General features: G+C 44.5%; 2 protein-coding genes across 4 annotated transcripts; one reads left to right on the top strand and one right to left on the bottom strand.

Moving 5' to 3' along the window:
* Nucleotides 1-3,263: 3,263 nt before the first annotated feature.
* On the bottom strand, nt 3,264-81,353 carry LOC111543946 (GON-4-like protein). Its single transcript, XM_026457050.1, has 19 exons — nt 81,246-81,353; nt 77,729-78,259; nt 53,286-53,477; nt 48,622-48,812; nt 47,503-47,577; nt 46,977-47,027; nt 41,979-42,029; nt 41,573-41,668; nt 40,098-40,217; nt 39,338-39,508; nt 32,123-32,315; nt 27,339-27,440; nt 17,151-17,191; nt 15,597-15,700; nt 9,564-9,762; nt 8,637-8,723; nt 7,187-7,397; nt 5,251-5,395; nt 3,264-3,414 (listed from the first exon to the last, which is right to left on the bottom strand). Exons 2-17 carry the CDS (start codon nt 78,231-78,233, stop codon nt 7,200-7,202), a joined length of 2,376 nt encoding a protein of 791 aa, XP_026312835.1. The 5' UTR covers nt 78,234-78,259; nt 81,246-81,353; the 3' UTR covers nt 3,264-3,414; nt 5,251-5,395; nt 7,187-7,199.
* A 2,246-nt stretch (nt 81,354-83,599) lies between these two features.
* On the top strand, nt 83,600-106,453 carry SYT11 (synaptotagmin 11). Of its 3 annotated transcripts, none has more exons than XM_023213994.1 (4): nt 83,600-83,920; nt 92,326-93,152; nt 105,037-105,160; nt 105,712-106,453. In XM_023213994.1, the coding sequence occupies exons 1-4, from the start codon at nt 83,887-83,889 to the stop codon at nt 106,029-106,031; spliced, it is 1,305 nt and encodes a 434-aa protein (XP_023069762.1). In that variant the 5' UTR covers nt 83,600-83,886; the 3' UTR covers nt 106,032-106,453. The 3 variants fall into 3 exon arrangements, with proteins under 3 accessions (XP_023069762.1, XP_023069764.1, XP_023069763.1); XM_023213996.1 differs by having other exon boundaries at nt 105,037-105,157; nt 105,721-106,453; XM_023213995.1 differs by having other exon boundaries at nt 105,721-106,258.
* The last annotated feature ends 8,965 nt before the right edge of the window (nt 106,454-115,418 follow it).

The raw sequence follows: 115,418 nt of genomic DNA on the forward strand, positions 1-115,418 counted from the left end.
TTTTTTTTTTTTTGAGACGGAGTCTCACTCTGTCGCCCAGGCTGGAGTGCAGTGGCCCAATCTCAGCTCACTGCAAGCTCCGCCTCCTGGGTTTACGCCATTCTCCTGCCTCAGCCTCCCGAGTAACTGGGACTACAGGCACCCGCCACATTGCCTGGCTAGTTTTTTTGTATTTTTTTAGTAGAGACGGGGTTTCGCCGTGTTAGCCAGGATGGTCTCGATCTCCTGACCTCGTGATCCGCCCGTCTCAGCCTCCCAAAGTGCTGGGATTACAGGCTTGAGCCACCACACCTGGCCGAGAAAGTTCAATTTTAAGAGTAAATGAAAGCTGGGCATGGTGGCTCAGGCCTGTAATCCCAGCCCTTTAGAAGGCGGGCAGATTACCTAAGGTCAGGAGTTCAAGATCAGCCTGGCCAACATGGCAAAACCCCTATCCCTACAAAAATACAAAAATTAGCCAGGTGTGGTGGCACGCACCTGTAATCCCAGCTACTCAGGGGGCTGAGGCAAGAGAATCCCTTGAACCTGGGAGGTGGAGGTTGCAGTGAGCTGAGATCAGAGATCGTGCCACTGCACTCCAGCATGGGTGACAGAGTGAGACGCCGGCTAAAAAAAAAAAAAAAAAGAATAGGCCGGGCACGGTGGCTCATGCCTGTAATTCCAGCACTTTAGGAGGCTGAGGCATGAGGATCACGGGGTCAGGAGATCGAGACCATCCTGGCTAACACGGTGAAACCCCGTCTCTACTAAAAAATACAAAAAATTAGCCAGGCGTGGTGGTGGGCGCCTGTAGTCCCAGCTACTCGGGAGGCTGAGGCAGGAGAATGGTGTGAACCCAGGAGGCGGCGCTTGCAGTGAGCCGAGATCATGCCACTGCACTGCAACCTGGGGGACAGAGCGAGACTCCGTCTCAAAAAAAAAAAGAATAGGCCGGGTACAGTGGCTCACGCCTGTAATCCCAGCACTTTGGGAGGCCGAGGCGGGTGGATCACGAGGTCAGGAGATGGAGACCATCCTGGCTAATACGGTGAAACCCCATCTCTACTAAAAATACAAAAAAATTAGCTGGGCGCAGTGGCGGGCGCGTGTAGTCCCAGCTACTCAGGAGGCTGAGGCAGGAGAATGGCATAAACCCGGGAGGCGGAGCTTGCCGTGAGCTGAGATCCAGCCACTGCACTCCAGCCTGGGCGACAGAGCAAGACTCCGTCTCAAAAAAAAAAAAAAATTTAGGAAAAAAAATGCTACTAGAATGTGTTCCACTGAGGGAAGGAAGTAAAACAAAAACAAAGATGTAGAATTCAGGAAATAAGAAGATCCAACACAGTAAGAGGCAAAAATAATCCCCAGGATTAGAGTGAAGAGAAAGTCCAAGAAGACATCAGTGCAGCAAGCCCATAGGGCAACACGCTTAGAGTGGAACAGTGTCAGAGGGCTCAGGGAGCAATTCCTTCAAGATGAAAATGACGGAATATCTAGAAGGCCAGACACACTGAAAGGAGATTAAGAAAATTTAAGTAACCTTTACTGTTGATCTGGGAATAATTACATAATAAAATCAAGTCCAGCCCCATTCCCCTAAAAAAATGTGATTATTTACTCCAAGAGAAACAAAATGTTCAGCAGGAAAGGCAAGGTATTACAATAACAAAGCTCAGACGTGAAGAGCATTTATACAGTCCTTAAAATTTTACAGTGTAAACCCTGAATACAACCTAACCAAAATTGTGACATATTTACTAGTGAGGAGATTGGAGAGCAGAAAATGTGCATGCTTGTGGTGGGAGTAAGGAAGTGAGGAGACAGATAAATCCTCAACTTCCCTGGCTTATGGTTAATGGTTAATAAATAAGGCCTAAATCCAATATATCAGGAAGTAGCAATTAGAGGCTGAGACAGGAGAACTGCCTAAGGTGAAAAATTCTAGACTAGCCTGGGCAATATAGGGACATTCCATTTCTGGAAAAAAAAAAAAAAAAAAAACTTTTTTAATACACTAGCAAGGTAGCTCATGCATATAATCCCAGTTCCTTGGGAGGCTGAGGTGGGAGGAATGCTTGAGCCCAAGTGTTCGAAGTTACAGTGAGCTATGATACCACTGTACTCCAGCCTGGGTAGCAGAGTAAAAGCCTATCTCAAGAAAAAAACAAAAACAAAACAAAACAAAAGGCTGGGCATAGTGGCTCACGCCTGTAATCCCAACACTTTAGGAGGCCAAGTTGAGGCAGGCAGACTGACAGTTGTCAAAACTTCAAGACCAGTCTGGGCAACAAAGTGACACAGCATCTCTACACAAAATAAAATAATGAGCTAGGCTTGGTGGAACGTGCCTGTACTCCAGGCTACTTGGAAGGCTGAAGTGGAAGGATCACTCGAACCCAGGAGTTTTTGGCTACAGTGACCTATGACTGTGCTAATGGACTCCAGACACGATGACAGAGCAAGAAACTGTCTCTAAAAACACAACATAGGCCGGGCATGGTGGCTCACGCTTGTAATTCCAGCACTTTGGGAGGCCGAGGTGGGCTGATCACCTGAGGTCGGGAGTTCAAAACCAGCCTGACCCACACAGAGAAACCCCATCTCTACTAAAAATACAAAATTAGCTGGGCTTGGTGGCGCATGCCTATAATCCCAGCTACTTGGGAAGGCTGAGGCAGGAGAATCACTTGAACCTGGGAGGTGGAGGTTGCGGTGAGCCGAGATCATGCTGTTGCACTCCAGCCTGGGCAAGAAGAGCAAAAACTCCGTCTCAAAAAATAAAAATAAAATTAAATAAAAACACAACATAAATAAATATCTAAATAAAAAAGAAGAAATTGGGTGCAGTGGCTCACGCCTGTAATCCCAGCACTTTGGGAGGCCAAGGCGGGTGGATCACTTAAGGTCAGAGGTTTGAGACCAGCCTGGCCAACATGGTGAAACCTCGTTTCTACTAAAAATACAAAAATTAGCCAGGCATGGTGGTGCATGCCTGTAATCCAAGCTACTTGGGATGCTAAGGCAGGAGAGACACTGAGGCAGGAGAATCGCTTGAACCTGGGAGGTAAAGACTGCAGTGAGCCAAGATCACGCCACTGTACTCCAGCCTTAGTGACAGAGAAAGAGCCAAAAAAAAAAAAAAAAAAAAAAAAAAAAAGCATATAAGTGGAATACTGTCAGTGCTTTAGATAAAAGAAGTTTCCTCTTTTCTTTGAGAATAACAAGAGAAAAGAATGAGTACATATTGGTGAGGTGCCTGGATGGTGCATGCAGGAAACACTCACTTTAATGATGTTGTCAGGAGCTCTGTTCATGTTGAGGTTCTTGATTCTCACTGTCAGCTGGTGCGCAGTTTTGCAGGTTAGAAGGTACTTGCTGATTAGAGGATTAGGAAACTCAGTTCCTTCAAAATGCTTCAGTCCTAAAGCTAACAAACTGAGAAAGGAGCAATGACACTAAATCTCACTTCACAGTCCTTCCTTCTAAAGGGCCTCCCCAGACTAACACATTTTACAATCTACTCTTTCTTATTTTTTTCTTGAGACAAGGTCTCACGCTGTCACCCAGGCCAGAGTGCAGTGGCACAATTGCAGCCCACTGCAGCCTCTACTTCCTAGGCTGAAACGATCCTCTAGTCTCAGCCTCCCAAAGTGCTGGGATTACAGGCATGAGCCATGGTGTGTGACCCAATCTACCTTACCTTTTCATTTTTTTCAGACAGGGTCTTGCTCTGATGTCCAGGCTGGAGAGCAGTGGCATGATTACAGTGCACTGCAGCCTTGAATGCCTGGGTTCAATCGATTCTCGCACTTCAGCCTCCCGAGTATCTGTGACTATAGACGTTCACCACCATGCCTGGCTAATTTTTTTCTTCCGTTATTTGTAGAGACCAGTTCTCACTTTGTTGCCCTGGCTGATCTTAAACTCCTGGCCTCAACCAATCCTCCTGCCTCTCAAAGTGCTGGTATTACAGGTATGAGCCACCATGCCTGGCCAATCTACTTTTTCTAAATCTAATTATTGTACAAGTTGGTGACTACTCAACAGAAAATTTCAGATGCTTAGTGAGTACTGATTAAGCATTATGAATAAGAATAAGGCCAGGCACAATGGCTCACATCTGTAATCCCAGCACTTTGGGATGCCGAGGCAGGCAGATCACTTGAGGTCAGGAGTTCGAGACCAGCCTGGTCAACATGATGAAACCCCGTCTCTACTAAAAATACAAAAAATAGCCAGGTATAGTGGTGGGCACCTGTAATCCCAGCTACTTCGGCAGGAGAATTGCTTGAACCTAGAGGGCGAAGGTTGCAGTGAGCCGAGATCGCACCACTGCAGTCCAGCCTGGGTGACAAGAGTGAGACTCCATTTAAAAAAAATCAAATACTTCACAATTACGTGGGAACATAAGAAACTAGGCATAAATCATTAATAAACGTGAGATCATGATAAGCTGTATCATGATGAGCTGTATACTAACAACACAAAGGAACTTCAAAGAGAATACAAAGGAAGGAGAATGATTCTAATAAAACTAATACAAAATGAATAGGTACTCTGTCAGACAACTTAAACCGGCACCAATACTACCCTCTAACAACATAGATAATCGTGGTTGCATATATACATACGTGCTGATAACAGTGTGGCAATACACACAAAGAGCCATAAAAATGTTCATAATCTGGTGGGTGTGGTGGCTCACGCCTATAATCCCAGCACTTTGGGAGGCCAAGGTGGGAGGATGCTTTGAGTCCAGGAGATTGAAAGATGCCTGGATAACACAGAGAGACCCTCATCTGCACACACACAAAAATGAGCCATGTATAGTGGCACACGCCTGTGGTCCCAGCTGCTCCGCGGAGGCTGAGGTGCAAGGATCACTTGATCTCAGGAGTTCAAGGCTGCAGTGAGCTGTGATTGCCTGGGTGACAGAGTAAGATCCTGTCTCTACATAAATAAATAACATAAAATAAAATAAAAGTGAGCCTCCTGCCTTGGCCTTTCAAAGTGTTGGGACTACAGGTGGGAGAAACCATGACCAGTCTAAAATGCTTTAAAAATGTGTGTGACATTCCCCCAAAAAGCAGTTATTTGGCACTGCTAGAACAAGCATGTCCTAGAGGGCTCTGCTTATCTATACTGCTCTTCCTTTTGTCTTTTGTGTCCATGTTTTATTATACAAATCTTACTGCCCCTAAACTCCTCAAAGGCACTATGTCTTCTCCTTGGGATATTCTGCTGTTTTGATCCCCCAGAGTAAACACTTACTTGTCCTCAGCCTTGGTGAAGACGATCTTATCCTGGGGATTCTTTGCCTTCAGGGAACACACTGGAAGTAACTCTGGATACATGAAAACCTTGCTTGTGGCCAGGATCCAAGCCACTTGCTTTGGCAAACAGGGAAATTCATTGGCTATAAGAAAATAAATCTTAGATAAATCAGCTTCTAAGACAAAAGAGGGCTTCAAAAAGCCTGTGAATGCATTTTTGCATTTAGGTAGAGCTGTCTTTATCTAACTGGATTTCCCTCCCATCTGCCCACCACTCCCCAAAGAGTTTCCACAGTCTTTCTTAAGCTAACATTGTATCTAAAGGGAGTCCCATTCAATGGCAATAAAAGTTGACTCTTATTCTTTCTTACATGGAACACTTTATTCACTAAGTAAAACAAACACTTAAAAGGCACCTAGTAATAAAAGGTGCTGGCAATAGTGTATGCTCAAAAAAAATGTTTTACCTCCTTCCCCTCTTAAATCCTCAAAGGATAAGAGACCTTCAACAATGCTTTCTTTCTTCCAGAATAAGATTCCAACTTCTTTAATCTCCCTCACAAATCTGGTATTCCAAATTTTACTTTTATTTGATTCTTACATAACTTTCATTAAGTTCTCCCAGATTCCTTCTGAGGTTGGGAACAAAAGAACCACAAAAGGAATGAGACAATTCAGTCTCATTCATTTCTCTCTCCCTTTCAGCCTCTCACTTTCAGGAACCTCTGCAATTCTAAAGACAAAACTACTATATCCGTATTTCTCTTTCCATAAGTGTTATTTTTATATCCCCAGAAGAAAGCAACAGGTCAATAGATGTGTAAGATATTATTATAATTTGGTGTTAAATCAAGTTTTCATTACCATTTCATATCAGTTAATACAGCTATTAAAGTAGTTTGGGATCTGTGTCTACGATATAATACACTTAAATACAACTATATTCAACTTAATGATGAGACTCAGGGATTTAAAATACAATCCAAAGACAAACCCAAATCCAGAACAAACCACAACTAATTTGCTAAATGAGGAAACAAATCAGAAGCAAATATTTGGCTTAAGTATATAGCAAATATTTTCTCAAAAAATACTAAACCAACGCAAGGTAGAATCTAAACCTGCAAATTTCTTTACAATACTGAACACGGCAAATGTATAATCTCTAAGTTATGCGTAACTCCCAAGTCAACATTTCATTCAGAATGGAGATATCACTTACGCTGCAGTCAGTATGGTAAATAAAGTTAGTTGATTTTTTTTTTTTTGAGATGCAGTCTTGCTCTGTCGCCCAAGCTGGAGGGCAATGACGCGATCTCGACTCACTGCAACCTCTGCCTCCTGGGTTCAAGCAATTTTCCTGCCTCAGCCTTCTGAGGAGCTGGGACTACAGGCACATGCCCCCACGCCTGGCTAATTTTTGTATTTTTAGTAGAGAAGGGATTTCACTGTGTGAGCCAGGATGGTCTCAATCTCCTGACCCTGTGTTCCCCCTGACTCGGCCTCCCAAAGTACTAGGATTATAGGCGTGAGCCACAGCACCTGGCCTTAGTTGAAGACAGTAGAAAGCTAAACATGACCAAACTTAATGAAGACAGTAAAAAGCTAAACATGACCAAACTTTACCACCTGACTTTCATCTTTACCAGGCCCCAGTTTATCTTGATTTGACTCCTGATACTTACCCTTCATATTGCTGTAGTCAAATTCTTAGCACTGAGCTTCAGATCTCTACCTCCCATATTCCTATACTGTCCACTGCCTCCATGCCTTACCCAGGCCCAGAGATTATCATGTAATTCTAGAACTTGGATAATGAGTACGAAGGGAGGATAAAAGAGAGAAGGAAGAAATTACAAATGTCCTGTGTCCTCCATTCCTAGGCAAGTATCCTAGGAAGTTATCTATGGGATAAGATTCCCACCACCTCTCACCGCAAGTAAAAACTTAAAGCTGACACATCTGTCTCCTACCAGTCTTCTTGACAGTTTTATGAGGGCTGCAGTCAATGCTGACATGTGTGCTGAAGTCTTCAATAAGCTGCATAGCTCCCATCAAGTTACAGGGTTGGAACAGGGTCTGAAACTTGGGGTTGTACTGATGGTGAAGAGCGATGGAGCTTTGAGCAAAGGTTCCCAGCTCTTTCTGGGAAAACAGGACACAAGGAAGATCTAAGACAATTCCAGACAATTAATACCAGTAGCTTTTAGAATCTAAATGAGAAGCTGACCTTCCTACTACAGTATAAAAACAGGTAAAAATCATCATAAAGTCTTTCACAATAAACTACTCTGTTAAGATTACACCTGAGTTCCTAGATATTCAGGGATTGTATTCTTGGTTTACTTTTAGACTTAGTGAGAAACATTAAGGAATATACAGTCTAGTTCCCGAACTAGAATGAAGATTATGAAGAATGAGGATTCATTTTTTTTTTTTTTTTTTTTTTTTTTTTTTTTTTTTTTGAGATGGAGTCTCTCTCTGTTGCCCAGGCTGGAGTGTGGTGGTACGATCTTGACTCACTGAAGTCTCCACTTCCCAGGCTCAAGCGATTCTTCTGCATCTACCTCCCAAGTAGCTGGGATTAATTATAGGCGCCCTCCACCATGCCCAGCTATTTTTTGTATTTTAAGTAGAGACTGGATTTCACCATGTTGGTCAAGCTGTTCTCGAACTCCTGATCTCAAGCGATCCAGCCACTTCAGCCTACCAAGGTGCTGAGATTACAGGCATGAGTCACTGCACCCAGCCAAGAATTAGGACTATTACTTTTATTTTATTATTTATTTTGAGACCGGGTCTCACTCTGCCGCCCAGGTTGGAGTGCAGTGGCGTGATCTCAGCTCACTGCAACCCCTACCTCCCAGGCTCAAGCTATCCTTCCATCTCTGCCTCCCAAGTAGCTGAGACTACAGGTACGCACCACATCTGGCTAATTTTTGTATTTTGTAGAGACGGGCTTTCGGCATGTTGCCCCAGCTGGTCTCGAACTACTGGGGTCACACACTCTGCCTGCTTTGGCCTCTCAAAGTGCTGGGATTACAGGGATAGCCACCGTGCCCAGTCTCAACATCTGTAAAAGGAACAGTGGTACCAAAAAACCTAAGAAGTTAGGTTGGATCTAAAGATGAGGAGGATTCAAAAAAAATATCAGAAGGACAGGACAAAGAAAATTGAATACACTCCTTGTCCTTTCATGGAAATCAGTGGCTTATGTTCTCTCAGCAAACACAGGAAGCCTTAACAGAAAGTAGGCAAAGCAATCAAAAATACCCAAGAGAGAAGAATAAATATAGATTATGATCAGTGAATAACTGTGAGAAATAACCTGCCAAGCTAATTTCACACTCTAGTCTTTAGAGTTAGGGATATTTGGAAACTTACAAGAAATATCCTGGTGGTACTGGCCTCCGGACTGAGATTGGGGTTGCAGGTGGCAAGAAGGTGGATTTGGGTCAAGAGCTGAACGTGCTGGGGATGGAAAGAAAATAATGAAGTGACATGTTACCACATTGTCATTTCAGGAACCCAGAGAGATTTTTTTTTTTTTTCCCTTCTTGGAGACAGGATCTCTCTCTGTCATCCAGGCTGCTGTGCAGTGATGCAATCATGGCTCCACGCCCTCTCAACCTCCTGTGCTCAAGCAATCCTCCCACCTCAGCCTCCTGAGTAGCTGGGACCACAGGTGCATGGCACCATGCCTGGCTAATGTATTTTTATTTTTTGTAGAGACAGGGTCGCACTATGTTGCCCAGGTTGCTCTTGAACTCCCTGGCTCAAGCAATCCTCCCACTTCAGTCTCCCAAAGTGCTGGGTTTACAGGTGTGAGTCACCATAACCCAGCCCCCAGAGAGACAATAATCAAGATGTTTGCAACTTTATCACATATATTTTGCTTTCTGAAAGGAGTATGAGAACAACATAGAATCTTGGCATAAATCTCTCAGACACATTCCCTTGAACAAAATGACAGAACCAGAGGAAGCTTAATCTCAATTCAGAGGGACTGAGATTAGAAAAAGGGAAAAAAAAACCTACTTCTCACAGTGAAGGTTGTTACATTTCAGAACAGATTACTAAGGACTCTTTGAAATCTGTATTTCTGAATACCATTAGTGTCCCTGTATGCTCTCTTCCTTGAGCCATAGGGCATGAACATGATGACTTCTCGAGCTCCTAATGATGTGAAGATCCTATGGTTTTAGCAGGTGGTAAGGTAACTATCTCTGACTTTTACAAAGCTGTTAATTTCTGGCCTCAGAGTTAGGCCTTGGTATAATCCAATATTAACATGACCAAGAAAAGTCTTACCTGCTGCATCTGCTGCTGGAGTCTCTTCCTCTGTGCTGGGTCCAGAATCAGGGTCTGATGAACTTTCTCACTCTGGGGTTTAACCTTCTCTACTTCCTGCAGCTGTTTGGCTGAAGATTTCTTCATCTTCAGCTGTTCAAATAGCTCCTTCACTGTCCGATGTTGTTCATTTAGCAAGTTGGCCAGTGGTTCCTCAAACCTATTCCCAACAGGGAGATGACTGAATCTGAGTGTTTCCCTAGGTCCACAACACATCTAATTTGTTCCAATGATGAGCAAAGAGCCTGAACAATTTTCACTGCCTTCTAATCTGACAACTCACTTTAGTCAACAATCAAACTCTCAGCCTTATACAAATCTTTTCCCAAAGTAGTTAGCATGCATCAAATATGATGATTCTATATTACATTCCATCCCATTCCTCTACAATTCCTCTTCTAAATAATATACAAATAAAGAAAAAATCAAAATGCTAGGAACAGAGAAATATATGAGTAAGAAAGCAGCCAAGGAGCTGGTGGGAACTCATCATTCTCATTTCTTCTCTCATTTACTTGTTATTCCCATCCCAGGTTCAGCTTGTCCCATTTCCCTATCCACTCAAGCTGCACTGCCTTGCACCTTTTTTTCAAAATTTAATTTAATTTTTTTGTGTGTGTGTGACACAGTCTCGCTCTGTCACCCAGGCTGGAGTGCAGTGGCGCGATCTCAGCTCACTGCAACCTCTGCCTCCCGGGTTCAACTGATTCTCCTGCCTCACCCTCTCAAGTAGCTGGGACTATAGGCACGTGCCACCACGCCCAGCTAATTTTTTGTATTTTTAGTAGAGATGGGGTTTCACTGTGTTAGCCAGGACAGTCTCTATCTCCTGACCTCATGATCCACTCATCTCAGCTTCCCAAAGTGCTGGGATTACAGGCGTAAGCCACCACGGCTGGCCCTCAAAATTTTAAGTTTCGGAATACATGTGCAGGACATGCAGGTTTGTTACATAGGTAAACGTGTGCCTTGGTGTTTTGCTGCACCTATCAACCCAGCACCTTGGTATTAAGCCCAGCTGCATTAGCAGTTTATCCTGATCCTCTCCCTTCCCCCACTTCCCCAACAGGCCCCAGTGTGTGTTGTTCCCCACCCTGCGTCCATGTGTTCTCATTGTTCAGTTCCTACTTGTAAGTGAGAACATGCGGTATTGTTTTTCTGTTCTTATGTTAGTTTGCTGATGGCTTCACCTCCATCCATGTCCCTGAAAGGGACGTGATATCATACTTTTTTATGGCTGTATAGTATTCCATGGTGGAATACTATATTTTCTTATTTATCTATTGCTATAATATTGGGGATTCCTTAAAATATGAGAACCTGCTTGTTGTAGCTACATAAACAGATTTTTTTTTCTTTTGAGACGAAGTCTCGCTCGGATGCCAAGCTGGAGTATAGTGGCATGATCTCGGCTCACTGCAACCTCCACCTCCCTGGTTCAAGTGATTCTCCTGCCTCGGCCTTGTGCGTAGCTGGGACTATAGGCATGCACCACCACGCTCCAGCTAATTTTTGTATTTTCAGTAAAGACGGGGTTTCACCATGTTGGCCAGGATGGTCTCGATCTCTTGACCTCATGATCCACCTGCCTCGGCCTCCCAAAGTGGTGGGATTACAGGTGTGAGCCACCACGCCTGGCCAAAAGATCTTATCCTGACTGCGTAGGGTATCAGCACATGCTTAATTACTTAAGTATCTTATTCTCTTTTTACTTCAGAACTGACATGCTAGGTTTTTGAAAAAAGTCTCTCAGGAGGGTAGGGGTGGGAAGTTAGGGTTTGGAACCTTAGAAGAGGAATTTATTTGCTTATTTATTTATTTATTTTTTGAAATGGAGTCTTGCTCTGTTGCCCAGCCTGGAGTGCAGTGGCATGATCTCAGCTCACTGCAACCTCTGCCTCCCGGGTTCAAGTGATTCTCCTGCCTCAGCCTCCTGAGTAGCTGGGATTACAGGCATGCATCACCACGGCCAGCTAATCTTTGTATTTTTTGTAGAGACAAGGTTTCACCACGTTAGCCAGGCTAGTCTCGAACGACTGACCTCAAGTGATCCACCCACCTCGAACTCCCAAATTGCTGGGATTACAGGCGGGAGCCACTGCACTCAGCCAGGAAGAGGAATTTAAAGGGCTAAAAGAAAATACCTTCATGGAGAGCAGTAGGGTAATATTTGAACTAACCACTCAGTTCCGTTCACGTGAACTACCATTACTTATTTTAGTATATCCTTTTCCTGCTTCATGCTAGAAGATTTTTGACTTGTTTAAGAAAGCAAGGCTTGCCAGTCAGAATGACAATTATTAAAAGGTCAAGAAACAGTCGGGCGTGGTGGCTCACGCCTGTAATCCCAGCAATTTGGGAGGCCAAGGCAGGTGGATCACTTGAGATCAGTGGTTCAAGACTAGCCTGGCTAACATGGTGAAACCCTGTCTCTACGAAAAAATACAAAAATTAGCCGGCTGTGGTGATGCGTGCCTATAATCCCAGCCACTCGCGAGGCTGAGGCAGGAGAATCACTTGAACCCAGGAGGCAAAGGTTGCAGTGAGCCGAGATCGCGCCACTGCACTTCAGCCTGGGCAACAGAGCACGACTCGGTTCCAAAAAAATAAAATAAAATTAAATAAATAAATAAACAAATAAATTCCTCTTCTAAGGTTCCTAACTCTAACTTCCCACCCCCCTACCCTCCTGAGAGACTGTTTCCAGGGCTGAAGCAAAAATGGAAAAATCCAGCATGACAGTTCTGAAATAAAAGGAGAATAAGATACTTAAATGATTAAGCACGTGCTGATACCCTATGCAATCAGGATAAGACCTGTTGATGTAGCTACAACAAGCAGGTTATCATATTTCAAGTAATCTCCAATATTACAGCAATAGATAAATAAGTGTTTTCAATAGTTAATTTTAAAAAGTTATCATTTATCTATTGGGGATAAAAATTATGCTTTTATAGTATTTACTGTGGGTTTGGGCAGTGCAGGGTAAAAACCTAAAGCCTGTGGGACTGTCTTATACAATCTTCTGAGAACTGAAAACCTGATCACCTGCACTACTACCACTAAAGGAACAGAAGCCCAGAAGCATAAAAAAGTAGGTAATAGAAACACAGCCTGCACGTAGTTGTATTTATTATTATTATTATTAATTTTTTTTTTTTTTTTTTGAGATGGAGTTTCGTTCCTGTTGCCTAGGCTGGAGTGCAAGGGAGCGGTCTTGCCTCACTGCAACCCCTGCCTCCCAGGTTCAAGCGATTCTCCTGCCTCGGCCTCCCAAGTAGCAGGGATTACAGGCACCTGCCAACACATCTGACTAATTTTTTTTGCATTTTTAGTAGAGACAGGGTTTTGCCATGTTGGCCAGGCTGGTCTCAAACTCCTGACCTCAGGTGATATGCCCACTTCGACATCCCAAAGTGCTGGGATTACAGGCGCGAGCCACTGCGCCTGACCTATAATTATTATTACTGTTTTTTTTTTTCCTTTCTTTCTTTTTTGAGACGGAGTCTCTTTCTGTCTCCCAGGACGGAGTGCAGTGGCGTGATGTTGGCTCATTGCAAATTCTGCCTCCTGGGTTCAAGCGATTCTCCTGCCTCAGCCTCCTGAGTAGCTGAGATTACAGGAGTGCACTACCATGCCAGACTAATTTTTATATTTTTAGTAGAGACGGGGTTTCACCATGTTGGTCAGGCTGGTCTCAAACTCCTGACCTCGTGATCTGACCGCCCTGGCCTCCCAAAGTGCTGGAATTACTGGTGTGAGCCACCACATCCAGCCTATTATTATTTTTTGAGAGGCAGTTTCACTCTGTCGCCCAGGCTGGAGTGCAGTGGCACAATCTTGGCTCAGTGCAACCTCCGCCTCCCAGGTTCAAGCATTTCTCCTGCCTCAGCCTCCCAAGTAGCTGGGATTACAGGCACGTACAGCCACCACACCCAGCTAATTTTTGTATTTTTAGTAGAGATGGGGTTTTACCATGTTGACCAGGCTGGTCTGGAACTTCTGACCTCAGGTGATTTGCCCACCTCAGCCTCCCAAAGTGCTGGGATTACAGGTGTGAGTCACCACACATGGCCTTGCACTTGGTTTTAATAAATATTACTTGGATAACTGATAAGGGAGGCACAGATAACTCACTTTCCCAGGGTTTTTGTTTTGTTCTTTTTCTCCTCTCTCTTCTTTATTGTGTTTTAAGATGTTTTTACTATCTATGGACTTACAGAATCCAGGATGCTTTATTGAGTCAAAGAATATAACAGGTTTGCATTTGCAACCGAAAGAAAAGCAGCAACTGCCCAAGTACAGTCATGTGCCACATAATGTTTCAGTCAGCAATGAACCACATATTCAGAGGTAGCTCCATAAGATTATTGTATCTTTTCTATGTTTACATACATACGTATTTACCACTGTGTTACAACTGCCTACAGTATTCAGCAGAATAACATGCTATACAGGTTTGTGGCCTGGGAGCAATATGTTATACCGTATAGCCTAGGTATGCTGTAGGCTAAACCATCAAGGTTTATCCAAGTGCTTTCTACATTTACACAATGATGAAATCGTTTAATGATAACATTTCACAGAATGTATCACCATGAGATGATATATGACTATTCTACCGAATACCAGAAGGTAACTGAATTCTAACAGGAGTTTTAAATTATTTCTACACTTTACAAATTTTATTTATTTTTTTGAGACAGAGTCTCTCTCTGACACGCAGACTGTCATCTCGGCTCACTGCAACCTCCGCTTTCTGGGTTCAAGCGATTCTCCTGCCTCAGCCTCCCGAGTAGCTGGGATTACAGACACCCGCCACCATGCCTGACTAATTTTTGTATTTTTAGTAGAGATGTGGTTTCACCATGTTAGCCAGACTGGTCTCGACTCCTGACCTGAGGTGATCCCCCCGCCTCAGCCTCCCAAAGTGCTGGGATTACAGGCGTGAGCCACTGCGCCCGGCCTATACTTCCCAAATTTTAAGAAGTTACAAAGAGTTGATCAACAGAACCAAAACATGTTTATAGATCAAATCCCATTATATGTTCCCATGATGAATGGTTCCATTCATAGCAGAATGGAATTTTGTTCTATGAGCTGTAACTTAAAATAATGGGTCAAATACTGACTTAGCAATCTTGAGGTTTTTGATGTAGTTGTATTGTTATATTTGTTGTAATGGAGAATTACTGGTATTTCTAGTTTTTAGACATTGGTTGGCATATCTTATCTTTTTTCACTAAACTGGAAAATCCCTAAAGGTCTAGCTTTCAGATAGATCCCAAGCTTTCTACTTGGGTAGTAATGCTGTTAGGACACATGACTAATTAAGAGGGTCTATTCTCTTTGCTTAGTTCCACTTACGGCACAAAACGCATCCTGATCTCTAGCCATCCATCTAATGACTATATGCTGCTACTCGCAATGGATAACAATAGAATAAAGTGCAGATGCAAATCCACCAGAAAATGAGGAAAAAATTAAAGCCTGTACTTTCTGGATGCTGTAACTCAAGTGCCAACTTCAGGCAAAAAGGTCAGCACATACGTTTCAGACTCCTTACTGCAGGTGCTTCAGGGTTTGCTCCACTAATGCTTAGGTGCCTAACAAAGTTTCAGTCACATTTAGCAGATATTAATGGCACATAAAAAGAACGAAAGGGACAGACTCGATATTATAATATCGGGTAGTTTGTGTGTCTGGCCACATAAATTCCTACATACCTCTCCAGCACCACTCACCTGGAGAAGTGGATATGGATGCCAGCTACTGTTTTTTCTCCCTTCCCAAACAGATACAGCTTGGCCTACAGCTGCACTGCCCCATACCAAGGAGACTTCACTTGACACCTAACTCCTGACAGGACTCTGCATCCTTACCTCAGTAACAAGCTGATTGGGGATGAAAAATTGTTAACTGCAACTTCTGAAAACCTTTTCAGAAATAAACTATTCCTCTATTCCAAATCTCAAGATCTTTCAACTAGCCTACCGTAGAGCTTGAGGAGTGTTAAAGTTAGGTCGAGGCTCAGCCACACGCTCCTCCTCTTCTGGGCCGTCATCTTCCATGTTGGAAAATCCCATCTCATCTTGGAACTGTGGGCAAAGGGAAGGGAGGGTTTTCCTGGGGAATGGGTCTCAAATGTTGCTCCAGTATTGGGAAGGAAGAGTAAAAACTACAGATTACAAGACTTTTTTTTTGAGACGGAGTCTTGCTCTGTCGCCCAGGTTGGAGTGCAGTGGCCGGATCTCGGCTCACTGCAAGCTCTGCCTCCCGGGTTTACGCCATTCTCCCGCCTCAGCCTCCCGAGTAGCTGGGACTACAGGCGCCCACCACCTCGCCTGGCTAGTTTTTTGTATTTTTTAGTAGAGACGGGGTTTCACCGTGTTCGCCAGGATGGTCTCGATCTCCTGACCTCGTGATCCGCCCGTCTCGGCCTCCCAGAGTGCTGAGATTACAGGCTTGAGCCACCGCGCCCGGCCAGATTACAAGACTTTAATAACGCTGGCACCTAGAAAGAGCCAATGTCAGAAACTTCTCACTTCAGGACTCCCACAAACCCACACTTAGGATGCCTATTATGCCAAGAAAGAAGTCGTTCAACCAGTCAGCTCGTAACAGTAAGGACAGAGCATGGATAACTCAAAATTATCAATCTCTCTCTTTTTTTTTTTTTTTTGAGACAGAGTCTTGCAGTCTTGCTCTATCGCCCAGGCTGGAGTGCAGTGGCACCATCTGGTGCCCGCCACCATGCCTAATTTTTGTATTTTTAGTAGAGACAAGGCTTCATCATGTTGGCCAGGCTGGTCTCAAACTCCTGACCTCAGATGATCCACCCGCTGTGGCCTCCCAAAGTGCTGGGATTATAGGCATGAGCCACCACACCCAGCCTCAAAATGATCAATCTCTTAAAGAGAAATACCTTTTGAGACAAATTTATGAAAAAGGTAATTATTTGTGCACAAAGTAGTTTAAAACTAGTTGACAATCTTTAAGGATATACCAAATGACAGTAGGGGAAGTCATCAAAAATTTTCCAGGGGCCAGGCATGCTGGCTCATACCTATAATTCCAGCACTTTGGGAGGCCCAAGGCAGGAAAATTGCTTGAGCCCAGAAGTTCCATAACAGCCTGGGCAATGTGGTAAGACCCTGTCTCTACAAATAAAATAATTAGCTGGGTGTGTTGGTATGTCCCAGCTACTCAGGAGGCTTAGACAGAGGACTGCTTAAGCCTAGAAGGTCAAGGCTGCTGTGAGCCGTAATTTCACCACTGCACTTTAGCTTCAGTGACGGAGTGAAATCCCCCTCAAAAAAACAAGAAGTTTCAAGGAAAATGTTAATAAGAACAACATACATGTATATAATCAAGAGTCTAGCAGTTAGAAAAATTTCCTTGTCATTATGTTCTTTCCCAGGTAGACTAAAAGTAGAATTGGTTCAGTCAGACCCCTATCCTAGAAGGAGCATCACAGAGACCAAATGACACATCTTGCTGGAGAACTGACTTACAATCCCATGTTCTCACTTGAGGATCATTACTCACAGTTTCAAACAGCTCTTCCATCAGCTCATTTACTTCCTTTTCTGCAAGAAAGCCAAACAGTATGTTGTTGGTATAAATTAGATTTTACAATAAGGAGGAATTCCATGAAGACAATGCATAATGTTTTCAACAAGGAATGACAAATTCTTCATATCTATCCTTTTTTTTGAGATGGGTCTCGCTATGTCACTCAGGCTGGAGCTCAGTGTCGCGATCTCGGCTCACTGCAACCTCCGCATCCCCTCCCTGGTCCAATCGATCCTCCCACCTCAGCTCCCCAAGTAGCTGGGACCACAGACGCATGCCGCCACACCCGGCTAATTTTTGTATATTTTGTAGAGATAAAGTTTCGCCAGGCTGGTCTCAAACTCCTGAGCTCAAGCGATCAGCCCAACTCAGCCTCCCAAAATGGCGGGATTACAGGTGTGAGCCACCATGACTGGCTATCCTTCCTTCATTTATTCAAAAACATTTATCGAGGCCAGGTGCGGTGGCTCATGCCTGTAATCCCACCACTTTGGGAGGCTCTCTACTAAAAATACAAAAAATTAGCCGGCCATGGTGGTGGGTGCCTGTAGTCCCAGCTACTTGGGAGGCTGAGGCAGGAGAATGGCTTGAACCCAGGAGGCGGAGCTTGCAGTGAGCCGAGATTGCACCACTGCACTCCAGCTTGGGTGATAGAGCAAGACCCTGTCTAAAAAAAAAAAAACAAAAACAACAACAACAAAAAACATTTATTGAGCACTATGCTTTTTAGATGCTTGGGATATATGACAGAATGAGAGAGAGAGACAGAGTTCTATTTGCATGAAGCTTAAATTCTGAAAGGAAGAAGACAGGAAAAAATGTGAGCTACACGATTTTATAATTAGATGGGCTATCCAAATCCACACAGTACTGAATGGAATCAAGAGATGAGTCTCCTAGCCTGGGTAAAATGTTGAAACCGTATCTCTACAAAAAAATTTAGCTGGGCTTGGTGGTGCACACCTGCAGTCCCAGCTACTCAAGAGGCTGAGGTGAGAGAATCTCGAGTCCAGGAGGCAGAGGCTGCAGTGTGCTGAGATCATGCCCCTGCATTCCAGCCTAGGCGACAGAGCAAGATACTGTCTAAAAAAAAAGAGACAGAGAGAAAGACAAGTTTCCAACAGGGTATTATAGGACGCTGTCTTTGGATCTGAACTATTCAAGAACTCCATCAGTGACTTAAAAGACCCAGAGAACATACTTAACAAATCTGTAGATGATGTAAAGCTGAAAGGGACTGCCAATCCAACTGATAGAAAATTCAAAATTATATTTTCTCAAATCAACTGGATGGAACATATAGGGATAAATTTAAAGTTCTATGTTTAAGAATTTTTTTTTTTTTTTAAATAGAGACAGCATCTTGCTATGTTGCCCAGGCTGGTCTCAAACTCCTTAGTTCCAGTGATCCTCCCACCTTGGCCTCCCTAAGTGTTGGGATTACAGGTGTGAGCCATGGTGCCCAGTCCTACAGTTAAGAGTTTTAAAGATCAGTTTATTAACTACATGAAAAGGTGACGTGGCTTAAAAATAATGTGAAAAAGACCTGAAAGTTTTGGTTGGTACAAGAATCTGAGGTAAAAAAAAAAAAGTTTTGGTTGACATCAAGTTCAGTAAGACACAGCTGCTCCAAAACAGAGCTCATAACCAACAAGGCAAACGTATCACTGAACTAGAGCAGAGTCTAACACTATATCTGCAAGACTGTGAACAATTTTATAAAGGCCTTTCTTAGGACATTAAAAAAATTAAGATCCAGGCCAGGGGTGGTGGCTCACGCCTCTAATTCCAGCACTTTAGGAGGCCGAGGCAGGCAGATCACCTGAGGTTAGGAGTTCGATACCAGTCTGACCAACATGGTGAAACCCCGTCTCTACTATAAATACAACAATTAGCCAGGCGTGGTGGCACACACCTGGAATCCCAGCTACTCGGGAGGCTGAGGCAGGAGACTCACGTGAACCCAGGAGGTGGAGGTTGCACTGAGCCAATAAACAAACACCAATGCACTCCAGCCTGGACAACAGGGCGAGACTCCATCTCATAAATAAATAAATAAATAAATAAATAAATAAATAAATAAATAAATAAGTCGGGCATGGTTGCACATTCCTGTAATCCCAGCTACTCGGGAGGCTGAGGCACAAGAATCGCTTAAACCCAGGAGGCAGAGGCTACGCTGACTGTTTATCATACCACTGCACTCCAGCTTGGGAGACAGAGTGAGACTCTGTCTCAAACACGAAAACAAAAACAAAAACAAAAACAAAATCAATTAAGTAATTTAATTTAAAAAAAAGTTTTTTTTTTTTTGAGACTGAGTCTCACTCTGTTGCCCAGGCTGGAGTGCAGTGGCGCGATCTCAGCTCACTGCAACCTCCACCTTTGGGCTTCAAGCAATTCTCATTCACGACGCCTGGATAATTTTTTGTAGTTTTAGTAGCGACAGTGTTTCACCATGTTGCCCAGGCTGGTCTTGAACTCCTGACCTCAAGTGATCCGCCTGGCTCAGTGTCCCAAAGTGCTGGGATTACAGGCCTGCGCCACCATGCCCAGCCAACAAAAAAAATTAAAATCCAAATGTTGCTGAGGATGTAGAGCAAATGGAACTCTAATGAGAACGTAAAATGGAAAGCCACTTTGGAAGATGGTTTGGCAATTTCTCATAAAACTAAACATACCTATCCCGTGATCCAGTGATTTATCTCCTATGTAGCTGACCCAAGAGAAATGAAATATGCCTTTTCTAATTCATAAATGGGGACAAATGAGAGAGAGAAATGAAGCATTTCCACAAAGACTTGCACAAAATAGTTCAGAGCAGCTTTATTCATCATTACCCAAAATTAAAAACAGCCCAGGTGATCAACACAAAAATAGATAATCTGCAGTATATTTACACAATGAAATTATAGTCAACAATAAAAGGGAACGAACTAATGACACATGCAACAGAAATGAATCTCAAAAATATTATGCTGAGTGAAAGAAGCCATACACACAAAGCACATCCTATATGATTCCATTTATGTGAGGTTCTAAAACTGGCAAATTAACCTGTGATTAAGAAAAAAAATCAAAACAGTGGTTGCCTCTGAGGGGATGGTGTAGGGATTGACTTGGAAGGGGCATGAAACTTTCTGGGGTGAGGATTCCATATCCTGATAGGGATTTGGGTCACACAGGTACACACATGTCAAAATTCATTAAATGGTATACTTAAGATGTGTGTGATACACTGTGTGTAAAATCACCTATAAAAAGAAATCATAGGCCGGGCGCGGTGGCTCAAGCCTGTAATCCCAGCACTTGGGGAGGCCGAGACGGGCGGATCACGAGGTCAGGAGATCGAGACCATCCTGGCTAACACGGTGAAACCCCGTCTCTATTAAAAATACAAAAAAAAAAAAAAAAAACTAGCCGGGCGAGGTGGCGGCGCCTGTAGTCCCAGCTACCCGGGAGGCTGAGGCAGGAGAATGGCGTGAACCCGGGAGGCGGAGCTTGCAGTGAGCTGAGATCCGGCCACAGCACTCCAGCCTGGGTGACAGAGCGAGACTCCGTCTCAAAAAAAAAAAAAGAAATCATAAACAAATATCGAGCTCTAGTTCATTATATGCATGCTGAAGTGGTTAAAAGTGAAGTATAGGCTCATGCCTGTAATCCCAGCACTTTGGGAGGCAGAGGTGGGCGGATCACGAGGTTAGGAGTTCGAGACCAGCCTGGCCAAGATGGTGAAACCCCGTCTCTACTAAAAATACAAAAATTAGACAGACATGGTGGTGTGTGCCTGTAATCCCAGCTACTCTGGAGGCTGAGGCAGGAGAATTTCTTGAACCCGGGAGATCGCACCACTGCACTCCAGAGTGAGACTCTGTCTCCAAAAAAAAAAAAAAAAAAGACATAGTCAGGTGCCACTGTGCCATTGTGCATGCTTGTAATCTCACCTGGTCAGGAGGTTGAGCTGGGAGGATCACTTGACTGCAAGAGTTCAAGACCAACCCATGCAACATAGACCTCGTGTGAATTAAAAAAAAAAAAAAACCATCCTGGCTAACACGGTGAAACCCCGTCTCTACTAAAAAATACAAAAAACTAGCTGGGCGAGGTGGCGGGCGCCTGTAGTCCCAGCTACTGGGGAGGCTGAGGCAGGAGAATGGCGTAAACCCGGGAGGCGGAGCTTGCAGTGAGCTGAGATCCGGCCACTGCACTCCAGCGCGGGCGACAGAGCGAGACTCCGTCTCAAAAAAAAAAAAAAACAAAAGTGAAGTATAATTTACTCTGAAATGCATTTGAAAACTAAGATGCATCCACAGACGGACAGGGGATGGACAGCTGCATGATAAGGCACATAAAGTCATCCATCAGTATATGTGGAGATTGGTTCCAGGAGCCCATGGATACCACAATCTGAGGATACTCAAGTCCCTTTTAGAAAAATGGTGTAGTATTTGCACATAATCTACACACATCCTCCTGTATACCTTATCTCTAGATTACTTATCACCTAATACAATGTAAATGCTATGTAAATAGTTGTTATACCCTACTATTTTTTACTTATTTATTTGAGACAAGCTCTCACTCTGTCACCCAGGCTGGAGTGCAGTGGCAGTGGTATAATCACAGCTCACTGCAACCTTGAACTTGTGGGCTCAAGGGATCCTCCTGACTGTCTCCTAAGTAGCTGGGACTACAAGCACACACCACTGCACCCAGATAATTTTTAAACTTTTTGTAGAGATGGGGTCTCAGTATGTTGCCCGGGCTGATCTCAAACTCCTGTGCTCAAGCGATCCTCCTGCCTCAGCCTCCCAAAGTGCTGGGATTACAGATGTTAGCCACTATGACTAGCCAGTATTATTTTCTGCTGTTGCATTTTTTTTTTTTTTTTTTCAGAATATTTTGAAGGTTGGTTGAATCTGTAGATGCGAAACCTGCACATATGAAAGGCCCACAGTTTATATCAAACCTATCGAAAATTTGGCCAGGCATGGTGGCTCACGCCTGTAATCCCAGCACTTTGGGAGGCCGAGGGGGGTGGATCATGAGGTCAGGAGATGGAGACCATCCTGGCCAACATGCTGAAACCCCATCTCCACTAAAAATACAAAAATTAGCTGGGCGTGGTGGCGCATGACTGTAATCCCAGCTACTCGGGAGGCTGAGGCAGGAGATTCGCTTGAACCAGGGAGTCGGAGGTTGCAGTGAGCCAAGATGGCTCAGCCACAGCACTCCAGCCTGGAGACAGAGCGAGACTCCATCTCAAAAAAAAGAAAAAAACTATAGAAAGTAGGAGGTGAGGATGGGCATGGTGGCTCACGCCCATAATCCCAGCACTTTTGGAGGCCGAGGCAGGCAGATCACCTGAGGTCAGGAGTTCGAGACAAGCCTGGCCAACCAACACGGTGAAACTCCTTCTCTACTAAAAACACAAAAATTAGCCGGGCATGGTGGCAGGGGCTTGTAATCCCAGCTACTCAGGAGGCTGGGGCAGGAGAACCACTTGAACCTGGGAGGTAGAGGTTGCAGTGAGCCGAGATCACACCATTGCACTCTAGCCTGGGGAACAAGGGTGAGACTTTGTCTCAAAAAAAAAAAAAAGTAGGTGGTGAGAACATGAATGTTAGCTGTATAATTTTCAACTTCTCTCTATATATATTTTTAAATTTCATAATAAGACGTAACAGGGGAAAAGTTTAAAGAAAATAAATGCTAGAATCCAGAGAAGAGTAACGTGTGGTAAGAGGTTTGGACACTAAGGCTTTGGAGAAGAAGAAATCTCGCAGAAGAAACTTGAAACTTTCCTATGTTTTGCATAGTGAAAAAAAAAAAACTTAAGAAACGTCTTTTAATATGGTACAGTTGGGGATAAATGGCTTTTTTTTTTAACAGCAAAAGACAAATAGGAGGCCGGGCGCAGTGGCTCATGACTGTAATCCCAGAACTTTGGGAAGCCAAGGCAGGTGGATCACCCAAGGTCAGGAGTTCAAGACCAGCCTGGCCAACCTGGTGAAACCCCCATCTCTACTAAAAATACAAAAATTAGCTGGGCGTGGTGGCGGGTGCCTATAATCCCAGCTACTTGGGAGGCTGAGGCAGGAGAAACACTTGAACCCAGGAGTCGGAGTTTGCAGTGAGCTGAGATCACACCACTGCACTCCAGCCTGGGCGACAACAGCAAAACTCCATCTCAAAAGAAAATAAAAAAATACAAGACAAATGGGAGGAATATAAGAGGATTGATCTTCTTGCTTTGCATTCAAATTTGGGTTCAATAAGGAAAGTATCTGAATTTGCATTCAGATTTGGGTTCAATAAGAAAAGTATTAATTGAGGAGGTATTCAAGTTTACAATACACTATCTGCAGAATTGTTGAGCTCCCTGTCACTGAAAGTATACAAACAGAGACTAAAAAGTCCACCTCAGAGGAAGTGTAAACAAATTCTCAAGTGGGCGGAAAACATGTGACCACATGGAGCTTTTCAAACTCTGTGATTTTATGCTTTTTAATTTTTTAATTTTAGTTATCCATATAAGGATAAGTCCTTTTAAAGGGATTACAATCAAATATGACAATGAGACACAAGAGGACAAGAGGCAGGAAAAAAAATTAAAAATTCTACTCCAGCTTTCACTATCATCACAGAACTGTATGACTAGAAAGACTGCCCTTCATTTACCCATCTCTATTTGATTGGCAAATATTGCCACCAGCTTTACAGCAGTAAACAACACAAAGCTCTTGAGAAGCTCACAGTCTAGGGGAGAAGACAGATACTAAATAAGCAATTATGACATATATATAAAAGGACAAAAAAAGGATATAAAAGTATATAAAAGGACAGTATATAAAAGGACAAAAAGAGTGGTACAGGAATGCAAAGCAAGATCAATCCTAATGAAGGAGGATCTCCCTGAGAAATTATATGTAAACTGAAGAAAGTAACAATCAAAACGGGAAGGCAAATACATTCCAGAATGATAGCTGAACTTAAGATCTGCTTTTACAGCCGGGCGCGGTGTCTGAAGCCTATAATTCCAGCACTTTGAGAGGCCAAGGAGGGCAGATCATGAGGTCAGGAGATCGAGACCATCCTGGCTAACACGGTGAAACCCCATCTCTACTAAAAATACAAAAATTGGCCGGGCAAGGCGGCAGGTGCCTGTAGTCCCAGCTACTCAGGAGGCTGAGGCAGGAGAATGGCGTGAACCCGGAAGGCAGCGCTTGCAGTGAGCCAAGATCATGCCACTGCACTCCAGACTGGGAGAGAGAGCGAGACTCTGTCTCAAATAAATAAGTAAATAAATAATAAATAAATAAAAATGTCTGCTTTTGTGCTTTAAGCAGATGTTTCTTTACTTGAATATGACACTGTTGACCATTCTGTCCTTCTTGAAAGACTTTTTTTTTTTTTTTTTTTTTGAGACTGAGTCTCGCTCTGTTGCCCAAGCTGGAGTGCAGTGGCCGGATCTCAGCTCACTGCAAGCTCCGCCTCCCGGGTTTACGCCATTCTCCTGCCTCAGCCTCCCGAGTAGCTGGGACTACAGGCGCCCACCACCTCGCCCGGCTAGTTTTTTGTATTTTTTTTAGTAGAGACGGGGTTTCACTGTGTTAGCCAGGATGGTCTCGATCTCCTGACCTCATGATCCACCCGTCTCGGCCTCCCAAAGTGCTGGGATTATAGGCTTGAGCCACCACGCCCAGCCAGAAAGACTCTTTTTTTTGAAATAGGTCTTGCTCTGACCCAGGTTGGAGTACAGTGTCATGATCTCTGCTCACTACAGTCTCCACCTCCTGGGTTCAAGTGATCCTCCCACCTCAGCTTCCCAAGTAGCTGGGACTACAGGCGTGCACCACCACAACTGACTAATTTTTATTTTATTTTTTAAATTTTTTTATAGAGACAATGTCTCACTATCTTACCCAGGCTAGTCTTGAACTCCTGGACTCATGTGATCCTTCTGCCTTGGCCTCCCAAGTGCTGGGATTATAGACACGAGCCACTGTGCCCTAGCCAAAAGACTCTTCCTTTGGTTTCTACAACACTAGATTTTCTAGGTTATTCTTGTACTTTCCTAGATTCTCCTTTCAGTTTTCTCAAAGTCTAAATCCTCAAACCTTTTCATTCTATATTTTCTCTAATTCTTGGTGCTTTCCTTTCAATGCTTCCACTATCCTTGTCATAATATATCAAAATAAATGAAAGATCTTCACAAAGGAAATGGTATTCTAATCTTAAAATCAAGGTGAAAGGCACAATAAAGCAATAAAATAAAATGTAAGTTCTAAAGGATTGTATTTACATATAATTCTCTTTACACAAAGAACTGCATTAATTAGGTATATCTTAGATGTTTATAAAGCTCTCTGCCTCCTAGTCTTTTGCTATTAAAAAAAAGCAATTTATCCCCAACTGTACCATATTAAAAGATATTTCTTAAGTTTTTTTTTTTTTTCCTATGCAAAACATACGAAAGTTTCAAGTTTCTATAAAGCTCTCTGCTTTATAAACATCCAAGACAGACGTTAATCTGGTCAAGAGCCAGCAACTTACCTTCTCCATGTCATGTATATTATTCCAGCACAGGATCATGCACACATGCAACAAAAATCAATGGCGTATGAAATATATTTTCTATTTTTCTTTCTCCCCATAGGTAGAATTTCTTCAGGATGAAATATATGTTTTCTATGCTTGACACACTAGCCAATTACATAATTTTTTTTTTGAGTCAGGGTCTCCCTCTGCCACCAAGGCTGGAGTGCAGTGGCACCATCATAGTTTGCTGAATCCTTGACCTCCTGGGCTGAAGCAATCCTCCTGCCTCAGCCTCCTGAGTAGCTGGGACTACAGGTATGTGCCAATACATTTGGCTAACTTCTTAAATTTTTAATAGAGACAAAGTTTCTCTATGTTGCCTATGCCGGTCTCAAACTCCTGAGCTCAAGCAATCTTCCTGCCCCAGCCCCCCAAAGTGCTAGGATTACAGGTGTAAGCTACCACGCCTAGCTCAATAATATAATTTTTTATACAAATAATTCAAGCCAAGTTATCATAACTGTTTTCCATACCTCCAGTCTTGTTCACTTTACCTAACAAATAAATACATGAAACTGGTATTAAATCAAAGTGATCGTTCTAAAATCCGAATCAGTTCCTACTGATTTACTGCTTAAAGCTCGTTTTTGTTTTTTTTTTTTTTTCAGGCGGAGACTTGCTCTGTCATCCAGGCTGGAGTGCACTGGCATGATCTCGGCTCATTGCAAACTCTCTGGCCTGGATTCAAGCAACTTTTCAGCCTCAGCCTCCCGAGTATCTGGAATTACAGGCACCTACTATCATGCCTGGCTAATTCTTGTATTTTTAGTAGAGACAGGGTTTCGCCATGTTGGCCAGGCTGGTCTGGAACTCCTGACCTCAGGTGATCCGCCTGCCTCCACCTCCCAAAGTGGTGGGATTACAGGCGTGAGACACTATGCCCGCCCTTAAACTTCATTTTGAGAGCTTAATGATCCTCCATGATGTAAACACTACCTAATTTTATCTACCACTTCTCTATCTTTTCACTCATATACCACCACCAAAGTACTTACTATTTTCCAAACACACTTTTTTGATGTTTTACAATTCTGTGGTTTGCAGATGCTCTTCTATTTGCAATATTCCTCTCTGTCCGTATTCACCAAATTTCTATTCCTTCTTCAAAACTAAGATAAAAAACCATTTCATTCTGCAAATTCTTTCCTAAGTTCTCCTATCCTAGTCCATATCACACACTAGGAGATGACACCCTCTTTTAGATCATTATACCTTATGTAAAACCTGTTACAGCATTTATCACTTTGTATTGTAACTTTTTCTGTTTCTATCACCCTACTAGGCTGAACTCCTAAAGCACAGATGCCATGTCTTATTCATCTTGCACAATCCCTGCCAAATAGTAAGGACTCAATACATGACTGTGGGATATACGAATGAACAACTGATGAGCTTTCTGAATAGATACCTAAATTGAAGAATCAGATCAATAAATGGGTAAAGGAAACTTAGATGTCTTAACATGGATAAGCTGCAAACTTCACCCCTAAAAATCTACAAAGTAAACAAAGGCAGCTGCAAAGCAATCAAGAGCAGGACTTATAATAAACACAGACTCACTGGTGATTCTCACTGCCCGGTCAGTCCGGAAATCCTCTGTGTCTGGTTCATCAAGGTCTTCCAGGAAATTATATTCTGGATCATCATCATCATCTGCTTCATCTAGAGAAAAAAGTGTTTCAGATGCTTATTCCCAACTTTGTTCTCAAACTTCTAAGAATCTGTTCCAATAAAGCACATTTCTTCTTTTTTTTCTTTTTTTGAGACAGAGTCTCACTCTGTCGCCCAGGCTGGAGTGCAGCTCACTGCAACCTCCCCCTCTCAGGCGCAAGTGATCCTCCCACCTCAGCCTCCTGAGTAGCTGGGACCACAGGCAAATGCCACCACGCCCAGCTAATTTTGTGTAGTATATTCCACGAAAATAATACTTTCTGTAAAAGCTACTTGTACAATGAAGCTGACAGTGAAAAAAGGAATGGCCCAAATTCCCAACAATTAGAGAATGACTATATAATTATAATTTCTTAGTATAAAATAGTACAGGTTGAGCATTCCAAATCCAAAACTCCAAAATCTGAAACTTTGTGTGTGCAAACATGACTCTCAAGGGAAATAGCCACTGGAGCATTTCAGATTTCAAATGTTCTTTTTCCTTTTTTTTGAGACAGGGTCACACTCCGTCACCCAGGCCGGCGTGCAGTGGCATGATCATGGCTCACTGCAGCCTTGACTGCCCAGGCTCAGGCGATTGTCACACCTCAGCCTCCCAAGTAGCTGGGATTACAGGCACATACCACCATGCCCAACTAATTTTTGTTATTTTCAGTAGACACAGGATTTTGCTATGTTGCCCAGGCTGTTTTTGAACTCCTGCATTCAAGCGATCTGAATGCCTCGGCCTCCCAAAATGCTGAGATTACAGCATGAGCCACTGTACCCCGCCCAGATTTCAAATTTTCAAATTTGGTATGCTTATCTGTTAAGTATAATAATACATATATTCTAATATCTGAAAAAATCTGAAAGCCAAAACATTTCTGGTCCTGAGCATTTTGGATGATGGTGATACTCAACATGTATATATATAAAATGTGAATATGTAACCATTCTATAAATGTTCAATACATGTATGACAAAAGTACAATACATATATAATAATCATAAGCATGAAAAATTATATCCTAAGAATAACTAAAAATACACAAAAATAATAAACATTTGTTAGAATAATAGAAATATCAGTGTTTTTCTCCCTTTTAATAGTCTTTTTTCTTTTCTTTTTTTTTTTTTTTTGACACGGAGTCTCGCTCTGTCACCCAGACTGGAGTGCAGTGGCACGATCTCGGCTCGCTGCAAACTCTGCCTCCCAGGTTCGAGCAATTCTCCTGCCTCAGCCTACCAAGTAGCTGGGACTACAGACGTCCGCCACCATGCCCATGTGAAGAAAGAAAAAAAAAAAGTAGAAATGAGGTCTCACTGTGTTTCCCAGGCTGGTCTCGACCTCCTGGCCTCAAGCAATCCTCGTACCTTGGCTTCCCGTAGTACTGGGATTACAGGCATGAGCCACCACGACTGGACTATCTTTTCTAAATGTTTGAGAAAAGTTCTAAATTTAAATTTAGAACTAAAATTTAATTATTCTTATCCCCACATTAATGTGGAAAACTAAAAAGTAACTACACACTGAAACTCTCACAGATGCATATCAAACTATTATCAGTGGTCCCTCTGGGAAATGAAACTTGAACCTTGGTGTCAAACGCCTTGGAAAGGACTGGTAGGAAAATGAAGTGTCAATAAATAAACTCTAAGAGACACATAAACCCCAAAAAAATCATATTAAAAATTTCACGTATGTAGATACATACATTTTTCTTGGGGGGAAGGCTTCAATTGTTTTATTTTTGTAATATTTGATTTCTTTATACCAAGCATATTATTCTTACAGTTTTAACAGTGAAAAAAGAGAAAACTCTGGAAAGAATATATCCTACAGAACCCAGCATATAGAGTATATCACGTCACTTCTACTCAGACGCCTCCTCTCCTCCCTGTCACTGTTTTCAAAAATCTTTCCAAGGTCCATTCCAATTACCAGCTCTTTCATGTTTAGGATGATCTCTGATCATCCTAAACAAAAGTTACCTTGTCCTCTTCTAAAACCTTAAAACAGCATTTACGCCACTTTGATGGTGTATCTGAGTTTATTCAACAGCTTCATTCATTTACAATGTATTGACTGAGTGCAGTGGCTCACTCCTGTAATCTCAGCACTTTGGGAGGCAGAGGTAGGAGGATCGCTTGAGCGCAGGAGTTTGAGATCAGCCTGGACAACATGGCAAAAACCCAACTCCACAAAAAATACAAAAATTGGCCGGGCGTGATGGCACAAGCCTGTATTCCCAGCTATTCAGGAAGCTGAGGTGAGAGAATTGCTTGCGCCGAGGAGGTCAAGGCTGCAGTGAGCTGAGATCTCACCACTGCACACCAGCCTGTGTGACAGAGTGAGACCCAGTCTCACACACACACACACACATACAAACAAATACAATGTATTGTGAACCTAACAATGGGCCAGGCACCCTGTCATTCATACAGCTTTTATTCCATGACCAAATGATTATGCTCCTTTATCCCTCTAGAGTCTAGCACAATGCCTTGTATAAAGAAAGTACGCAAACATTTGCCAAATGATAGACAATGTAATGATTAATAGTATCATAAGGTACATTCAAAGACTTGTTATCTCCTTTCATTGACTTATCCTGACTTACTCCTAGCATTACCTACACAACCATTTACTCAGTCTATTTCTTTTTTTTTTTTTTTTTTTGAGATGGAGTCTCACTCTGTTGCTAGGCTGGAGTGTGGTAGTGTTATCTCAGCTCACTTCAACCTCCGCCTACCAGGTTCAAGTGATGCTCCTGCCTCAGCCTCCTGAGTAGCCGGGACTACAGGCATGCGCCACCACACCCAGCTAATTTTTGTATTTTTAGTAGAGACGGGGTTTCACCATGTTGGCCAGGATGGTCTCAATCTCTTGACCTTGTGATCCGCTCACCTTGGCCTCCCAAAGTGCTGGGATTATAGGCGTGAGCCACCACACCTGGCCTACTTAGTCTGTTTCCATCCAAACTTTTACCTGATCACTACTGCTTCCCCATTTCTGATAATACCATTACTTCTTTAGGGTTACCACATATTTCAACCACACTGTTCTATGAGGTGCTATCAATCACCAGACTCCATGCTGAATAGTCTCCCTATTAATCCCATGCAACACCAAGAGACTGGGCATGAGATCAAACCAAGCCGATCTGACTTGTTCCCCTGGATTTTATAAGTGAAGCTTGTAGGGGAGAGTCCTGAAGTGTAGACAAAGCAAAAAGTAATCATGGAGTGCTTATGAACAGAGTTCTAACCTTGTAGAAAAATAAATGTGAGAAGGGAGCTGAGTGACAAAAGGAAGTAAAATAGAGAGGAAAGGGGGATCCTAACAGTGCCTCAGTTCCACTGCTGATTTACTACACTTCCAAAGTCTGGTTTCATTTCACCCCAGCAAGATAGAGTTAGGATTCTTTCACTTCATCATGCAGACCCTTAACTAACACGATGTTCTTTTGGTAAATCATTGAACCCTAATGAAATCATACATAAAATTTTGAACAGGCCAGGCACAGTGGCTCATGCCTGTAATCCTAGCTCTTTGGGAGGCCGAGGTGGGAGGATCTCTTGAGGCAAGAGTTTAAGACCAGCGTGAGCAACATTTCTCTACAGAAATTTTTTTTTTTTTTTTTTTGAGACGCAGTCTTGCTCGTCACCCTGGATGGAGTGCAGTGGCCGGATCTCAGCTCACTGCAAGCTCCACCTTCTGGGTTCACACCATTCTCCTGCCTCAACCTCCAGAGTAGCTGGGACTATAGTCGTCCGCCACCACGCCCGGCTAATTTTTTTGTATTTTTAGTAGAGACGGGGTTTCACCATGTTAGCCAGGATGGTCTTGATCTCCTGACCTCGTGATCTGCCCACCTCGGCCTCCCAAAGTGCTGGGATTACAGGCGTGAGCCAACGTGCCCGGCCCAGAAATTTTTTAAAAAATTAGCCAGGCGAGGTGCTGCATGCCTGTAATCTCAGCTACTTGGGAGGCTGAGACCTGAGGAGGATCTCTTGAGCCCAGGAGTTTAAGGCTACAGTGAGCTATGGTCACACTACTGTGATCCACCCTGGGCAACACCCTGTTTTGGGACGGTGTCTCAAAAACAAAAGACAACAACAAAACTATGTGTGCATGTATGTTTCAAGGGATTCAAATCGCAGCATTCAACAATCTTAGGATTCAAAAGATTCCTTACCCAGAAAAAAAAAAGAAAGAAAGAAATGTTAACAACTGGCCCAGGCATGGTGGCTCATGCCTATAATTCTGGCATTCAGGAGGCCAAGGTAGGAGGATTGCTTGAGGTCAGGAGTTTGGGAACAGCCTGGGCAACATAGTGAGACCTCGTTTCTACAAAAAAAAAAAAATTAGTCAGGCACAGTGGCATGTGCCTGTAGTCCCAGCTACTCAGTGGGATAAAGCAGAGGATTGCTTGAGCCCAGGAGGTCAAGGCTGCAATGAACCGTGACTGCAACATTGCACTCAGCCTGGGTGACAGAGTGAGACCCTATCTCATGAAAAAAAAAAAGAAAGAAAAAGAAAAATTAACTACTGATTTAAGATAAATTATCAGTTAAATATAAATTAAATCAATTAACCCAAACCATTCCATTCTATACCCTTCCAAATAATAAAAATTTTACAACCGATAATGGCCACTATATATAATAAATCACAAACCAAAACTTACCTTCATTCCCCACATCATCATTCATAAGTCCCCCTAGCCACATCTTCCAGTCCTCATCATCTGCTGTATTGGGGTCATACATATCTGGAGTGATGTCTGGAGCTTGGAGCTCTGCCTCTAGTTGGCCCAGGGGAACATCTTTCAGGGGCATCTTAGAACGCGTTCGAAATGCAATGAGACTGTCATCCATGGGCTGGACAACGGAGAAAGAAAAACAAGTCACTGAGTGAGTGATGTTTCCAAACCTCATCATTACTCCTTTTCTTCTCATCTTAGCTTAAGTAACAGGATCTTTCCTCTAAACAATTTGGATTTATTATTGCTTGAGAAACTTTAAGAAACACGACATAAAAAAGAAATAAAATAAAATAAATGACATCAGTTTGAAACCAACATTTTATGAAAATTTGTAACAGCTTTATTGAGATATAATTCACATACCATAAATTTCACCCTTTTAAAGTGTATAATTGAATGGATTTTCATATATTCACAGAGTTATACAACCATCACCCTTATCTAATTTCAGAACATTTCATTACCCCCAAAAGAAACCCCATCCATTAGTAATCACTTCCCTTTCCCCCTCCTCCCAGCCCCGGTAAGCATTAATCTATTTTCTGTCTCTATGGATTTGTTTATGCTGGACGTTTCACTTAGATGGAATCATACAATGTGTGGCCTGTCTCTGGCCGCTTTCAGTTAGCATAATGCATTCAAATCCCACCCTGTTGTAGTATCTATCAATACTGTTTTTTTTTTGAGACGGAGTCTTGCTTTGTTGCCCGGGCTGGAATGTAATGGTGTCATCTTGGCTCACTGCAACCTCTGCCTCTTGGGTTCAAGCGATTCTCCTGCCTCAGCCTCCCAAGTAGTTGGGATTACAGGCGCTGGCCACCACATCCAACTAATTTTTGTATTTTTAGTAGAGATGGGGTGTCACCATGTTGAGCAAGCTGGTCTCGAACTCCTGACCTCAGGTGATCTGCCCGCCTCAGCCTCCCAAAGTGTTCGGATTACAGTTGTGAGCCACCATGCCTGGCGTTTTTTGTTTTGTTTTTTTCTTAAGAGATAGGGTCTCGATCTGTTATCCAAGCCAGAGCACTGGCACAATCAGAGCTGACTGCAGCTTCGAACTCCTGGGCTCAAGCAATTCTCCTGCTTCAGTCTCCCAAGTAGCTGGGACTACAGGCATGCACCACCATGCTCAGCTAATTTTTTTTTTTTTTTTAGATGGAGTCGTGCTCTGTCGCCCCTTCTGGAGTACAGTGGTACGATCTCGGATCACTGCAACCTCCATCTCCCAGGTTCGGGCGATTCTCCTGCCTTAGCCTCCCAAATAGCTGGGACTACAGGCATGTGCCACCACACTTGGCTAATTTTTGTATTTTTAGTAGAAATGGGGTTTCACCATGTTGGCCAGGCTTGTCTTGAACTCCTGGCTCCAGGTGATCTACCTGCTCAGCCTCCCAAATGTTGGGATTATAGGTGTGAGCCACTGGATCCATGTTCAGCTAATTTTTTTCATTTTTTGTACAGATGGGGGAGAAAGTGAGAGACCTCCATCTTTGTACTTTTTCAAGACTGTTTTGTCTATTTTGGGCCTGTGCAATTCCACATGAATTTTAGGATTAGGTTGTTAATTTCTACAAAATCATAGCTGGGATTTGGATAGGGACTGCATTGAATCTGTAGATCAATTTGGGAAACTCCCCCTAGACCACACTGCATCAACCTCCTAATGGGTTTCTGTTTACCCTCTTGCCTTACTCTAGTCCATTTCCCACACATTAACCAAAAGGAATTTTTAACATTAATCCGAAAATATCACAAAAATCTTTCCTAATTTTTTTTTTATGGAGTCTCACTCTTTCCTAGGCTGGAGTACAGTGGCGTGATCTCAGCTCACTGCAACCTTCACTTGCCAGGTTCAAGCAATTCTCCTGCCTCAGCCTCCTAAGTAACTGGGATTACAGGTGTGTGCCACCACACCCGGTAATTTTTTTGTATTTTTTGTTAGAGACGGGGTTTACCATGTTGCCAGGCTGGTCTCGAACTCCTGACCTCAGGTGATCCACCCGCCTCGGCCTCCCAAAGTGCTGGGATTAGAAGCATGAGCCACCACAGTGGGCATCTATTCTAATGTTTAAAATACAATCTACACTCCTAATCATGGTTTCCTAAGACCTTCATGATCTAGCTCTTGCCTTGCTCTCTCACCTCATTTCTACCTCTCTTTTTCACAATCCCACCCTTCATGTAGTTTCTGTTCCTTAACCATGCCAAGGTTGTCTCTATCTTAGCGACTTAGAATGTGCTGTTTCTTCCATATGGAGCACTTTTCCTCCCGAGATCTTTTACTTGCCTGGCTTCCTCCATTCGGATCTCAGCTTAAATGCTATCTCCTCAAAGAGGCCTTTTTGTTTTGTTTTGTTTTGTTTTTTGACAGTCTTGCTCTGTCGCCCAGGCTAGAGTGCCATAGCGTGATCACAGCTCACTACAGCCTCGACCTCCTAGGCTCAGCATCCCAAGTAGCTGAGGCTAAAGGTGCGTGCCGGTATGCCCAGCCAAGTTTTATACTTTTTGTAGGGACAAGGTCTCACTGTCTTGACTTCCTGGGTTCATGAGATCCGCTCTCGTTGGCCTACTAAAGTGTTGGGATTACGGACATGAGCCACCAAACCCGAACCTGTTTTTTTTATTTTTTTAAAGTAAGTTCTCATACTATTGCCCATGCTGGAGTATAGGGGTGCAGTCATGGTTCACTGTAGTCTCAAACTCCCAGGCTTAATCAATCCTCCCGCCTCAGCCACCAAGCAGCTAAGAATACAGGCATGCACCACCACACCTAGAAACTTTTTCTGAATTTTTGGAGAGTCAGAGTCTCACTATATGGCCCAGCCTGGTCTCAAACTCCTAGCTTCAAGCAATCTTGTAGCCTAGGCCTCCCAAAGTGAAGGAATTACAGCCAAGGAGGTCTTTTTTGATCAGCTTATCTAAAGTTCTCTGATAGGAAGTTTCATATTTCCTCATTTTAATTTAGTTCATAGCACTTAACCACTATCCGAATTTACTTGTTTATATGTTTATAGTCTATCTCTCCTCAATAGACTGTAAGTTCCGTGACGAACAACTTTTTCTGTCTTCTACACTGTTGTTTCTCAACTTCAACCATTCAGTATGTGTTTGCTAAATAAATGGTTAGATAAAAAACTATTGCTGGCCGGGCACGGTGGCTCAAGCCTGTAATCCCAGCATTTTGGGAGGCCGAGACAGGCGGATCACGAGGTCAGGAGATCGAGACCATCCTGGCTAACACGGTGAAACCCCGTCTCTACTAAAAACTACAAAAAACTAGCCGGGCGAGGTGGCGGTGCCTGTAGTCCCAGCTACCCGGGAGGCTGAGGCAGGAGAATAGCGTGAACCCGGGAGGCGGAGCTTGCAGTGAGCTGAGATCCGGCCACAGCACTCCAGCCTGGGTGACAGAGCAAGACTCCGTCTCAAAAAAAAAAAAAAAAAAAACTAATTACTGCCCCTACTAGGATTTATTCACTCAAAAGCATGGTGATTAAATGACTTACTATTCCATTCAATATTCTATTTTTAATTATATACATTACATATATATATAACTATAAATATAAACATATATATTTGAAATGGAGTCTTGCTCTGTCACTCAGGCTGGAGTGCAGTAGTGCCATCTCAGCTCACTGCAACCTTCGCTTCCAGGGTTCAAGCAATTTTTGTGCCTCAGCCTCCCAAGTAGCTGGGATTACAGGTGCTTGCCACCACACCCAGCTAATATTTGTATTTGTGGAGACGGGGTTTCACCATGTTGACCAGGCTGGTCTCAAACTTCTGACCTCAGGTGATCTATCTGCCTCAGCCTCCCAAAGTGCTGGGATTACAGGTGTGAGCCACTGTGTCCAGCCTTAATTATATTTTTTAATTTTAGGATTTATTTTTAAATTATTATATTATACTTTAAAATTTTAGGACAGACATTTTTTCATTGACCTGCAAGAATGATAGGGGAAACTTGGAACATTAAAATTTACCGGCTAAGGCCGGGCACGGTGGCTCACGCCTGTAATCCCAGCACTTTGGGAGGTCGAGGCAGGTGGATCACAAGGTCAGGAGATTGAGACCATCCTGGCTAACACGGTGAAACACTGTCTCTACTAAAAAATACAAAAAATTAGCTGGGTGTGGTGGCAGGCGCCTGTAGTCCCAGCTACTTGAAAGGCTGAGGCAGGAAAATGGCGTGAACCCGGGAGGTGGAGCTTGCAGTGAGCTGAGATTGCACCGCTGCACTCTAGCCTGGGCAACAGAGCAAGACTCCATCTCAAAAAAAAAAAAGAAAGAATAATCAATGGATGCTAATATTAGTGTGAGAAAAATAATTTGATTAATTGGGCTGGGCACATCAGCTCACGTCTGTAATTCCAGCATTGTGGGAGGCTAAGGTAGGCAGATCATTTGAGGTCAGGAGTTTAAGACCAGCCTGGCCAATGTGGTGAAACCCCATCTCTACTAAAAATACAAAAAATTAGCTGGGTGTGGTGTTAGGCATCTGTAATCCCAGCTACTCGGGAGGCTGAGGCAGGAGAATCACTTGAACCTGGGAAGTGGAGGTTGCAGTGACCCAAGATGGCGCCACTGCACTCCAACCTGGGCAACAGAGCAAGACTATGTCTCAAAAAAAAAAAAGAAGGCCGGGCCCAGTGGCTCATGCATGTAATCTCAGCACTGTGGAAGGCCAAGGCAGGTGGATCACGAGGTCAGGAGATCGAGATCATCCTGGCTAACACAGTGAAATCCCATTTCTACTAAAAATACAAAAAATTAGCCAGGCGTGGTGGCATGCGCCTGTAATCCCAGCTACTCAGGGGGCTAACGCAGGAGAATCACTTGAACCCAGGAAGCAGAGGTGCAGTGAGCCAAGATCACACTACGGCACTCCAGCCTGGGCAAGACAGTGAGACTCCATCTAGGAAAAAAAAAGAAAAGAAAGAAAGGAATTCGGCTTTGAAGTATATCCCCATATGATATATACTAATTAAAAATAGAAAATAATAACTTTACAGTAGGAAAACCAAGCACGTACAACCTCAACCAAGTGATGAAAGTTAACATGACAGACATCATGTGCCTTCTGATATGATGCACTGAGAAATACACATCACTCTTCCAGTATTTGTAACAAAAGTGCAAAACCTGAATCTAATTAAGATGAAATATTAGAAAAATAAAAATTGAAGAACATTCTACAAAATAAGTGGTGTATACTCCTCAAAACTATCAGGGTTATAAAAGACAAAGACTGAGAAACTGTTCCAGATTAAAGGAGACTAAAGAACAAGACAATTAAATAGATATTTAATCCAGGGTTGAATGCTGAATAGAGAAAAAATTTATTTTCCTCCAACATAAAGGGCATTATTGAGACAATAGACAAAACCAGAATAGGCACTTTAATATATTATGTTATATTACTGTATCCTGATTGATTGATTGATTGATTTTGAGACAGAGTCTCTCTCCGTTGCCCAGGATGGAGTGCAGTGGTACAATCTCAGCTCACTGCAACCTCTGCCTCCCGAGTTCAAGCAATTCTCCTGCCTCAGCTTTCCGAGTAGCTGGGATTATAGGCATGCGCCAAGACACTTGGCAAATTTTTGTATTTTTAGTAGAGATAGGGTTTCACCATGTTGGCCAGGCTGGTCTTGAACTCCTGACCTCAAGTGTTTCACCCACTTTGGCCTCTCAAAGTGCTAGGATTACAGGCACGAGCCACTGCACACAGCCTATATCCTGATTTTGATTAACACACTATTATACCGTGTTAATACAAGAGAATAAACTAATTTTTAGATAATATACACAAAAAAGAGGCTGGGCACGGTGGCTCACGCCTGTAATCCCAGCACTTTGGGAGGCAGAGGCGGGCAGATCACGAGGTCAGGAGATCGAGACCATCCTGGCTAACACGGTGAAATCCCGTCTCTACTAAAAATACAAAAAATTAGCCGCGTGTGGTTGTGGGCGCCCGCCTGTGGTCCCAGCTACTCCGGAGGCTGAGTCAGGAGAATGGCATGAACCCGGGAGGCGGAGCTTGCAGTGAACCGAGATCGAGACTGCGCTCCAGCCTGGGCGACAGAGCAAGACTCCGTCTCAAAAAAAAAAGAAGAAAATATACACAAAAGCATGTAGAGAGGTAAAATGGCATCATGCCTGCACCACACTCTAAAATGATTCAGAAAACAGTATGTGTATACAGAAAGAAAGAGGAAGAGAACCATCAAGCAATTGTGGTAAAAGGTTAATTTGGGGGAATTTGGGTGAAGCTTTTTGCTGTGTTCTACATTTTAAAATGCTCTCTGCTACATAGTTCATTTCTTCCTTAGAAACTGCCATTCTGGCCAGGCGCGGTGGCTCAAGCCTGTAATCCCAGCACTTTGGGAGGCCGAGACGGGCAGATCACGAGGTCAGGAGATCAAGACCATCCTGGCTAACATGATGAAACCCCGTCTCTACTAAAAAATACAAAAAACTAGCCAGGCGAGGTAGCGGGCGCCTGTAGTCCCAGCTACTCGGGAGGCTGAGGCAGGAGAATGGTGTAAACCTGGGAGGCGGAGCTTGCAGTGAGCTGAGATCCGGCCACTGCACTCCAGCCCGGGTGACAGAGGAAGACTCCGGCTCAAAAAAAAAAAAAGAAAAAAAAAAAGAAACTGCCATTCTCAGTCAGGCACGATGGCTCACACCAGTAATCCCAGCACTTTGAGAGGAAGGTGGGAGGATCACTTGAGCCCAGGGGTTCGATACCAGCCTGGGCAAAAATATAGGGAGATCTCATCTCTACAAAAAACTAAAAAATTAGTCGGGTGTGGTGGCATATACTTGTCCCACCTACTCGGGAGGCTGAGGTGGGAAGATCACTTGAGTCTGGGAGGCGGAGGTTGCAGTGGGCCAAGATCACACCACTGCACTCAAGCCTGGGTGACAGGGTGATACCCTGTCTCAAAAAAAAAAAAAAAAACCCAAACTGCCATTGTCACTTAGCAAAAAATAGCACTAGCCAAATAGAAAGTATCAAAGACTAATTCTTACTTATATAAAGTTGTAGTTATCTTTTCCTCTCCCTTCCCAGCCTGAGCAACAACTAGATTACTCCATTTGACTTTCTCAGTGAAGTACAGTTTTAATATTTACCTGGAAAGAATCCATGCAGACTGGACTGGAAGCCAGCTCCTCATCTACTGCATGTAACTTCTCCATGAAAGTACTATCTCTGGTCTGTTTCGGCTTTGGAGGGGGCGGGGGCCCCATGGGCACTACCTCAGCACTGATGTGCCTGATGGCTGGTGTGGTGACTTTCTCAACCTGATTAAAAGAGGTGACTGCATCAAAAAAGGAAGGAGGGAAGAAAAGAAAGGAAGAAAAAAAAGGAAAGGAAAGGAAGGAAAGAAAGGAAAGAGAAGAGAAAGAAAGAAAGAAAGAGAAAGCAAGAAAAGGAAAAAAAAGAGAGGGAAAAAGAGGCAGACTTTCCATACACCATTGTCCTTTCTCTTCTCTAGTTAGAGGTACATAAAAACAAAGACTCCAAGTGTATTGATCTAATTAGTTTTCATCCTATTTCTAGAGAAGTCAACAGAATGCTACTTAGTTTACCAAAATTTGGGAAATTAATAACAATGGCTTTAGGACAACATTAGAAAGCACAGATATGAAAGAAGAGAAGGGTAGGAGAAAAGAAACTCCGCTAGTTGCACATTTTTGGCCCCTTAATGAGAAGTCAGAAAAGTTCTTTAGTTACCACTGAACTCTAGCCTTCTCTGAACTGTTTACTAACTTAACAAACTTTGAAAAACGGTGACAGCCCAGAATCACCATGGATAATCTACTTACACAGTTGAAAAATCTACTTACACAGTTATGTCTAACTTATCTCTTTTGTATGATGCTGATTTACCTCCGATAATATGCCACTCTCCTCATCTGTTTCAGTCATCTCAGAAGACTGCCTCAATCTGGATTTCTTTGCCCCACGTGGAGATGAAGCAGTGCTTTCAACATCACTTTCCAATAAGCTCTACAAAATAAATCCAGTTCACCTTAATATTTATGCCCCTACCTCATTCCACAAAGTCTGAAGTATCTCAAGAGAAGGAATCATAAAATATCAATCACTCAGCCTGGCCAACATGGTGAAAACCCGTCTCTATTAAAAATACAAAAATAAGCCGGGCGTGGTGGTGCGCACCTGTAATCCCAGCTACTTGGGAGGCTGAGGCAGGAGAATCACTTAAATCCAGAAGACGGAGGTTGCAGTGAGCCAAGATGCGCCACTGCACTCCAGCCTGGGTGGCAGAGCGAGACTCTGTCTCAAAAAAAAAAAAAAAAAAAAAAAATTCCATCACTCAACTAGTTATAGTAACAGAAAATAAAATTTAAATAGAAACTTAAAGGCCAGGTGCAGTGTCTTATGCCTGTCATCCCAGCACTTTGGAAGGTCGAGGCGGGTGGATCACTTGAGGTCAGAAGTTCAAGACCAGCCTGGCCAACATGGCAAAACCCTGTCTCTACTAAAAATAAAAAAATTAGCCAGGCATGGTAGCGCATGCCTGTAATCCCAGCTACTCAGGAGGCTGAGGCAGAAGAATCGCTTGAACCCGGGAGGTGGAGATGGCAGTGAGTCAACATCGCACACTGCACTCCATAGGCAACAGAGGAGATTAAAAAAAAAAAAAAAAAAATCCTAAAGATGGGGACAGGGATCAGATCACTATCCTAATCCGTATTACAAAGTGTAAGGCCTTGGTCTAAAATCCTTTCACAAAACAATTCAAAGAATACATTAAGAAACAAGTCAAAGGACATATTAACACAGCAATGAAAGTGAACAAAGAGAGCTAAAACCAGTAGTATAAATGAATCTCAAAAGCATAATGTTGAATTTTAAAAAGCTAGGAACAAAACATATAAACATGGGTGCATTTACATACAGTTCAAAACAGTAACAATTGAACTATAGTGTGTAGAGATACATATTGAGGTGATATAACTATAAAGAAAAGCAAAGAAATAATTACTAAAAGGCAGGGTGGTAGTTATTTTTAGGGGGAGGGAGGTGATTATGACTGGGGAGGGTATACGGGGGTGTCCTAGTAACGTTACAGTTCTTGACTTTGCTATGAGTTTCATGAGGATTTGCATTATAATAACTGAAGCTATACATTTTTATTCTATGCATGTTTCTATGCTATATTTCATAATACAATAGATTATAAAATTAAAGGAGAAATAAAAGGCAGAAAAACAGCTTAAAGCACAGAAATGAGCTGAAAAAATAACCATGTCTCAATCCTCTCTACAAGTGACGTTACTAAAGAAGCAAAGTATACCCTGCTTTATTAAGACAAACACTACCAACTAACACTCACTGACCTCTTCAGCAGTTTCATCTTCTTCTTCATCATCCGGTTGGTATTCTTCATCTGAGGAATCATCTTCTTCAAGATGGATATCCACAAACTGAGGAGGCTACATTAGTACAATTAGAAAGAAATGAACTAATGGGAAACACAAATCATATTTATTTGGAAAATAAGGGGAAGAAGCAGGGCAGGAAAAAAAAAATCCTAAGAGCATAATGTACAGCTAAAGCAAATAACACGAGGCAGAGGTTAAAGTGAATTCCATGAGATGCAAACCTAAGAGTAATAGAATGGAAAAAAACAAAGCTGGAATTAAAACAAAGATTGATCAAGAAAAGTTAAAGAGGAAGTACTTAAGTTTCAAAACCGATGAAGTCTTTCTGGAAAAGAATAACAATTATTTCTTCCAAGTTTACCTTAATTTCATTGGCCTTCTTAATTGGTGAAATATTCCATGTTGGAATTACCTACCAACAAAGAATATAAATAATTAAGTTATCTTAACTGAAATAATTGTTTTTCATGTTTACTTCCTCTGTACCATCACTAAGAGCCATATACTTAACAAGTACCTGCAGTGATCTAGAGGTGTTGATTATCCCTGAGGGTATACTCTCAATTATTTGTCAGAGTTAGAAAGAAAGAAACGAGGAAAGAATCTATTACAGTCATGAGCATTTCTGCCTTACACCTGGTAAGCCTCACTTCTTTCTATAAATAAAGAAAACAATGTCTACCTTGCTCATATCACAGCCGCAGTTCACATGGAACAACAGATGTGAAAACTATTTATAAACTATTAAACTACACAAACCTAAGATATTTTGGTTACAGTAGTCTTTTAACAGCAATATATTTTTGTAATCAGTTACATGAATCCACCGTAAGCACAACTCCAAAAGCCAGCCATGAAAAGCTTTTATGGACTATTCTGCCCATGGAGTAGACCTGCTCTGCCTATGGAGCTGCTTTAAAAAAAACAAAAAAACAAAAAAAAAAAACACATTTTTACTAGGGGATTTAGGGCAAAGTTTCAAGTTGTCCACACTTATTTTTCCAATAGGACATGAAAAAACAACACAAACATATAAAGCAAATATGGCAAAATATTACTCTTAGAATTTACATACATTGTAACAATCTTTCAACTTTTTGAATGTTTGAAAATTTTTATAAGACCTAGAGGGAAAGTTTTTCTTGTTTTTGTTTTTGTTTTGAGACAGGATCTTGCCCTGTTGCCCAGGCTAGAGCAGTAGCACTATCAGAGCTCACTGCAGCCTCAAATTCCTGAGCTCAAGTGATCCTCCTGCCTCAGCCTCCCGATTAGGACTACAGGCATGCCTCCTCACCAGACCTCGCTAATTTTTAAAATTTTTTATAGAGACAGAGTCTCATTAGATTTCCTAGGCTGGTCTCAAACTCCTGGGCTCAAACAATCCTCCCACCTCAGCCTCTCAAAGCACTGGGATTATAGGTGTGAGCCACCACACCTAGCCTAAAGAACTTTTTTAAAGTTCTTATATATTGCTGATAAAATGCCATTGAGGATGTATAATTTCTTGACCATTTAATTGTAACCCAACCAAAATCACCTTATGAACAAAAGCCAACTGGCCATTAGGTTCTGTCTCTAAAAGGAGTCTTAGCTTCTCAAATCAAATCAGCCGTGCTATGTTCTGACCATTTACCTAGTGCTGTGTAGATGGGACCAATATAGGGTAAAGGAAATGATGTGATTCAGGTCCATTTCCCTTTCCTACCTACCGCCAAATCCATTAGAAAGGCAAGCCAGCATTCAGAAGTGTGTTGGAGTCAGTCTAGTAAGAATTAAGAAGGCCAAGTATAGTGGCTCATGCCTGTAATCCCTGCATGTAGGGAGATCAAGACAGAAGGATCACTTGAGCCCAAGAGTTTGAGATCAGCCTGGGCAACAAAGCAAGACCCTATTTCTACAAAAAAAAGTTTCAAAAAAACCAATTAGCTGGGCATGGTGGCACATGCCTGTAGGTCCAGCTGTTTGTGAGGCTGAGGCAGGAGGATCCCTTGAGCACAGGAGTTCAAGGCAGCAGTGAGCTATGATTAGGTCACTGTACTCTAGCCTGAGCAACAGAGCAAGTCTCTAAAAAAAAAAAAGAAAGAAAGAATTAAGAAGCAAGAGACCTACATTTTAATACCCGCTCTCGGCCGGGCGTGGTGGCTCAAGCCTGTAATCCCAGCACTTTGGGAGGCCAAGACGGGTGGATCATGAGGTAAGGAGATCAAGACCAGCCTGGCTAACACGGTGAAAACCCGTCTCTACTAAAAAAATACAAAAACCTAGCCAGGCGAGGTGGTGGGCACCTGTAGTCCCAGCTACTCGGGAGGCTGAGGCAGGAGAATGTCATAAACCCGGGAGGCGGAGTTTGCAGTGAGCTGAGATCCGGCCACTGCACTCCAGCCTGGGTGACAGAGCGAGACTCCGTTATTAAAAAAAAAAAAAAAAAACCTCCTCTCCTACATAAACTACACAGTCTTGGATGGCCCAACTTCTCTACATCTATATTTATGGCCAATAAACACAATCCAGAGCCTAATTTGGATCTCCTTGGATTTTTTTCCACCAAATCAAATAATTAATGTTAATTATATTCTTTTTTTTTTTTTTTTCCTGTAAGACAGAGTCTTGCTCTATCACCCAGGCTGGAGTGCAGTGGTGTGATCTCCGCTCACTGCAACCTCTCCCTCCTGGGTTCAAGCGATCCTCTCGTCTCTGTAGCTGGGATTACAGGTGTCCACCACCACGCCCGGCTAATTGTTATATTTTTAGTAGAGACAGGGATTCACCATGTTGGCCAGGTTGGTCTCAAACTCCTGACCTCAGGTGACCCACCTGCCTCGGCCTCCCAAAGTACTGGAATTACAGGCATGAGCCACCACGCCCAGCCATGTTAATTATATTCTATATGTCAAGTAGACGTCATAGAACTTCCTCATTGATGGCTGCTTTCATCATAGCTACCACCTATTCATTTGTGATCACATCCTGGAGAAAGATGAAATTTCAATTTATGCAACAAGGGTTAGTCAACCAGACCAAAAAAAGGTCAATTTGACCTTAGGCTACATTAGGATAAATATATAATCTGGAACACTGTGGAGACAATCTAACTACGCTAGTCAAACCACATCTGGTTTAGTAGTCTTCTTTTGGCATACCTTTTTTTTTTTTTTTTTTTTGAGACGGAGTCTCGTTCTATCGCCCAGGCTGGAGTGCAGTGGCATGATCTCTGCTCACTGCAAGCTCTGCCTCCTGGGTTCACGCCATTCTCCTGCCTCAGCCTCCAGAGTAGCTGGGACTACAGGCGTCTGCCACCACGCCTGGCTAATTTTTTGTATTTTCAGTAGAGATGGGGTTTCACCGTGTTAGCCAAGATGGTCTCGATCTCCTGACCTCCTGATCCGCCCACCTCGGCCTCCCAAAGTGCTGGGATTACAGTCGTGAGCCACCGTGCCCAGCTCTTTTGGTGTACTTTTAAAAGGATATGGGATGGGCACGGTGGCTCATGCCTGTAATCCTAGCATGTTGGGAGGCCAAGGCGGGTGATCACATGGGCCAATTCAAAAGCAGCCTGGCCAACATGGTGAAACCCCACCTCTACTAAAAATACAAAAAATAGACGGGTGCGGTGATGCATGCCTATAATCCCAGGTACTGAGCAGGCTGAGGTATGAGAATCGCTTGAACCTGGGAGCCAGAGGTTGCAGTGAGCTGAGATTGCACCACTGCATTCCAGCCTGGGTGACAGAGTGAGACTCCATCTCAAAACAGAAAGGCCAGACACAGTGGCTCCGCCTGTAATCCCAGTACTTTGGGAGGCCGAGGCAGGCAGATCACTTGAGGTCAGGAGTTTGAAACCAGGCTGGCCAACATGGTGAAACCCCATCTCTACTAAAAATTAAAAAAAAAAAAAAAAAAAAAAAAAATAATTAGCCGGGCATGGTGGCATACACCTGTAATCCCAGCTACTCAGGAGGCTGAGGCAGAAGAATCACTTAAACTTGGGAGGCGGAGGTTGCAGTGAGCCAGAATCGTGCCACTGCACTCCAGCCTGGATGATGAAGCAAGACTCCATCTCAAAAAAAAAGTGGGGGGGACAAATTGGGGGATGTATAGCCAAGAAAATGTTATGAAACGACATACTAGTTTTTTTCAACTGTAGGAAAAGTCATGTGGAAGAATACACCAATTTCTTTTCTTGATTTTTTTTCTAGACAGGGTCTCATTATGTTGCCCAGGCTGCTCTTGAACTCCTGGCTTCAAGCGATCTTCCTACCTCCACCTACCAAAGTGCTGGGATAACAGGTATGAGCCACGACACCCAGCCTAGACTTGTTTCTTCTATCAGGCTCCAAGGAATAAAACCAGGACAGATAAAACCTATGATACGTATTTTCAGTCTGTAAGGCAAATCTTCCTTACTATCAGAAATATAATGAACTCCCTCATGACTATTAACTGTCTTGTAAGCACGAACTAGTCAAGTGCTTATTAAGAAGGATACAGCATAGCTCCAAGCACCAAAGAGCTTGCTGTACCAGAATACTTTAGATGTCTTCAAGTGGTTCTCATACTTTAGTATTCAAAAGAATTAACTGTTGTGTTTTGCCAATGCATATTCCAAGGCCCTGCCCATGGGTCCTGATTCTCTGGTCTGGGGTGGGCCCAAAAGTATGGGAATTATTTTGTTTGTTTTTGTTTTTGTTTTTTTGAGACAGTCTCACTCCATTGCCCAGGCTGTAATGCAGTGGTGTAATCTCCACTCATTGCAACCTCCGCCTCCCGGGTTCAAGTGATTCTTGTGCCTCAGCCTCCCAAGCAGCTGGGATTACAGGCGCACACCTCCACGCCCAGCTAATTTTTGTATTTTTAATAGAGACAGAGTTTCACTATGTTGGCCAGGCTGGTCTCGAACTCCTGACTTCAAGTGATTCACCGGCCTCCCAAAGTGCTGGGATTACAGGCATGAGCCACTACACCTGGCCAAAAGTATGCATTTTTAATAAGCATGCCTGAGGGATCCCACACCAAAGTGATTTTTATGGAACTGTCCCCTAGAACACACTATGAAAAATACTACACACTTTGCAACAGGTGTTGTAACATAAATAGAAAAACTGGTCTCACCCGTTGGTTTCAGCCATTCCAAATGGTTATCGTTCTAGCAATTCCAAAAAGCAATGCTTCATATCTACTAAAATAAACTATGATCATTACAGCTTATGATCATGTAGAAACAATTCTACTGTCTTTTACAAATATTTCTTTAAAGAGGAAAATTCAGACCACAATCTTTCCTATATTTTTCCATATGGGTGAATTAGATCCTATTTACCAAGCTAAAAACAACCAACAAACAAAAAAACAGAATGCTTACCACTCCTTTTTCCACTACTTCTTTCAGTTTAGAGCGTGTCATTTTAGGCTCCTAAGGAGAAAAAAGGAAATATTCAATAAAAATCACAGCTCAGTGAGGTGGCTCATGCTTGTAATCCTAGCATTTTAGGGGCAAGGTGGGAGGATGGCTTGAGGTCAGGAGTTTGAGACCAGCCTGGGCAACATAGTGAGACATCCCCTACAAAAAAAATTGTTTTAAATTAGCTGGGCATACTCGCATGCTCCTGTAGTCCTAGCTACTCAGGAGGCTGAACCAGGAGGATCTCTGAGTCCAGCTTAGGAGTTTGAGTCTAGCCTTAGTGACACAGCACGACCTTGTCTCTAAAAAAATAATAATAATAAAATAACAAATAAAATAAGTAAAAATTACCACGTAATTCTTGTGTTTTGGGATGCTAACTTTCACCCTAGCTGTCAAACTGTTTACAAACTCCTAAGTGACTTCCTACCCTTAGCCAGTTTACAGACAACTCTGTTCCAAGACATTAAAAGAGTCAACTACTCACAAACATTGGCATATCTTCTGTCTCACTGATGGCTGCTTTCATCATAGCTACCACGTGTTCATTTGTGATTACTTCCTGGAGAAAGATGAAATTACACTTTATGCAACAAGGGTTTGTCACCTAGACAATACTCTTCCCTCTATGTTAACTCTGTTAGACGTGTATACAGGACAAATGAGAACCATATACTCGAATAGCATCAGACTGGGATAAAGCAACGCAACTGAAAGCAAAGAAGGCAGAAGTAAGTTTTGGCCAGAACCACAGTTTCAAACAAGGTAGCAGCAAATGAACCAATCTCATTAGCTGCTACTAGGAACAGGAATGGCTCATGTAAAAAGAGATCCTGAGGTAAGTAACTATATGCTTAAGAGAAAGAGTAACAAAGAGCAAAAGCTCTGCAAATAGCTGTGTTGCTACATATCAAGAAAAGTATTTACATATGTACAAAGAGCAATAAACTATTAACCGGGCATCTTTTTAGACATATCAGCCCACAAAAGAGCAAACCCACTATGAACATAATCAACATTGAATCTGCTAAACAATACAGTAAATATGCAAATCAGTGGAAAACAGGAACAGTTTATCTTTCCAATTAAATTCTTCTTTAACATGTGTTCATATTTCAAACTTGTACGAGTACAAGGAGAAAGCTATCTTGAACATGTAAAAACGGGCCGGGCATGGTGGCTCAAGCCTGTAGTCCCAGCACTTTGGGAGGCCGAGATGGGCAGATCACGAGGTCAGGAGATGGAGCCCATCCTGGCTAACACGGTGAAACCCCGTCTCTACTAAAAAATACAAAAAACTAGCCGGGCGAGGTGGCGGACGCCTGTAGTCCCAGCTACTCGGGAGGCTGAGGCAGGAGAATGGCGTAAACCCGGGAGGCGGAGCTTGCAGTGAGCTGAGATCCGGCCACTGCACTCCAGCCTGGGCGACAGAGCCAGACTCCGTCTCAAAAAAAAAAAAAAATGTAAAAACGTAAAATGCTCTATCACAGGTAACCCATAAAATTGGTGATTAACATGCCAAGAGTCAAGAATTTGCTGAGTATTTTTATATGCTTTCCATGAAAAAGTTCCCTTCCATTAACATAGCTGCCCCAGTCTTACTCACATGAAGGATGTTTCGGACATTGACCGCTGTTAGATTGTGCTGCTTGGCACCATCCTCCAAGGTACGGTCAAGCATGTCGTCCAGTTTCAGGTCATATGCCAAGGTCCCTTCTTGACCCCTTCCATCTCGTTTCCTCTTGGTACCCTTTTTCTTTTTTCTCCTTTTCTCACTTCCTTCATTGTCTTGTTCTTCTGCAAATAAACCAAGAGCATCACCAGAATTCCAAAATAGCTGCTCCAGGAACTTAGCCCAGAAAGCTGACAGTAAAGTGGATAAATCTCAAAAGCATTATGCCAAGTGAAAGAAACCAGATGTAAAAGGACACATATTATATGACAGTATGCCCAGTATGGAACATTTGCACAGAAGATGCAAAACTATGGAAATAGAAAAGAAATCAGTGGTTGCCAATGTTTGAGAACAGGGGATAGCAAAGGGGAATTAGGCAACTTTTGGCGTGACAGAAATGTTCCATATTGGTTGTGGCAGCACTTAACACAACTGTATATATTTTTCTTTCTTTTGTTTTTTTGAGATGGAGTTTGCTCTTGTTGCCCAGGCTGGAGTGCAATGGTGCAATCTCAGCTCACCGCAACCTCTGCCTCCTGGGTTCAAGTGATTCTCCTGCCTCAGCCTCCTGAGTAGCTGGGATTACAGGCGTGTGTCACCACGCCCAGCTAATTTTGTATTTTTAGTAGAGACTCGATTTCTCCATGTTGCTCAGGCTGGTCTCGAACTCCCGACCTCAGGTGATCCACCCGGCTCAGCCTGCCAAAGTGCTGAGATTATAGGCATGAGCCACCACGCTTGGCCCCACTGTACATATTTTTCAAAACCCATCAGATACATTTTATTTTATACCTCAATACACCTAATGTAACTTATTACATTAACAAAATGAAAGAGGAAAAACACATGATCTTAACAGAGATAGGAAAAAGCATCTGATGAAATTCAATATATGAAAAAACTCAGAAAACTTAGGAAAAGAAAATTATTTCCTTAACCTAAAAAATATTTCTATGGAAAGCCTGTAACTATCCTCAATATAATGAAGGAATACTGAACATTTTCCTGTTTTGTTCAGAAATAAGACACAGATGTCAACTATCACTACTACTTATAACCTACATAGTAATGAAGGTCTAGAATATGCAATAAGAAAAATTACATGTTCATTTTAAAACCATTTGCCAAAGTGAGGCTGGATGCAGTGGCCCACTGCCTGTAATCCCAGCCCTTTGGGAACCCAAGGCAGGTAGATCACCTGAGGTCAGAAGTTCAAGACCAGCCTGGCCAACATGGTGAAACTGAAAATACAAAATTAGCCGGGTACGGTGCTGTGCCCCTATAATTCCAATTACTCAGGAGGCTAAGACAGGAGAATCACTTGAACCCGGGAGACGGAGGTTGCAGTGAGCCGAGATCACACCACTGCACTCAAGCCTAGGCAACTGAGCAAGATTCATACACACACACACACACACACACACACACACACCATTTGCTAAATCAAATAAAGAAGTCTTTAGTCATGTGTCTGTGTTATATTTCACAATAAAAAATTGAGTATTTCAAAAGAATTTTAAGGATGCCTAACCTTATGAGCTAGCATTTCCATCCAAAAAGAAGTACATATGTTCAGCAAAAAATGTATAGATTATTCACAGCAGCACCACTCAGAGTAGCCACAACTGAAAACTATCCAAATACTCATGAAGAATTGAATGGGGCCACGTGCAGTGGTTTGCACCTGTGATCCAGCACTTTGGGAGGCCAAGGTGGGCGGATCATTTGAGGTCAGGAGTTCAAGACCAGGGTGAAACCCTGCCTCTACTTAAAAAAAAAAAAAAAAAAAATTAGCTAGCCATGGTGGCACGTGCCTTTAGTCCCAGCTACTTGGGAAACTGAAGCAGGAGAATCACTTGAACCCAGGAGGGAGTGGTTGCAGTGAGCCAAGACTGCACCATTGCACTCCAGCCTGGGCGACGAGAGCAAAACTCCATATCAAAAAAAAAAAAAAAAAAGGGCAGGCACAGTGGCTCACGCCTGTAATCCCAGCACTTTGGGAGACTGAGGCAGGTGGATCATGAGGTCAGGACTTTGAGACCAGCCTGACTAACATGATGAAACCCCGTCTCTACTAAAAATACAAAAATTAGCAGGGGAGCGGTGGCACGCACCTGTAATCCCAGCTACGCAGGAGGCTGAGGCAGGAGAATCGCCTGAACTCAGAGGTTGCAGAGGTTGCAGTGAGCTGAGATCACGCCACTGCACTCCAGCCTGGGAGTAACAATGGGCACAAAGAAGCAAAAAGAAAAAACAAAACAAAGAGTTGAATGGATAAAGAAAACGTAAAGCAGACCAGGTGAGGAGGCTCATGCCTGTAATCCTACACTTTGAGAGATCAAGGAGGGACTGCTCGAGCCCAGAAATACAAAATCAGCCTGGGCAACATAGTGAAAACCGTCTCTAAAAAAATAATAATAATAAAATAAAAATGAAAAAGCCAGGCATTGTGGTGTGCACCTAGAGTCCCAGTTACTGGGGAGGCTGAAGTGAGAAGATCACTTGAACCTAGGAGTTCAAGGTTGCAGTGAGCTTTGATCATGGCACTGAACTTCCAGCCTGGGTGACAGAGCAGTACCTATCTCTTAAAAAAAATTAAAAATTAAAAAAAAGAAAATAAAAGATACATAAAATATTCAAACAACAGAATGATACACAGCAATAAAAATGAACAATCTACAAGTACATCCAAGAATATGGATGAATTTCATAAATATAAAACAATGTTGGCCGGGCACGGTGGCTCATGCCTGTAATCCCAGCACTTTGGGAGGCCGAGGCAGGTGGATCACGAGGTCAGGAGATCGAGACCATCTTGGCTAACACGGTGAAACCCTGTTTCTACTAAAAGATACAAAAAATTAGCCAGGCGAGGTGGCAGGGGCCTGCAGTCCCAGATACTTGGGAGGCTGAGGCAGGAGAATGGCGTGAACCCAGGAAGCGGAGCTTGCAATGAGCCAAGATTGTGCCACTGCACTCCAGCCTGGGCGGCAGAGCGAGACTCTGTCTCAACAACAAAAACAAAACAAAACAAAACAAAACAAAAAATATTGAGGCTGGGCACGGTGGCTCACACCTGTAATCCCAGCACATCGGGAGCCGAGGCTGGCAGATCACCTGAGCTCAGGAGTTCAAGACCAGCCTGGCCAACACAGTGAAACCCCATCTCTACTAAAAATAAAAAAATTAGCCCTGCATGGTGGCCGTGCCTGTAATCCCAGCTACCCAGGAGGCTGAGGCAGGAGAATCGCTGGAACCCGGGAGGTGGACACTGCAGTGAGCCAAGATAGCACTACTGCACTCCAGTCTGGGTGACAGAGCAAGACTCTGTCTCAAAAAAAAAAAAAAAAAACATTGAGAGAATAAACGCAGTCACAATGCCAGGCACGGTGGCTCACGCCTGTCATCCCAACACTTTGGGAGGCCGAGGCAAGAGGATCAATTGAGCACAGGAGTTGAGACAGTGGGGCTCCATCTCTACAAAAATAAAAATTTTTAATTAGCTGGCTGGGCCGGGTGCAGTGGCTCATGCCTGTAATCCCAGCACTTTGGAAAGCCAAGGCAGACAGATCACCTGAGGTCAGGAGTTCAAGACCAGCCTGGCCAACATGGTGAAACCCCACCTCTACAAAAAAAAACAAACATTAGCTGGGCATGATGGCAGGTGCCTGTAATCCCAGCTACTAGGGATGCTGAAGCAGGAGAATTGCTTGAACCCAGGAGGTGGAGGTTGCAGTGAGCTGAGATCAAGCCATTGCATTCCAACAGCCTGGGCAACAAAGCGAGATTCTGTCTCAAAAAAAAAGAAAAAAAATATTAGCTGCCTGTGACAGCACGCGCTTACAGTCCCAGCTACTCCGGGCTGAGACAAAAAGATCACTTTAACCCAGGAGGTCAAGGCCACAGTGAGCTGTGATGGCACCACTACACCCCAGTCTGAGTGACAGAGTGAGACCCTGTCTTCAAAAAAAAAAAAAAAAAAAAAAAACGGCAGTTATAAAATGTACACACGATTCCATTCAAATAAAAGACAAAAAGACAAAACAACTGGCTAGGCGCAATGGCTCACACCTGTAATCCCAGCACTTTGTGAAGCCAAGGTGGTTGGATCACCTGAAGTCAGGAGTTCGAGACCAGCCTGGCCAACATAGCAAAACCATGTCTCTACCAAAAACATAAAAATTAGCCGGGTGTGGTGGCAGGTGCCTGTAATCCCAGCTACTCTGGAGGCTGAGGCAGGAGAATCGTTTGAACCCAGGAGGCAACAGTTGCAGTGAGCTGAGATCATGCCCCTGTACTCCAGCCAAGAACGAAACTCCGTCTCAAAAGGAAAAAAAAAAAAAAAAATTGAACCAATATATGCTGCTAGGCATCAGGATAGTGGTTAACCTATGGGTAGAGAGTAATTGAAAGGGAAGACAAGATGGACTTCTGGGTACTGATAACATTCTGTATCTTGATCTGGGTCCTGCTTACAAGGGTGTATTAAATTGGTGAAAATATAGTGAATTCAGGATATCTTAGGATATGTGCAGTTTTCTACATATTATACTTCAATAAAGATGTTTCATTTAATTAAAAAGAAGAAAGCCTACCCATTGGAATGAAGAGTCCACCATCTTCTATCTCTTCCTCAGGTTGGTGAAACAGAGTCCTGAGTGGCTTTTCTTGAGGAGAGGCACAAACATCTGGCTGGGTTGATTTCCTGGGCTGGCTTACTGGTTTTGCAGATTGGCTGCCTGATGGCAGTGAAGGTATCTCCCCTTCAGAATGCATTTGAGGTTTCCCTGAAGAATCACAAATATTGCTCCACACTTTGACCATTCTGAATCATACTCTGTTGTAGAATTCAGCGTCTTATTATAGTCTTTCTAGGTAGACAACTTCATGAATTAAACATATACTATACAGGCATTTTCCTTTCTTAAATCAAAGCTCAGATCCAATTTATTCATCTGTAAAGTCAGGGAAATAAACTAGGTAATTGCTAAGGCCTTTTTGTTTCTAACATGCTTTCAGTTTTGCATTTTTTCCTACGAAAAATCAGACTCATAATTGTAGAGGAAATCCCTGATGACATTTTATATAGATGACCATTAAAACCACATTTCATCAGATATAATTATAAAATGCCCTGACTTTGTAAATCAATTTGACAGAGCAGAAGAGTAACTGTCACCATAAAATTGTAAATATATGCTTCTACAGTCCATTAGACAACTTTCTCACCTCAACACTTCATAAACACTCCCTTTGTCGGGGGAGTAGGTAAGGATAGCATTAAAAAGACAAAGAAAAAAGGGGTGATGGTGCATGCTTAGAGTCCTAGTTATTTGGGGAGCTGAGCTGGGAGGATGGCTTAAGGCCAGGATTTTGAGGTTACAGGGAGATATGACTGCACCACTGCACTCCAGACTGGGCAATGTAGCAAGACCCTGTTGTGCAAAAAAAAAAAAAAAAGCCAGGTGCTTATAGTCATTACATGGCTCATGACTATAATCCCAGCACTTTGGGAGGCCGAGGCAGGAGGATCACTTGAAGCCAGGAGTTTGAGACCAGTCTGAGCAACATATCGAGGCTTTGTCTCTACTAAAAATAAAAATTTTTAAAAATTAGGCTAGGCCAGGTGGCTCACACCTGTAATCCCATTACTTTGGGAAGCCAAGGCAGGAAGATTGCTTGGGCCAGGATTCAGGAGTTTGGGACCAGCCTGGGCAACTTAAGGAGACACCTTGTCTCTACAAAAGTGAGGGGCTCTACAATTAGCTGGGTGTGGTGATACACACCTGTGGTCCCAGCTACTTAGGAGGGTGTGGTGGGAGAATCACTTGGGCCCTGGAGTTCAAGGCTGCAGTGAGCTGTGATCATGCCATTGCACTCCAGCCTGGGTGTCAGACCAGCCTGGTGTCATACTGTCTCTCTCTCTCTCTCTCTCTCTCACACACACACACACACACACACACACACACGCAAAGAAATATTCATGTAGTATTAAAAGTAGGCTGGGCACAGTGGCTCACATCTGTAATCTCAGCACTTTGGGAGGCTGACGTAGGCAGATCACTTGAGGTCAGGAGTTGGAGACCAGCCTGGCCAACATGATGAAACCTTGGCTGTAAAAAAAAAACACAAAAATAAGCCAGGCATGGTGGCAGGCACCTGTAATCCCAGTTACTTGGGAGGCTAAGGCAGGAGAATCGCTTGAACCTGGGAGGCAGAGGTTGCAGTGAGCCAAGACAGGGCCGCTTCACTCCAGCCTGGGCAACAGAGCGAAACTCCTTCTCAAACAAAACAAACAAACAAAAAAAGAATGCTGGGCACAATGGCTCATGCCTGTAATCCCAGCACTTTGGGAGGCTGAGATGGGTGGATCACTTGAGGACAGAAGTTCGAGACCAGCTTGGCCAACATGGCAAAACCCCATCTCTACTAAAAATACAAAAAATTAGCTAGGCATGGTGGCGGGCACCTGTAATCCCAGCTACTTGGGAGGCTGAGGTAGGAGAACATGTTGAACCCAGGAGGTGGAGGTTGCAGTGTGCCGAGATTGAGCCATTAAACTCCAGCCTGGGTGACAGAGTGAGATTCTGTATCAAAAAAAAAAAAAAGTAAAAAGTAAACATCAGAAATCAGGCTATCAAGGAAATAGCTTGCATATATACAGAATATCCCTGGGCTATACACAAAAAAATTGTTTAAAAGTTACCTGGGAAGAGGACTTGGGGAGCAAGAGTACAGAGTAAAAGGACGCCTAAATTTTCACTGTGTACTTGTTCTATTTCCGAATTTTTTCCCTAGTTTGTGTACTACTTAGTTGAACATTTTCTTTCAAAACACACAGACAGTCTTTATACTTGGGTCTCACTTTGTCGCCTAGCCTGGAGTGCAGTGGCATTGTTATAGCTTACTTCCATCACACCATCCAGCTAAATCTTCCGTTTTAATGGTGTTTATTCTAATAGAATTTTACTTGTTCTTCTGAATTTGACTTACATACCCTAATTTCCACTTATGCTTCTTCTTTCTTTGCCTCCTAAAAGTGAGTAGTATGATTTTAGCTTATAATTAGTTGATCTGTACTGTTCTCAGCTAATTTTGATGTTATGATCGGCCAGCTGTGGTGGTTCACACCTGTAATCCCAGCACTTTGGGAGGCTAAGGTGAGCGAACTGCCTGAGCTCAGGAGTTTGAGACCATGCTGGGTAACATGGTGAAACCTCGTCTCTACTAAAATACAAAAAATTAGCCAGGTGTGGTGGCGGGTGCCTGTAATCCCAGCTATTCAGGAGGCACAAGAATCACCTGAACCCAGGAGGCAGAGGTTGCAGTGAGCTGAGGTCGCACCACTACATTCCAGCCTGGGCGACAGAGTGAGGCACTGTCTCCAAAAAATAAACAAATAAATATAAATTTAAAAATAATAATTTTGATGTTATCAACACAGAGTTCTTAGGTTGGCAGTAAATAAGTTACAGATATGCTCTGAATAAGGTTTTGCTTTCTCTATTTCTCTTACCCTGCTCAGCTTCTCTTTCTGAGGTCTTTTAGCATCCAGCATATCTATAAAGGAAGGTGGGGTCCTAAAGGGCTCAGGGAAGGGGAATTAAATTGAAAAGCATTGTGGAGTCAGAGAGAAAAAAAGGTTGTAGAAAAAAGGAACAGTTCCTCTATGTAGAGTATGAAAAATGATTTTGTGGTGCAGCTGATAATGTGTTTGCAGGGACAGTTTTTTTTTTTTTCTTTCTAGACAGAGTCTTGCTCTGTGGGTCAGGCTGAAGTACAGTGGCACGATCTTGGGTCACTGCAACCTCCACCTCCCAGGCTCAAGCAATTCTCCTGCCTCAGCCTCCCAAGTAGCTGGGATTACAGGCATATGTCACCACGCCTGGCTAATTTTTGTATTTTTAGTAGAGACAGGGTTTCACCATGTTAGCCAGGCTGGTCTCAAACTCCTGACCTCAAGTAATCCACCCCACTAGGCCTCCCAAAGTGCTGGGATTACAGGCATGAGGCAACGCACCCAGTCCTGCAGGGACAGTTTAAAAAGTAGTTCTAATTTTTTTTCTTTTTTTTTTTTTTTTTCTTGAGACAGAGTTCCACTCTTGTTGCCCAAGCTGGAGTGCAATGGCACGATCTTGGCTCACTGCAACCTCCGCCTCCCGGATTCAAGAGATTCTTCTGGCTCAGCCTCCTGAGTAGCTGGGATTACAGGGATGTACCACCACACCCAGCTAATTTTGTATTTTTAGTAGAGATGGGGTTTCTCTATGTTGGTCAGGCTGGTCTCGAACTCCTGACCTCAGGTGATCCGCCCACCTCCGCCTCCCAAAGTGCTGGGATTACAAGCACGAGCCACCGCGCTTCATCAAGTAGTTCCAATTCTTTGTTGTTGCTGAGACAGGGTCTTGCTCTGTCCCCTAGGCTGGAGTGCAGTTGTGTGATCTCAGCTCACTCCGGCCTCAACCTCCTGGGCTCAAGTGATCCTTCCGCCTCAGCCTCCCAAGTAGCTGAGACTACAGGTTCCTGCCACCATGCCCAGCTAATTTTATTTTATTTCATTTTTTTTTTTTTTTTAGAGATGGGGTCTCACTATGTTGCCACGTCTGGTATTATACTCCTGCCCTTAAGCAATCCTTCCACCTCAGCCTCCCAATGTACAGGGATAGGTGTGAGCCACCATGCCTTACCCCAAATATTTTTTAAGTAGTAAAAACGTCAGTAGAAGAGGCTCTGCCTACCAAAGTGAACCTCTGTGTTTTGAGGGGCAATACTTGCTTAGATTTTAAAGTTCTGGTATGCTTGTTTAAAAAGTCATTTGTGTGGGCATGGTGGCTCATGGCTGTAATCCCAGCACTTTGGGAGGTTGAGGTGCACAGGTCACTTGAGCTCAGGAGTTTGACACCAGCCTGGCTAATGTGGTGAAACACTGTCTTGACAAAAAATACAAAAATCAGCCAGGCATGGAAGTGCGCACCTGTAGTCCTGACTACTTGGGAGGCTGAGGTGGGAGAGTCACTTGAGCCTGGGAGGTCAAGGCAACAGTAAGCCGCGATCACATCACTGTACTCCAGCCTAGGTAACACCGCTGTACTCCAGCCTAGGTAACACAGTGGGACCCTGTCTAAAAAAAAAAGTCATTTGTGGCTTCATGCCTGTAATTCCAGCGTTTTGGGAGGCCAAGGCAGGAGGATTACTTGAAGTCAAGAGTTAGAGGTTGTAGTGCCATTATTGTACTACTGCACTCTAGCCTGGGCTACACAGTAAGACTCTGTCTCTCTAAAAATAAATAAATAAATAAATAAAAAGTCATTTCTAGCTAAGCCCAGTGGCTCACACCTGTAATCCCAGCACTTTAGGAGGCTGAGGCAGCAGGATCACTTAAGGCCAGGAATTCTAGGTTGCAGTGAATTATGAGACCTCACCTGTTAAACAAACAAACAAAAAACATTTCCATGCTGGGCAACTTATAGAGACCTTGTGTCTGCAAAAAGTCAAAAAAAAAAAAAAAAAAAAAAGCAGCAGCTGGGTGTGGTCATGCAGGTTTGCAGTCCCAGCTTTTTTAGCTGGATGGTGTGGCTCCTGCCTACAGTCCCAGTGACTTGGTAGGATCATTTCAGCCCAGGAGTTAGAAGCTGCAGTGAGCTATGATTGTACCACTGGACTATAGCCTGGATGACAGAGTGAGACTTCATCGCTTTAAAAAAAAAAAAAAAAAAAAATTTAAACACTAACACCTGCAGTCAAGAAACATGATTTAGGCTGGGCAATGCAAACCCAGAAGGCAGAGCTTGCAGTGAGCCGACATCGTGCCACTGCACTCCAGCCTGTAATCCCAACACTTTGGAAGGCCGAGGTGGGTGGATCACTTGAGATCAGGAGTTCAAGACGAGTCTGGCCAACATGGCAAAACCCTGTCTCTACTAAAAATACAAAAATTAGCCAGGTGCAGTGGCACGTGCCTGTAATCCCAGCTACTCGGGAGGCAGAGGCAAGAGAATCACCTGAGCTGAGGTGGTGACGGTTGCAGTGAGCTAAGATCATGCCACTACACTCCAACCTGGGCAACACAGTGAGACTCCTTCTCAAAAAAAAAAAAAGAAAGAAAAGAAAAGAAAAAAGAAACATGATTTAACAATGTATTGCCAGGCGCAGTGGCTCACACCATAATCCCAGCACTTTCAGAGGCCTAGGCAGGTGGATCACAAGGTCAGGAGTTCGAGACCAGCCCGACCAACATGGGGAAACCCCATCTCTACTGAAAATACAAAAATTAGCCAGGTGTGGTGGCAGGAGCCTGTAATCCCAGCTACTTGGGAGGCTGAGGCAGGAGAAACGCCTGAACCCAGGAAGCAGAGGTTGCAGTGAACCGAGATCACGCCACTGCACTCCAGCCTGGGTGACACAGCAAGACTCCGTCTCAAAAACAAACAAACAAACAAACAAACAACAACAAAAAAAGGTATCAATTGTAACAAAATATCAATACTTCAAAATAATCCAACTATCTTATCTATGCAGTATTTTCATTTTTTTCTATAGTGTATATGATGCTGCTGCTGCATTCATAATCACAAAACTAAAATGTTATTTAAAATAAAGTAAAACAACAAAAAGAACTTGTACTAAACAGCAGGGTTACAGGTGATTTTTATTTTCTCCTTTGAAGTTTTCAATATTTTCCAAAGTAGATATATATGAACTGTCAATCTTTCTTTCTTCCTCTCTGTTTTGTGTTACAAAAAAAAAAAAGTTACTTAAAGAAAAATTCTGGAGAGACTCTCACAGTGTACTTTTATTGCTATTACTTGTATATACAACTAATCAAAGTGCAAAGTAGTAGAATCAATTTTTAATTCTCCAGATTAATGAAGGGGAGTGATATCACAGATAATACTAAACAATAAATGTTTATCTAAATCTGGATATCTGTAAACTGATTTTAAATATCTCTTAATTACACTTATCAATAACTGAGTGACTATGAACCCATAGTTATTATCCATTCCTTCTCTAGCATTTTAATCTTATAATTTCTCCCAGTTCCTTCTGACAACTTATCTTGAAAAAATATTCAATAATCTTGCTGCCTTCTCTAGCTATTTATCATTGCCCATTCCTCCACCACAAAAAAAGGAATGAAGGCTGGGTACGGTGGCTCACGCCTGTAATCCCAACACTTTGGGAGGCTGAGGCGGGCAGATCACAAGGTCAGGAGATCAAGACCATCCTGGCTATGGGGAAACCCCATGTCTACTAAAAATACAAAAAATTAGCCGGGCATGGTGGTGGGCGCCTGTAGTCCCAGCTACTCGGGAGGCTGAGGCAGGAGAATGGCGTGAACCCGAGAGGCAGAGTTTGCAGTGAGCTGAAATCGCGCCACTGCACTCCAGCCTGGGCGACAGAGCGAGACTCCGTCTCAAAAAAAAAAAAAAAAAAGGGAAGAAAGTGGAGGGGAGGGGATGGTGGAGGAAGGGAGGGGATGGTGGAGGAAGGGAGGGGGGAGGGGAGGAAGGGAGGAAGAGAAGAAGGGAGGAGGGGAGGACAGGGATGGGGGAGAGGGATGAAAGAAATCTCTGGTGTGTCATTCCTCCTCCTTTTTCCTTTTTTTACAGACAAGGTCTTGCTCTGTCACCCAGGCTGGAGTGCAGTGATGCAATGAGAGCACACTGAAACCTTGAACTCCTGGGCTCAAACTGTCCCTGTTTCAACCTCCTGAGTAGCTGAGACTACAGGTATGCACCACCACACTTGGCTAATTTTTAAAAGTTTTCTGGGCCGGGGCAGTGGCTCACGCCTGTAATCCCAGCACTTTGGGAGGCCAAGGAGGGCAGATTACGAGGTCAGGAGATGGAGACCATCCTGGCTAACACGTTAAAACCCTTTCTCCACTAAAAATACAAAAAATTAGCCGGGTGTGGTGGCAGGCGCCTGTAGTCCCAGCTACTCGGGAGGCTGAGGCAGGAGAATCGCTTGAACCCGGGCGGCAGAGCTTGCAGTGAGCTGAGACTGCGCCACTGCACTCCAGCCTGGGCAACAGAGAAAGACTCCATCTCAAAAAGAAAAAAAAAAAAGTTTTCTATAGAGATGGAACCTAGATGTTGCCCAGGCTGTTCTTGAACTCCTGGCCACAAGATCCCCACATCTTGGCCTTCCAAAGTGTTGGGATTACAGGTGTGAGCCACTGTTCCTAGCCCCATTCCTCCCTCTTTAAATCCTTCATATAATGTCCTTTCCTCAACAAACTCCTGAATCTACTCTCCAAGATCATCAATCTTCAAATGTAACCTTTTTCTCAGGCATTATCCTTATCCCTCCTTTGCTACTAAATTTTAAAGTACCTTGTTCTTAAAGCACTCCTTCCTCTTTTCCCTTTTACTACTACTTCTCCAGTTGTTCCTTCTCTGTTATTTATCTTCTTCCTCAATGCAAGGTTTTCTTTAATCCACTGTTCTTCCCCCTCCATGTCTGTTTCCATGGAGAAGAACCATGACTAACACTGTGAACATTTCTAGTCCTTGCCTCTTACTAAATTTCAGTCTCAGATTTCTATTTTTGCTTGCTGGCCCTATTGTCACCTCACATTCCATTTGAGGTAGGAGATCGGGAGGACTTGTTTTCCAAGCACTGGTCAAAAGACCCCACTGAACAAAACAAGAGCTGATCAAAAAACTGGCCAAAACCAGCTAAAAGCAAGTTGGTGATGAAAGCCATCTCCTGTTGTCCTCCTTACATCTGCATGCTAAAAGAACCTCCCACCAGCACCATGACAGTTTACAAATGCCATGGCAACCCCCAGATGTTACCTTATATGGTTTAAAAGGGGAGGGACTCTCAGTTCCAGGAAGTCCTCACCCCTTTTCCAGAAAATCCAATAACAATCCGCCCCTTATTTAGCATATAATCAAAGTATAGCCATATATATATGGCTATATAGATCTCATGCCTTTGGGGGGGTCACTGTTGACCATCCCCAAATGCTCTGGGATTTTCGGTATTTGGTATGGGGACTCTCATGGGCTGATGCCTGGATACTCTGGGTATTTTGACATTTGGCACCGTTACATATTTTTTCCTTGTTGTCTTTGTATATATACAGCTAGCCAGCAATCCACAGGGCTGCTGCTGCTGCTGCTGCTACTTCTCTTTCTTATGGAGCAGCCATTTCCCTTCCTCTGTTTCTCTAATAAACTTACTTTCAATTCACTCTGTTGGCTCAGTCATGATTCCTTCCAGTGCAAAGCCAAGAACCCTCCTGGGCTGAGCCCCAATTTGGGGGTGACCTGCATCATTCTTTGGTGACTATGAAGGCACCAATAATAAGCCAAAGGGAACTGAGGGAGACCTTTAGCCAGACCCTAAATTAAAACTGATTGGGTTGAGCACTGTGGCTCACGCCTGTAATCCTAGCACTTTGGGAGGCCAAGACAGGTGTACTGCCTGAGCTCAGGAGTTCGATACCAGCCTGGGCAACACGGCAAAACCCTGGCTCTACTAAAAATACAAAAAATTAGCCAGCCATGGTGATGCATGCCTGTAATCCCAGGTACTTGGGAGGCTGAGGCACAAGAATTGCTTGAACCCAAAGACTGACTGGCACCATTTGGCCTCCACGAAAAGGTGAGTGTCCCCTTTGTTCCCCCTCAATGTGTGTTTTGTTTTTGGGGTTTTTTTTGAGATGACATCTTGCTCTGCCGCCCAGGGTGGAGTGCTATGGCACGATCTCAGTTCACTGCAACCTCTGCCTCCCGGGTTCAAGCGATTCTACTGCTTCAGCCTCCCGAGTAGCTGGGATGACAGGTGTCTGCCACCATGCCTGGCTAATTTCTGTATTTTTAGTAGACAAATTGGCCAGGTGGGTCTTGAACTCCTGACCTCGTGATCCACCCGCCTCAGCATCCCAAAGTGCTGGGATTACAGGCGCGAGCCACTACGCCTGGCCGATGTGGTGTTCTTTTTTTTTTTTTTTTTTTGAGATGGAGTCTTGTTCTGTCGCCCAGGCTGGAGTGCAGTGGGGCGATCTCCGCTCACTGCAAGCTCCACCTCCCGGGTTCACGCCATTCTCCTGCCTCAGCCTCTCAGGTAGCTGGGACTACAGGCGCCCGCCACCACGCCCAGCTAATTTTTTTGTATTTTTAGTAGAGTGTTAGCCAGGATGGTCTCAATCTGACCTTGTGATCCGCCTGCCTCGGCCTCCCAAAGAGCTGGGATTACAGGCGTGAGCCACCACGCCTGGCCAATGTGGTGTTAACTGATTTACTTTCTCTTTCACTCTCTTCTCTCTCCCTTTACCTTTTCAAATCAATCAGGAAATGCGAATGGTGTCTCTAGGTTGTTAGGCAGTTCGTTGTCCCCCATCATCTGGGTGCCCCAGACAGAAGCACACCTGGGCATCTAAGTCCTTTGTAACACTTCGTCACCTTCTCTCTTGGACCTTTCTCTTTAGCTTCTAATGACCTGTCATTTTACTTTTCTGCTCTTAGTGCCTAAATGCATGCTTATGTTTATCCTGTTGTCATGTTTGTAGTCTCTGTTTTGGCAACTTGGATAGTTGTTTCTATTCCATGTAAGGCAGGCTTTTGTTATTTTGAGAGGTATTCCTTTGTGCTGACTCTGGGATGTCAGAGTCACATTGTTCTGTGGCCCCATCTGTGTTAGGTCTCATGTCTTTGAGCCTCACTGTTGGCCACCCCCAGATGCTCCCAGGTTTTCAGCATCTGGTATGGGGACCCTCACTGGCCAATGTCTAGATACTCCAGGTTTTTCAGCATTTGGTGCCGTTTCATTTTTTTCCTTACTCTCTTCGTCACTGCACCCACTTCAGCAACTTCTTCTAGTCCCTCCTAAAATCATAAATTTTCTTTTCTGCAACAGGTCTCTTCCTGTCTGTTTTTCTTTCTGCTCAAAATGAGGGTCCCAAATGAGCTACCCTGTTCAAGCCCATTTTTTTGGAGGCCCTGACCCTCTGACCTGATGATGACTCCCTGCAATACAGAAAAGCAGCTGCCTGAACACTTTTTTTGGTGTCTCCACTGATGGGTGAGTTCTCCACTGTCTCAGGGACTCCAAGGACATCCCCTGAACAACAACTCCTCTCTTTCCCAATTCACATTTGCTGTTACAGGAGCCTGTTTTTCCTAGCTTCCTTTCCCTTTCCACCTCTTCTGTCTTCTTTTATTATACTTCTACTGGTCATGTCTCTCTAGGATTGTGGGTTAGAGTCCCACCCTGGGACAGTCCCAAGGTCTTGGGTCCAAGATCTCTGATCTTGAAGTTGTCATAGTAAGGTGCCCCTTCATCCGTCAATGAGTATTCTGGCTTGCTCTCTCTCTCTTTCTCTCTCCCCCACCAGAGAAACAAAGGGAAAGGTACCCTCATCCCCCACTCTGCTTCCTTTCCCTCTTTCTCTTTCCTGCCCTTTTTAACTCTGCTTCCTTTCCCTCTTTCTCTTTCCTGCCCTTTTTAATCATCTCCTCCTCCTCTGAAGCTGAAGGGGAAAAAAAGCATAAAAGAGGTTTTTAAAATAAAACTGTTATGAAAACTACCTTACCCAAATTCTAGTCTACAGTTTCCTTGGATTACCTATTAGAAAAAACAAAGTTTAGCCATGTGAACAGGTTTCAAAATTGTCAGAAATAATTTAAATCCAGCTATCTTTAATAAAGTCCAAATGCTTTTCACATGAGTCCTTTGGTAAATAAAACTTGTTTTCAAATTATTAATAAAGACTGGGTGCCGCCGCTCACACCTCCCAACATTTTGGGAGGCTAAGGTGGGAGGACTGCTCGAGCTCAGGAGTTCAGGACCAGCCTGGGCAACACAGTGAGACTCCATCTCTAAAAACAAAAAAGTTAGCCAGGTGTGGTGGCACACACCTATAGTCCCAGCTACTCAGGAGGTTGAGATGGGAAGATCACTTGACCCCAAGAGGTGGAAGCTGCAGTGAGCTGTGATCATGCCACTGGACTCCAGCCTGGGAAACAGAAACCCTGTCTCAAAAAATCAATTAATTAAATAATTGCCAGAAATAGAAATGTCTTCAAAATTGTATAAATAAGACTAATTCAAGATTGTTGGCTCAATGAAAATAGCCGAATGTTCTGAGTTACTGGCAAAATGCCCGTGTGTTTAAGATTCTTACTTAGGAGTTCACCTAATGTTCAGAATTTAAAAATGGTTAACCAGGAAATAACTTTGAATGACCAATTTTGTCTAATATAGTTCTAGCTAGGCACAGTGGCCCTCACCTGTAATCCCAGCACTTTGGGTGGCCAAGGCAAGTGGATCACTTGAGGTCAGCAGTTTGAGACCAGCCTGGCCAACATGGCAAAACCCCATCTCTACCAAAAATAGAAAAATTAGCCAGGCGTGGTGGTGCATGCATCCCAGCTACTTGGAAGGCTGAGGCCCAAGCTCTTGAATCCAGGAGGCGGAGGTTATAGTAAAGTAAGATTATGCCACTGCACTCCAACCTGGGTGACAGAGTGAGACTCTGTCTAAAAAAAAAAAAAAAAAAAAAAAATTATAAATAATAATAAATTAGGTAAATGTAATGAGATAAATGCTTGTAAGTGAACTTTTTTATAATTTAAAATCTTAAAATCATTTTGGATGCTTATTGGATGCGTGGGTCATTTCCAATTAAGAAAGGAATATGATATAGGGAAACATTTTATAATAAAATAAAAAATTTTAAAAACTGTGGAATGGTTCTCATCTATAAAATTCTAATATCTGATAGTTCAGGATTTCTTGCTTCCTAGGTTGATATAAAACTTACCAAAGAAGATGCGTTTTTATTGAGAAAAAGAATAATTGTGTCTAATTCAAAAGTTATCTAAAGGTTGGACTTGAAAAGGTAATTTACGAAACCAGGTAGAAAGGAACCAGTAAGTAGGGAAGAGATAGGTAAAGAAAGTTATGGACGTTCAGAGGTATTTTTGGTAAGGAAGGTTATAAAGAAAAGAGAGTAATTCTACATAAAAGAATCCTGCAAATCTCGGCAGGGAAAAAAAAGGATATTATATGGTAAATTATTGTTCTAGAGTAGTAGAATGACTAGTTATTTAAGAAAAATGTAGGCCGGATGCGGTGGCTCAAGCCTGTAATCCCAGCACTTTGGGAGGCCGAGACGGGCGGATCACAAGGTCAGGAGATCGAGACCATCCTGGCTAACATGGTGAAACCCTGTCTCCACTAAAATACAAAAAACTAGCCGGGCGAGGTGGTGGGCGCCTGTAGTCCCAGCTACTCGGGAGGCTGAGGCAGGAGAATGGCGTGAACCCGGGAGGCGGAGCTTGCAGTGAGCTGAGATCCGGCCACTGCACTCCAACCTGGGCGACAGAGCGAGACTCTGTCTCAAAAAAAAAAAAAGAAAAGAAAAGAAAAGAAAAATGTAGTATAGGACAGGCACAGTGGCTTATGCCTGTAATCCCAGAACTTTGGGAGACCAAGGTGGGTGGATCACTTGAGGTTAGGAGTTCGAGACCAGCCTGGCCAAGATGGTGAAACCTTGTCTCTACTAAAAATACAAAAATTAGCTGGGCATGGTGGCACATGCCTGTAATTCCAGCTAGTTTTGATGAGGCTAAGGCAGGAGAATTGCTTGAACCCGGGAGGCAGAGGTTGCAGTGAGCCAAGACTGCATCACTGCACTGGTGTGCAGAATGAGACTGGGCAACAGAATGAGACTCTGTCTCAAAAAAAAAAAAAAAGGGGGGGGGCCGGGTACGGTGGCTCACGCCTGTAATCCCAGAACCTTTGGAGGCCGAGGCGGGCGGATCACGAGGTCAGGAGATCGAGACCATCCTAACACGGTGAAACCCCGTCTCTACTAAAAAAAAAAAATTAGTCGGGCATGGTGGCAGGTACCTGTAGTCCCAGCTACTCAGGAGGCTGAGGCAGGAGAATGGCATGAACCCAGGAACCCAGGAGGCGGAGCTTGCAGTGAACGGAGATGGCGCCACTGCACTCCAGAAGCCTGGGCAACAGAGCAAAACTCCGTCTCAAAAAAAAAAAGAAAAGAAAAAAAAAGAAAGAAACTTGAAAAACTAATTCAGGCCATAACAAGAAACAAGGGGTTAGACAAGCCTCACTATACCTTCCCCTCTCCCCTCTGGAACTTAGGAGGCCAGGTTCAAAAGGCCTTCTAAGAATATGAAAATAAAGTATTGTTCTTTCCCACAAAGGAAAAGATTGCTCCATTTAACCAGGAAACTTAGTCCTATTAAAAACTTGGAAAGGGCCGGGCCGGTGGCTCATACCCGTAATCCTAGCACTCTGGGAGGCCGAAGTGGGCGGATCACGGGGTCAGGAGATTAAGACCATCCTGGCCAACAAGGTAAAACCCCATCTCTAGTAAAATACAAAAAAATTAGCTGGGCATAGTGGCACACGCCTGTAGTCCCAGCTACTTGGGAGGCTGAGGCAGGGGAATCGCTTGAACCCGGGAAGCAGAGGTTGCAGTGAGCCGAGATAGTGCCACTGCACCCCAGACTGGGCAACAGAGCAAGACTCCATCTCAAAAAAAAAAAAAAACTTGGAAAGAAGTATGCCTTGAAGATCAATTATAATATAATCAATATGGAAGGGCCCCCACTCCCCATTAGGTATTGTTAAGCACTCCCATTGCTGTTAAACTTCGGGGAATCACTAGCTAGGTACACCTGTCCTGGATTAAACAAACCTGTTTTTTGTGAATCCCTACAGGCACAAGACTAGGACACTATGACCTACACCTGCAAACCTCTGGAAGACTTAAAGTTGCCATTTCACAAGACAGATAAGTAGTAACCACCTCCTCCTGAGAAACATCTTACTTGTCCTTATTGAGTATAGGGACCACCCTAAAGCCCAGTGTGATACCCAGTTGTCCCTGTTCTTCTTGCTCCCTGCTTCTAATCAATCTAACTCACTGTGGAATGGGAACAAAACTCCATAGTAAACATTTCTAGAATTATAGCATTGGGAAATAGCATGCATGATTGCGGAATCTGTCATCAGCACCCTCAGGATAGACAGCATCACCTTCTGGCGCAACCTGCAAACCTCACAGCCATCTCCCCAAACCTCCTAATTGGCCATAGTGTTCCTCTGGTACCTAGGCTCCTACTTGTAAAATGGCTCTCTCCCACACTTAACAGATTCACCTGACTCCTCTCCAACCACCCTCCTACCCCTTACTATTACCTGGACCTAGGACGCTGGGTATCTACAGCTCCAGTGTACTAATGATACTATCTTTTGCACAAATTGTTGTGACAATGACACAGAGACAGAAATTCCCCATGATGCTTTGAACTAACCCTAGTGGCCAAATTCCCAAGGCCATGGGAGGGCAAATGGGATCCCACTGGTAAACAAGGAGACTATACATGGTGCCTCCTCCAGGACCAATACATGCAAGGGAGAAACGACTGCTTAATTTGGGAAGATGGAGGTACCACCCTCTGGTGGAAAATGAGGGCTATCCAATCACCCGCATTGGAACCTGGAAAAGGTATCTCTATAGACCCAGTTTGGCAATAAAAAAACGAACGGCATACCTTGCAAGGATTCAATTTGTGACCCATCTGGGTTCACCTTTAGGGGAAGAAATCCTACCCCACACTCACTTCCAACCCTGTAGGGAACCATTTATTCTTCTAGGAATAGCTTTCTATTTTGCTTATCAAAAACTTGAAACACCAGTGAATGTATTTTGGCCACCATTATCCCTTCAGGGGGTATCCATTCATAACCCCATAAAACCTAGAAAAACAAGAAGAGCCAATAGGATTAATTTTTACAGGAATTGGGACAGCAATAGGGGTGGTGGCCCCACGTGGGGGCTTTGCATACCAGAAGTCAACGCTAAGAAACATAACTCAGGCCCTAGAATCTCTGGCCACCAACACAAGTCAGACATTAAGAAAAATTCAGGAATCTCTGGACTCTCTGGCAAATGTAACCCTGATAACAGACTAGTCTTGGATTGTTTATTGACTGAAAAAGGTGGAGTCTGCACTGTTATCAATAAGACCCGCTGCACATATATTAACAACTCTGGACAGGTTGAGGTTAACACTCAAAAGTTCTAAGAGCAAGCCACCTGGTTACATATATATAACCAGGGAACTGACCCCAACTATATCTGGTTGACCATAAAAAGTACCTTCCTGGCCAGGCACAGTGGCTCACGCCTGCAATACCAGTACTGTGGGAGGCTAAAGTGGGAGGATGACTTGAGCTCAGGGGTCAAGACCAGCCCGGGCAACATAGTGAGACTGTCTCTACAAAAAAATTTAAAAATCAGCTGGGTGTTGCTGGCACACACCTGTGCTCCCAGCTACTCAGGAGGCTAAGGCAGGAGGATCACTCGAGCCTGGGAGGTTGAAGCTGCAGTGGGCCACGATCACACCACTGCACTCCAGCTTTAGTGACAGAGCGAGATCCTGTCTCAAAAAAACCCAAAAAATAACAACAAAGAAAACACCCTCCCAAGTCTCACCTGGTTTCTACTCTTTTTAGGACCTCTAGTGGCTATTCTATAACTACCAGTCTTTGGCCCTGCCTCCTACAGCCTCCTTGTAAAGTTTGTGTCTTCTAGATTGCAACAATTTCCATGTGAAGATGATGCTAGCACATGGCTTCCAACACATCCTTGTTCTGATCCCTTAGATGAGGCATCAGGAGATTTTTACTCCTCCAGTGCTAGGCAGGGCCAATGCCTATAAAAACAACAGGAAGCAGTTGCAGAAGATGGACTTCCACCCTTCTACAATCCTGTTAAGACTGAAGGGGAGTATATAATGTGGGGAGTGAGGTAGGAGAGAAGCAGGATTTGTTTTCCAAGCACTGGCCAGAGACCCTGCTGAACAAAACAAGAACAAAACCCTGATCAAAACAGGATGCAGCAAAGAAAGCAGCCAAAACCAGTTACAACCAAGATGGCAACAAAAGTGACCTTTGGTTGTTCTCACTGCTTATTACACACTAATTATAATGCATTTCCATGCTAAAAGAAACTCCAGTGGGTCACAGGGAGCCAGGCCTGGTGGCCAGAGTATATCATGAGGCTGGACCTGGTGAGGCAGAAGGTGGTGGTCCACCCCCAGGTATACTGCTCAGTGTGGTGGATCATTTCAACAGAATCAGCAAGGTTGGAAAACAGAAATGCATTCTTCATGTGCTTTTGTGGTCATGGCAAATGAAAGTACTTGATGTATCCAGCAGTTCTGCAGTCCCTTTTAATGAAGATGACAAAGATGATTGTTTTTTAGCCCACGATTATTTGGAAAACACATATAGAATGTTTAAGAGGATGAATGCCAGAGAAAGAACAGTTGGGTGGTACCACACAGGCCCTAAACTACACAAGAATGACACTGCCTTCAATGAAATTATGAAAAGATACTGCCATAACTTAGTATTGGTCACTAGTGACATGAAGCCAAAGGACTTAGGGCTGCCTATAGAAGCATATATTTCAATAGAAGTCTATGATGATGGAACTTCAGCCTTGAAAACATTTGAGCATGTGACCAGTGAAACTGGAGCAGAGGAAGCTAAGGAAATTGAAGTTAAACACTTGCTACAAGACATCAAAGATGCTACAGTGGGCACTCTTTCCCAGTGGATCACAAACCAGGTCCTGGATTTGAAGGGACTGAACTCCAAGCTTCTGGGTATCAGAAGCTACCTGGAAAAAGTTGCCACAGGCAAACTGTCCACCAACCACCAAATCATCTATCAGCTTCAGGAGGTCTTCAAGCTGCTGCCAGTCATCAGCCTACCGGAGTCTGTCAAGGCCTTTTTATTTTTTATTTTTTGAGATGTAGTTTCACTCTTTTTGCCCAGGCTGGAATGCAATGGCGCGATCTCGGCTTACCGCAACCTCTGCCTCCCGGGTTCAAACGATTCTCCTGCCTCAGCCTCCCGAGTAGGTGGGATTACAGGCATGCGCCACCATGCCTGGCTAATTTTGTATTTTCAGTAGAGACGGGGTTTCTCCATGTTGGTCAGGCTGGTCTTGAACTCCCAACCTCAGGTGATCCACCCTCCTCAGCCTCCTAAAGTGCTGGGATTACAGGCGTGAACCACCGCGCCCGGCCCTTGTCAAGGCCTTTTACCGAAGACCAATAACCAAATGGTGGTGGTGTACTTGGCCTCGCCGAACCATTCTGTGATCACCCTGCACAACCTCATCAACAAGATTGCGAACTGGGATGTAGAGAAGAAAGATAGGAAAAAGAAGAGAGCAAAAAAGGATACAAAAGACGACAAAGAGAAAGATAAAGGAAAAAAGTGATATAAAAAGGAGAAAATGTAAAACATATAGACTTTTTAATTTGTAAACCAAAATCTTATAAACTAAATCAGTGTGCTACTAGCGGGTTCTTTTCCACTTTAACTGTTTGTTAAAAAGCTGTCCTGGGCCAGGCATGGTGGCTCACGCCTATAATCCCAGAACTTTGAGAGGCCAAGGTGGGTGGATGACTTGAGGTCACGAGTTTGAGACCAGCCTGGCCAACATGGTGAAACCCCATCTCTACTAAACATACAAAAATTAGCTGAGCGTGGTGGCATACAAAATTAGCTGAGCTGTAGTCCCAGCTACTCAGGAGGCTGAGGCAGAAGAATTGCTTGAACTAAGGAGGGGCCATTGAGATTGTGCCACTGTACTCCAGCCTGGGAAACAAGAGCAAAACTATGTTTCAAAAAAAAAAAAAACAGGAGTTGAATTTTTCCCATCTTGAAAGACTCTTTCGGTCTGTTTCTGGTAATTTACAAAATTGCTAAATGGAATACACAAATTCCATATGTTCTCTGCCTCATAACACCATGAGTTCTAACCCTTCTGAACTCTGAGAATACCACAAGGTTTGGACCCATAGCTCTAGCATTCTCAGGCTTGGGATCCAGGCTCCATATATTGTTTACCTTGAAAGATACAATTAAATGGATTGGTTTTAAAAAATAAAAACGGGCCGGGCGCGGTGGCTCATGCCTGTAATCCCAGCACTTTCGGAAGCTGAGGCGGGCAGATCACCTGAGGTCAGGAGTTCACAACCACCCTGGCCAACATGGCGAAACCCCATCTCAATTAAAAATACAAAAAAAGGCCGGGCGCGGTGGCTCAAGCCTGTAATCCCAGCACTTTGGGAGGCCGAGACCTCCCAAAAGGTGGATCACGAAGTCAGGAGATCAAGACCATCCTGGCTAACCCGGTGAAACCCCGTCTCTACTAAAAAATACAAAAAACTAGCTGGGCGAGGTGGCGGGCGCCTGTAGTCCCAGCTACTGGGGAGGCTGAGGCAGGAGAATGGCGTAAACCCGGGAGGCGGAGCTTGCAGTGAGCTAAGATCCGGCCACTGCACTCCAGCCTGGGCGACAGAGCGAAACTCCGTCTCAAAAAAAAAAAAAAACAAAAACAAAAAAAGCCAGGTGCGGTGCCTGTAATCCCAGCACTTTGGGAGGCTGAGGAGAGCGGATCATGAGGTCAGGAGTTCGAGACCAGCCTAACCAACATGGTGAAACCCCGATTCTGTTAAGAATACAAAAATTAGCCGGGCATGGTGGCGGGTACCTATAACCCCAGCTACTCAGGAGGCTGAGGCAGGAAAATCGCTTGAACCCAGGAGGCAGAGGTTGCAGTGAACTGAGATCGTGCCACTGCACTCCAGCCTGGGCAACAGAGTGAGACTCCGTCTCAAAAAAAAAAAACAACAAAAAAAAATTAGCCGGGCATGGTGGTGCATGCCTGTAGTTCCAGGTACTCGAAAGGCTGGGGCAAGAGAATTGCTTGAACCCAGGAGGCAGAGGTTGTGGTGAGCCAAGATCGTGCCACTACACTCCAGCCTGGGCAACAGAGTGAGACTCTGTCTCAAAAAAAATAAAAAATAAATAAAAACATACATACATACAAAGAAGAAAAGTCCCACCAGTGCCATGACAATTTACAAATGCCATGGCAACCCCTAGAAGTTACCTTAAATGGTTTAAAACGGGAGGATCTCTTGGTTCTGGGAACTCCCTGCCCCTTTTCTAGAAAATTGATGAATAACCTGCCCTTATTTAGTATATAGTCATGGAATAGCTATCTATTCACAAAGGCTGCTGCTATTGCTGTGTCTATGGAGCAGCCATTTCCTGTACTCTGATGCTCTAATAAACTTGCTTTCCTTTTTCTCTATTGGCTTGCTCATGAACCTTGCACAAAGCCAAGAGCCCCCCTGGGCTGAGCCCCAATTTTGAGGTTCACCTGCATACCTCATACCCAAATCTGAACTCAAATTCAAAGTCTTAAATACTTTCCCCATGAAGGCATGCATCACCATCCCCTACTCCAGATATCTTACATGTCAGTCTCTGAGCAGTGTTAATTATTTCTTTGTAATGTATCCATGGTATACCCATTCTTCTCTACCCTTACTGCCAGCATCCTATTCTAAATCTTAAGGTCTTAAGGGGAAGCTTCAAGGCTCTCTATAATCTGGATCTACTCTTTCTACCTGAAGCCTTAGTCCTCTCCCACACAAACACAGCATTTCTACATGTTTGCAGAATATGCTATTCTACTTCCACTTCTTCCCGCACAATCTATCAAATCCTGTGAATCCTTCAAGCTCCAATTCCAAAAGGTATGTGCTTATGGTTGTCTTCCCAATTACGATTCTAAACTTCCTGAGGTTAGAACTATGTCTTCTGCTTCTTTTAAATGTCACACAGATAAAGAGATTATATGTTTTAAATCAAAACTCAGAACAAAGGATTTGTCATTTTCAGACAAAAAAAAAATCTGACAGATAAAGTTAGACATCAAAATGTGTTTTACAGGTTACTGCAATGGCTTAATAAAACTACAGAATTATCATAATTCATGTTGAATACTTTTTGTGGAGTCTTTTATCATACAAGGAAGTTGTATACTACTACTACTAATAGTATTTCTGGGCTGGGTGCAGTGGCTCATGACTGTAATCCCAGCACTCTGGGAGGCCAAGGCGGACAGATCACCTCAGGTCAGGAGTTCAAGACCAGCCTGGCAAACATGGTAAAACCCTGTCTCTACTAAAAATACAAAAATTAGCTGTATGTGGTGGTGACCACCTGTAATCCCAGCTACTCAGGAGGCTGAAGCAAGAGAATCGCTTGAACCTGGGAGGCAGAGGTTGGAATGAGCTGAGATCACACCACTGCACTCCAGCCTGGGCAAAAGCGTAACACTCTGTCTCAAAAGAAAAAAAGCAAAATCTTTACCCCAAAGTTGGTCTCAGTCACTCAAAATGATTTATTGAGCACCTACTAAAAGTCTATCACCAGCGTAATAGAAGGCACAGTGACTACAGAAGCCTCAGCCCCACGTCCTCCCATGTTCCGGTCTAGGGAGATCCTTTATGGCTCTTGAAAAACTTTGAGGCCGGGTGCGGTGGCTCAAGCCTGTAATCCCAGCACTTTGGGAGGCCGAGGCAGGCGGATCATGAGGTCAGGAGATCGAGACCATCCTGGCTAACACGGTGAAACCCTGTCTTTACTAAAAATACAAAAAATTAGCCGAGCGTGGTGGCGGGCGCCTATAGTCCTAGCTACTTGGGAGGCTGAGGGAGGAGAATGGCATGAACCCGGGAGGCGGAGCTTGCAGTGAATTGAGATCGCACCACTGCACTCCAGCCTGGGCGACAGAGCGAGACTCCGTCTCAAAAAAAAGAAGTTTGAAACCAGCCTGACCAACATGGTGAAACCCCGTTTCTACTAAAAATACAAAAATTAGCCAAACATGGTGATACACGCCTGTAATCCCAGCTACTCGGGAGGCTGAGGCAGGAGAATTGCTTGAACCCAGGAGGTGGAGGTTGCAGTGAGTCAAGATGGGGCCACTGCACTTCAGCCTGGGCGACAGAATGAGACTCTGTCTCAAAAAAAAAAAAAAGAAAGCAAGAAAACTTGATTCCCTCCTATGCTTTGTGTGTACATCTCTCCTGACTTCCCGAATTAAGTAGTTGAACTGATTCTTACCTCCTTACTATTTTCTTTAAACTATCACAAAGGAAATGCCTTTTTTCCAGTAAAAACACCTAAATTCCAGTATCACCTTAATTGGTCCTGATCTAGTATACTCTGCTCTTACTTTTTAAAAAAAATAATAAAAGAGAAAAAAAGGAAAGGCACGGGGAGAATAAAGAAAAACCTTCATTTCTCCTTTCCTTATGTCTAAATAATGAGAACTCAAAAAGACTGAGGCTTACGCACTTGCCTCATTAAGTGGAAAACTATCAAAATAAGAATTTCAAAGTAATAAAAAGTATTTGTCCACATCAACTATGTGCAGGACAATGTCCTGCCTTGTTTTATTTTTTATTTATATGATCAAAGTCAAATCTATGTAATTAGCAAAATGGCACAAGCTATTTACCCTTTTTTATTCTAAAAAAATTGTGTAGAAGATTAGCAGTGAAACAATATGTAATACATACAAAAAAATACTGCTATTTCTATCTACATTTCCAGATAAAATACAGGTGTCCCAAAAGCAATACAACAATGCAAGCTACTGTGAATGCGGTTGTAGATATACAGTAATATGCTATGACAAGGGATGATTTCACAGAAGAGCACTTTTCCCCAAAAGAGCTTTCATCTTTGACAATGTGCTTCAGGCAGCTCATACCAGAGAGGACATGACCAACACAGTACACCATCAAACTCCCGCATCTTGGGCACTTCATCAGTTTTCAAACACAGCAGGGTCAGAAACATGAAATTCTTCAATATAAACACACACAAGACAATAAAACACCACATGCTGAAAAGGTACCAGTAGGACAAAATAAGAACAAGTGGACTTAAGGCCAGGCACAGTGGCTCACGCCTGTAATCCCAGCACTTTGGGAGGCCAAGGTGGGCGGGTCACGAGGTCAGGAGATCGAGACCATCCTGGCTAACGCGGTGAAACTCCGTCTCTACTAAAAATACAAAAAATTAGCCGGGCGTAGTGGCGGGTGCCTGTAGTTCCAGCTACTCAGGAGGCTGAGGCAGGAGAACGGCGTGAACCCGGGAGGCAGAGCTTGCAGTGGCTGAGATCGCGCCACTGCACTCCAGCCTGGGCCACAGAGCAAGACTCAAGTGGACTTAAAATTCGGCAAAAAGGAAAACATCTTAACAGTCAAAATGAATGAATAGGCCAGGTGCGGTGGCTCACGCCTGTAATCCTAGCACTTTGAGAGGCTGGGGTCGGCAGATCACGAGGTCAGGAGTTCGAGACCAGAGTGGCCAGCATGGTGAAACCCTGTCTCAACTAAAATACAAAAAAAAAAAAAAAATAGCTGAGCGTGGCGGCATGTGCCTGTAGTCCCAGCTACTTGGGAGGCTGAGGCAGAAAAATTGCTTGAACCCGGGAGGCAGACGTTGCAGTGAGACGAGACAGAGCTCAAAAAAAAGGAAAAAAAGGCTATCACCTACCTACCTACAGGAAAAGCTCAAATGCCTTAGTATGAAAAACGAAACCTTTCACAATCTCGGCCAGGTGCAGTGGCTCACGCCTATAATCCCAGCACTTTGGGAGGCTAAGGTGGGTGGATTACCTGAGGTCCGGAGCTCAAGACTAGGCTGGCTAACCTGGTGAAACCCCATTTCCACTAAAAATACAAAAATTAGCTGAGCATGGTGGTGGGCGCCTGTAATACTAGCTACTCAGGAGGCTGAGGCAAGAGAATCACTTGAATAGGGGAGGTGGAGGTTGCAGTAAAACGAGATCATACCACTGTACTCCAGCCTGGGCGACAGAGTGAGACTCTGTCTCAAAAAAAAAAAAAAAATGAATGAATAAGAGAAGTTGGTATCTTTTCTAAAGCATAAATGTCTTCTGCTTAGCCGTTTAAATGACTATCACCTACCTACAGGAAAAGCTCAAATGCCTTGGTATGAAAAACAAAACCCTTCACAATCTTAGCACAATCTACTACTCTAAAGTCATCTTAGTAGGGCACAGTGGCTCACGCCTATAATCCCAGCACTTTGTGAGGCCAAGGTAGGTGGATCACCTGAGGTCAGGAGTTTGAGACCAGCCTGGCCAACATGGGGAAACCCCATCTCTAATAAAAATACAAAAATTAGCTGGACGTGGTGGCAGGCACCTGTAATCCCAGCTACGCGCGAGGCTGAAGCAAGGGAATCACTTGAACACGGGAGGCAGAGGTTGCAGTGAGCCAAGATGACACTACTGCACTCCAGCCTGGGCGACAGAGAGAGACTCCGTCTCAAAAAAAAACAAACAAAAAAAAGAAGTCATCTCCCACCACCTCTTCCAAGCAACCATGTCACCATCCTCTTCTGCCAGTGTATCTCTGTGTACTGTTCTCGGCCTATGTGCCCATACCACTTTCTGTCAAACCGCAATTCATCCTTCAAATTGGAAGGGTCATTCATCTCAGTAGAGCCTTTCCCAGTGTCCCAGGCAGTAGTCTCCCCCTTTAAGCTGCTGCCCAATCACAAAAGACCACACACATCTCCAGACACACCAAATAAAGGATGAGAGAATGGAATGAAAGGGATACAGAAGTGGATATAGGGAATGGGAGGGGAAAAGAAAGTCTATATTCATTCATAAAGTTCACTGCTGGCCAGGCACAGTGGCTCACACCTATAATCCCAGCACTTTGGGAGGCTAAGGTGAATGGATCACCTGAGGTCAGGAGTTCCGAGACCAGCCTGACCAATGTGGTGAAACCCCGTCTCTACTAAAAATACAAAATTAGCCAGGAGTGGTGGCGGATGCCTGTAATCCTAGATACTTGGGAGGCTGAGGCAAGGGAATCGCTTGAACCCAGGAGGTGGAGGCTACAGTGAGTCAAGATCCCACCATTGCACTCTAGCCTGGTGACAGAGCAAGATTCTGTCTCAAGAAAAAAAATAGTTCACTGCTGACCCTTAGAAACACAACAGTTCTAATTCCATACCAAATCAATATCCCCTTTTAGAAATACTACTCTGTAAAGGCACCCAGAAATAGCAATGGCAAAGAGGTACTGACAAGAATGTAACCTAGAGACCTTTTATACCTTACCTCCTTCTTCCTTGACTTCTTCACTAGGCTCTTCTGAAAAAGGCTCCTTTAGCATAGGATGATCACGTCTGTCTTCTTGGGTAACTGGCCCAGGCCTCAGTGTAATTTTTTTCCCTCTCTTTGAGCCAGTAGCCTGGAGTTTTCCTTTACCAATATGTATATTAAGGGGGTGAAAAGACTCCAAGGAAGGTAGGGTGATTCCCTGAGAGATGGCAACATCAGCACCTTCTAGAATTGGTACATTTGTGTCCTGGGTGAGCATCCCAGAGCTCAGAGATGAATCCTCCATACCAAGCTGATTTCCTGCATCCTGCACAGATTGTACTTCGAAGCCAGCTACTCTGCCATGTCTTGGATCCCAGGAAAGTGACACTGACCTCAAGTCCTTAACCTGGTCAGATTCTGGTTTAACAGCTGATTCTAGGTCTACGTTGTTTTCCTCCTGATTGCCTTTATGCTGTAGGGACTCTGTCACTGTAGTTCTTCTCTTCTTACAGGGCAACATTTTAAAAGTCCCACTTTTGTTCCATTCTGAAAGAACAAAAACAAGTTCTTACTGCTTTCGTATTAATTAATCGTAATAACATTTACTCAATTATCTTTTCATTTATTCATGTTCAATCACGAACACAATACTTCACACCAAATGCACAATTTCCCTTTAGGTGGAAGCTGAGAGACAGTGGTCAAGTGACTGAGTTCAAATCTCAACTCTACTGATTACTACTGATGGACTACTGTTACCTTGCCCAAGTGATTTAACTTTGCAAGTCTTCAGTATCCTCAACAGTAAAAAATAATTGCTCTTACTTCATAGAATTGTTACAAGAATTAAAGGGTAAGTGATTAATAAACATTGTTATTATTACCATCAGGGTGGTAGACTAGCATGATGCTGAGAATAAACTGTGGAGTCAGACTGTCTGGATGTTTCCCAAGTTACCTTCTCTCCAGCTTTATGACCTTGTGTAAGTTACTCAACCTGAATCTCAGTTTCTTCAGCTATAAAATGGAATATAGTAACATCCACTTCATTAGATGGTAAATGATCAATACATGTTTGCTATTGCTGTTTTTATAAACAGGTATTTCCATTAACAGAAACAAATCAAAAGCAAAGCGTGATTGTTTAAAAGGTTAGGCTATGTTGGCCGGGCGTTGGCTCACGTCTGTAATCCCAGCACTTTGGGAGGCCGAGGTGGGCAGATCACCTGAGGTCAGGAGTTCGAGACCAGCCTGACCAACATGGAGAAACCTTGTCTCTACTAAAAATACAAAATTAGTCGGGCATGGTGGTGCACGCCTGTGATCCCAACTACTCCAGAGGCTGAGGCAGGACAATCACTTGAACCTGGACGTGGAGGCTGCCACGAGCCAAAATCACTCACCATTGCACTCCAGCCTGGGCGACAAGAGTAAAACTTCATCTCAAAAAAAAAAGGTTAGGCTATATTAACAAATTTTGTGTTGAAACAAGGAAGATGAGAGTCCTGCTATCCTCTGTGCTATGTTACTTCTTGGCTTTTTGCTTCAATTCTAGTTATCACATTTTAAGGGCACTACTGACCTAAACCAGAGAGTTTCCTCTATGTTCTTTTAGTACCTGTTTGCAAACCTCTTTTACAGTACTTATCAGTTTTGTAATGGTTTCTCGTCTTTCTGTTTCTCGTCTGCTTCCTCCAAAACTATGAGTTTTTTGAGAAACAGGATTATTTCAACTCATATCCCTAACATCCAGCAGTATCTGGGTTTTGTTTGGAACAAGGTATTGCTCTGTCACCCAGGCTGCATTGCAATGGCATGAACATAGTTCGCGGCAGCCTCGACCTCCTGGGCTCAAGCAACGCTCCCACCTCAGCCTCCCAAGTCATTGGGATTATGGTCCCATCCAAGCCACTGCACCAGTTCAGTATTTGGGTATTGTAGATACTCAGTGTATCACTGAGTATTGATACTCCACATGTCACTGAATATTGTAGATACTCAGTGAAAGCTCCCTGAATAATAAATGAAACAGAGGTTAAACAACTTATTCTGTGCAGCATTTGGGCCAAGTGTTAAGCATTATATAAAAACTGATGGTGGCTGTGCGCAGTGGCTCACACCTGTAATCCCAACACTTTGGGAGGCCAAGGCGGGCGGATCACAAGGTCAGGAGTTCGAGACCAGCCTGGTCAATATGGTGAAACCCTGTCTCTACTAAAAAATACAAAAATTAGCCAGGCGTGGTGGTAGGCACCTGTAGTCCCAGCTTCTCGGGAGGGTGAGGCAGAGAATCACTTGAACCCGGGAGGTGGAGGTTGCAGTGAGCCAAGATCATGCCACTGCACTCCACCCTGGGCAACAGAGCGAGACTCTGTCTCAAAAAAAAAAAAAAAAAAAAAAAAAAAAAAAAAGACATCTTATTACCCAGGAAAACTTTACTGTCATAAATAGATCCAACAATAGAATAAGCTGCCTTGTGTTAGATCACTGGCAATGTTCAAGCAAAGCCTGAATGTCCACTTATCAGAGTACTAGATGAAAGCTGGAACTAGAGAACTGAAAAACAAAAGTTCTTTGTAACTCTAAGAGTCTAAGGTTAGATTTCTCTTTCTTTCTTTTCTTTCTCTCTTTCTCTCCAGAGACAAGGTCTCGCTCTGTTGCCCAGACCGGAGTGCAGTGGCAAGATCCTAGTCACTGCAGCCTCAGACTCCTGGGCTCCAATGACCCTCTGGCCTCGGCCTCCCGAGTAGCCGGGACTACAGGCACTTGCCACAACCCTCAGCGATTTTTTTTTTTTTTTTTTTGTAGAGACGGGGTCTCCATTTATTACCCAGACTGGTCTCAAACTCCTGGCCTCAAGCGATCCTCCCACCTCAGCCTCCCAAAGTGCTAGAATTACAGGCATGAGCCACCGCGCCCGACCTATAGTTAGTTTTAAACCTCCCTTCTGTTTCTCCAAGACGTTAGGGGAGATTCTCCATCCCCTCAATCAACTGATGTCCTTAGTAATTAAAGCTCAATAAAACATGAAGATTTCGTTAGATTCCTGTGAGAGATGGTAGTGACTGGATGAGAAATAGAATGGGAGTAGCCAGGGCAGCTCTTTTATTTCACAGATAATTACTGAGATCAAAAAAAGGAAAACAAAAGAAAAAGAAAGAAAGAAAAAGAAGGAAAGAAAGCTACTTCAGCTCCAGGCACCTCAAACACAACAGTAGCTCGACAGAGTCTGCTTTTTTGGAAACCCAAGTCGGACCAGCAGGGTGAATGAATGCCAATGTGGAGGCAGCCCCGGCACGGCCCTCTCCTAGGAAAACATTTTCAAAAGGGGTCCTAACCGCGCTTCCACCTCGGTGCCCAGGGCTGGTCCCAATCCCCATTCCCAACTAGAGACCTTCACGCCCTTAACTTCCGCCAGGCACCCAGCGCCCACCCTCAGACTGGACCCTCTCATCCTGGACATCGTTCGCCCAGGTGTCCCAGCTCCCACCTGCCTCTTCCCACCCCACCACACACAAACCTGTACCCTCACCTGCCGGCCTGATTCCGCGGAAACGGCTTTGGCACCACCGGAAGTCAGCCAACGACAGCGAATTGCGTGCGCGTCCCCGAGCCTAGGAGCGCCGCGCCGCAGGGCATCAAGGAGCATGCGCCTAACAATATGCGCCATCCCATTTTGGGGCAGAGTGAAGCCACAGCGCTAGTGCGTCAGTTATTGGCAAAAAAACTTAAAGGCAGTACTTGACTTTCTCTGCCCATGGAGTTAGCCTACTCAAAAATGAGGTTAAGGTTCAGTGGTTTAGATTAACAGCTAATTTAGGGGCCGGGCGCCGTGCGCCGTGGCTCACGCCGGTAATCCCAGCACTTTGGGAGACGGAGGAGGGCGGATTACCTGAGGTCAGGAGTTCGAGATCAGCCTGGCTCACATGGTGAACCCTCATCTCTACTAAATATACAAAATTAGCTCGGTGTGGTGGCGCACGCCTGTAATCGCAGCTACTCCGGAGGCTGAAGCAGGAGAATCTCTTGAACCCGGGAGGTGGAGGTTGCAGTGAGCCGGGATCGTGCCACTGCACTCCAAGCTGGGCGACAGTCCGACTCCGTATCAAAAAAAAAAAGGATTAACAACCAATTTTTCTCACTATAAGTCACCTGGAACACAGGACCAAGGGACTGAAGAAGTCATAAAATGCCAGAAAAAGAAGTCTCCAAGTTACAAATAGTGCAGGCTCCTGATTAAAACTAAGGCAGTCTTGGACTCAGGCTACAGTAATTATTCATATATGTACAATATTCTACATTTTACAAAATGCTCTCACATTTTCTTAGGTGACGTGGTCTCCACAATAAACTGTGAGATTATTATATCATATTCCAGTTTGCACAGGGCAAAGTTCTGGCTCAGCTGAGTAGGTGATTTCACAATGGTACACAGACAGCTATCAAGGAGAATCAGGTATTAAGTCTCCTATTTCTAGCTAATAATGCATTGATCCAGTGCCCAGGAGGCTGCCTGGGGTGTAACAGATGTTCAATAATTCAGTACACGCTTTTCGAATGAGCGAATGGATGAATGAATGAATGACTCCTAAAATGATGTTATTTCCACTTTTCTAGAAATACAGAATGTCTGGAATCCACAGAGATTTAAAAAATAATAAAAATAAAAACAGAATGTCAAAAGCTGAAAAAATACTTTCAACCCCGTCATTGTACAGGTTTAACCACCAACAAAAAATTATACATTTGAACTAATCCTATCTATAAACAGAATCCAACAGGATGAAATTATCCACAGCCAAAATAAAGGCTGAAATTTACGCAAACATGGCTATAATCGGCAGTAGTCTGACTCTAACCTGAATCACACCAGCTCTCCCAAATACCAAGGAAGACTCCAGAAGCTCAGAGTTTCATGTGTGTTGTCCTTTGACCTACAGAATACACAGATCCTTTGGTTTGGCCTCTCATACGAAACCCTAAGCACAGTGAGGCTTATGAAAAACAATTCAACACTGATTAACTTTGGCACTTTTCATTAGTTTTTTGTTTGTTTGTTTGTTTGTTTGTTTTTAAAAAAGACAGCTTTACATACCACAATATCTATCTGTTTTACATGTACAATTAAATGATTTTTTTTTTTTTTGAGACGGAGTCTCGCTCTGTCGCCCAGGCTGGAGTGCAGTGGCCAGATAATCAGCTCACTGCAAGCTCCGCCTCCCGGGTTTACGCCATTCTCCTGCCTCAGCCTCCCGAGTAGCTGGGACTACAGGCGCCCGCCACCTCGTCCGGCTAGTTTTTTGTATTTTTTCAGTAGAGACGGGGTTTCACCATGCTGGCCAGGCTGGTCTCGAACTCCTGACCTCAAGTGATATGCCCGCCTCGGCCTCCGAAAGGTTTAGGATTACAGGCGTGAGCCGCCGTGCCCGGCTGTTTTTTAAAAAATGAGTAAATGTTCAGAGTTGTGCAACCATCCCCAGGTTTGGTCTTTCATCAGAGTTTCTGAGGTTTAGGACAGTTTCCATCCACTGTGAAATATGAGCCTAAAAAAAAAGTTCCGTAATAACCTTTAGCGGTCTCAGACAATGATGGCACAATGATGGCAATCGATACTGAAATCCAGGCAGTACAGAATTTTATTTTCCCAAAATTCTAGAACTCAGGACCGAGAACATTTTGCTGCTGTATTAAAGCCCAGGAAACTGAAATCAGAGGATTTCATGTAATAATCTACCGACGCTTCTTACTCCTCAGTACTTTTTCGTTTTGGAACCACAGCCCGTCAATGGGCCGGGCCTCATTCTCGGGAAAACTCGGCGGTGGGAGGAGTCCCCTCCCGGAGATCTTCCGGAAGGGGCGTGGCATGGCTTCCGTAATCTTTCGGACAGAGGCGGAGTCTTCTTCCGAGGACCATTCGGAAGAAGGCGGAGCCTACCTCGCATCAGGACCAGTCTGACTGCACCTGCATCCTTAGCTCAGAGCATCCCCGGAGCATCGTTAAGAGCCGAGCGCAGCTGACAACTAGGGGCCGGACCGTCGCAGGAGGCGTCCGCTGGATACCTTCCACCTTCCCTGACCTAGTGCTCTACAGCTGCGGCCTTGGTACTGACCGAGGGTTCCCAGAGTTGTTTCACCATTGCAAAAACGTTATAGCAACAGCCTCTGATTACGACATGGCTGAGATCACCAATATCCGACCTAGCTTTGGTAAGTAGACTCGGGAAAACTAAGCTTGAGGTGGTCAGAATGGGTGCAAGGCCAAGGGGGCCCAGCGGCAGGGCAGAGAATGCAGCCCAGACCAGAGCCTTCAAAGTGCCAGCCCCGCTAAAATCGGGCCTGTGGTGGTGGGTAGTGGGCAGTTGACAGTGCATGAACTTGAGCTATGGGCTGCAGGGACTGGCAGGGCCAGAGCCACACCGAGGGTGGGGAAGTCCAGGATGCTAAAACCTTGTATGGTGCACTGTCAGCACTGCTGGAGGTGAGAAACAGCAAGCGTGCGGAGGATGTGAACCCCTCCTTCTGGCGGAGGAGAGGTGGGGTAGGACAAGCCCTCCCCCTTGGGGCACGCAGGGCGGTGCCCCTTCCTCCCCCTCCCATTCCTAAGGGCTGCGGGGGAGGGAGGTGACAAGGGGGATGGGGCATCAAGATGGCAGCTTGGAGACTGTGGGCCGTGTGGCTGGCAGCCAGGGGACGCGGCGGCCTCTGGGGAAAGAGGGGTGCGGGGGTGGGGAGCAAAAAGGAAGCCACTCCTTAAGCCGGTCAGCTGGATGCTGGAGCTAGGAGGAAACGTGAGCCCTGCAAGTTCCATTCTGCATCGTAATGGTGGGGTCCATCCGATGCTACCAAATGGCGCTTGGCGCTGCTGGGCTGGGGGATGACGTGATGTCTATTTCTGGGCCTCCTGGCAGCGCCGAGGCTCTCCTTCCGGGGCCTTTGTTCCCTGTTTCCCTGGGCCGGCTTTTCAAAAAGGGGGACTAACCCGCGTTGATGCTGGCGGGGGCGCGATCCAGGCCGGAGGGGGAGGGGCGAAAGAGGCCCAGCCTGGGGGAGGCCGCTTTGTGTACCGCAGAAAGCATTACGTCATTTCAGAGCGGCTGGTCCCCGACCCAGCCCTGTGGGCTCCAAGATTAGTTTTACACTCCCGGAGCAGAAAGTGGAGTGGGAAATAGGGAAGAAGGTGGCAAAGACAAGCTTGGGAAGGAAGTTTTCTCCTCTCTGGGGACTCCTCCAGTATATGCTAAAGGAGCAAACTTCCTGTGTTATGCTTTCCTGGCCAAATAAATAAAATATAATTGCCCTGCTTCTCCTTAATTCTACTACAGTTTAGAAGGGGGAAGCCAGTGAGAGTTGCTGCCAAAGAACCTTCTTATTCCTTCAGGGATTCTATTCCTCAGACAATCCAGAAGGTTTGAGCATCGGGACTCCAGTGTTTAGGGTGGAGACACAATCCAGCTGGGAAATGGCTTTTCTCATTCCTGAATAAGAGGTGCAGTGACATGAGCAGAACCCAGTGTGCTCTATCCTCTCAGAATAGGGAAGAAGAAATCAAATCAGATGTATTCGGATAACAGATCTTCACACTCATTAACTACTTGTTCTCACTTATTCCCCAAGGCTAAATCTTGATTGTATTTTTTCTTCCACTTCACCTTCTGCATCTTTATTCTTTGAGTTCTAAGTTCCCAAAACAAAAGTCCCTTTCATGATCACATGAGCAATCCATGATTTCTTTCTGTTCTTTTTCTTCTTATGCCCTTCCAACAGATTCCTTTCCCTAACTGCAGTTCCAGAATCCTTGAAAAAGGAGATGGTGTGGAACATAATATAGTGATTTCTCTTAGAGGGACTATTATTGGAAAAGGGAAAATAAATTATATCAGCCTGTTACATACTACATTTTATTTAATCCTAACAAATACCCTTGACTGTATGTATTGTTATGTATACTTGCCAGACAAGGAAACCAAGGCTCAGAAATAAAATAACTTGGCTAAAGTCAAACAAATGAGTAAAGGTAGTGCTAGTTTTTGTTTTTGAGACGGAGTTTCAATCTTGTTGCCCAGGTTAGAGTGCAATGGCGTGATCTCGGCCCACCACAACCTCCACCTCCTGGGTTCAAGCAATTATCCTGCCTCAGCCTCCCAAGTAGCTGGGATTACAGGCGTACCACCACGCCTGGCTAATTTTGTATTTCTCCATGTTAGTCAGGCTGGTCTGGAACCCCCGACCTCAGATGATCTGCCCACCTTGGCCTCCCAAAGTGCTGGGATTACAGGCCTGAGCCACTGCACCTGGCCAGTGCTAGAATTTAAACCAATGTCTGGCTGAAACCAAAATTTATTCTCATTCCATTGTATTATATTGGCCTACTTGACAGCGAAAAGCTATGTTTAGGAAAGGGGGTATCAATAAAAGCAGTTCTGGTCAGAAGCTGAAGGAGCTGGCCAATAGCCCAGATGTGTCTTGCAGGTTTTTAAACCATTACAGAGGGTCTTCTACACAGAGAACTACCACTTCCAACTTTTTCATATCTCATGGAGTACTTCATTTCAAATGCCACAGCACTTGGGTGATACACCAAGCCAACACTCAATTATCTATGACCATGGAGGACAAAAGGAACGAGAAGCACAGGTCACTGCAATTTATAGCTACTTTAAAATACTCACTTCGGCCATTAGTTTCAACTTCCATTTCCCACCAAGCTTTTGACTAAAGCAAGACAGAGAGCTCTAGGTTTCAATATCTTTGATGTTTCTAGCTCATTGTCTTGGGTTTCAGGGAGAGAGGCAAGAGTCAACAAATACTAAAATGAAGAAAGGACAACAAAAATAGGAAACAAGGCCGGGGGAACACCTGGGTAATTCAAAGATGCATTCATCTGTTTCTCTTCCGTTCCTTCTCTATCCTCCTGGAATATGAGAATTCTTCATCTTCTCTCTTTACTACCCTATCTCCATTTTCTAACAATAAAAGTTGGTGCATTGTAAACATGTAAGCAGCTCCCCCGCCACCCACTGCTGCAGAGAATAAATCTATGATAGAGCCAAAAGAATTGCCCAGGTGTCTGCTAATCAGCCTTCAGATCTCTCTTTATGATCATTCTAAAAAATATGCCTGTCTTGGTAGTTTCCTGTCTTCCTCTCCTAATAGAGACAATGTTCAGTTTCACTAATGAGTAGCGAGCAATTTGCAGGGAAGCACCTGATTGATGAATGGAGAGCCACTTCCTTAGGCTGTGCCCATTCTTATTGGCAACTGAATCCAATTAGTTGTTCAACCAAATATTTACTGAACTCCTATTAGAAGCAAGAGACTCTGAGGGGATTCAAAGATCCATAGGATATTCCTGCCTGCCTTCAAGTAGCTTACTACCAAGTCTGTCTCCATTTTGTGAAAACTTTCCCTAAAAGCTATTTCATTTAATACTTTGAGACTAAACACTAGTATTATTTGGTAGGGATATAGACATAGTCACCTTGATTTATTTTGTTAATAATGTTTTGCTCCTTATCTATATTATTTTAAAATGTATCTGGGTACAGTGGATCATGCCTATAATTCCAGCAACTCAAGAGACTGATGCAAGAGGATCTTGAGGCCGGGAATTCAAAACCAGGCTGGGCAACATAGCACCTTGTCTCTAAAAAAAATTTTTTTTTAAATTAACCAGGCATAGTGGCATGGGCCTGTAGTCCCAACTATTCAGGAGTCTAGGGTAGTAAATTTGCTTGAGCCCAGGAGTTCAAGACTCCAGTGAGCTGTGATTGCACCACTGCACTCCAGCCTGGGCCACAGAGTGAGCCCATGTCTCTAAAATAATAATAACAATAATAAATATATATATATAATTTTAAATAAAATGTAACTCTTCCTTGGTTAGGCATAGTGGCTTACACCTGTAATCCCAGCAATTTGGTGGAGACTAAAGCGGGAGAATTGCTTGAGCCCAGGAGTTCAAGACCGTCTGGGCAATATAGTGAAGACTCATCTCTTAAAAAAAATCAAAAAATTGGCTGGGCATGGTGGCTCACACCTGTAATCCTAGCACTTTGGGGGACCAAGGCTGGCAGATCACTTGAGGTCAGGAGTTCAAGACCAGCCTGGCCAACATGGTGAAACCTGTCTCTACTAAAAATACAAAAACTGGCTGGGCGTGGTGTCACATGCCGGTAATCCCAGCTACTCAAGAGGCTGAGGCAGGAGAATCGCTTGAACCCGGGAGGCAGAGGTTTCAGTGAGCCGAGATCACACCATTGCACTCCAGTCTGGGCAAAGCAAGACTCCATCTAAAAAAAAAAAAAAAAAATTAGCTAGGCATGATGGCACATGCCTGTAGTCCCAGTTACTCAGGAGGCTGAGGCAAGAAGATCATTTGAACTGGGGAGGTCAAAGCTGCAGTAAGCTGTGATCATGCTACTTCACTCCAGCCTGAGCAACATGGTGAAATTCCATCTCTATAAAAAATATGAAAATTAGCCAGGTGTGGTGGCATGTGCCTGTAGTCCCAGCTACTCTGGAGGCTGAGGCAGGAGAATCACTTGAGCCCAGGTGGTGGAGGTTGCAGTGGGCCAAGCTTGTGCCACTGCACTCTGACCTAGGCAATAAAATGAGACCCTGTCTCAAAAGAAAAAAAAAAAAAAGTAAGCTCTACCACAATGTCTGGCAGGGACATATAAATTTACACAAAAAATAGTTTGATCATTGTCACTGCGATACACAATATTACATGTGTATTATGACCAGTGCAGATGAAATTATACCTGCCTCTCATGTAATCTGGACATTATGCTCATAGTATTGTGCTCATCATGCCCATAGGCTTTCTAGAGAAGATAAACCTTTCATCCAGGTTTGGAGGGAAGAAAAAGACATGGATTGGTTGGAGAGGATAGGAGAGGATACCTCTAATAGAAGGGAAAATAGTAGGCATTATACAATTATAGTCCAAGCTTGTGGTTGCCTAAATTCCTAAGTCATTTTTGACTCATCAAGTGAGGTTATTGACTATAAATAGGTTTTTAAGTCCAAATAGAAATTTGCATTTATCCCTGATATATGTAATCATCTTGACTCAATCCTTTTTTTTTTTTTTTTTTTTTTTAAGATGGAGTCTCGCTCTGTCACCCAGAATGGAGTGCAGTAGCACAATCCCAGCTCACTGCAGCCTCCGCCTCCTAGGTTTAAGTAGTTCTCTGCCTCAGCCTCCTGAGTAGCTGGGATTACAGGCACCTGCCACCATGCCCGGCTACTTTTTAAATTTTTAGTAGAGACAGGGTTTCACCATGTTGGCCAGGCTGGTCTCAAACTCCTGACCTCAGATGATCTGCCTACCTCGGCCTCCCAAAGTGCTGGGATTACAGGCGTGAGCCACCACACCCGGACTCAATCCTCTCTTTCTAATCTTCGGAGGCTGTTTTGAATTCACTGACTCTTTTGTTCACTGAACAATTAGTATGTACCACATAGTTCTAGGACCTGGGACTATAACAGTGAACAAAGCAGAGTTGCTGTTTTATTAAGCTTGTCTAGTGATCGAAGACAGATAATAAATATATGACAGGATAATAAGCTCTATGAAGAAAAATAAGGAAGGGTGATGGGAACATTATCTTACTTGGGGCAGACAGGAAATACTTCTCTCATCCGGTGAGGTTTGAGGCTCACAATAAATGAAGCAGCGAGCTGCACGGATGCCTGATACAAGAATGTTTCAGGCAGGATGCGGCGGCTCACGCCTGTAATCCCAGCACTTTGGGAAGCTGAAGTGATTGCATCACTTGAGGTTGGGAGTTTGAGACCAGCCTGACCAATATGGAGAAACCCTGTCTCTACTAAAAATACAAAAATTAGCTGGGCATGGTGGTGCATGCCTGTAATCCCAGCTCTTTGGGAGGCTGAGGCAGGAGAATCGCTTGAACCTGAAAGGCGGAGGTTGCGGTGAGCTGTGATCGCACCATTGCACTTCAGCCTGGGCAACAAGAGCGAAACTCCATCTCAAAAAAAAAAAAAAGAATGTTCCAAAAAGAATCTGGAAAATGCTGGAATTATGTCTATTTCTTTTTTTTTTCCCCCCCTCGCTCTGTTCCCCAGGTTGGAGTGCAGTGGCATGATCTCAACTCACTGCAACCTCCACCTCCCGCTCAAGTGATCCTCCCACCTTGGCCTCCCAAATAGCTGGGACTACAGGCATGTGCCACCATGCCCTGCTAATTTTTGTAATTTTTTTGGTAGAGATGGGGTTTTGCTATGTTGCCCAGGCTACATTTATTTCCTTAGTTCTCCCTCCCTTCCAAATGGTCCCCTAAAAAGTAAAGTGGAAAACTATAGACCTTATCTGGACCTTTAAGGCCTAAACCCAACTTAGCCTCAATGAACCTGAGGGAGCGAAAAAACTTGAGGGTCCAATTTGTGTGGGAAAAGATAAGACTAGGGTAAGGGAAACAAAAAACCATCTATTTCTCTTTCTGTCTCTCTTTTTTTTTTTTTTTTTTTGTTTTTTTGAGATGGAGTCTCAGTCTTTCACCCAGGCTGGAGTGCAGTGGCACTATCTCTGCTCACTATAACCTCCACCTCCCGGGTTCAAGTGATTCTCCTGCCTCAGCCTCCTGAGTAGTTGGGATTACAGGTGTGTGTCACCACACCTGGCTAATTTTTGTATTTTTTTTTTTAGCAGAGACAAGGTTTCGCCATGTTGGCCAGGCTGGTTTTGAACTCCTGACCTCAGGTAATCTGCCTGCCCCGGCCTCCCAAAGTGTTGGGATAGCAGGCATGAGCTGCCACACCCGGCCTATTTCTCTTTAGTTATTTGTTCATCCGACAAATATATATTAAGTGCCTGCTATGTGTTTTAAGCGCTGAGGGTACAGCAATGAACAAAACAGACATAAATTTTTGTCCTCATGAGACTTACATTCTAGTGAAGATAAATAATGAACTGTAAAATAATGTGCGTGTGGGTGTTTATTCTTACATATTTGTGTGTGTATTTTATATTTTTTTCTTACATGTGTAGGGGTATGTGTATCAGAGAGAGATAATGACAAGGCATGTTGAAAAAATTAAGGCTAGGAAGGGTGGGTGGCTAGGATGGAGAAGATTGTCACTTTTAAATAGGGGAGTCAAGAAAGGCCTAAGAAGGTGACATTTGAGCAAATTCTGACATTTTCCACTAATAGGGAAGAAAACCCCTATGTGTTCCAGCGAATGATTTATTAAGGTAATAATAATGAAAAGAGAAAGTCCCTATTTCTTCCTATTTAGAATAATATATGTATACATAAATACATGCATGTATATATACATACACATACACACACACACACACACACACACACATATATATACACCTATTTTTTGCCTACAATGGATGTATTCATCCTGGAGGAATACTTTTTTTTTCCATCGCCCAGGCTGGAGTGCAGTGGTGCGGTCTCAGCTCACTGCAACCTCTGCCTCCCAGGTTCAAACGATTCTCCTGCATCAGTCTCCCAAGTAGCTGGGATTACAGGCGCATGCCATCACGCCTGGATAATTTTTTATGTTTTTAGTAGAGACGGGGTTTCACCATGTTGGTCAGGCTGGTCTTGAACTCCTGACTTCAGATGGTCCACCTGCCTCAGCCTCCCAAAGTGCCAGGATTATAGGTGTGAGCCACTGCACCCAGCCTTGTATTTTATATACATGGGAGCTAAAATTTTGGAACATATTTTGAAAGTACATAAACCCAGAGTTCTTCCTTTTGGCACCCATCCTTTTTTTTTTTTTTTTTTTTTTTTTTGGAGACAGGGTTCCCCCTTTTTTTCCCGGCTGGGGTGCAGTGGCCAATCTCAGCTCACTGCAAGCTCCACTCTCTGGGTTCATGCCATTCTCCTGCCTCAGCCTCCTGAGTAGCTGGGACTAGAGGCACCTGCCACCACGCCCGGCTAATTTTTTGTATATTTAGTAGAGACGGGTTTCACCGTATTAGCCAGGATGGTCTCAATCTCCTGACCTCGTGATCCACCCGCCTTGGCCTCCCAAAGTGCTGGATTACAGGCCTGAGCCACCATGCCCGGCCCACCCATCCATTTTTAACACCCTGAGCACCCTACCAAGACCATCTAAACTCAGCTCCACACCCTTCCACCCTACCCTGACAGTGAGTCAGTCAATGCAGGCTCTGTTCTGGATGCTATGGAATATCCTCCTGAAACCAAAAATCTTGTGTAACAGTTGAAGTGAACAGGTGCCCATGAAAAAGGTGACCTTGGAACACATACAGAGCAGCTTTATGTGAAGCACAAATCAATATGAGCAAACCAAGTCTATAAATGCTGAGAGAAGGTCTAGAAAAGAACAGAAAGTCAAGTGGGGTGCTTCAGAGAAGGCTTTCTAGAGAAGATAAACCTTTCATCTAGGTTTGGCCAGGAGGAAAAGCCATGGAGTGGTTGGAGAGGTTGGGAGAAGGTGCCTCTAATAGAAGGGAAAGACTCTGAAGCCCAGATGAGCACATTTTGCTTTAGAGGCTAGACTGCAGATTAGCTTGGCTCCAGCAGCAGCAATGAGCAGGGGAGATCTAGACAGGAGGTAAAGTCCACCCGCCCTGACGCAGCTCTGGTCTCTGCCTTCAGATGTGTCACCGGTGGTGGCCGGCCTCATTGGGGCCTCTGTGCTGGTGGTGTGTGTCTCAGTGACCGTCTTTGTCTGGTCATGCTGCCACCAGCAGGCAGAGAAGAAGCACAAGAACCCACCATACAAGTTTATTCACATGCTCAAAGGCATCAGCATATACCCAGAGACCCTCAGCAACAAGAAGAAAATCATCAAAGTGCGGAGAGACAAAGATGGTCCTGGGAGGGAAGGTGGACGTAGGAACCTGTTGGTGGACGCAGCAGAGGCTGGCCTGCTAAGCCAAGACAAAAGTCCCAGGGGTCCTAGCTCTGGATCTTGTATAGACCAATTACCCATCAAAATGGACTATGGGGAAGAACTAAGGAGCCCTATTACAAGCCTGACCCCCGGGGAGAGCAAAACCACCTCTCCATCATCTCCGGAGGAGGATGTCATGCTAGGATCCCTCACCTTCTCAGTGGACTATAACTTCCCGAAAAAAGCCCTGGTGGTGACAATCCAGGAGGCCCATGGGCTGCCAGTGATGGATGACCAGACCCAGGGATCTGACCCCTACGTCAAAATGACCATCCTTCCTGACAAGCGGCATCGGGTGAAGACCAGAGTGCTGCGGAAGACCCTGGACCCTGTGTTTGACGAGACCTTCACCTTCTATGGCATCCCCTACAGCCAGCTGCAAGACCTGGTGCTGCACTTCCTCGTCCTCAGCTTTGACCGCTTCTCTCGGGATGATGTCATCGGCGAGGTCATGGTGCCACTGGCAGGGGTGGACCCCAGCACAGGCAAGGTACAACTGACCAGGGACATCATCAAAAGGAACATCCAGGTGAGTAGGAAGTGTGTGTTGGGGAGCAATGGTAGGCTGGGGGAGAAAATATCTCAGTGGATAAATGGAAGTGGGAGGGGAGTGGGATGGGTGGCAAAGAAGGGCTATAGCGAGGAAGCTCTTGGCTGTCAAGAATAAGCAGTGGTCAGAGTAAGACAGAGGACCTGGCAGATTAGGTCTCCTCTAAGCAGCAACTTCCTGAGGAGAGAAGGTCAGATAGCTTCCACCATTTCACTTAGTGGTTGGCATTCTGATGCTGCTCAGCTTACTTGGAACAGGCTGGCCTACCAGTTGTAGATCCTCCATCATATCAGGGATATGGGGGCTAATTTTCTCTCCAAAATGATGTGATCTTCCTCCAGTGAATTTATTTTTCACAGCTGAGAAGCTAGGACAATAGTTCAGTAATTTTTCCTTCAGCTTCCCTTTCCCAACCTAACCTAGGGGTGTAAATGATACCATGTACATGTCTTTTTTTTTTTTGGAGACAGAGTTTCACTCTTGTCCCCCAGGCTGGAGTACAATGGTGCGATCTTGGCTCATTGCAACCCCCACCTCCCGGGTTCAAGCGATCCTCCTGCCTCAGCCTCCCGAGTAGCTGGGATTACAAGCGCCCATCACCACACCTGGCTAATTTTTTGTATTTTTAGTAGAAACGGGGTTTCATCATGTTGGCCCAGCTGGTCTTGAACTTCTATCCTCAGGTGATCCACCTGCCTTGGCCTCCCAAAGTACTGGGATTATAGGCGTGAGCCACCACGCCCAGCCGTCATGCATATGTCTCCTTATGACCATTTTACAATGCAATTCAATGAATTGCTTTACCCTTCTAGGCCCAAACCTTTGCCATAGACACTTCCCCTCTCTCCATTTCTCCTGTCCTCCCTCTTTGTATTAGAAGAGGGACGAGGGCCCTCCATCCTGTTTTCTCTCCCCCTCTTCCCACTGGACGGACATTGGCTCTTGAGTTGTCATTTCAGGAGCACAGTAAATGTAGCCCCATCCAACCCCATTAGTTCATTTATTTCTTCCACAACTGGGGAGGTAGTGAAATGCTGCAGTTAAACACTTGGGCTCCAGAACTGGACTGCACGACTTTACTCTCCAGCTCACCACTTGCCAGCTGTGTGACACAGGTGAGTTACTCGACCCCTCTAAGCCTCTATTTTCTCATCTGTAAAATGGAGCTTATAATATTGCCTTCCTTACAGGGTTATGAGAATCAAATGAGATAATATGCCTGGCATATGATTGCTCTTGAAGAGGTTTCATTTTATTGGAGGAGAAAGACAAATATTTTTTGCAGTTTCTCTATAGTGAGTATGGTAGGTGCTATGAAAGAAGTTGTTGAAATTTTAAACTTAGAGTTTCATGTCTTTTTCAGGGTATAACGTAAGTGGTTAAAACAGCAAGGACTTTGAAATCAGACCTGAGTTTAAATCCAAATTCCACCAGCTAAATGACCTTGGGCAAGCTGCTTCACTTTCTTTCTTTCTTTCTTTCTTTTTTTTTTTTTTTTTGAGACGGAGTCTCGCTCTGTTGCCCAGGCTGGAGTGCAGTGGTGTGATCTCAGCTCACTGCAAGCTCCGCCTCCCGGGTTCACGCCATTCTCCTGCCTCAGCCCCCTCAGTAGCTGGGACTACAGGCACCTACCACCATGCCCAGCTAATGTTTTTGTACTTTTAGTAGAGACGGGGTTTCACCGTGTTAGCCAGGATGGTCTGAATCTCCTGACATTGTGATCCACCTGCCTTGGCCTTCCAAAGTGCTAGGATTACAGGTGTGAGCCACCACGCCCGGCTGAAATTTCAGTTTCTTATGGGACTAGAGTAGGATGATGATTTTATGTAGCCACTAGGACATAGTGAGACTTCAATAAATTGTGACCGTTACTACTATTGTTATTTCTATTATTAGTCAAGTTTGATACCTGGGTGATGCATGTGGTTTGTAAATATTTATATTTTGTTTTGACAAAGTGGAGGAAGGCAAGGGAGGACTGAATTGGTGAAGGAGGTTAGGAAAGAATTTCGAGGCCACTAGAAACAACTGCACATCTCCCAGAAAGAGCTCTGCCTGGGGGCAGATCATACTGATTTCTTGATACCTTTTTTACCTGCAAGCCCTCACTGGACTCAGTGGGGAGACAGGAGGCTCAGGATTGGATAGAAGAGGCTCCTAAGTTAGCAGGCGCAGAGTGAGCAGTGAGCACCCAGGAAGAAGGTTTGCCTGCTGAAGAAGGATACTGTGTCAAGTCTGGGTCGGCGACAGTGGGGAGCACACTCTGTGTGTGTGTGTTCTTGCCTTCTCTGTTCTGTGGTAGGCACCTGTCCTCCTGCAGCCAGCCCAGTCCTGCCTTTCATTTCCTGAAGGAACTGCTACTGCCACCTGGCACACTCAGATCCTTGTCACAGGGGCCAGGGAAGTCCAAGAATCTTGAAGAATATTAGACACATTTGGTCAGAGCATAAACAAGACACTGCCACATCCTGTGGTTCTCAATGCCAGGATACAATGAGACATCCCAGAGTCCAGCACTGCAGGGGTTTTCGCATCCTCTGAGGTTGGAATCAGAAGGTGTGAACAGAAACAGATGCAGGGGCCTGTTTCATCTCCTTCTCTCCCCTTCCCTCTCCTCCCATCTTTTCCTCAGGGCTCTGCCCACCCATTCCGCTGTTTCCTTATTCCCTTCACAGCGGCTCCCATCCTCCACCCCTTCCCTTGTCTACCTCTCCTTAAAGGAGGAGCCTTTCCAGTATACCCTTCCATGTGACTCCAACCTTGGTAAAGCCACCAACCAGCTGGACTCCTCCAGACAGCTATACACTTGCAGCCCAAGGCTGGGAGTGGAATATGGCTCTCTGCCAAGCTGCAGCTGGGAAGAGATTGGCAATGAAAGGGACTGATTTGGGCTAGGAACAAAACAGTCTCAAATCAAGGGCACTGGACACAGCACAGACAATGGCATTTGCTAAACTGCCAGGGGCTCTTGGCAAGAGCCACATTTCTTTCCACTTTATTAACTCCCTCGAGGAGGGATAAGCCAGGGCTAGGATCCTGAGCAACACACGCCCTGGAGGAGGCCCAAGATAGGACACCCAGAGCCTGGGCAGCCCCACCCCAGAGCTTTCCAGCCTCCCAGGCTTCCTAAACCCATTTTCCCAACCAGTGCCCGTAGGCAGGACTATGTTCCATCTGAGCCATGGCTGCCATCTCCCTAGTCACTCATCCACTAGGTTCCCTAGCAGTGCAGGCTGAAAATTCTATCCCAAATCCTCCCTACTGCAGCAAAGTAGGATCTCCCCTAGGTGAACATGAGCTAGAGCTGCCCTGGGCCATGCCACACTGGCTGTAATAGGCTTTTCCTGGTGGCTTACACAGACCAGGAAAAAGCTGCTGCACTCTAGTCTGGATGACAGAATGATACCTTGTCTCAAAATAAAATTTAAGAAAAAAAGAAAAAGAAAAGAAAATATGGCCAGGCACAGTGGCTCCCACCTGTAATACTAGCACTTTGGAAGGCCAAGGCGGGAAGATTGCTTGAGCCCAGGAGTTTGAGGTTGCAGTGAGCTGTTACCGCAAACTGCACTCCAGACTGGGCAACAGATCATGTATGTGTATTGCAGGGAGGAAAAGGGGGATGGGGTTGAATGTTAAGGTTTTGTTTTTCTATGGTTGTGATTTAGGGTAGAGGTGGCCCTCAGGACGTCTGGCCCCAAGAAGGGTTTATTGAGGTTATGCTGGTCTACCTAATACAAGGGCTCCTTGGCCAGAACATCACTCTGAAAGAGGTTCTGCTAATTATAGGAAAACAGACTATTCCTTGCCTAAGTATTATTTCTTCTGAGTGTACTCTTTAGGACAACTGTTCCTGTTCCTCTGTTCCACTGAAGGAGCAAGGAGATTGCTCTCAGACAGCCGAGCACCGCAGCTCTGTCAGGCATGAGAAAATCCTTTCTCCCCCTTGTCCTTCTGCTTGCCTGCCCCCCAACAGGGCCTTTACCTCACTAGGCCAAGGGGCTGGGAAACAGAGCTTGCTCCCAGCCTTCAATGGCTCTTTCAAAAGAAAGAGCTATTGACATAACTACTTGGAATGGGAATTGGCTAGAAAGAGAAAAGGAGGGGGCCTGAGAGAACGACATTAAACTGCCTTCAATGCAGGATGGAGTGGCATTCAGGTGGTGTTGTGGCTACAGACTTGGGCATCGCAAAGCGGTGCTGAGTGGGGACGGGCATGCTGCCAGTGTGAGATGGCCCAAGGTGAAGGAGGGATCAGATGGAGGACAGTTGCCTGAGGAGTGATTTTTAAGGGAGAAAAGATGAAAATGGTAACTAGAAGTTGTCTACTTTCCAAAAACACTAGGAAAGAGGTATGGGGATTTTGATTATGAAGATTTTGCTAGAATATATGATTTAGGATACAGAATTTTAAATAAGTAATCAGGAAACCTAAGCTATAATCTTGTCATTCATGTCATTCTTGCAAATAAAACTCTGCTTTTAAAATCAAATTTTGTCCGGGCGCGGTGTCTCACGTCTGTAATCCCAGCACTTTGGGAGGTTGAGGCAGGCAGATCACAAGGTCAAGAGATCAAGACTATCCTGGACAACATGGCGAAACCCCGTCTCTACTAAAAATACAAAAATTAGCTGGGCATGATGACACGTGCCTGTGTCCCAGCTACTCGGGAGGCTGAGGCAGGATAATTGCTTGAACCTGGGAGGCAGAGGTTGCAGTGAGCCGAGATCACACCACTGCACTCTAGCCTGGCAACAGAGCAAGACTCCGTCTCAAAAAAAATCAAATGTTGCTTTTCCCCTCACCTATCCTTCCTCCGTGTATAAAGTTAGAATCATAGTTAAAGACTGCATATTTAGTATTTACTCAGTATTGAAGGATGGCCCCAGAAATTGATATCAAACCTAGCTAACATTTTATTATTATTCATGGAAACAGAGGGGAGCAGTAGCCAAAACCATGCAAAAGTCCTTTTTAGATTAGTGCTATCTAATGATGATAGAAATGTTCTATATTTGCACCATGCAGTGTGGTAGCTACTAGCTACATGTCGCTGTTGAGCACTTGAAATGTGGCTAGTGTAACTGAGGAACTATAATTTTAATTTTATTTAATTTAAATTAAAATTGAAATAGGCACATGTAGCTAGTGGCTACTGTATTGGATAGCTCAGTTCTGAATGTTTTGGAATCCATTCAATTTTCTTTTCCATAAGGGATTACTTTTCATTTGATGTGGCTAATAGTAAAAGTGAGTTTATATTCACTGATTACATTCTGACTTCTAGCAAAATGAAACAGCCCAGAAGTATACTGGTTGGCAAGGGCAACCAGACTGTAATTCAAAACTGGCCGAGGGCTGGGCATGGTGGCTCACACCTAGGAGCACTTTAGGAGGCTGAGGTGGGCGGATTGCTTCCACTCAGGAGATCAAGACCAGCCTGGCCAACATGGCGGAAACCTGGGACGTGGTGGTTCACGCCAGTAATCCCAGCTACTCAGGAGGCTGAGACACCAGAATCACTTGAAGCCAGGAGGTGGGGGTTACCGTGAGCTGAGATCGTGCCACTGCACTCCAGCCTGAGTGACAGAGCAAGACTCTGTCTCGAGGGGAAAAACAAACAAACAAACAAAAAAACACACTGGCTGAGGGACCAAGCATGGTGGCTCACACCTGTATTCCCAGCACTTTGGAGGCTGAGACGGGCAGATCACTTGAGCCCAGGAGTTTGAGACCAGCCTGGGCAACATAGCAAAACCCCATCCATCTTTACCAAAAACACAAAAATTAGCTGAGCATGTTAACACATGCCTGTAGCCCCAGCTACTCAGGAGGCTGAGGTGGGAGGATCACTTGAGCCCTGGAGGTCAAGGCTACCGTGAGTCAAGATCACACCACTACACTCCAGCTGGGCAACAGAGTGAGACCCTAGCTCAAAAAGAAAAACAAAATAAAATTGGCTGAGGGTACTTCCTATGGACACAATTAAGAGCTGACAATAGGCCGGAAATGGTGGCTCACACCTGTAATCCCAGCACTTTGGGAGGCTGAGGCGGACGGATCACGAGGTCAGGAGTTCGAGACCAGCCTGACCAACATAGTGAAACCCCGTCTTTACTAAAACTACAAAAATTACCCGGGCATGGTGACACACGCCTGTAGTCCCAGCTACTCGGGAGGCTGAGGCAGGGGAATTGCTTGAACCCAGGAGGTAGAGGTTGCAGTGAGCCTTCGCACCACTGCACTCCAGCCTGGACAACAGAGCAAGACTTCATCTCAAAAAAAAAAAAAAAGAAAAGAACTGACAATACATATGTTATGGGTAAAGACAAAATGTGGGGCTTCTCTCTAGCAGAGAAAAACCATGCAAATATTTTTAAAGTTGATTCCCTTTTGTATTTCAATTTCAAAAGCTAAGGGGTGGGTTTAAACCTTGGTTAGATTTTTTTTTTTTTTTTTTTTTTTTTTTTTTAGACACAGAGTCTTGCTCTTTCACCCAGGCTGGAGTGCAGTGGCACAATTTCAGCTCACTGCAACCTCCACATCCCGGGTTCAAGCAATTCTCCTGCCTCAGCCTCCTGAGTAGCTGGGATTACAGGTGTGCACCATCATGCCCCACTAATCTTTTGTATTTTTAGTAGAGACAGGGTTTCACTATGTTGGCCAGGCTGATTTTGAACTCCTGACCTCAAGTGACTCGCCCTCCTCGGCCTCCAAAGTGTTAGCATTACAGGTGTGAGCCACCATACCCGGCCTAGTTAGTTATTTTTTATGCCTTATGAGAGACATTTCCACATGCTCCTAGGATGAAACATAGACTGAAGAAATTTTTAAAGTCATGTGAAATGTCACAGTTTCATTCCTTGAGATGACTTAAGGCCTACAATCAAAGCACAAACTATTAGGCTTATTTCTTGTTTTTTTGTTGTTGTTGTTGTTTTGTTTTTGTTTTTGTTTTTGTTTTTTTGAGGCGGAGTTTCACTCTTGTTGTCCAGGCTGGAGTGCAATGGCATGACCTCGGCTCACCGCAACTTCTGCCTCCCAGGTTCAAGCAATTCTCCTGCCTCAGCCTCCCTAGTAGCTGGGATTATAGGCATGTGCCACCAGGTCCAGCTAATTTTGTATTTTTAGTAGAGACGGGGTTTCTCCATGTTGGTCAGGCTGGTCTCGAACTCCCAACCTCAGGTGATCCACCCGCCTCGGCCTCTCAAAGTTCTGGGATTACAGGCATGAGCCACTGCGCCCGGCTCTTGTTTTTTATTGATGAGTTAATTGGTATATTTGCTGCTGCTGTTCTTTCCTGCACCAGACATACCTGAGTAGATAGTGAACTAGGCTGGGAGCTTCTTAAGGGTGGGATTCCTCAGTATCCATCTTTTCAGCCCTAGCTTCTAGCAGAGAGTGCTTGGCACTTAATAAGTAAGTGCCTAATAAGTCGTTTTTGTGAGTGTGTGGTGTATATAAGGCTGGTGATGAGCATAGTCTGTTTTTGCTTAATTTAAGACTTCCTGGAGTAGATGACATTTCTTTGGGTCTTTGAAGAATACAAAAAATAAGGTGATAGCAGGGTGATGATTTGTCCCGAATTTAACTTACTGTGTTCTACATTCCTCAAAACTCACCTCCTTTTGTTTTCTTTATCCTGGCCTCATCCCCACTTTCTAAAGCTAAAAACATAAGAAATAGTCCACCCTTTCCTCCCTGTTCCCTAGGCTTCACAGCCAATTAACTGCCCAAGCCTAAAAAGCCCTGACAGTTCTTCCTGAGACATATTTTACCTCCATGTCAATCTCCTCTGCCATAGCCCTAGTTCCAGTCCCAATCATTTCTTCTGTAGCACGTTGCTACAGAACAACGGAGTCTGTTTTTTTGAGACGGAGTCTCACTCTGTCGCCCAGGCTGGAGTGCAGTGGCGTGATCAAGGCTTACCTCAACCTCCACCTCCTTGGTTCAAGCGATTCTCCTGCTTCAGCCTCCTGAGTAGCTGGTACTACAGGCATAAGCCACCACACCCGGCTATTTTTTCTATTTCTTTCTTTTCTTTTCTTTTCTTTTTTTTTTTTGAGACAGAGTCTCCCTCTGTCGCCCAGGCTGGAGTTCAGTGGCTGCGATCTCGGCTCACTGTAAGCTCCGCCTCCTGGGTTCACGCCATTCTCCTGCCTCGGCCTCCCAAGTTGCTGGGACTACAGGCTCCTGCCACCATGCCTGGCTAATTCTTTTGTATTTTTAACAGAGACAGGGTTTCACCGTATTAGCCTGGATGGTCTTGATCTCCTGATCTCGTGATCCTCCCGCCTCGGCCTCCCAAAGTGCTGGGATTACAGGCGTGAGCCACTGCCCCGGCCTAATTTTTCTTTTTTTTTTTTGAGACGGAGTCTTGCTCTGTCGCCCAGGCTGAAGTGCAGTGGTGCAATCTTGGCTCACTGCAAGCTCCACCTCCCACGTTCACGCCATTCTCCTGCCTCAGCCTCCCAAGTAGCTAGGACTACAGGCGTTCGCCACCATACCCGGCTAATTTTTTTGTATTTTTAGTAGAGACAGGGTTTCACCGTGTTAGCCAGGATGGTCTCGATCTCCTGACCTCGTGATCCGCCTGCCTCGGCCTCCCAAAGTGCTGGGATTACAGGCGTGAGCCACCGCACCCAGCCCTAATTTTTCTATTTCTAGTAGAGATGATGTTTCACCATGTTGGCCAGGCTGGTCTTGAACTCCTGACCTCAGGTGACCCACCCGCCTTGGCCTCCCAAAGTGCTTGGATTATAGGCGTGAACCACTGCACCCAGCCACAGCAGCCTGTTTTTGACAGGGTCTCGCTCTGTGGCCAAGGCTGGAGTGTAGTGGCTCGATCACAGCTCACTGCAGCTTCGATCTCCTGGGCTCAATCAATCCTCCCGAGTAGCTGGGTCTATAGGCACATGCCACTGCGCCCAGCATTTACTTATTTATTTATTTATTTTATTATTTTATTTTCCAGAGACGGAGTCTCACTCTATCGCCCAGGCTGGAGTGCAGTGGTGCAATCTGGGCTCACTGCAAGCTCCGCCTCCCGGGTTTACGCCATTCTCCTGCCTCAGCCTCCGGAGTAGCTGGGACTGCAGGCGCCCGCCTCCACGCCCGGCTAATTTTTGTATTTTTAGTAGAGACGGGGTTTCACCGTGTTAGCCAGGATGGTCTCGAACTCCTGACCTCGTGATCCGCCCGCCTCGGCCTCCCAAAGTGCTGGGATTACAGGCGTGAGCCACTGCGCCCGGCTACAGCGGCCTCTTAACTAAGCTTTCTGATGTTGGTCTTCCTCCACTTTAGTTCATTCTCCACCTTTCTCTGAAATAATAATCATTTTAATAAAATGATGACAACTGGCCAGGCCTGGTGGCTTATGCCTGCAATCCCAGCAGTTTGGGAGCCCGAGGTGGGCAGATTGCTTGACCCCAGGAATTCGAGACCAGCCGGGGCAACATAGTGAGACCCTGTCTTTACAAAAAATACAAAATTTAGCCTGGCATGTTGGTGCACACCTGTAGTCCCAGCTACCTGGGAGGCTGAGGTGGGAGGCTCTCCTGAGCCCAGGAGGTAGAGGTTGCAGAAAGCTGAGATCTCACCACTGTCGTTCAGCCTGGGCAACAGACTCAAAAAAAATAATGACAGGTTTGCCACTCCTATACTCACCAACCTCCTCTTGTATGGGTGCTGCTGACTGTGCTCTTTGGTAGTGTCCCAACAGCCCTTTACTCCAGCCTTGCCCACCTTTCCAGGTTCCTGACCTACCTGTCCTATCAGCCACCCCTACTTCAGGCATAGTCACCTCTCAGCCATTCTCTAAACACAGCTTACCTTTTCAGGCCCAACTCCTTTGTGCCAGCCACTCCTGTCCACCTGCCTGACATGATCATCTCTGTGCCCATTGCTTCATGGTTTTATACCCCCAGCAACTCAGTCCAGGCATCAGCTGGTAAAGCCTTCCCTCAATCTCCCAGCTCTGGGTGCCCAGAGCACTTAGACAGGCTTCTCATTTCTCTGACAAGTCCCGTACATGCTTATTTACTTCTCTGTCTCTTCTACTGAGTGGTAAGCTCCTTGGGAGCAACAGCTGAGTCACATCAGCTCTGGATCCTCAAAACCTGGCATGCAGTGCCTATGCAAATATTCTTTAAAATGTTCCTGGAGGGGCCAGGCACAGTGGCTCACGCCTGTAATCCCAGCACTTTGGGAGGCCAAGCTAGACAGATCACCTGAGGTCAGGAGTTAGAGACCAGCCTGGCCAACATGGTGAAATCCTGTTTTTACTAAGAATACAAAAATTAGCCGGGCGCGGTGGTGGGCGCCTGTAATCTCAGCTACTCTGGAGGCTGAGACAGGAGATTCACTTGAACCCGTGAGGCGGAGGTTGCAGTGAGCCGAGATCATGCCACTGCACTCCAGCCTGGGCAACAAGAACAAGCCTCTGTCTCAAAAAAAAAAAAAAAAAAAAAAAAGTTCTTGGAGGACTAGAGGTTTTTTCCAAGCTCAAAATGGAGCCTAGCATCACATTTAAAGATGGAGAAACAAAGATCAGGGTGCTAGGGAGGAAGCTGACTTGGCTGGAGAAAATACACTAGAGCGCACATTGGGGTGGGCAGAGCAGGTGTGGATATTCACCTTGTGAAATGCAGGGACAGGTTCAGGGACTTGCCCAACGCCATGTGGTGAGTAAGTGGCAAGGTTAAGATTCAAACCCCGTTTTCCTACCTCCCACCGTACAGTCTTTGAACTTTTTAAAGGTTAAGAACCAAATGAGAGGATGCATTTCTATAGTGCACACTATGTGCTGGGCACCATTGCAGTTTACAAATTTTAACTTATTTAATCCTTTTGATAATGCTATGTGGTAGGTACAACCTTTCACCCACATTTTATAGATGAGGAATCTGAAGTACAGAGATGTTGAGTAACTTGTCCAAGGTCACAGATAAGAAATAGCATCTGGGCACGGTGGCTCATGCCTGTAATCCCAGCATTTTGGGAGGCTGAGGTGGGAGGATCACTTGAGACCAGGAATTCAAGACAAGCCTGGGCTACATAGTGAGACTCTGTGTATAGGAAAAAATAATAAAAAAATAAAAAAAGGCCGGGCGCAGTAGCTCAAGCCTGTAATCCCAGCACTTTGGGAGGCCGAGATGGGCGGATCACGAGGTCAGGAGATCGAGACCATCCTGGCTAACATGGTGAAATCCCGTCTCTACTAAAAAAATAAAAAAAACTAGCCGGGCGATGTGGCAGGCGCCTGTAGTCCCAGCTACTCGGGAGGCTGAGGCAGGAGAATGGCATAAACCCGGGAGGCGGAGCTTGCAGTGAGCTGAGATCCGGCCACTGCACTCCAGCCGGGGTGACAGAGCGAGACTCTGTCTCAAAAAAAAAAAAAAAAAAAATAGCCAGGTGTGGTAGCACACACCTGTAGTCCTAGCTACTCAGGAGGCTGAGGTGGGAGGATTGCTAAAGTCCAGGAGATGGAGGCTGCAGTGAGCCAAGATCATATCACTGAATTCCAATCTGGGCAACAGAGTAAGACCCTGTCTCAAAAAAAAGATAAATAGTCAGGATTTGAATCCAGGCTACTCTGGTTCCAGAGGTCCTGCTCATAAATGCAAGGCTATGGCTATGCAGGCTCTCCATGCAAATTATGTAATATCAGAATATGGTTATAATGTATCCTTTCTGCCTCCTTGTTAAATAAAATCATAACACGTTTCTAGGGGATGAGCATCTTTCCAACAAACTTATCATTCCTGCACTTGTCCTCCCCCAGACTCTTCCCACGGCTCTGCACACTTTTTGTGCTCTGCCCTGCACCCTCTGACAGGATTCTCACCTGCCATTTCTTCCTCACAGAAGTGCATCAGCAGAGGGGAGCTCCAGGTGTCTCTGTCATATCAGCCTGTGGCACAGAGAATGACAGTGGTGGTCCTCAAAGCCAGACACTTGCCGAAGATGGATATCACCGGTCTCTCAGGTAGCAGCTATTTACTTCAACCTATTTCTTACTGTCTGAACCACCCCTGACGCCTTGCCTGTGGCCCAGATAGACCTCCACACTTCAAGATCCTTGCCTCTTTCAATTTAATCTACTCCTCTTTCTGTAGACACTCTCTTCCCAATGAGTGTCTACATCCAATAGATTTCCCTAGCTAGGAAGATTCTTCAGTTGAACAAATGGGGTCTTTACATTTGGCAACGTATCCTGCATGACAGGTGCTAAGAGAGACTTCTCAAAAAGGCTGCAGGCATTTGTCTCTGTGCCCTTTAAAATACTTATTGGTATCATTCTTCAGACCTAACTTGAGAAAGTTGTTCTGTTCTATTCCTGCTTGGTTTCCTTGGCCCGTTGTCCAGGCAGACAGACTCACATATAGTCAATGTGTGTTTATTGCGCAATCACTAAAGAACACATGGGGTGGCCATCAAAGATATGAACAGCAGAGCCCCCCACCTTTCCCAACATGAAATTACCATTACATAGGAGAGGACTGTGTCATAGGCCTGTCTCCCTTTTTCTTATCTCTTTGGGGGCCCCAGATCCTTATGTCAAGGTGAACGTCTACTACGGCAGAAAGCGCATTGCCAAGAAGAAAACCCATGTGAAGAAGTGCACTTTGAACCCCATCTTCAACGAATCTTTCATCTACGACATCCCCGCTGACCTCCTGCCTGATATCAGCATCGAGTTCCTCGTTATCGACTTCGATCGCACCACCAAGAACGAGGTGGTGGGGAGGCTGATCCTGGGGGCACACAGTGTCACAGCCAGTGGTGCTGAACACTGGAGAGAGGTCTGCGAGAGCCCCCGCAAGCCTGTGGCCAAGTGGCACAGTCTAAGCGAATACTAATCCTGTTCTTCTCTCTTCTAAACCCCGGGGCCAGGCTGGGGAGGGATGTGGCAGGGAAAGAGATGACAGAGAAGTGGACTCAAAACCTCATTTTAGTTGTAGAAGAAAATGTCTTACAAAACAAACTCAACAAAGAACACCCTACGTGACCACAGCTGCAGATCAATTCTTAGCAATGATGTTTGATGTTTTTTTCTCCTTTGCAAGGCGCTAGAATCTTTTTTTTTTAGACGAAGTTTCACTCTTGTTGCCCAGGCTGGAGTGCAATGGTGAGATCTCAACTCACTGCAACCTCCGCCCTCCGGGTTCAAGTGATTCTCCTCCTTCAGCCTCCCAAGTAGCTGGGATTACTACAGGTGCCCACCACCATGCCTGGCTAATTTTTTATATTTTCAGTAGAGATGGGTTTCACCATGTTGGCCAAGCTGGTCTCGAATTCAAGACCTCAGGTGATCCACCCGCCTTGGCCTCCCAAAGTGCTGGGATTACAGGTGTGAGCCACCATGCCCGGCCTCTGTTTTTTTTTTGTTTGTTTGTTTTTTGTTTTTTTTTGTTTTGTTTTGTTTTTTGTTTTTTTAATGGGGGACAAAAGAGAGGGAAAGACCCCTACAAATCTATATATAACAATGTAACCATATACTTGCATGTCTAATACAAACTGAAGAAATTAGCCTAACTGCCAATATCAAGTTGCAGATTTTAATCCATGGAAATTGTGTTTTGTGCTGCATTGTATTTGCTGATTATCTGAAATTGGCTTCTTTTTATTGGGCTTTTCTGGAGAATTTCTCCCACTCTCCACCTCTGCAGAAGAAAATTTTGCTCTTATAAAACCTCATGTTTTCATCATTCTCATCTTTTCTTTTTATTGCCTCTTATATCTCTGCTCTTTGACTTCAAGGTCTAGAGGTCTGTAGTAAGCTAAGAAACAAAGGTGGGGTGGATGAGGCAAGGTTTGCAGGAGAAAGGAATTGAGAAATGGGGGTATTTTTGCTATCAGCTCTTCTGCTATGAATTAGTGAAGGGTAGTCTATAATTAACTGACAGACTGAACTGAAGCACAGAGAATACATCAAACTTATGCATCCAATACATCAGAACTTGGACTTTTATCAAACTTGATGACTTCTCTAAAAGGAATTTGGAGACTTCAAATTCAGCTATAGGATAGTACCAATGAACACATCCAGCTGATCCCGAAAGCTGTTTTCAGGTATAAGGACAAGGAGAGAAGACAAGTGATGACAGCAATTCCCCTTTGCAGCTATCTACTGTAGGGACGGCCATTTCTTGGTTAATGGTTGGAAGTCATCAGAGGTTTGAAGAATTACACTGGCCTTTGTTTTTCCAGAAATGCTGACCATGGAGATGCTTTAGAGTCTTCTTCTCAAATAGCTTAGATGTTGTAATTTTTGCTTCATAAAAAAGGGGCCCTCAGAAGTTCTCCTTAAATTTTTCAATAAAAATTTAGCTCTTAAAAAAATAACAGTGTGACTGAGTGAATGAAGATAAGTTGGATTCTTTCAGAGCATTCTTTTCCTCAAAACAAGCTGCATAGTTCTAGGAACTTATGTCTTACCACATGGTGAAGGGATGGGGGAACTACAGGATGCAATTCTTCTACCACCACTGGGCAATAGAGGTTGAGAGAGATTCAGCATATTTCTGGGATTAGAATTCAAGTCTCTTTACTCCTACAGCAGCTATGTCTCCAATGTCGAGACTTTTCAGATGGCACAGACTCCATGGATAATAGGTAAACTTGAGGCCAGGCACAGTGGTTCACGCCTGTAATCCCAGTATTTTGGGAGGCCGAGGTGGAAGGATTGCTTGAGCCCAGGGGTTCAAGACCAGCCTGGGCTACATGACAAAACCCCATCTCTATCAAAAATACAAAAAAAATTAGCTAGGTGTGGTGCTGCATGCCTGTGGTCCCAGCTACTCAGGAGGCTAAGGTGGGAGGATCATTTGAGCCCAGAGGTAGAGGCTGCAGTGAGCCGTGATCATACCACTGCACTCTGGCCTGGGTAACAGAGTGAGACCCTGTCTCAAAAATTAATTAATTAATTAATTAAAATAAACGAGGTAAACTCGGTAGGCAGTAGATATTTTTGCCCACCTGAGGAGAAACTCACTCAAACTGTTGCTTAACCGCTTGATCCAGGGCATGAAAGATTAGTTGAGTCCACACAAGAACATCACTTTTAACCTTGCTTTGGCGAAGGGAGTCGGAAAGCTGAGTCTCCACGGAGAGGGGGTGATCTTGCTTTCAGTGTTCCCTTAGCTTTTGTGGATTTAAAACCACTCTGCTCCCCCTAAACCTTTTGTTTGATTTCAGCCCATGTTCTTGACAATGCAGAGCAATTCTGAGCAGTCACAAAGCCTACTCTCTGTTCTTGTCCCTGCCAACCCCCATCCCCCATAATCTGACTCACTATTTCACCACCAGTTGGGGTCACACCACTAGTCTCTGTCCTATACCCCATGAAATGTAAATACTGTATCATAAGTAGAAGAAAATAATTTTTGTTTTCTAAAAATGCATTTTGAGATAGTTTAATGTAAATCTGACAGGAGCATTCTGAAGCCCCATTAGGAAAAAATTTAAATGGTTCCTCTTCATCGCCTTAATGTCTAAAGATCAGAAATCGCTGATCAAACCCGCTTTTGTTTCCTTCCCAGAAACAATGCAAAACAACAGGTGGAGATAGTCTGGTCTTTGCCCTGCTGTGTGTGCCTCTGTAGCTCCTCCTGACAAACGTCTGGGAAAACAGCCTCACCCCACTCTCCTCTCTCTTCCCCGTTTCCTTGTAGCTTTATTCCTTGCATTCTTTGGGTCTACTGAGCAGTGGGTGCTGAGGTGACAGCGGAGGAACCAATTGTTCTGTAGCCTAGGAACTGCCTCAGTGTCTTTGCCAGAAAAAGGCAAAGAGGCGGACAGTACAGGGCTCCTTCCTCCTACCTCAGGCCTGATCCATCGTGCCCTTGACTTTGCTGTCCCAAAGTTTCTTAGCTGACTTTGGCTTTCACATTTGTTCTTTCCAGAGCTAACTGATAAGAGTGGAGGAGGAATGCCTCCTCCTAAGAGTCAGTTGAAAGAAAGACAAGAGAGTCACATCTTAGCTTTTGCACAAGGCATTCGTGGTCAGGAATAGGTTAGGGAATGGTCACTCCTGATTTTCCAACAGTTGCTCCTTCTCTGCAGATATCTTGATTCCTTTGGGAAGACAAGAATTTTTCTTAATAACAAAGATCCCTTTACGAGTTATTCCTTCTTTCAGTTCATCTCACTGGAGCACAGCCAAGATGGACATGTTTATGGATAGTGCTCTAGATGTGAAAACAGATAGAACTGGTTTGTGGGACAGGGGCAGCTTGTTTAGGAGAGGGAATAACGCAGGTCCTTTTTCTTGGAAGGCTTGTACTATGGCCTTGACAGTGACATTGCCCTTACCATGATCCGTCTCCGAAGTGGTTGTCTTTCTTTACCTTGTGTCTTCTCTTGTAAAAATGAAACTCAAAAATAAAATAAATGTGTCAAATTTTGAAAAAAAAGAAAAACTGAAAAAGCTAACATGAATTGTGTGAAACTGCATAATGCTGTAATGCTAACCTACAATATGTAATGCTATCTTGTATGTTGAATTTGTTAATGCACCACACAAGTGCAAAATAAAGACTGATTCACATTAAATAGGCACAGTGATGTCAGCCTGATTCTCTGGAAAGCAGGAGGCCTATCAGTGAGGTGAACACTCAGGATCCAAAAGGATGTTCTAGGGTATGTTTTCCAAACTGTGGTCCCCAGACCACTCGCTTCAGAATCATCTGAGGGCACTTGTTTAAAAAATGCAGATTCCAGGCTCCCATCCTAGATACTCTCATTTGGCAAGTGGGTTGGTTTGCTGCTTGCTCTAGTCCTAGTTCTAGTCTTTCTGTTTTCCTCTTGAAATGTAATTTCTGAGACCATCACTACCAAAGGGAGAGATGATGGTTCTTAGTGCTGAGAATCAATCTGCCCCTTTAATTGGAAATACTTATCCCAAAAAGCAATCCTGAGACAGGCCAATTCTGTTCCCTCATTCATTCATTTACCTTTTTTTTTTTTTAGACAGTCTTGCTCTGTTGCCCAGGCTGGAGTGCAGTGGCTCAATCTCAGCTCACTGTAACCTCCGCCTCCTGGGTTCAAGTGATCCCAAGCAGCTGGGACTACAGGTGCGCACCACCAAGTTTGGCTAATTTTTGTATTTTTAGTAGAGATGGGGTCTCATCATATTGGCCAGGCCGGCCTCAAACGCCTGGCCTCAAGTTATTCTTCTGCCTTGGCCTACCAAAGTGCTGGGATTACAGGTGTGAGCCACTGCACCTGGCCTCATTTACTATTATTATTATTTACATTTTTTGTTGTTGAGACAGAGTCATGCTGTTCCCCAGGCTGGACTGCAGTGGCTCAATCTCGGCTCACCGTAACCTCCACCTCCTGGGTTCGGCCTCCCAAGTAGCTGGGACTACAGCTATGCGCCACCATGCCTAGCTAATTTTTGTACTTTTTTTTTTTCTTTTTTTTTTGAGATGGAGTCTTGCTGTGTCACCCAGGCTAGAGTGCAGTGGCATGATCTTGGCTCACTGCAACCTCCACCTCCTGGGTTCAAGCGATTCTTCTGCCTCAGCCTCCAGAGTAGCTGGGATTACAGGCGGCTGCCACCGCGCGTGGCTAATTTTTATACTTTTAGTAGAGACAGGGTTTCACCATCTTGGCTAGGCTGGTCTCAAACTCCTGACCTTGTGATCCAGCCGCCTCAGCCTCCCAAAGTGCCGGGATTACAGGCTTGAGCCACCATGCCAAGCCTATTTTAATTTTAAACACCATTTTATTGGCACATTTTGTACATATACAACTTGGTGAGTTTGGAGATAAGTATACCCATGAAACCAAAGGTTAATCTTGTTTATTTTTCAGAAATTCTATTTTTCCTCCTACAAGCTGATAGACTTTTGAACCTGTCTATAAGATTAATTGTGCAGTAAACTGTGTGAATTGGGAGGTAACCTATGAAGACACAAAGTCATAAGAATGATACAATAGGCCAGGCGTGGTAATTCACGCCTATCATCCCAGCACTTTGGGAGACTGAGGCGGGCAGATTGCCTGAGGTCAAGAGTTCGAAACCAGTCTGGCCAACATAGTGAAACCCCGTCTCTACTAAAAATACAAAAAATAAGCTGGGTGTGGTGGTGTGTGCCTGTAATCCCAGCTACTCAGGAGGCTGAGGCAGGGGAATTGCTTGAACCAGGGAGGTGGAGGTTGCAGTGAGCTGAGATCACGCCACTGCACTCCAGCCTGGGCGACAGAGTGAGACTCCATCTCAAAAAAAAAAAAAAAAGAATGATACAATAGACTTTGGGGGACGCAGGGGAAAGGGTGGGAGAGGGGTGAAGGATAAAAGACTACACATTGGGTACAGTGTACACTGCTCGGGTGATGGGTGCATCAAAATCTCAGAAATCACCACTAAAGGCCAGGCGCGGTGGCTCACGCCTGTAATCCCAGCACTTTGGAAGGCCAAGGAGGGCGGATCACAAGGTCAGGAGATCAAGACCATCCTGGCTAACATGGTGAACCCTCATCTCTACTAAAAATACAAAAAATTAGCTGGGTATGGTGGCGGACGCCTGCAGTCCCAGCTACTCGGGAGGCTGAGGCAGGAGAATGGCGTCAACCCGGGAGGAAGAGTTTGCAGTGAGCTGAAATGGCGCCACTGCACTCCAGCCTGGGCGACAGAGTGAGACTCCTTCTCAAAAATAAGTAAATAAATAAATAAGAAATCACCACTAAAGAACTTATTCATGTAACCAAATACCACCTATTCCCCAAAAACCAATTTTTTAAAAACAGAGAACAGTGCTTTTTTACAAAACAAAACAAAACAAAACAAAAAAGAATTAAATTGTGTGAATTAATTGCTTACATAGTCAAAAGGTCAGTAGAAAACGGGTGATGCTTTTGTTTTGTTTTGTTTTTTTGAGACGCAGTTTTTGCTCTTATTGCCCAGGCTGGAGTGCAATGGCGTGATCTTGACTGGGTGCAACCTCCACCTCCCAGGTTCAAGCCATTCTCCTGCCTCAGCGTCCCAAGTAGCTGGGATTACAGGCATGTGCCACCATGCCCAGCTAATTTTGTATTTTTAGTAGCAATGGGGTTTCACCATGTTGGCCAAGCTGGTCTTGAACTACTGACCTCAGGCGATCCACCTGCCTCGGCCTCCCAAAGTGCTGGGATTACAGGCGTGAGTCACCGCACCCGGCCTCAAAGCCTTTCAAGAGCCATGAAGTATCTCCCTAGACCTCAACATGGGAGGATGTGGGGCTGAGGCTCCTCTAGTCACTGTGCCTCAGAGAGGAGAGAGCCTGAGAATGGAGTCTGCACAGAAGTACAGCTAAAACAGGGGGAGAGAGAAATCAGACTCCATGACATCATTTGACCTCAGATGAAGCCGTGTCTTCAGACAGATCTGAGCCTTCTCAGTTCTAAGGTTTAATAAATTATCTTTTTCTTTCTTTTTTTTTTTGAATCGGAGTCTCACTCTGTCGCCCAGGCTGGAGTGCAGTGGCACCATCTCGGCTCACTGCAAGCTCTGCCTCTCGGGTTCATGCCATTCTCCTGCCTCAGCCTCCCGAGTAGCTGGGACTACAGGCTCCTGCTACCACGCCCAGCTAATTTTTTGTATTTTTAGTAGAGATGGGATTTCACCATGTTAGCCAGGATGGTCTCGATCTCGTGACCTCGTGATCCGCCTGCCTTGGCCTCCCAAAGAGCTGGGATTACAGGTGTGAGCCACCGCACCTGGCCAAATTATCTTTTTCTTTATGCAGCTTGCACTGGGTTATGAAAGTTTAATTTCTGAGTGAAACATTAAATGGTAAACGTTAATGTTTGATGTTTGGCTTGAGTAATTTTTTTTTCTTTTTTCTTTTTTCTTTTTTTTGAGACAGAGTCTTGCTGTTATCTAGGCTGGACTGCAAGGGTGTGATCTCAGCTCACCGCAACCTCCACCTTCCAGGTTCAAGCGATTCTCCTGCCTCAGCCTCCTGAGTAGAGTAGCTGGAGGGCACCACCATGCCTGGCTAATTTTTATATTTTTAGTAGAGACAGGGTTTCAACATGTTGACCAGGCTGGTCTCAAACTGCTGACTTCGTGATCCGCCAACCTCAGCCTCCCAAAGTGCTGGGATTACAGGCGTGAGCCACTGCACCCGGCCATAATTTTTTTTTTTTCAACTTTCATTTTAGATTCAGGGGGGTCACATGTGCAGGTTTTTGTTACCTGGCTCTATTGAGTGATGCCGGGATTTGCTGTGATTACAGGCCGGGTGCGGTGGCTCATACTTGTAATCCCAGCACTTTGGGAGGCCAAGGTGGATCACGAGGTCAGGAGTTTGAGACCAGCCTGGCTTACATGGTGAAACCCCATCTCTACTAAAAATGCAAAAAATTAGCCAGTTGTGGTGGTGGACGCCTGTAGTACCAGCTACACGGGAGGCTGAGGCAGGAGAATGGTGTGAATCCAGGAAGCAGAGCTTTCAGTGAGCCAAGATCACACCACTGCACTCCAGCCTGGGAGACAGAGTGAGACTCCGCCTCAAAAAAATTAAATAAATAAAAAAGTGCTGGGATTACAGGCGTGAGCCACTGTGCCTTGGCCACCTGGCTAATTTTTAAATTTTATTTTGTAGAGACGTGGGTCTCACTATCTTGGGAAGGCTGTTTTTTTTTGTTTTTTGTTTTTTTTTGGAGACAGAGTCTTGCTCTGTTGCCCAGGCTGGAGTGCAGTGGCATGATTTTGGCTTACAACAACCTCTGCCTCCTGGGTTCAAGTGATTCTTGTACCTCAGCCTCCTGAGTATCAGGGATTATAGGCGTGCACCACTACATCCCGCTAATTTTTTATTTTGTGAGATGGAGTTTCACTCTTGTTGCCCACGCTGGAGTGCAATGGCGCAATCTCAGCTCACCACAACCTCCACCTCCAGTTTCAAGCGATTCTCCCTGCCTCAGCCTCCCAAGTAGCTGGGATCACAGGCACGCATAACCACGCCCAGCTAATTTTTGTATTTTTAGTAGAGACAGGGTTTCTCCATGGTGGTCAGGCTGGTCTTGGACTTCTGATCTCAGGTGATCCACCCACCTTGGTCTCCCAAATGTAGGCCGATCGTTTTTAAACCCTCCCACTTCTGGTAGTCCCCAGTTTCTATTGCCGTTTCCACATCCATAAGTCCTCAATGTTTAGCTCCCACTTACTCGTAAGAACATGCGGTGTTTCGTTTTCTGTTTCTGTGCTTAGGATAATGGCCTGTCATTATTTATTTATTGAGTGTCTACTATGTGCCGGGCACTACAGATACAATACATTGATGAACGAGAGTGCTGTTCTTATAGAATGTAGCAGAGGACAGTATTAATCAAGTAATTACACTAATACATGTATGACTACAGATTAGGAAATGCTCTAAAAGAAAAGAAACACAGGCCCAGCATGGTGGCTCATTCCTGTAATCCCAGGAATTTGGGAGTCTGAGGCGGGCAGATCACCTGAGGTTGGGAGTTCGAGACCAGCCTGACCAACATGGAGAAACCGTGTCTCTACTAAAAATACAAAATTAGCTGGGCATGGTGGTACATGCCTGTAACCCCAGCTACTTGGGAGGCTGAGGCAGAAGAATCACTTGAACCTGGGAGGCAAAGGTTGCGGTGAGCCAAGATTGAGCCATTGCACTCTAGCCTAGGCAACAAGATCGAAACTCCGTCTCAAAAAAAAAAAGAAAGAAAGAAAAGAAACACAGGTAAATGCAACACTCTAGGGTAATATACTGGGGTAATATGACCCTTGCAACTGCTCTTTGTGGATTTCTCTACATGCCTTAAAGTCTGGAGTGATTCACTTTTTATATTTTCTGTTCTGTATAATTTATCCTCTCCGTGAGAGGAAGAGAGAATGGAAGGAGAATCAATTCCTGCTCCTTTAAAGTTTCAGTGAAGGAACTACAAAATATTTTCAAATTATAAACTAATATAAGCAGGTTATAAGAAAACTGGAGCAGGGCGTGGTGGCTCACGCCTGTAATCCCAGCACTTTGGGAGGCCGAGGCAGGCGGATCACAAGGTCAGGAAATCAAGACTAACATGATGAAACACCATGTCTACTAAAAATACAAAAAATTAGCCAGGCATGGTGGCACGCACCTGTGGTTCCAGCTACTTGGGAGGCTGAGGCAGGAGAATCACTTGAACCCGGGAGACGGAGGTTGCAGCGAGCTGAAATTGTGCCCTGCACTCCAGCCTGGGCAACAGAGCAAGACTCCATTTAAGAAAAAAAAAAAAAAAAAAAA

Source organism: Piliocolobus tephrosceles, chromosome 1, assembly GCF_002776525.5.
Source record: "Piliocolobus tephrosceles isolate RC106 chromosome 1, ASM277652v3, whole genome shotgun sequence".
Taxonomy (NCBI): Eukaryota; Metazoa; Chordata; class Mammalia; order Primates; family Cercopithecidae; genus Piliocolobus; species Piliocolobus tephrosceles.

Coding starts and splice junctions, on each gene's coding strand:
- LOC111543946 (XM_026457050.1), bottom strand. CDS start 78,233: ATGTTGCCCTGTAAGAAGAGAAGAACTACAGTGACAGAGTCCCTACAG. Junction 47,028..47,502: donor CAGAAGATATGCCAATGTTT/GTGAGTAGTTGA, acceptor TTTTCTCCTTAG/GAGCCTAAAATGACACGCTC. Junction 42,030..46,976: donor AAGTAGTGGAAAAAGGAGTG/GTAAGCATTCTG, acceptor CTTTGTTGGTAG/GTAATTCCAACATGGAATAT.
- SYT11 (XM_023213994.1), top strand. CDS start 83,887: ATGGCTGAGATCACCAATATCCGACCTAGCTTTG. Junction 83,921..92,325: donor CAATATCCGACCTAGCTTTG/GTAAGTAGACTC, acceptor CTCTGCCTTCAG/ATGTGTCACCGGTGGTGGCC. Junction 93,153..105,036: donor TCATCAAAAGGAACATCCAG/GTGAGTAGGAAG, acceptor TCTTCCTCACAG/AAGTGCATCAGCAGAGGGGA.